At 37.6% G+C, this 144179-nt stretch overlaps 1 protein-coding gene across 1 annotated transcript; it reads left to right on the forward strand.

Moving 5' to 3' along the window:
• The first annotated feature begins 25037 nt into the window (after window positions 1–25037).
• Window positions 25038–97950, forward strand: IFT81 (intraflagellar transport 81). The gene is made up of 21 exons (XM_051972761.1): window positions 25038–25225; window positions 26859–26908; window positions 28692–28856; window positions 29823–29926; window positions 30855–31035; window positions 36130–36219; window positions 37025–37090; window positions 37408–37518; window positions 38718–38802; window positions 44947–45110; window positions 46567–46662; window positions 48042–48188; window positions 80408–80557; window positions 82096–82224; window positions 82579–82668; window positions 88688–88774; window positions 89316–89387; window positions 89466–89551; window positions 93195–93240; window positions 97159–97302; window positions 97764–97950. The coding sequence occupies exons 3-21, from the start codon at window positions 28713–28715 to the stop codon at window positions 97812–97814; spliced, it is 2043 nt and encodes a 680-aa protein (XP_051828721.1). The 5' UTR covers window positions 25038–25225; window positions 26859–26908; window positions 28692–28712; the 3' UTR covers window positions 97815–97950.
• The last annotated feature ends 46229 nt before the right edge of the window (window positions 97951–144179 follow it).

Below are 144179 nucleotides of genomic sequence, written 5' to 3' on the forward strand. Positions count from 1 at the left end.
CTACAGTGAAGCTCTGGGATGAGTTCAAATCCCATTTCAAACACTAGCTGAGTCACCTTATTTTAATCTTAATCTTGTTTTCCTCAGCCTTATCTCAGCTGTTTAAAAAAAAAAACCTAGAGAAGGAAATGGCAAAAAACATTCCAGCATCTTTGCCAAGAAACCCTAATTTACATGAAGAATGTAAAACAACAATAAGCAGAAATTGTTATTAAATACAGGGGAGTTAATGAGAGTGACGTAGTCCAGAAAGGGGAAAAGAAGAAGGTCTGGGACAGAACTCTGGGGGATGTCACCTACGAGGTTGTGATTTGGAAGAGGACCCAGAAAAGAAGATTGAAGAAATAAGAGAGGGTATCCAGAAAATGTCAAGAGAAGAGATTATCCTGGGGGGAGATATATATTATAAATATATGTGGGGGCAGGTAGGTGGTGCAGTGGATAGAGCCCCAGCCCTGAAGTCAGGAGGACCTTGACTTCAAATCTGGTCTCAGACACTTCCTAGCTGTGTGACCCTGGGCAAATCACTTAATCCCAATTGCCTCAGCAAAAAAACAAAATAAATAAATATATGTGTGTGTGTAGTATATATTATAAATGTATATGTGTAAAATATATATTATGAATATATTGTATATATTATAAATATATATTTGTAAATGATATAAACACTCATATATAGTAATATATAATAGCTAGAATAAAAATAATAACTAACATTTATTAAACGTTCCTAATTTGACATAGTGGTGCTACGGGCTCTTCAGAATGAGGGCTGACAAAGCTGCTGGATCTGGCAACTGGGAGATCATTAGTAACTTTGGAGAGAGCACTGTAAGTGGAATGACAGAATGTAAGTGGGCAATGTACATGACCCAATGTAAGTGGAAGGTCAGAAGAGGATTATGGGGGGTTCAGAAGAGAGTCGGGGGAGAGATTTGTGGAAGCTACAAAGAGCGAGAGATAGAAGATCATAGCCATTGGGGATGGAAGTGAAGATTTTTCAGGATGGGGAGATAGAGGCATGTGTGTAGACAGTAGGAAAGGAGCCAGTAAACAGTGGGGATCAATCCTTGGGAAGGGGATCGCTTGAATAAAACCTGCTTCAGCTACTTCCTAGCTGTGTGACTCTAAGAAAATCACTCTACCTCAGTTTCCTGATTTGGAAAGTGGGGATAATGATAGCATCTTTTTCTCACAGGTTTGTTGTGAAAATTACATGCCTTCCCTCAAGATTCTGGGGGTGAGCCGGAGAGGCTGGGCTTGGTTTTTAACAGTTTTTCTATTCTTTTTGGAAGGGATTTATTATATTTTTATTTATTGTATTTTTTAAAATGTAAGTTTTCTGTAAAATTTAGGATAGTATATATGTGATTAGTGGGACTGATGGTTTAACTACAGTATCAAATAAAAAGTCCTTGGCTTGGCATTGGGTGTACTTCATGGCTAGCTCCAGTTTATCTTTCCAATCTTGGTACACTTTGCCTCCTCACCTCCCCTTCCCATCTACCCCCACCTCCTCACCCCCAGCCAATCAGAATCACCAGCTGATCTCTGATCTGCTCTTGCTTTCTCTGCCCTCCATGCCCTTGCAAATGCCAAACCCAAGGCTTTGACCTGGCTCCCCTTCATATGCTGCTTTTCCAAATCCTTTTCAATTACGATTCAACTCAGACCTCCTCACTTGCTGTCCAGCCTCCTCCTCTGTAAAATGAGAAGCTGGATAAGCTGATCTCCGGGGACTCTCAGCTCTAAATCTGTGAGCCTTTGAGTCTCCTTAAGCCTTCGCTGATCCCCGGGCTAGCTTCTAGCCTTTCATCCCAGTCTCTCATCCCTCTTTGCTCTATCCTAGATACTCAATCATTTTATAATTTGCATCCTAGGCTCCAGAAAGGAGAGAAAGACATCCTTGAATTCAAGGAAATCTAGGTTAGAATCCTTCCTCTGACCTCTACTGACTGTGTGACCCGAAGGAAATTCTCTGATTGGCAGAAGGGATTTTCAAAGAAGGAACTCCTAAAAGCAGTAAAAATAAGCAATAGATATTATACACAATATATCTGTAATATATGTATATTTTATAAATAGCATATGTTTGTAATGTGTATATATTACAAATATATCTGTCACATATAGATTATAAATACAGTATATGTGTAATATGTAATATATATTATAAATCGTATGTGAATAATATGTGTATGTATCATAAATTGTAATATATATATTATATTGTATGTTTTAAATATATGTAGACATTATAAATAGTATGCATGGAATATGTGTGCGTTATAAATATGTATTTGCAATGTGCATATCATAAATACTATATATTTGTAATGTATGTTATACATTTATAATATATAGTATAAATATTGTATTTTTATATGTAAATATAACTATATGATGATTATATATTATATTTGTAGTATGTGTTATACAATTATATTTGTAAAATATATTTGTAGATATTATAAATGTATATTTGTAAGATATTGTAACTAAAAGGTATAGTAATATATAATAGCTATCAGTTTGACATAGTAATAGCTAGAATTTATATACTATTTCAAAGTTTGTAAAGTGCTTTAAAAACATTATGTCATTTGTTCTTCACAACAACCATGGGAGATAGATGCTATGATTATCTCCATTTTACAGATGTGGAAACTAAAGTTAAGTGACTTGCCCAGGTCATGCAGCATATGATATAGGCCAAATTTGAACTCAGTTCTATCTGACTTTAATACAGAACTTTATTCACCTAATCATCTAGTTGCTTACTTCTCTCCTTCTTTTGTTCCTTTTCTCTTTCTCTCTCTGTCTCTCTCTGTCTTTCCTCTCTCTCTCTCTCTCTCTCTCTCTCTCTCTCTCTCTCTCTCTCTCCTCTCTCTCTCTCTCTGTCTCTCTGTCTCTCTCTCTCTCTCTCTCTCTCTGTCTTTCTCTCTCTTTGTCTCTCTCTGTCTCTCTGTCTCTCTCTGTCTCTCTCTGTCTCTCTCCTTTCTCCTTCTCTTTTTCTCCCTTCCTTCCTCTCTCTCTCTCTTCTCCCTCGCTCTCTCACCTCTCTATACATGTATGTATGTATACATATGTGTGTGTATCTCCAATGCATTTGGCAAATACTCTAAAGAAATCTTATGGAAGGAGATAATTAATGCTAACAATCATCCAAGGTAAAAGGACCTCAGTGGTTTATAATGTCCACCACTAGAAGAGGGAGTATTCAGAAGGAAGGTTATCAGACTAATGAAATATCTAAAGCCCATACTTCTATTTTAGAGTTTGTAGCCTCCTTCTAGATTGTGAGACTTTTAAAGACAAAGGCTTTATCATTTTTTTTCACCTTCATATTTCCAAGTCTTGGAACTGTACCTTACTGAGAGAAGTGAGCAGCACTAGGAGAATACACAGTAACGACAAGATTTTGGGATCATCAACTGTAATGGATTTGGATCTTCTCAGCAATGCATTGATCCAAGACAACTCCAATAGACTTGGGATGGAAAATGCCTTCCACATCCAGAGAGAGAACCATGGAGATTGAATGTGAATGGAAGCATAATATTTCCACCTTTTTATTTGTTTGTTTCTTTCTATCTTTCTCATGTTTTTCCCTTTTGGTCTGATTTTTCTTGCGTAGCATGACAAATATAGAAATATGTTTAAAAGAATTGTCCATATTTAACATATTTTACTCGTTGTCTTGGGGAAGGGAGAGGAAAGGGAGGGAGGGAGAAAAATTTGGAACACAAAGTCTTACAAATGTGAATGTTGAAAACTTTCTTTACATGTATTTGGGAAAATAAAATAGCATTGAGGGAAGAAGGAAAAGAATTGTACCTTATCCATAGTAGGCTAATAGCTGGCTTTATATATTCTTTGTTTATGAAATCTCTTTGATCCTCACAATAACTCCAAGAGATAGGTTTCCAATTTTACTGATAGGACAACAAATCTCTGTGAGATTAAGTGATTTGCTCCAGGCCACACAGCTAGTCACATGACACAAGCAAGATTTGAATCCCACCAGAAAGCTCCCAAACCCTACTCGAATTAATGGACTAGTTCTTCAGGAGGCTGACTGAGTGGGAGTTCTAGGGGGAAGTCTTAAGGGCTGGAGTTTATTTTTAATAGTTTTTCTTTTTCAAAAGAGACTTTATTTTTTAATTGAATGGGTTATGTGGTTGTGGTTATGCATTTAGTTCCAAATTCTTTTCAACCCTCCAGCCCCTCCTCTACCCATCGAGAAGGCAAGAAATACAATACCCATTATCCATATGTAATCATGTGAAACGTTTCCACATTAGCCATGTTGCAAACTAAAGAAACAAGAAAAAGTAAATAAAGAAAAAAATCTGTTTCAACATGCCCTCTGAATCCATTAGTTCTCTCTCTGGAAATGGATGGCATTTTTCATCCGGAGTTCTTTCAAATCATTATGAATCATCGTATTGATCAGAGTTGCTAAGTCTTTCACAATTGATCATCATTACAATATTGCAGTTACTATGTACACCATTGTCCTGGTTCTGCTCACTTCACTTTGCATCAGTTTACACAAGTATTTCCAGGTTTTTCTAAACCATCCCCCCTCATCTTTTCTTATAGCACAACAGTATTCCATCACAATCATAATTCACAACCTGTTCATCCATTCCCCAATTGATGGGCATCCTTTTAGTTTCCAATTCTTTGCCATCACAAAAAGAGCTGCTATCAATATTTTTGTAAAAATAGATCCTTTTCCCTTTTATTTGATTTTGAGGTACAGACCTAAGAGTGGTATCCCTGGGACAAAAGGTGTGAAATCTTTTAAAAATCTTTTTGGGTATAGTTCCAAACTATTCTTCAGAAAGTTAGACCAATCCACAGCTCTACCCACAGAGCATGAAATGTACCCATTTTCTCTCATTTCCTCTAGCATTTTGTCATTTTTTCCTTGTCAGCTTAGTCAATTGAATGTGTATGAGGTGACACCTCAGTTATTTTAATTTGAATTTCTCTAATTATTATTGGTTTAGAGAATTTTTTCTTATGACTATTGATCATTTTGATTTCTTCATCTGAAAACTGCCCGTTCATATCCTTTAACCATTTATCAATCGGGGAATGACTCTTACTTTTATAAATTTGACTCCATTCTCTATATATTTGAGAAATAAGATCTTTATCACAGAGACTTGCTAGAAAAGTTTTATCCCTAAGCTTCCTGTTTTTCTTTTAATTTTGGCTGCATTTGGGGGTTTTTTGTGAAAATTTGTTTTCCATGGAGCCTCAATGTGGTATATTCCCCAATACGGATTAGCCAATTGATAGCAACTTATCACCCAAAGGTAATTAGCCTTTTCAGAGATATGTTTACCAAAGTAGTCAATCATTCAGTCAACAAACACTTATTAAGCTCCTGTTATATAGATTCAGGCACTGGAAATACATAGAAAACAAAAGACAATTCTGTCCTCAAAGAGCTCAGAAGACAATATCCAAGCAACTCTGTATAAACAAATTATAAAGAGATATAGTTGGAGATAATCACAGAGAGAAGGCACTAGCATTAAGGAGGATTGAGAAAAGTTTCTTTTCTTTTCTTTTCTTTTTTAAACTAAGGCAATTGGGGTTAAGTGACTTGCCCAGGGTCACACAGCTAGGAGGTGTTAAGTATCTGAGGTTTGAACTCAGTTTCTCCTGAGATCAGGGATAGTGCTCTAATCACTGTACTACCTAACTGCCCTGAAAGTTTCTCTTTTTAATAGCATTTTATTTCTCCAAATACTTGAAAAGATAGTTTTCAACTTTTGTCTTTGCAAGACCTTGTGTTCCAAATTTCCCCAGCTTTCCCTCCCTCCCCACCCCAAGACAGCAAGCAATCTGATATAGGTTAAACATGTTCAATTCTTCTCATCATATTTCCATATTATGCTGAGCAAGACAAATCAGGTCAAAGTTGGGGGGGGAGAAACATGAGAAAGAAAAAAACAACAAGTAAACAAATAACAACAAAAACGGTGAAAATACTGCATCGATCCACATTGAGTCTCCATAGTTCTCTCTCTAGATAAGGATGACTCTCGCCATCCCAAGTCTATTGAAACTGCCTTGAATCACTCATTGTTGAAAAGAGCCAAATCCATCAGAGTTGATCATCACATAATTTTGTTACTAGGTACAAAGTTTTCTTGGTTCTGCTCACGGGGACACTGAGAGTGACTTACTTTGCTTCTATTATTTCATTTGATTCTTACTACAACCTGGTGAAAGAGGTATTATTATTATTCCCATTTTACAGATGAAAAAACTAAGGCCAGGAAAGATGATTTGCCCCACTAGCAAGTGCCAAAGGTAGAATTTAAACTCAGATCTTCCTGACTCCAAGCGCCCAGTAGCTATTCTACCTAACTGCTACTGTTAGACATTATAGAACAAGTAGAAACCTGCTTTGGTGAAGGGAATTCTCTCATCCAGGAGTTCTCTCTATATACAAATGAAATCAAAGACCCAGTTTCCTTTCCCTAAGCTAAATAAACATGAGATAAATTTAGGGGAGTTGGGAGTAGAAGAAAAAAATCAAAAAAAGTAGAAAGTGTAGAGTTTTGAAGTGTTTGAAGAAAACGAGAATCTAAGGTTTAGTTCTTAAGGTTCTCAAAATGTTCAAAGCGATGTATATTCAATATCTCTGGTTCTCATTAAAATTGAGTAGATACTGGGGCAGCTAGGGGGCGCAGTAGAGAGTGCCAGCCCTGAAGTCGGGAGGACCTGAGTTCAAATCTAGTCTCAGACACTTATCACTTCCTAGCTGTGGGACCCTGGGCAAGAAACAAAAAAATAAAAAGTAATTAAAATTAGTAGGTACTTTAGGCACTATTATTTCACTTTACTGATGAGGAAGCTGATCCCAAGGGGGATAGAGTGATTTGCCCCAAATCCCAAGGCCTGTAGGTATCAGAAGGAGGAATCAAAGCTGCCTTCTCTCTGATACTCCTCCCGCTGTGCTCCTGCCCTCCTTGTGATCCCCACTAGGGGTTTCCCCGACGCAGGCGTCCTTACCTGGATGATGGAGCCATCACTAGGATGCTGACGATGTCACAGAATCTTTGCTTATCATGTTGAACCAGACGATCCCTGAGACATTCCTCCCAGGACCCAATAAGGGACATGGGAAAGACCCCTGACTCTATGCACCCAGAGGCCCCGGATTCAGATCCTGTCTCCCATGTCTGTGCCTGTTTTGTGACCTTCGACACCCCCACACACACACTTTCCTTGTGTTCCCTGTTAAATAAAGGCCCTGGGTCCCTAACAGCTCCAGCTCCCGGGTTCTTAAGCATTCTGGGATTTCCGTGGGCGAAGCAAGAAGTGCAATTATCCCATGAAGAGGGAAAGCCTGTTCAAGCACTTGGAAAAAACTCCATGCTAACAAGGCAAGCTCCAAATAGAGATGAATGAGCAGAGTCCCCATTTTTCACAGCTTTCCCCTTCTTTTTCTGTCTTTTCTAACACCCACCCTTCTCCATAGCATCCCGAGTCAGAAAGGAGCATTGTGGTCTCACTCTCGGCCAGGAGGGGGCAGCCACACACCAAACTCGTGACACTAAATGGAACGGTTTCTCCTGGGACCATCATTCCATCCTTATTCTAGTTCCACTGCATTCATCCCTTTGCTATTTATGTCTGACCTCAGACAACAGTGCTGGGTTGAATGCGTAGGTAGCATTTGGGGGCCTTGTTGGATTGGTTTTTTTTTAAGCACCTTTATTTTGCCTTTATAATATTCCTGTGAGGCAGGAGGCGATGATGATGATGATGATGATGGTGATGATGGTGATGAGGATGATGATGATGATGGTTAGCACTTAAATAGCACCTATGTACCAGCTAATTTACAAATATCTCATTTTATCTCTACAATAACCCCTATAATTATCTCCATTTTACATCTGAGGAAACTGAGGCAATTTGCCTAATTTCACAGAGCCAGTAAATGTCCAAGGATGGAGTTACAAAGATCTTCCTGATTCTGTGCTAAGCACCCCCAGTTGCCTCAATGGAACATCCCAGATCAGACCAGGTTTTAGAGCCATCATGGAGTAGCTGACAGGGCATTTCCTAGCCGGGCGACCTTCAGTTTCCTCATCTGTAAAATGAGCTGGAGAAGCAAACGGCCGATCCCTCCAGTATCTCTGCCAAGAAAACCCCAAATGGGGTCATGAAGAATCTGACACCACTGAACTCCAGATCCAAGATTCTATTCATTGGGCCTCATAGCTTTATTCATAGCTGCCTCATGACTTATTACCTTTGTATCTTGGGGAAGTCACCTTGATTCCCTGCATCTCAGTTTCCTCATCTGTAAAATGGCATGTGTTGAACAATAATGTTTCTTCCAACTCTAGATGGATAAACTTGTGAATGCATACTGTGTGACTTACTAGCTTAGCCTGGCTCTATGAATCTTAGTTTCTTTTTCTTTTTTTTGCTGAGACAATTGGGGTTAAGTGACTTGCCCAGGGTCACACAGCTAGGAACGTTAAGTGAACTCCTGACTTCAGGGCCGGTGCTCTATCCACTGAGCCACCTAGCTAAGTTTATCATCCCATTAACCCATGGGGTAAAGAATCACCCCCAGCAGGGTAGGGTTATTGGGCTGCCCCAGAAGCAAAGGAGAAAATAAATAGATGCTTGGGCCATCCTAAGGGATCAATTATATAGACAGGAAATATCCCTGTGAGCTAATTCAATCCGAGGCTGCATTAACAGAAGTATAGTTTGTGGAACTAATAAATGATCATGGAAATTTGTATACTGCTTGACAGAAAAAATCTTAGTAGGAGGGACTGTTTATATTAGGGGATGACAAAAAAATTTGCAAAAGTGAGACTAGAGATGGAAAGTGAAGGAAGTTGGGGAAGTAGTGGAATTAGACATTTTCAGATACCAATGTCTATACTGATTCCACTGAAGCATGCTGGGAATAAATTCTGATTTGCAGGGAGAAAGAAACACCATTTGTAAAGAAAGCTAATTTGGCATTTGTAAGAGTTTGAAAGATATTGTCTCTATGGATCTTTTTTGTTGTTGTTGTTGAGGCCCCATGATTTCAAATGGGGGTGAGGGGGAAATAAAGAGGGAAATTCCAGTGTGGAAAACACCCTCTCCCATAGCAGATCAACTTGTTTTCTGAACATAAAATCTTAAGAGGGAGTTGTCTGAAGCATCGAAAGGTTAATAGATTTACCCAGGATCACATAGCTAACACAGGTATTAGGTTCAAAGGCAAGCCCTGAGCTCAGTTCTTCAGTGCCTTTTGTTCACTGCATCCTCACCGCCTTTCATGCCCCTTATTCTAAGTTTGATCCATTAAGGGACACTGGGACAGCCCCTCTCTGTGTCCTTCTTTCTTTGTCTCTGCTGCTCCCAAGTAAAATGGACTTGAACCCCTTTCTAAAAGAAAGACAGCGTGTTATGGTGAAAAGAATGGTTGCCATAGTGCAAGGGTCCTCAAACTTTTTAAATAGGGCCCAGTTCACTGCCCCTCAGACTGTTGGAGGGCCGGACTATAGTAAAAACAAAAACTTTGTTTTGTGGGCCTTTAAATAAAGAAATTTCACAGCCCTGGGTGGAGGGGGATAAATATCCTCAGCTGCTGCATCTGGCCTGTGGGCTGTTGTTTGAGGACCCCTGCGCGTATCGTATGGAGAGATTCAGAAATTGCCTCCATGACTGTGTGATGCTGGGCCACTCATTTTACTTTTCCAATCTTCTTGTTGTTGCTGTTGTTCAGGCGTGTCTGACTCTTCCTGATCCAATTTAGGGTTTTCTCGGTAAAGCTACTACAATGGTTTCCTTCTCCTTCTCCAACTCATTTTACAGATGAGTAAACTGAGGCAAAAAGGATGAAATAAGTTGCCCAGAGTCACCCAGCTAGTAAGTATCTGAGGCTAGATTTGAACTCGTGAAGGTGATTCTTCCTGACTCCATCCCAGTGCTCCATCTTCTACACCTCCTGGATGCCCAGATCCTCAGTTTACCCATATCTACTCTACAGGGTTGCAGTAGGGATCCAGTGCAATCATGTATAAAGAGTGTTTGGTAATCCTTAAACATCATGAAGGTCTAGGAACTGGACACTTGACTTCACTGGCACAGGGAACCCCAATCAATTTTCTACCCTTGTTCTTCCAATGCAGGCTGACTCCTTCTCTGCACCTTTCAATCTCAGACTAGGGCAGTGAGAGGTTAAAACGCCCAGCCAGTTAGCAGAGCCAGGTCTTCCTGGCCGCAAAGGTGGCTCTGACCATCCCCTGCCACCCCTCCCAAACTCCTCTAAATATCAACCATTAGCAAAAGCCTGGCAGAGCAGCCCATGAGCCTCCGCAGCGTGTACGAATAACTTGCTCTATATTCTTTGTCCTTAGCTGGCCTTTGAAGCCCTCCACGGGCTGGCTCCCACCCCTGCCTGTCTTGGGTGACCCTGTCACATGCTCTGTGTTCTAGCCAGCTCGGGCTGCAAGCTGCCCCCCTCGTGCCCTATCCTCTGCTGCCCCTGTGCATTCACTCAGACCATCCCTTGAGCCTCGAGCCTGTGCCGGATGAAAACACTTTGTTCCTTCACTGCTAAAAGTGGAGAGATTCATGGATCAAAAGATCATGGATGGGAAGCTGGAAAAGATCTCAGAGACCCATGCGTCTAACTCCCTCGTTTGACAGACGAGGAAACGAGACCCAGAGAGACTTTATACCATCCTAGGATCATAGAGTGTGAGCCGAAAAGGACTCTGGGGATCGTTTAGCTAAAACCTTTCATTTTACAGATGAGGAAACCTCCCAGGCCTGGGGAACTTAAATGACTTGGCCAAGGTCACACAGCTTGTAAGGATCCAAGAAGGGCTTCATATCCATATTCTCCTAATTCCAAGTTCTCTTTCTCTTCAAATTCTCTTCCAATCTCTAGGGTACATTGTGACTCCTCCAACCTTATAGGCTCAATTCTTTTTTTTTTTTTTAATTTTCAATAGTATCTTATTTTTACATAAATAAGATACTATTGAAAATTTTTTTAAAAAAGAACTCATTTTTGTAAGACTTTTGTGTTCCAAATTTCTTCTCCCTCCTTCCCTTACTTCCTCCCTCCCCAAGATATAGATTAAATATGTGCAATTCCTTTTAAACATATTTCCATCTGTCAGTCTTAAATTTGTATTGTATTCATCTGTGTCAATCAGGCAACAAGCATTTATTAAAGTGATACCAAAAAAAAAAAAAAAAGAGGACCATTGTGTCATTTAAAAAATATAAAGAAGAAAGTTCAGAAAAAACACAAACGGGACTTTTTGGAAGCCACATACAGAATTTCTCAAATTTTATTAAAGGCAAGCAGTATGAAAGGAAGATTCATGGTATTATGCAGAATCCTCTTCTTGTATTCAGCCATCTATGTGGAAATGCTCTTTTGGGGCTAGTGTTTAAGCTCAAGAGTAAAAAGGTTTCTCCAAAAATACCCCCCAAACACTCACTAAGGACTTATCATGTGCCAAACATGGTCCCAAGTTCCCAGGATACAAAGAAAGGTGGGCATGGGATGGCTCAACCATGAGTCTCCCTGTTCGATGGCCCCATGTCGATAATCAGAGGATTATTGAACAAAGCTGTGTCTGTGGTCTCACTTATCACAGATTATTGTGCATTCATATACACATGTGAGCGCACACCCAGTCACCTGTTATCTGAGAACTTTTTAGACTGTTTTACAATTTGGAAAAAAAGAAAAAGAAACAGTCATGTGAATGAGACCCATATAGATGGGTCAAATGAAATAATGCAACTGAAGGGTTTTGTAAACCTTGGGGAATTACATAAGTACTCATTCCTAGTATGAGTACCTCACTCTGTCCATTTAGACAGATTTTTTCCAACATCCTTTTATGTATTGTCTCTCCCCATTAGAATGAAAGCTAGTGGTGCAGTGGATAGAGTACCAGCCCTGAAGTCAGGAGGACTTGAGTTCAAATCTGGTCTCGGACACTTAACACTTCCTAGCTGTGTGACCCTGGGCAAGTTACTTAACCCTAATTGCCTGGGCAAAAATAAATAAATAAATGACATTTTAAAAAGAATGAAAGCCTCCTGAGGGCAGGGACTGTTCTTCTTTCTTTCTTTCTTTCTTTCTTTCTTCCTTCCTTCCTTCCTTCCTTTCTTTTCCTTCCTTCCTTCCCTTCTTTCTTTCCTTCCTTCCTTCCCTTCTTTCTTTCCTTCCTTCCTTCCTTTCCTCCTCCTCCTCCTCCTCCTCCTCCTCCTCCTCCTCCTCCTCCTCCTCCTCCTCCTCCTCCTCCTCCTCCTCCTCCTCCTCCTTCTTCTTCTTCTTCTTCTTCTTCTTGTATTTATATCCCAAGCACTTAGCACAAAGCATTTAAGATATACTTGTTCCCTACCTGCTTGCCTTGGACAGATGGACATCAATGGGCCTAGAATTGTGCAGTAAGAAAATTAGCAGCATTGCAATGGGGAAACTGGACAACCTAATCAATTCATTTCTGAGTGTTACATTTTAGGGAGGATGTTGATGAGAAAAGAGAGAACTGACCTCAATTCAGTCAACAAGTATTTACTCACAGATCATAATTGGGGATAAAAAAAAACAAACACTTTTTATTTACAGTGAGAATACCTTCTGATGGGGGCAGTGGAGATAATAAATACATATAAAATGTATACAGTATAAATATTAATATGTAAATGAACAAATATATAACATAAATAAAGTTAATTAATATAGACATATAATACACAAAAGAAGGTAACTAGATACAAGGTAGTTAGAGAGAAAGGGAACTAGCAGGAGAGGCTCCATGTAGGAGGCAGCTTAACAGATGAGAAAGAGGTAAGGATGGAGAGTCTTCGAGGTGTGGGGATGAGTTAGCTTCAAATCCAGGCTCTTATACACCTTCTGGTTTTGTCACATCCTAACATTTAAGTGCCTACTGTGTGATACGGATACAAAGAAAGGTAAAAACATGGTTTGTCCCTCAAGGAACTCACATCTTGATGGGGAAAACATGCAGAGATAGAGTGGGGAAATCTTTTCTTCCTCCCTCTGTCCAGGCACATATGACTGAGAGGTCTTCCTATTGGCTAATGAGCCAGACCCCCGAGAACAAGCAAAAGGAGATGACACATTCCTCCCTCTCTCATCCACTGCTCTCTCGGGCAGCGAGATAGAATTTCGTGGAGGGGTGAAGAAAAGACGTCTCCATCCACCTGGAACAAAGTCCATTTTTTTAACACTTATTATCCTGTTGATGCTATATGACTGTGAATCATAAAATGCCACAATTTCCAGAGAATTAATATTAAAAACAGAGAGATATAAACATTTGTGGTGGTTGTAGTGAGTAAGCTATACAGCCATCACCAAGATCTGGCCTCTCCCATTTGCCACATGAGTCATCTTGGGTCATTTGATCTCTCTGAAGGACCATAGTGCACAGAGTGCCAGGCCTGGAGTCAGAAAGAGCAGAGTTCAAATTCAGCCTCAGACATATGCTAGCTAAGCAAGTCACTTAATCTCTGCTTGCCTCAGTTTCCTCATCTGTAAAATGTAGATACTCATAGTACTCATCTCCCTGGGTAGTTGTTAGGTTGAAATCTGCAAAGCACTTAGCACTTAGCCTGGCATGTAGGAGATACTTAATAACTTTTTAATCATTTGCTTTCTTCTTTTTTTCTTTTCCTCCTATCCTTCCTTCTTTCTTGCATCTATCTTTCCTCCTTTCTTTTTTCCTTCCATCCTTCCTTCTTCCTTTCATCCTTCCTTTCTTCCCTCCATCCTTCCTTCTATCCTTCCTTCTTTTTCTTTCTATTCTTCCATCTTTCTTCCTTCTATCCTTTCTTCCTATCTTTCTTTCTTTCTTGCCTAAAATGCTTATTGACTGAGTCATCAACTGATAAGGCTTATATCCCTTACTGTCCTTTTATACCTAATAGGTATAGGGTCTTGCATTTAGGATAAGCTATGTATATATAAATAAAAACTAAAGCTACGTCCAGGTACCACCTCCTCCAGGAAAGCATCCTTGACCCTACTCCATGCCCATTAATTCTTTCTTCCTCATAACTGGGAAAGTGATTTTCCTAAGTTTGACCATCATGGTCCTACTCAAGAAACTCTATATTGACTTTTGGAATCAAATACAAATTCCTCTGTTAGGTATTTCAAATCCTTCACAGTCTGGCCCCAAGTTACCTTTCCAGGTGAACTACATATTTCTTCCCTCTGTATATACCCACATTACTTCCCTCTATATGTACCTGAACTGCCCTTTCCATCCTAATTCCTTGCATACTGTTCTTCCAAAATGATATTTCATCTCTTACCTCCATATATTTACACTAGCTCTTCCTCATAATCAGTGACACATTATTCTTTCATCTCCATTTCCCAGAAACTCTGGTTTCCATTAAGATTCCAGCTCCAGCATTGCTCCTATGAGAAACTTTTCCTTAATTCCTTCCTCTGCAAACACTATACCTTTCAAAATCAATACATATACAACATTCAATCAACAAAGCATTTATTAGTCCATCTTATGTGCCAGGTATTGTTCTAAGCAAAGAAAGGCAAAAACACAGTCCCTGCCTTCATGGAGGTCACATTGTAAGGAGGAGACAACATGAATACAACTTTGCACACGCAAATTATTTACAATGTAAATGGAAGTTAATATTGGGGATAGGGAGGCAGGAGAGCCGGGGTGATCTCCTGAAGAAGGTGAGTTTTGAATGAAGTCTTAAAGGAAGCCAGGGAAGCTAGGGATGCTAAAGGAAGAGGGTTGGACATTCCAAGAGACATATAGGACAAAGGCATGAAGATGGGAGAAGGAAACTTCAACTACTTGGTCATTATTTCCTATTAAGAAGACTGAATAAAGTAAGGAAAGGCTTGGGTTTGTGATTTTTTTAAATCCTGGAGATAATAGGAGCTACTGGAGGCTACAGGGTGGAAGAAGGTCAGATTTATGCTCTAAGAAATTCACTTTGGTGGATATGTGAAGGATGGATCATAATAGATGGTTGATTGGTTGATTGTTGTCTTTTATTCTCAGAAAAGACCAAAATCATATCACTCTGTTAGGTCAACTTACAGTGTATCCAACTGCAACTGATCAGGCCAGCTTGGAAGGTTCTGTCCCAGATCTGGCACAAATAGTCATTGTGAACATTGGGGTAGAATCACTAAATTTTCACATTCATTTTGTTTTAAGCTACTGCAATTCTGCTTTGCGCATAGAACACAGTGCCTTTTTTGATCCAGGTATGTCATGATGGGCAGTCCCTTGCTAGCATCTCCTAAGTAACGTAGTAGATAGAACACCAGATCCAGATTCAAAAATTTGAATCTGGCCCCAGATACTCACTATCTATGTCACTTAACCCTGCTGGGCTCAGTGTTCTCATTTGTAAAATGACCTGGAGAAGGAAATGGCAAATTGCTCCAGTATGTCTGCCAAGAAAACTCTAAATGGGGTCATGAAGAGATAGACATTACTGAATAACTAGTATATGAATTATACTAAAGAACAACTTGAACCAGGGGACCTACTAGAAAGCTGTTATAATTATCACAAGACTGTATTTTGTACCTTACTGAAACCCTTCTCAGAATAATGCTTGTTCATTCATAAAATAAAAACCATAGGATTGTAAAGATAGTTATCAAAATAGTTTTTTCAATTGGGATGCTAATATATTGTTGGTGAAGTTGTGAACTGATCCAACCATTCTGAAGAACAATTAGGAATTATGCTCAAAAGGCTATCAAACTATGCAAGCTCTTTGATCCAGCAGTGTCACTGCTACATCTCTATCCCAAAGAGATCATTAAAAAAAGGGAAAGGGACCCATATGTGCAAAAGTGTTTGTGGCAGCCCTTTTTGTGGTGGCAAGGAACTAGAAACTGAGAGGATGGCCATCAGTTAGGGAATGGCTGAATAAGTTATGGCATATGAATATTATGGAATATTATTGTTCTGTAAGAAACGATCAGCAGGAGTATTTCAGAGAGGTCTGGAGAGACTGACAGGAACTGAGTGAAATGAGCAGAACCAGGAGATCATTGTACATGGCAACAACAAGATTATGGGATGATCAATTCTGATGGACGTGGCTCTTTTCAACAATGAAGTGATTCAGGCCAGTTCCATGGTCTTGTGATAGAGAGCCATCTGCATCTGTGGAAACTGAGGGTGGAGCACAACAGAGTATTTTCACCTTTCTTTGTTGTTGTGTGCTTGCTTTTTGTTTTCTTTCTCATTTTTTTCCTTTTTGATCCCATTTTTCTTGTGCAACATAATTGTGAAAAATGTTCAGAAGAACTGCACATGTTTAACATATATTGGATTACTTGCTCTCTTGGGGAAGAGGTTGGGGGAAGAGAGAAAAAAATTTGGAACACAAAGTTTTGCAAGGATGTGTTGAAAATTATCTATGCATGTATTTTGAAAAAAAAAAAATATATATATATATATTTTAAGCCCTATGTTCATGTAGCCTGAATTAAGAGCCCTCATGCCAGACCATTGTAGCTACTAGAATTGAGCTGCTAGTCCTTTGAGGGAGACAAATGTAGGTTGTCATACTTTGTGTCTCCCAGAGTCAGACAGGCTACTGGAACAGGGGATATCAGTGACCTCAGGAGGCCCCTGGCCGACGATGACAGCTCACACCTGCGGTGTTGCTGTTCTGAACCCTGGTTCCCCTCCTCCCCACCCCCTATTGTCTTATCAGCATGTGACATCCCGAAGTGGCCAGGACAGGGAACGGGGTGCAAAGAATGCAGTCTGGACAAAAATAAACCTGCCGCACATTCCCTTGGCAGACCCCAGCCCGTCTCCGCTGGAGGGTTGGAGAAGAGAAAGTCAGCAAATTGGAGTGGGAAATCTATAAAGTCCACACACACAACCAGAGGGGAAGAGAGGAGGAGAAATGTGGCCTTATATGGACGGGAACGTGCACGGATTGTACATGGTGATGGCTCTGCTTTGGAGAGCAGGAGAGGTCAGATACCAAACAGAAGGAAGAAATTAAACACGGGATGGAGCATGTTCCCGGGCCTGAAAGCGGGTCCGATTTCACAGAGATCCCTCTAGATCTGTTTTTCCTTTTCTATGAAGCCTGGCAGGAAACAGGCACTTAACTCTCTGTGGGATTTCCAAGCAAGCCCCTGACTGGAAACTGCTTTGCAGAAGGTCTGGCTCCCTGGAGCTCTGTTCCCCATTGAGGTTCTTTTCTGCAGACGAGCATCACAGGCTATTCCTCCCAGCTTGTGTTAGGATGCTTGGCCCGAGTGCATTGTGGGAGACGGATCAATGGTTAGAACACTTAGAATCCAGCACAGGGCCTACCATACAGTAACTGGTGCCCGACTTAATGAAGATCAGAAGGGTGGAATGAGAGGGAAATAGAAACAGGTCCAGATGGAGTCAGGTCTCAAGGACTCAGATTCAAATCCTACCTTTTCCCCCTTTTATTTGTGACCAAGACATTTTATTTCTCTGGGTCCCAGCTCCCTCCTGTGTAAAATGATAGTGTTTGAAAGTGATTGTTCCCACCTACGTAAATGATGGTGATTTTGAGTGATTGCTCAATCTATGGCTTGGACTCAAGAGTTAAACTACAAGGTCCCCCACAGACATGAGTGCGGGACTCTGGAAAGAACTCCCAAATTGATGAGATCACAGATCATCTGAGTATTAAATATATCTTTAAGTCCAGGGGTCCTCAAACTATGCCCGTGGGCCAGATGCGGCAGCTGAGGATGTTTATCCCCCTCACCCAGGGCTATGAAGTTTCTTTATTTAAAGGCCCACAAAACAAAGTTTTTGTTTTTACTGTAGTCCAGCCCTCCAACAGTCTGAGGGACAGTGAACTGGCCCCCTATTTAAAAAGTTTGAGGACCCCTTTGACTCTTACAACAACCCCATGAGGAAGGTGGCAGATGTTATTGTCCCCATCTGACAGATGAGGAAACTGAGGTAGTGGGTCAAGTGATCTATCTCAAGGTCAATAAAGTCAGAATTGAGTCCTGTGGGCTCCTACTGTGTGATCTTGCTTCATTGTTTCCCTTAGTGTATTAAATAGGGCCACAATGTAATAATATTGCCCATTAACTAATGTTCACCCAGCTTTGTAGCAGTCACTGTCCTTAGGAGCTGAGACGAAAAACACAAAGAATGAAATCCTCCTTGTTCTCAAGCGGCTCGTGTTTTGATGTTTATGGGGGAAATGATAGCTCATGGCCTCCTAGGAATAGACTCATTAGAACTAAGATGGCAGAAAAAAAAAAAAAAAAAGAGGCAAAGATTTGCCTGAGCTCTCCTCAGAACTCCTCCAAAAACCTTTAAATGATGTCTCAAAACAAATTCTGGAACAGCAGATCCCACAAAAGGACAGCCTGAAACAATTTTCCAGCCCCAAGACAACTTTGGAATGGACTCACTGAACTCATAATTCTGATCATGATTAGGATTCTTTTTTATCCACATTTTCAGAAGGAGGCTATGTGTCATAATTGCTTTCACACCCCCAGTATCCACAGTAGTACTTTGTGTGAGTGACAGCATGGACTGATAAAAGATTACTACATTTGGAGTTAGAAAACTTGAGTTCAAATCGCAGTTCTGCCACTTGATTGCCTATGGGACCACAGGTGAGTCATTTTACGACTCTGTGCCTCAGTTTCCCCATCTGCAAAATGAGGAGGTTGGATTTAGCCCTTCCAGAGCTAAATCTATGATTCTTTGGCATAGAACTCTGCATATTAAAGCTAAAACCCAGTGCCCATTTCAGATACTACCTACATGGGGGACTACAGGCAAGCTCCTCAGTTTCCTCATCTGTAAAATGTAGTTAATAGCCACTTTTGCAATATGCATGTCACAGGAATTTTCCTAAGCAAAGGGCTTGTGCTGCATGATGAAGGCTGGTCTTGGAGGCAGTAAGAACTCTGATGCAGTTTGCCTATGTGACCCCCAATAACCTTTGGAAACCCTAAACAGTTCTGCAAGACTATGCATTTGGAGAAAGTGTCAATCTGTATGGATAGAGGGAGTTCTCTACATCAGTGAAATTATGGGTCCATCGCTTTCTCTGGGGTGCTATAGCAACCTGAATTATTGTCACTGTTATTAGAGTAGTCACCTAGTAAATATGTGTTCAAAGAGCTGGAGTTGGGTCATTAGCATGGTGCAAGGGGAATTCTTATTGCATGAAGGACGCGGCAGACTTAGGTCTGCTATGGCCTCTTCTCTGCCCTCCCCATCATCCCTTGTCTTACACAATCTCTGGCTTCTCAGCAGCACAGAAAGCAGCCTCAAAGTCAGCACACTTAACTACTCCCCCTGAAAGCTATAAATACACCAAACACTCAGCTAGGAGAAAAAAAGGGACTTGAAAGCCTTTTGAAGGAAAATTATTTGGTTTCTTTTTTTTCTTCCACAAATGGTAAAGCCTTTTTTCTCTTCCTGCTTTATCTGTACTATTCCAGGTGCTTTCCTGAGTTGGGAGGAGGGTGGGGGTTAAGCCCTTGAACTGATAAGGAACCAGTCAGCCCACCAGAGGAAAGAAGGAAGTGTGTGGCCAGGAGTCGGGGGCAGCAGCCACATCCATGGTCCGTGGCTATGTGATATACAGAGGAGAGATTCTCCAGAAGCTTGGGTTCTAGTAAGACTTTCAGAGTTCACCTAGATGAGAGGACGTCAGATTAGGAGGAGCCTTAGAACAAAGAATGTCAGGGTTAGGAGGAGTCTTAGAACAGGGGATGTCAGGGCTGGGAGGAGGCTTAGAACAGGGGATGTCAGGGTTGGGAGGGGGCTTAGAACAGGGGATGTCAGAGCTGGGAGGGGGCTTAGAACAGAGGATGGCAGAGTGGGGAGGAGTCTTAGAACAGGGAATATTCAGGGCTGGAAGGGGCCTTACAATGTAGAATGCAGGGCTTGGAACAGACATGTCAAAACATAATGTTGGAGTTGAAAGTTAATAACTTCAGAGACTATCTAGTCTAAACTTATCCCCCCCCCTTTGTTTTCATCTAAATATAAATCTCTCCACTTTACCAGCTGAAAGTACAAGAGCTACTCATTGGCTCAAGCTCTCTACTGATTAATTTGGAAACTTTGACCTGCTCCATTTCCAACATGAGCTGGTTCCTTTCTCAACCCTTAGACTACTTAAACTACCTGGTACATTCCTCCCCACCCTGGGGCTTAAAATGTTCATTCTTAAAATGTACAGACACCCCCTTGGTTTATCCCTCCACAGCTTAGACCTCCAGAGCTCAAGAGCTCCCCCAGCCTCAGCTTCCCTAGTACTAAGGACTATAGATAAGTACCACTAGCCTGGACCCCTTATTTTATAGATGAGGAAGCGAAGCCCAAACAGTTTGTGACTTGCCTAAAATCATATGGATTTCATGGAATCACAGAGATTGAGATAGATGGATCTTTGGAGGTAAGACAATCTTAACATGAGGCCTGGGAACTTGGGGTGCTTTTTCACTAATATTTTGAAAATTTTGGTTCAATCTAATAAATTTTGTTTTATTTTATGCTTTTAAAGTCATAATTCAAAATAAGGATCCAAAATTGCCAAAAATCCATCACACACACAAAAAAAAAGATTTAAGAACCCCCAATCTAATCCAAATGATATATTTGGATCACCTTAAAGTTATCAGTCAATCCATAAACATCTATTAAATGCTTAATATATGCCTAAGAACTGGGGGTGTAATAAATACAAGAAAGAAAGAAAGAGAGAGAAAGAAAGAAAGAAAGAAAAAGAAAAAAAAGAAAGAAAGAAAGAAAGAAAGAAAGAAAGAAAGAAAGAAAGAAAGAAAGAAAGAAAGAAAGAAAGAAAGAAAGAAAGAAAGAAAGAAAGAAAGAAAGTTTCTGCTCTCGTGTTTCTACTGGGCTTATACCCCAAAGAGATACTAAAGAAGGGAAAGGGACCTGTATGTGCCAAAATGTTTGTGGCAGCCCTGTTTGTAGTGGCTAGAAGCTGGAAAATGAATGGATGCCCATCAATTGGAGAATGGTTGGGTAAATTGTGATATATGAACGTTATGGAATATTATTGTTCTGTAAGGAATGACCAGCAAGATGAATACAGAGAGGACTGGTGAGACTTACATGAACTGATGCTGAGTGAAATGAGCAGAACCAGGAGATCATTATACACGGCAACAACAATACTGTGTGTGGATGTATTCTGATGGAAGTGGATCTCTTTGATAAAGAGAGCTAATTCAGTTTCAATTGGTCAAGGATGGACAGAAGCAGCTACACCCAAAGAAAGAACACTAGGAAATGAATATAAACTACTTGCATTTTTGTTTTTCTTCCCGGGTTATTTTTTAGCTTCTGAATCCAACTCCCCCTGTGCAACAAGAGAACTGTTCAGTTCTGCACACATATATTGTATCTAGGATATACTGTAACCTATTTAACATGTAAAGGACTGCTTGCCATCTGGGGGAGGGGGTGGAGGGAGGAGGGGAAAAATAGGAACAGAAATCAGTGTAAGGGATAATGTTGTAAAAAATTACCCAAGCATGGGCTCTGTCAATAAAAAGTTATTTAAAAAAAAAAAAAAGAAAGAAAGAAAGTTTCTGCTGTCAAGGAACTTACACTCTAATGAGGGAAGGCAATACACCAAAGGAAACTGCAAAGGATTATGGAGAAGGATAGATGAGAAATGAGGAGAAATAAGTGAGGAAATTGAGATATAAAGAGAAGAGGACTAATGTTCAAGGTCACAGGACAAGCTGCCACCTCCCAACTCCGATCTTTGAGAGGAAAGCAGATTAATACTGAGCCTGGATTCAGGAAATCTTGAGTTCAAATCCAGTCTCAGATACTTCCTAGTTGTATGATCCTGTACAGTCACTTTATTTCTATTTGCTGCAGTTTCCTCAGCTGTAAAATGGGGATCATAACAGTACCTTCCCAGGGTTATTGTGAGGATTAAACGAAATAATATTTGTAAAGCACTTAGCATACAGCCTGAAACATAGTAGGCATCCTATAGTTATCCATCTGTCTATCTGTCTAGTGCCTGGAGCTATATTTATTCCCTTCCTTCTTTCCCTCCTTCCCCTCCCCCACTTTCCAGCTCAGCGCTCTGCCCCCCTGTCTCTATGCAGCAGAACAGAGCTTCTCTCTCTGTAACATCAGACATACTCTCAGTAAACTCCGGGAACATGAATTTATCTGCTGCCTGTCAAATTCCTTGGATACTATTTGCTTTTTAAGAAAGCCTACAATAAGTCAACAAATTTGCTAGTACCATTTATCATTGTAAACGAACACTCCAGGGATTTTAATTTAAAACTGGGACTGCCTAAAAAAATACCCTTATTTCAGTTTCAAATTTATTTTTAAAAAAAATCTGTAAACAATCTCAATGATAAGAGCATTAAATGTCACTGAATAGCAGAAAGTGTTTGTTTCCCAGATCATTCCTGTGGTGGGCTCTGCTTTTTCCAGGATCTAAGGAACATGAAATGGAAGCGGTCAGCATGAGCATGCCCCCAGCCTGGATAACATCTTTCTTCCTGACATTCCTTGAATATTTGCATGCAATCCAGAAATATCTCTGGGGAAAGATGAAAAATCTGAATTTAAAACTAAAATACACCATGGGCTTTGCTTTCAGCAGCATCCAGGCAGGAGAGTTCTGGTTTGGAAGCCTTGAGAAATGGAGAGTTCTCCAGTAGGGGAGCCACCCCTAGAGTTCTGGGCACGTTGGACAGGGCTTTGTATTTGTTATGACCTTGCCAAGCAGACAGGAGGGAATTCTAAGGGACAGGCGTTGCTGATGGTATCACAGAATCACAGTTTTAGAGTTGGAAGGGACCTCAGATAGTGTCTAGGTCAATTCCATCATTTTAGAAATGAGGAACTGAGAGTTAGAGAGGGAAAGTAAGCAGAAGTCTCAATCTGCACTCTTCCTCCCTCTCTGGCATCTAGTGAGGGGACCAGACTAGCATTCTAGCAAAAAAAAGAGGGGGGGGAGAGAAGGGAACCTGTGCCAAAGCACTCATTGGCTCTATTTTTTATTCAGCAATTCATCAGATCCTGTCCCTTTGTGGTCTTTTCCACGGCGCTGTCAAACTTCTCAGTCACTTATTGGAAAGACCACAGGATTGGATCCCCCCTGGCAACTTCACGTCTCAATATTCTCCTTGGTAAACTACGGATGATGATGGTATCTCCTTCTGAGGGAAACAATGAACTGCAAATGGGAACTTTCACTAAGGGTGTCGTTTGAGGTTGGGAGACCAAATCACTCCCTCTGACATTTATTAACTGAATAATAATGTCATTTAACCTCTTTGAATTTCCAGCAGCTCTGTACTCCAAGCAAAACCAATCTTCAATCAACAAAAAAGCATTTGTTGCTGCAGTTACTGTGTCAAGCATTGTTGAATTCTGAAACTACAAAGAAAAAGCAAAAACAGTCCCGGGCTCAAGGAGGTTCCATTCCAAAGGAGGGAAACCCCTGTCCTTCAGTCAGTAAACGTTTATTAAGTGCCCATTTTGTAGCAGAGTTAAATGCTGGGGTTACAGAGAAGGATAAAGCTAGCAGAGGAAATGAGTGCGTGCGTGCGTGTGTGTGTGTGTGTGTGTGTGTGTGTGTACCTGCCGAGCTCCTATTGGTCTGATCAGCCACAGTTAGACATAATGTAACTAACAGTAATTTCTTCTTCCAGAAGAAAGGACGTAACTAACCAACCATGAGAGATAAAGCATTCCAAGCATGTGAGCTAATAAGCAGAGTAAAGGCAAAGTAGGATTTTCATGTGTGCAAGTGGGTCAATATGGCTGGACCTCAAAGGTCTCCTCGGAGGGAGGATGGCTGAGAAATCTAGAAAGATGAGGAGCCCAGTACTGAAGAGTTGACTTGGTAGAAGGCATTTTTACACCAAGAAATCCTAGCACAGTATTAGACATTCAGGTCAAAGATGTGACATTGGAGGAGCTAGCTGGCTTAAAAGGCTCTGTCTACCGCTTGTGTCAGCAGTGTGACCTTGACCTCGGACAGATCCCTGGATCTGAGAGTCTTTGCCTTCTATTTTCTGAAGAAAAGAGGGTTGTTCTGGAAGCTTCTTCCAGTTCTTGATCTGATTTTTCCTTCCACCTTACAACAGAGGAAGGTGAGATACCGAAAGCCAGGCTCCTATCTGGAAAACCCTATTGCCAAAGCCGGGACCTTGCTTTGGGCCCTTTAAAAGCAGCGTGCTGAAGTTTACGAACCTATTCCCAGAATCGCTGTGTTGAAAGCAAATAGAACAAGTTCAGGCGATTTAGATCCAGAGAAACGGTTAAAATGTCGTGGATCTGGAGCTGGCAGATCCCCCCGGCAAGGGATTGAGGGGAGGGGGCAACGGGAGTTGGCACAAACCCCTCCAGGATGGGTCTAGAAAGAGAGGAAATTAACAGGAGATTAATAAAAATATATAGGATTTCAAGAAAACCCAGGCTCTAGAAAGTGAGGGTCGCAAACCCAGGGGCCTCAGGTTAAGCTCGTGAGACCTGGTCGAATCCCCTGCTTTTAGAAGGGATACGTGTAGCTGGGTTTCCTGCCTACAGAGCCAGGGGTCTCCGACGCCCAGCAGCCCGCGATCTGGCGGGCAGCCGCGCAAGACCCAGACCCGCAGGGCCGCTGCATCCGCAGTCAGCTGCCTTTCACGTCTTAATGCAGGCATTTAGCTCCACGCCGAGCCAGCGGAGCCCTGAAGGGCAAGGGTTTGGATTTTAAATCTTTTTTTTTTTTTTAAACAATAACATGCACATAATAGGCCTGGTTCCGATCGTTCTAATTTCAGCTCACTCCGCAGAAAATTACTGCGCCGCGGTCCCCGGGTGCAGCCCTCTGCGGCGTACTGAGCTGCAGCAGCCTTCTGGGGACCGCCTCGCTACCCGCACACGCGCATTGCGGCCAGAGCTAGGCGCGCGCCTTCTTCCCTCCCCCACTAGCCACGCGCTCCTTCAGGAGAACGGATGGACGGGAGAGCGCGCGCCCTCTCCTCCTCCGCCCCGCCCCACCGGAAGTGACAAAGCACCCCGGCCTAGCAACCGTTGCCAAGCGGCTCTGTCTCCAGGAGCCCCACGTCGAGGCTCCCCCCGCCCCCAGTCCCAACCCTGGAAAAAAAATCGCGTCGTGAGGAGAAGCGGAGGTAACGGCGACCCCTTCCGGGCTCCGGGCTCGGGGGGCCCCAGCAGCGCCCCGAAAGGCCCCCCTATCCTTCTCCTCGACGCTTCCAGGCTCCGGGGCCAAGGCGAGGCCCGGGGAGGAGGGCGGGAGGTTCCGAGAGAAAGGACGGTGGGAGCGGGGCGGGAGAGGCAGAGGGCCTGCCTCAGCGAGTTTCTTCGCTTCTCCGGGCCTCAGTTTCCCCATCTGTAAAAGGAAGGAGGGCGCCTTTATGGCATCTGAGGTTCCGGTGCCAGATCTGTGATATTTAAATAATTTCTCTCTGGGCCTCAGTTTCCCCATCTGTAAAAAGGAGGGTAGGCTCTATGGCCTCTGAAGCTCCTCCCAGTGCCAGAGCTGTGGTAAACAACCTCTCCCTGGGCCTCAGTTTCCCCATCTGTAAAAGAAAGGAGTTGGACTAACTGGCTTTGAAAGCTCTCTCCCAGCTCCAGATCTGTAAATATTTTAACAAATTTTCTGGATCTCAGTTTTCCCACTTAAAAAAAAAAAAAAAAAAAAAAAACAAGGGAGTTAGACTAAATGGCCTTCAAGGTCCATTCTAGGTTTAAACCTACATAATCTTTTCTCCTTTCTGGGTCTCAGTTTCCCACCTGTAAAAAACAAAGGAATTGCCCTAAATGCCTCAGTTTTCCCATTGGCAAAATGAGGGGAGTTGGACCAGCAGGCCTGGAAGGTCCAGGTCCATTGCCGAGTGGTGTTCTAATAATCTCTCCCCCCTTTCTCAGTAATGATTTATCTGGTTTCCCCTGGAACCCACCAAGAGAGTCCATCCTTAAATGGCAGCTTTTTTTGAGGCGGGGGATGATCTAAACCTCAGAACTGGAAAGGACCAGCTGGTCATGCAGCATGTGAATTTCCCCTCTAAACAAGTCAGGGGGAGAGATGAAACCAAAGGATTTGGGGATTTTTTTGGGGAGGGGGTCTGTAAGCGCATCTCCTTTTCATCCCTGTCTCAGGAGGCCATTTGGTTCCATGCTTTCTTGAGTTTGGTAAAGTGCAGGGGATACTTCAGAGGGCCATTTAGGGAGAGCTACTAATTTTACAGCTGAAGGAACTTGTTGAAGGTCATATAGGGAGTAAATGAGAAAGGTGGGATTTGAATCTGAAGCCTCTGACTTCCATCTCCGTTGCTTTTTCCACTGTATTAAGCTACTTGAGAAATGTATGATGCCCTGGTTTTAATTTCTTTGTCCCTTTGGATTCTAATTTGGGTAAATGGTTTGTAGTTCATGTGATGACCTTCTGATGAAATTTGGAGATTAATTGCTTTATTATTTTTAGAGCAGTGAACCCAGTGGGCAGAAAGATGGGCCTACCTGTTCAGCACATCAGTGTCATGTGCGTGGTGTGCCTTCATTGGGGAGCAATTGAGCATTTGAAAATCGGGATAAGAAAACCTTTGAAAACAGAGGACCAGAAGTAACATTCCTTTTACTGTTTTGCAAAGTCATTTTGCTCATTTGTGGATGGTGATTTTTTTTAAATAAAAAATCATTACCAGGATTTATGAGAGGCAGGAGTTGGCTTTTTTAAAGGCCATAAAATGAAAACTTGATCTTTGATCTGGGGTCTTAACTGGTTTAGCTTTACTCCTACAGGTGCAGATCACAACCCATCAGAAGTGATTCATATACAATTTGTGAATTGGGTATGTACTTAAATATCATTTTAAAACATGAGAAGCTTGAGTACTTATCAGGAAGTTTCATTTATGTAAAGGCTTTGATTTTATGAAATGACTCCCCACACTATAAATCCCTTACTTAGATTCATGGTTTCCTACTGTCAGTATTGCCTTTGGAGAGAGGGCAAAAGGGTTTCTTTGGTCTTTTTTTTTTTTTTTTCTTTTTCTTTGGTTTTTTGTTTTGTTTTGTTTTGTTTTTTTTCAACCTCTACTAAAGATTTACTTGGATACCATTGAGGTGACTCGAGAATTGATTATGCCAACAAGGTCATAGAATTAGAAATTTGGAATTGAAGGCTTTTTAGCAAATTATATACCAAGCTAATGGATTTGTGTCCGACTCTGAAGGACCAGCCTCTGGAGACACTTATCACCTGGAGGTTGACTACCAATTAATGAATTTGGGGGGAGGGGGTTTGCAGCAATCCAAAAATCATTAATTTGTAAAGATGTGACCTCTGTCAATGGGATTGATGAAGTTAGAGATCTTTCAAAGTTTAGAAGAATTTTATTTACAAAGTACCTTTAAGTATTTGATATTAAGACTTTTTAAGAATTCAAGTAATTTCTATATCTAATATTAACTCCCATTGGCAAAATGTTATATGCCTACTTCAGATTGAGAATCCTACTCAAATTCAGTTAAAATTTATTGCTTTCTATGTAGTTGGTTAGTAAAATTACACCATTCCTTTCTTTGCTTGACTAGTAACATATCAGAGGTGGAAAACTGGTAGCTTAACAGAGCTGTGCTACTCTATATAGATATATGGATATAGATATAGATAGATATGTATAGATCAGATCTATTAAGATTCTTTCATATTCACAATTCACTTAGAGTTCATCCTGGTCTTATATTTCTAGTCCTTGGCTATAAGCCACTGTTAATTTTTATGATTGTTTTTGTCTCTTATTCTTTTGAAATTCGGATCAGACTCTACCTCCTACAGAAGGCCTTTCTGGAACCTTTATTGCTTCCCCTCTCCCACACATATATTATCTTGTATTTATTTTGCATATACTTAGATATGGTCCTGCTCTCTTTCTTTTTAAAATGTAGCAGAAGGGGGCGAATATTGAAATTTTGGATAAAAGGCTGAGTTGAAGGTTTACCTCTGACAAATACCAATTGTGTATTGAAACTCTGTTTCCCAGGTGAGATATCTGCAAATGAAACAAATTTCCAGAGTGATGAAATAAGACCCTCCTCCCCCATCCCTTTAAAAATAATAAGAAAAGTAAGAAATAATTATAATGAAAATCAAATATATACTAAGGGTAGAAGAGAAGTCCCAACAAAATACTAGCATGTTGAGAGGAAGGAGCTTCCTTCTAGCTGGGGAAATCATGAAAGACTTCATGAAGGAAATGACATTTGGAAGAATGGGGTGGGATAGAAAAGAAGGCTTGGGGAAAGGAAGAACCCTGGGTTCAGGGCTCTGAGAACAGAGGAGTGGGAGACTTTTAAGAGGAATATAATCTTAAGTCATAGATCCAACTAAGCCACTGATAGGTGAAGGGAAGTAGAAATGAAGGTTATTAGAGGTGAACATCAGTTAATTTTATAACACTTTTTTTCTGTCATTTATATACCCTGATTTCTCTGAATACAAATGCTCTTTTTTTCAATATTATGCTTGCTGTGTTGTACTGTATTGCATTTCCATGTGCTTTGTGATCTTAATATTCATCTTTTGTAACTTTCATTTCCACCACCGAAGAACTTTGTATTTTTGTTCTTTAGTATAATTTTAAGGACCTAATTATGAGTGATCAAATCAAATTCATTGTGGAGAAGCTCAATAAGGAGCCTTTTAAGAAGAACTACAATTTAATCACATTTGATTCCCTGGAGCCAATGCAACTATTACAAGTTCTCAATGATGTTCTTGCTGAGATTGACCCGAAGGTAAGAAGTGAAATTTGAAACAGAAAACTCAAGTAGAAATTAATTAAGGCCATGTCTATATCTCCTACATCAGTCTCTCAGACTACAGGTGTAATTGGGCTGCACAGTGTTAGAGGAGGGACCCTGAGCTAGCAATCAGATCTGGGTGCTGCTACTGATCTCATTGTGTCTGTCCTTGGGCCAGTAATTTGAATCTCCCAAAGCTCCATTTTGCTCCTTTGTGAAATGAGGGAATAGGACTTGACATTTCTTTACCTCTCTCATCTACTTAGATCTAGTTAATAGTTATCTAACCCAGGGTAAACTTTCTACTTGTGATCCAAGACATTTTTATGTGACCCAGCTATAGGGGTATATAAAATAGTATACAAATCAAACATTTGCTGATGACAAATTGTAATTTCGTAACTTCCACATTTAGTTACAAGACCCTGTGTGGGGGTCACAAGCCACAGTTTAAGAAGCTGGAATCTACATTTTACAAAGAGGGGAAATAAATTTTCCCAGCGTCACAGGTGGCAGATGGATTTGAAATCAAGCCATCTGCCTCCACTTCTAGCATGGCCTTTTACTGGGCCCTTCTACTCTTCTAATTCTGTAATCTATTGTACCTTATATAGGAATTCTTCTCCATTTCCAGGGGTGAGCATACTTGGCATTGGAATGAAAACACTTTCACAATAACTGCTGTTTTGGTGCAGGCTACCACATGCTTATACGCTAATCCCTTTCCTTTATTGGATACACATATTTTATTTTAACTTGACAACCATAATATGACTCCTGGCCCACTTGTATGTTTAATTTGAGGACCTTGAATGTTTCTGAAATAATACTTGCTTTATAAAACTATTGTGTTACTTAACCTCCAATAAAAGAACAAATGTCATCAACATATTTTTCTTTTTTAATGTGTCCATTGTTCCATATTTGTGAAGTATGTGTTCACTTTTCTTTACTTACCAGCAAGTTGTTGATATAAGAGAGGAGATGCCAGATCAGACAGCTAAACGGATGTTGAGCCTTCTTGGTATCCTTAAATATAAACCTCCAGGAAATGCCACTGACATGTAAGGATCTGTTCATTTTTTGCTTCATTAAAATACACAATTTAATAAATTCAAAATTTTGTCAGTCTGTCAAGGCTAGTTCAGAATTTCACTGTATTTTAAGATAATATTATGCCTCTCATTATGCTTCTGTTCTGTCATTCAGAAGTCTTATGAGCATTTTAAGTGGGTCAGTTCTTTGCTTTCATCAAAGAAGCCTAGCTAATCAGATTTTCTTTGTTGAGATATTTCGTCACTTTTTTCCCTTTCATAATTAAAAAAAAACAACTACATAAACATCACTTAAGGGAAGCAATTGAAAAGTTAGTTAAGGTTGACTGAACCAATTAATGCCATTATCAAATGTTATCCTGGTTCTCAAATAAAACTGGTACTGTTTTATTGTTTATGTGCTTGTTATTAATTATATACTTCAATTTTTAGATAACAGGTAGATTTGTTTCAGACTAACCATCCTTTAATTCTTCACAAACTTCATTTTTTTTAAAATAACTTTTTATTGATAGAACTCATGCCAGGGTAATTTTTTACAGCATTATCCCTTGCATTCACTTCTGTTCCAATTTTTCCCCTCCCTCCCTCCACCTCCTCCCCTAGATGGCAAGCAGTCCTTTACATGTTGAATAGGTTATAGTATATCCTAGATACAATATATGTGTGCAGAACTGAACAGTTTTCTTGTTGCACAGGGAGAATTGAAGGTATAAATAACCCGGGAAGAAAAACAAAAATGCAAGCAGTTTATATTTATTTCCCAGTGTTCTTTCTTTGGGTGTAGCTGTTTCTGTCCATCCACAAACTTATTTTTGACAATAGTCAGAAATTAATTGGGTTTTGAGCAAATATATTTCTGGCTTCAGTTTCCCCCAAGGTTTTTTTTTATTTGTTGTTGTTGTTGTTCTTAAATCCATGAACTTCTCTTGTTTAGGAGCACCTTTCGCCAGGGTTTGGTTATTGGAAGTAAACCTGTAATTCATCCAGTTCTACACTGGCTTCTTCAGCGGACTAATGAGCTAAAGAAAAGAGCATACTTAGCTCGTTTTTTAATAAAACTTGAGGTCCCAGCTGAATTTCTTCAGGATGAAACTGTGGCTGATACCAATAAACAGGTACATCTTAAGTAAACTGTGAGTTTTAAAGCCAACTGTAGGAGACTTCTAAAGCTACTCTAATGGATGTTAATTCTCTTTGTGATACCAAATATCCACAGAAAAGTAGAAAGTATTAAAAATATTAAAATGTTACCATTTCTCTTAAGAATTTGCATATATCAAACAGCTGAATGATTTTTATCTTATTGTTTCAGTCTTATGTCAGCAGAGATATTAGCAAATTATTTTTCCTTATAGAATTTCTGGGTTGAAATGTTTATAAGAATTATATTTCATGTTAAACTAAAGAACAGAAATATTCAGAAACATGAGAGTATAATGAACTTACAATATCATGTTCCCATATAAGTGCCCTGTATATAAAGACAAGCCAAAGTACTTCAAAATCCTTATTAAGAATTGATCTTTTAAGCAGTAGATAGAACATTGTAGTAGATAGTTTTATGGGAGAAATACAAAAGAATTCAAAGTCTCATTATTTCATATTTAAAGAATTTAAATTCTTAATAGGGAGACAAATGAAATATTTTTGACTGCCTTTCCTCTCTTCCTCTACCCAATCAGTTTACTACCACTGAAATAATTCTAGCATCCGTCTCTTTTTTCCTACTGCCATTGCCCTAGTTCAAGTACTTATCACTTCTAATCTGGAATATTGTAATATCTTCCTAATTGGTCCTCCCGACCCTGGTTCCTTCCCCATTTATCCCGCACATAACTGCTAAAGTAATGTTTCTAAAACATTGATCTGATTATGTTGCTCTGCTGCTCAAAAATTCTCAGTGGCTCCATATTGCCTAAATAAAGCATATACTATTTGGTCTGGCATTCAAGGCTCTCTGCAGCAGCCTGCAATCCACTTTATTTCACCGTATTTCCTTTAATGTTCTCTATGTTCTAATTAAATTAAACTTTTTACAATTTTCTGTCTTTATCATGCCCTTTGTAATCTCCATGTCTTTGGAGAAGGCTGTCCCTCATTCCTGAAATGATCTATTTCCTATTTTGATATCTAGGATACCATAGTAGGAGTGGAAAGGGTGTTAGGTCTGGTATGGAGAGATCAGGTTTGTACTCCAACACTGAAGTTGTTCTGTATAATTGGTTAAGTCATCCAATTTCTGGACTTTGTTTTTTTCATATATAAAAAGGGGGTATCAAAGAGATCCGTTATTGAATCACTCTGTAAACTTGAAAGCATTCTGTAAGTATCAGCATTCTTCCCTCCCTTTGTAAGTTTGTCCAAGTGTTCCTTCCTAATGGAAAACCTTTGGTGGAAGGTCAGCAATAGAACCTGGACCTCCATTTCCTCATCTTCAGAATGAAGAAGGTAGACTAGAGTATCTATAAAATGAGGAGGCTGGACTATATGATTAGATGCTCTGATTAGTTTTGCTGGTTAGTTTTATCCCCTTCTTTGTTAGAGTAGATAGCTCACCAGTTATCCAGGGAGGGAAGGAGCGTGGAAAAAGATATGTGGAAAAGATATAAAACCACAGGTACCTATTGTTTGAGGTATTGTTGGAGGTATTCAAATTCATATTTTGCTAAGGTTGGTAAGGCAAGTAAAAAAGGAAGAAAGGGGATTTTTTTTTTCCCAATCAATAGGGAAACAAGAAGGCTCAGGGATGGGTTAGGGACAGATGAGATGATGATAATAGACAAACGGAGAGAAGACAGAACTACTTAATTCCAATTTCTTTGTTGTGGAGAATGATTTTTGGATTACAGCAGACCCAACCAAAATGACATATTGGTATTTGAAACTCAATTATGAAGATAGCCTGTCCTTAATGAGTTGAGATCATTAATCTCAGGTGACAGTATATCAGGATTTTGAAGGAAGTGCAGATTGTGATTACTGAGCCATTGTTGGTGATCTTTGAAAGATTGTGAAGTTCTATAGCACCACAGGAGTTTGTCCTGATTCTCAAAAAAGTGAAGAATAGATCCTGCAAACTTATTTGCCACTGAGTTTTATTTTAATTCTTGGCAAAATTCTAGAGTATATTAGTGAGGGCATATTTAGTGATTATTAGAAAAGGAAGCTATGATCACAAAGAGCCAACGTGACTCTTTAACAAAAATGGGCTAATCTTTCCCCAAACTGGAATGTTGGTTCAGACCTAATAAGATAAAATTTAACAGAAATATTAAATAAAAGTCTTATGCTTGGGTTCAAAGAAATCAGCTTCAAACACACAAGATGGTGAAGTTTGTTTGAAAGTTTTTAGTGAATTGCGAACCCCATGACTTAGCTCTGTGATAATGGCAACTGAAAAAGCTACTGTGATCTTAGGCTGTATTAAGAGAGGAATGACGTCCAAGATGGGATGATATGATAAACATTTTTAAGTACTCGCTGTGTACCAGGCATTGTGCTAAGGGTTGGCGATACAAATGAGAAAAGCGGTCCCTGCCCTTAAGGAGCTTAGACTCTAATGGTGGAAAACCTTATGAAAAGGAAGCTGAAAAGTGAAGGGGCCAGTGTGGGCCATGATGATGATGGCGGTCGGAACAAGACAGGGCAGCTCTGTATAAAGGGAGGCTGTGGGAGGTCCAGTCAGTGGGGCAGGAGAACCAAAGGGCTTGATGTACCAGAGCTGAAGCAATATCCATGATGATGAGTTTGTCCTAGGAAAGAGGGAAGGGGAATGTGTGTGACGATGGTGGTGGTAGAGTAGAAGCCACGCCAAGCAGCTGGAGAGCAATGACAGGGTGATTATGTTCAGTCCTGACGTCATGCTTTAGGAAAGACCTTGATGGATTTTCAAGCCTCCAGAAGAAGGCAGCCTGTATGCTGAAGGACATTGAGGTCATGCCAGATGAGAATCAATTAAAGTAATTGGGAACGCCGAGACTAGACAGAAGAAGATAGGGGAAACATGGTCTCCAAGGAGTAGGGCGACTTCACCCAGAAGAAGGACCGCACTTGTTCTGCTTGATACTAGAGGTCTGGGGGCAGCTAGGGGATGCAGTGGGTAGAGCACCAGCCCTGAAGTCAGGAGGACCTGAGTTCAAATCTGACCTCAAACACTTAACACTTCCTGGCTGTGTGACCCTGGGCAAGTCACTTAACCCCAATTGCCTCAGCAAAAAAAAAAATTAGAGGTCTGAATTAGAAACGGTGAATAGATGTTACAAAGAAAGAAAATTAGACTATGGTTGAAAAAAAGTTCCTTAGAGCTCTATCAAAGTGTGATGGGATGCTGTAGACCTGTTGCTTGAGATCTTCACACCAGGACTGGGTGGCCCTTTGTGAGCGGTATTGGAAAGGCCCAGCTATTGGTTGGTCTGGAATGCCTCTGAGAAGCCCTCTAACTCTACAATTGGAATTCTTCCAAGAGTCCAAGTTACATCCACAAGTGTTGTTGTCATTGTTGTTCAGTCTTCATCTCCAGATGATCCTGTGGACCATCCTATCCTTGGGTTTTCCTGGTAAAGAAATTGGAGTAGCCACTTCCTTCTCCAATGGATTAAGGCAAAACAGAGGTAAAATGACCTGCCCAGGATCACACAGCTAGTAATTATCTGAGGTCAGATTTGAACTCCAGGCCCAGACCTCCTGCCTCCTCAACAATCATTTATTTAGCTCCTTTATGTGCTAGGCACTGCACAAAGTGTTGAGGATACAATACCAGCAGAAAAAGAATCCTTGCCCTCAAGGAGCTTTCATTCTAAAGGAAGAAAATAACATATCAAAGGAACTGAATGTTGGTGAGGAGTGGGGAAGGTACCCACAAGGGGACATGATGGAGGAAGTCCAGAGTCAGTTATGGAGCAGAGAGGAATGCAGACATGTCTGTCCTGGACACTTTCTTTAAAATGAAATGAATTCTAGAAAGACTCAACTAAGCAAAGGAAAGGGATTGAAGTGAAGAGTATTTACAGAGTGAGGAGAATGTATTAGCAGAGTAAGATGGTGGAGAAGTCCTAGAGAGGAATAAAGGCTTTCTGAGCCTTCTAATATTGTTGTAACTCAAAAGGATTCTTCTTGCCTTCAGTCTCGCTATTCACTTCATAAAGCAGTTCATCTTTTGTAATTAATCATTTAAGTTATTATCATATCAGCCAACTCCAGGTTACTTTTCTTCACATCTTGTGTAACATGGGATGTTTTAGGGTTTTATAGAGGGGACTTTTGATCCTATCAAGACAATTTGTAATCCTGATCATTATTGATTTGACCACATGGAAAACATAATGGAACAAAAACTTCTAAGAGATAAAAACTTATAATTCTTTGTTTATGTACCTCTATTTTCTACCATATTATAAGCCTGAATATATACAAAAGAATTTCTTCTAAAAATAATATTGTAAGAAATGAATTCCTCTAGAGGAAATGTATTAGTTTTACTGTATATAGTCAGTTAATTAAATTATAGATTATAAAAATTTGCTTCTCATAAAACAAGTTTAAAGTTGAAAATCAACAATTTAAATTCTTTGAATTGGTATGACCAATTGAACATTGATACTCAAAAGTTATTTTAGCTTTATTTCTTCAAGTATAACATTAATTTTATATATACTGTCTTCAGTATGATATGTTTTAAATTATGTATGTATGCTATACTCTCAAGTCACCTTTTGGTTTAAGGGGACTATCGTGTCTTATGCACTCAACAAGCTATTTAGTATATATATATATATATATATGCAGCTAGGGGCGCAGTGTATAGAGCACCAGCCCTGAAATCAGGAGGAACTGAGTTCAAGTCTGGTCTCAGATATTTACACTTCCTAGCTGTGTGACTTTGGGCAAGTCACTTAATCCCAATTGCCTCAGGAAGGGGGAAATGTTGATTATCTTCTTCAGGAAGAAGTTCTGGATATTTAATATGAATTATTTAGAATATTATTTGGAAAGAAAAAAAAATACTTAATTTCCTGTCTTGTAGAGTAAAAGAATCCTACTTTTGTGTATTCTTGCTTGATTTAAAGATCTATTTTAAGGGCCTTGTGGTTTAGCAACTATGTTTTCAGAATGCTATACTTAGAATGTAATTTATTAAAAATATTATCTAATTAAGAAAGACCATTTGGATTTAGGATACATTTATAGATCTCATTTACTTATATTTTTAGTATGAAGAACTGATGGAAGGTTTCAAAACCTTACATAAAGAATGTGAACAACTCAAAACATCTGGATTTTCTACTGCAGAAATACGAAGGGTAAATATAAGAGAAAATGAGAATAATTTTAAGGATATTTAGGTAGTTTGAGATTATTTTTTCCCTTTAATGAAGGGGATTTTTCAGTCTCATTCAATGTAAATTGTAGACTAAGTTAGCAATAAAAGTTGGCAAATTTATTCTGAGGCATGGGTCTTCATTGAAGAAGACATTGTTACTTTTTGTGTGCTGTATGGATTTGTACACTACATGGATAACCACTATGGAATTTTTAAAAATGTTTGTAGTTAGTAAACTATTGATCCTTTTTAAAAATCCTCTTTGGAGTTGGTTAGAAGGAAGGGGTAGACGTTATTTTCAAAAAGGGGATAGATTTTTTAGCAAAACTTCTTGAGAAAGCTATTGTCTTGAAATAATTTTCATGGAAAGTTGGCAGATTATAGATCACTTTAATTCTGCTTTTGCTTAGAATGGGTTTAACTAATGCAAAATCAAGGTAATTGCAGTGGTTCTTGAGTGATTAAGATAATGTGTGCCTCCATTATGAAAAGTTTTTAGTAAAAATGTCATTCTTATATTTGGAACTAACACAGAAAACATATTTTGGCAACTTTACCTTGTTTTGTTCTAACCTGTTTTGGTTGCTTTTCTTGATTGACTATCATGCTGCCAACTAAATTTCCCTACATAAACAGCCCCAGGGAGAAAATAGAAATGTGTACCTTCTAAAAGAGATTCTATTTTCCTTAATGTTGTAGTTATGAAGAATATGGCAATAGTGTTTTATGCATATGTTTTTCACAACCTGTTTAGATTTGTAAATGTCTCCTTAATTGCTTTTTAGGACATCAGTGCAATGGAAGAAGAGAAAGATCAACTCATTAAAAGAGTAGAACGTTTGAAAAAAAGGGTAAGGAAAAAGCCTAACAATATAAGGTATAAGTGTCACAGTCCAAGGACTTGAAAAGATTTAGGAATGCAAACAAGGATTAAGATGAGCATAGTGTTCATACCAGGATGGAATCAAGTAACTAATTGACAGAGAGGAAATCTCTGCAGGCAGAAGGCCAGAGATTTTAAAGGTCCCTGAGTTCAGTACCTTGCTGTCATATGGAAACATTAATGTTTAACAAAAGATTTCTGTCTGGATTTCTGGGTTGCGTGGTCATTCTACTTTTGTTATCAGACCTGACAGTAATATGGGACTATAAATTGCTTTTTCTCTAGGTAGAGACAGTGCAGAATCACCAACGGATGCTTAAAATAGCACGACAACTTCGAGTTGAAAAGGAAAGAGAAGAATTTTTAGCACAACAGAAACAGGAACAAAAGAACCAGGTATTCATTAACAGAAAGTCCCTGTAATAACAATAAGTTGCACATAGTTGTTTTTGAGAATAATCCACATAAAAAGAAAAGTGAAATTTCATTATTTATTGTAAAAGTTCTCTCAGGTCTATGCCAACATTTTGGCTTCTAGCATAATGATGAAATAAAAATACTATACTAAAGAGTATTTTAGAGTGGGAAGTAGGTATTGCTCTTATTTGAAATGTTGATTCAGGTGGTCCTAATTCCCTGCCCCACATTTCAGGTGTCACCACAATTAAATAGATCATTACTGCTGAACCTGGTTAACCAAGATCCAAACACTAGCAGCTCTGTCACCTGATGACCTCTGGGAGTCATCCTCATAATCATCATTCACTTTACTTGGCTTAGTCTGAGATCCTCATTATCAGATAAGGTCCCTGAATCCTTTAGGATTTCCTTGGATCTACATGAGATCTATATGAGATCATTCATAGGAGTACAGACTGAACTCTAGTTACTGTCAAAATCCTCAAAAAGATACAAAGATTGGCATTCAAAATTAATTTAAATATTTATGCTCAACAATAAAGTAGGGACTTTAACTTGAGCCCTGTCTTGATATCCAAGTTGCTACAAGTAAAATGTATTTGATTTCAAACCATTTCTCTTACTGCTAATTTGGCAGTTCATATGTGTGCTTTTAGATTTGATCCAACATTACAAACGATTTACTTCAGTTGAACAACTTCTTGGTCCAAGTTTCAGAATGAAACACTTAATATTTGCCTAGAACTCATGTTTTTTACACTTGAAAAAATTGACCAGAAGTAAACATATAAATTTCTTTCATTCACAAGTATTTATCAACAGCAGAACTATGTCTCATTCACTCTAGACCTGATACTTCTTTTAATACACAGGCTTGCATTATCATAGTTTTTGTGAGGACCATTGCACTATTAGCTTGTTTTGAACTTTCAGTTTAATAAAAACCTCTATAAATTATAAAAAGCAAAATGAAACCCATTAAAATAAGACTTAGAAAATAAAAAGGAAAAAAATTGTAAAAACTTCTTTACAATTGAAAGTATGTCAAGAGTCCATTATATTTGACTTTAATAAAATCATTTTTTGGTCCTTATTAGTGATCATATGAGGTTTGTATTTTTTATTGCATGATTATTAGATAATATCTAAGTAATTCATCTGATTGTATTTTGAAGTTATTTCATGCAGTGCAGAGATTGCAAAGAGTGCAGAACCAGCTGAAAAGTATGCGGCATGCAGCAGCAGATGCAAAACCAGAAAGTAAGTGAAGGTCACCTAGTGTAAGAGATGGTGTCATGTTAGAGACTCCCAGTTAGAAAATAAGAAAAGATGTTTTGGTTGTGCTTTATTAGGAGGACTAATGATTTGTTAGTGGGCGATAATTAATGAACTTTTGGTTGAGGAATATCTGTCTAATTTAGAACACTTTATAGCTTCCCAACCAGATATCAGAACATTAACATAGACATTTTTGGTGTGAAACGTTTGTCCTGGGTTTCCTTACTGCCATATTCTAGGTTTTGAATTTAGCAGAATATACTTTTCATGCTATATTAATATGTCAGGATTGATGTAGTTGGACAAGTAAGTAGACAAAAGGCATCGGGAGAATACTGGTTCCCCTTAATATACTTCAAGTTCACAAGTTGATCATCAAGTAAATATTAGTGTTTTAGAGTTATAGCTGTAACATACATGTGTGGCCATTAAAACTGAATATTATCCACAGCTTCATTAGTTGGATCCATAGTGTTAATGTGACCAAGGTTCTTGCTCCAATCTGCTTCTGCCTTTTGCGCTGAGAAAATTTCTGTTTCATCACAGATAAATGACATCTGGCATTTTTCAAGTATGATGTGGATTCAGAGGGGAGACTAGAAAATTAGTGTAGAACAGAACAAAGCAGTGGAAGGATATTTGAAAGCACATAGCTGGGGGATGGGTAGCATTCAAATCTGTTCAACTGTACTCCTCATAAAACTCTGTATTTGGGAGAACCAGTAGATGCTGACTGTAAGGGCATGTGGATCCTGTCTTGACTTCCACCATTGTCAGTTCATAAGCATTCTCAATGTTAGGTTTATTCTAAGGTTACTCCTTGGTGATGCTTTTGATGGGGGTAGATACTGTCACATCAACCCAGAAATAGTGATGATGATAGTGATAACTAACATTTATATAGCACTTACTTTATGTGAGGCTAAGCATAATTATCTCATTTGATCCTCACAATAATCCTAGGAAATAGGTGCTATTATCATCCCCATTTTACAAATGAGGAAACTGAGGCAAACGGGGCTTTGACTTGCCAAGGGGTCACACATCTAGTAAGTGTCTTGAGGCCCGATTTGAACTCGAGTCTTCCTGACTCCAGGCCTGGTACTTTATCCACTGCATCAGAGAGCTGCCTCATCTGGAGATGATATCCAAAAACTACTTTGTATTGAGTTTCTAGTGTCTTCTTATTTTTTCTCATCACTGTCTGTAATCTCACACTTGGTAACCTTAATGCAAAGGGAAAAGAATGAGGATGGGGAAAATTATTTGGAAAAGAAAGCATGGTTCAGGAAGAAGTGAGAGAGGCCAGAGAGTTGGAGATTACACTGACGCCTCATTAATATCATGAACATTTTCAGAAAGGAGTCGATAGGTGCAGGACATTGTAAGCCCAAATAATATCATAAAGTATGTTGTAGAATACATATTTATAGAATCTGATTATAAACACACAAAGCAAAAACAGATCTCTGCTCACTGAAGGTGCTCACTGTGGTGAAATAGATCCAACATGTTGAGGGATTCCATGTGGATCATGTAGAGGGATTCATCATGTGGATGGTGAGGTTCTCCAGGTGCTCCTGATTGCAGATAACATCAAACACCAGAACACTGCAACACTTCCTGGAAAAAATCTGTAATCGCTCAAAGGAGTTTTGCCTGAAGAACCATACAAGAAAGACCAAGAAAATAAAGAATGAGTTTTGCCCAGATTAACATGAATTTGAATTGACAACTTAACATTGGCATGTATGTCTGGGACATAGATAGTACAGATCTGGGCAGTGAGTGGACCTGAAAGTTGCACAGAAAGAGAGGAAAAACTGGGGTACCTTCAAGAAATTGGAAAGCTCCTCTAATAGTCCCAAGCTTCCCATAAAAGCCAAAGCCCCATATATATATATATGGGGCTTTGGCTTTTATGGGAAGCTTATAACAGCATTCTACCAGTGTTGCCATTTGGCAGTGAGACTTGGTATACAATAATTTTTAAAGAATTAAAAATGAGTATCCTACAGAAAGTAAGGGAGCAGGAGTTAAGAGCAGAATACAGCAGGTAATGAGTGAGAAAGTCCAAAGAAACAGGAGCATAAGACGATATCAGGGAATTATATGACAAGCAAAGATGGGCATGGTATGGCAGGGGGTGACAGGTAGATAGCCAGAGTGCCTTTATAATGTTAGGAGAAAGGAAAGAATACCTCCAGCATGTTAAAGTATGGATCCACGTGGTGAACTGAGAGGGCTTAGCCAGGAGTTTTAGGCCTGGATGGTTGTACTCCACATTGTAGGAAAGGAGTTTCCAAATTGATGACACTGTAGATTCATTTGACTATCTGAAAATGTGGTTTTTAAAAATGCACTCATTTTGTCACTTGTTGCTTGCATTGATTCATGGTGGAAGATAGGTGAAGATACAAATTGGTCAGTTAGTTGTACTTTGAGAGTTTGATGAATCTGGGATCTGACTGATGTGTGTCTTCCCTACTCTTGTTACAGATGTTGTTCCTTCCCTTTCATCTCGTGCAGTTCTTACTAGTGTCTTTCCATCAGTCTTTTTAGAGGTTCCGTCCAGCACCCTGCTTTTGTTTTTTTAATATTTCAGATGCTTCCTTGTATCATTCGGCCTGTCAGTCTGACTTTTGCTTTCTTAAAGGTCTGCCCGACCACATCATCCCACAGCCCTCAGTCCCTATTACCCATATGATCAAATACGAATTCTTCTGTTCAACTGAACATAGTAAGCATTTCCTGAACTCTTCTTGATTTGACTCACTGTCTTGGTATTTAAAGTTCACCACTGCTTGGCTGCAACTTATCTCTCCAATCTTCTTATACATCCTCCTTGGTGCATTCTGTGGTTACTGCCTACCCCCCATCCTGGAATGGTCACTTTTTCCGCCCCTGCTTCTCAGAATTACAAATGCCTTCAAGATGCAAGTCCATTGCTGCCTTTTGTAGTAGGCCTTTCCCGGGCTCCCCTGGTACTGTCCAACTCTCTACAGTTCCTTTTGTTCAAATGTAAGCTGCTTGAGGGCAGCAACACTTTTTTGCTGAGTTCATTAGTATTATTAGGTCTGTAGATAGTTGCCATTCTATTACATACCAGTCTTCCCTTCTCCAAAGTTTGATTGGGAGAAAATACCATTCCCTCCTGGGAAGAGGAGGAATGCCATTCCATTACACCAGCTCTCCTGTCTGGGAAAAAGAGAAAGCCATTTCATTATATATCTGTCTCTTGCCTTTGGGGTAAAGAAAGAAATCGTATTTCATTATGCCAAGTCTCCTGCTTGGTCACTGGAGGAGGAGAAATGCCATTCTGCCCAGCAGCAGACTTTGCTGGAAGTGAGATAAGCTTGTGTTGTTCTTGCTACTAGTTTAAACATGGCAAGCTGCTTGTGTAGAGGGTCTGTAATTCAATTTTCACTCTTTTCATTTTGTAGGCCCTCATTACTTACATGCAGATTTCTTTTCTCTTGTATTTTTGCCATGAATTTATCTTTTATTTTTTGTTTTACTTAAGAGCTGCCTTTTCCTTAGTCCTTATATTCCTTTTCTTCAAGTTTTTCCTAATGACAACCTTTCTCTCTTCAGCTTCTCAAGTCCTCTCAAATTTCCCTTTCTAAATTCAATCTTCTTCATAATTCCAAAGCCTTACAAGTCATGTTCATAATTCTTTCTCCTTCCACATGGCCTTCTTCCATGTGTAATATGTCTTTTAACTTTTAAAAGAAGGAAAAACCCAAATAATGAAATAACCTAGATCAAAAAGATTTGATAGGAATACTACTTAGTTATTTTGTGACTTTCTATCTTCAGTCTTCCCCCAACCAAAAAAAAAAAAAAAACTCAAAACAAAAAAACTGAAAACTTTAATGGAAAACATGAGGTTTGCTGTTAATATCTTTACATGGTTCGGAAAACATAACTAAAAATAATTTCAAGGCATTAAGCCAATTTTATTGTGTAATTTACGTATGTAGATTACCTAAAACTGGAAAGTCAGTATTTTTTCAAAGCCAAATAAGAATCTGTAAGTGTGTAATGGAAAGATTTGAAATAAGCTTCCATCAACTATGCCCAAAGGGCTCTAAAACTGTGCCTATCTTTTGATCCAATGATAGCACTGCTAGATTTGTATCCCAAAGACATCAGAAGGACCTATATGTTCAAAAATTTTTATAGCAGCATTTTTTTTTTTTGTAGCAAAGGACCAGAAACTGAGAGGGGATGATTATGAATTGAAAAATGACTGACAAAGTTGTGGTATATGACTGTGATGGAATACAGGACTAAATAATAAATGATAAGCAGTATGGTTTCAGAAAAAACCTGAGCAGATTTATTATATAAACTGATGCAAAATGAGGTGAACAGGACCAGGAGAACATTAAACATGGTAACAACAATATTGTAACAATGATCAGCTGGGGAAGACTTTACTACCCCATCAACACAATGATCCAAAGCAATGCCAAAGGACTATTGATGAAAATGCAATCCAGTTCCAAAGACAGAACTCTGAATACAGATTGAAGCATACTTTTTTCATTTTTTTTTTTTGAGTTTTTTTTGCTATTTATTTTTAGCTTCATGGCTAATACAAAAAATATATTTTGCATGGGAAGAAAAAGAGAAATAAGCTTCCATCTTAACTCTTTAGCCTAGGGATTTAAAATGCAATGAAGCTTTTTTTAAAAATCTGTTTGGACGTACATGTACAAATACATTGGCCAAAATAAAAATTTTAATCTGTAATAATAAATCAATACTAATAACTAACATTTACATAGAATTTTAAGATTTATAAAACCCTTTACCTGTATTATCTTATTCTGTCTTTATAGAATTTAAGTTGCAACCCAATTCTGTGACTAAGACTTTAGAAGATAAAATATATGCAAATATTAAGAGCCTAGATGAATTGTGAATGTATTTAGTTTCAGGTTTTAACTCGTTTTTGCAATGTCATATTACTCGTTTGAAATTAAGAAATTTTATCAGAGACTATTATTGCCATTTTTTAAGTAGTGATGATTTAGTAGTTACACACAAACCTGACCATTTCATCCCTGTTTGAGAAAAAGCTCCAATGGCTCCTAGTTCCCCCTAGAAAAAAAAAACACAGATTCTTCTCTTTGATATTTAAAAACTCTTTGCAGTCTGGCTCTAGCCTCCCTTTCCAGGTTTATGAGACAGTTCTGTCCTTCATGCACTTGCCCTGTCTCCAAATCTGTGTCTCTGCATAGGCTGTCACTCAAACCTAACATGCTTTCTAATTCCCCTGACTTTTAGAATCCCACTTTCCTTCCAGGCCCAGCTCACACATCTCTTACAGAGCACCTATCCTGGCTTCTTTTCCCTCCCCGTTTCACATCCCTAATCATAAGAATTATGTTGCATTTTCTTCTATGTGTTCATGTTGTTTCTTACCAGTAGAATCTAAGTTCCTGAGAACAGGAGCCATTTTAGATTTTTTTTTTTTATTCCTAGCACCTAACATGCTTTGCTTTATAACACTAGTATCTGGTCTTTAATCAATGCTTGGTAATTGTATGAATGATTAAAAATGTAGCTTACTAGTATCTTTTTGCATCATTTAGAATGTAAACTAAGACTCTATGACTTGTAAGGCTGACTTTATTAAAAAAAAAAAAAAAGTGCCTCAAACTTGAACAAACATATACAGCAGAAATAGAAATATTCTTTGACCAGAGGTCAGACCATTATCCAAGAATTCCATTTATTTATTTGTATTTACTCTGAAACTAGTAGAGACAGAGACACACAGACAAAGACACAGACACAGAGCTATCTCTTTTTCTTAGATTTTCTTTTAAACAGGGGAACCAAAAAGAGAGGATCAGATAGAGAATGGGTGTCATTTTAAGTTTGTAGTTCATTCCAAAAAACTTTCTTGTTCAGTTGTGATTATCATCATTATATCATCATTAAAAGCACTCAATAACTAACTCTGAATTGTACTTGGTTATATACTGTATTGAACGATTTAAACAAAACCAGGGACTTCTGGGGCTTCCTGTCTGAGATGGAGGACCTGGAGCACATCTTGTGTCTTCTGCATTTTCAGCTGAATTACCCACTAATTTAATTTAATATTTTTAGGTTTAATGAAGAGACTTGAAGAGGAAATAAAGTTTAATTCATATATGGTGTCTGAAAAGTTTCCTAAAGAATTGGATAATAAGAAAAAAGAAATGCATTTCTTACAAAAAGTAGTTTCAGAGCCAGCTATGGGACATTCTGATCTCCTTGAACTTGAAGCCAAGGTATTGCAGAACAAATTTTACTTCCCATCCTATCACATCCCCTCCAAAATCACATCCTGTCCCCATTTATTTTAGAAGTTTATTTTATAAAGTATTCCAATTTTAACTCTTAAAATTAGGATCTATAAATTTTAGCAAGAATTACTTCCTTTAAAATAATTGTGACATATTGTATTGTTTGCTGTCTGGGGAGGGAGGTGGGGGAAAAAGAGGAAAGTAAACTTGGAACACAGGGTTTTGCAAGGGTGAATGTTGAAAACTATCTTTGCATGGGTTTTGAAAATTAAAAGCTATTACTAAAAATTTTTAGAGTAATTATGAAATGTGGAGCCCTTAATTTAATTTGTGTCCATGTGTTACAAAAATTATTGTGAAAACGAGAAAATAATTTATTTACATAAGATATCTTAATTTATGCACATCTATCGTTTTAGATTTTACATTTTAATATAGTTATCTCTAGTATAAAAATCTATATTTTCAATCATCTTTCATTTACATTTTTGTTTCAAATGGCAACATCATAGCTAACTTCGTTTTTAAAGCTAATTATTTTATGCCAGATATGTGTAATTCCCAGTGATATCCTTGATTATATTGGGATTTGGGATTCTTAAGTAATAAACATTAATCAGAAACATTTTTAAAACGATCATTTGTATTGAAAGACAATTTTAACTTTATGATTTGCTATTCCAATACTTCATGACTAAAGGTACCTTATAAAAAGAAAGAAACAATAATAGAAAGACAAAGCATATTTATAAGTCACTGAAGATATGTATTTCTGTCCCATTCATCCTTTTAAACTGATCTCAATTGATGGAAACATCTAAAACAGATCTGAAGGACCTTGAGTTATTCATGCAAAGGTTAAATTGACTGAAAGCCATGCTATTATCATAAAGTTATTTATTACTTGAAAAAAGCTTTTAATGTCTGCAGTCTGGATTAATCAGCTTTAGTTTTCAAGGTTTGGGCAGTTTTAGATTTTTAAAAAATATATGTTTGTATAAAATATATACATATATACACTGTTTTTTTCCACTGAAGATCTATAAAATCTTCTCGTTTATGACACATATAATACTTATTTCATGAAATTTCATGAAAATGCCCTGAATTGCAAATTCAGTGTGATAACAATATAGAACATTACAATAGCAATAAGTAATTGAAATTATGTTCAGCTATTCTTTTGCCAAATACTTCAGTGTACATGAAAAGACATTTTCTATGTGTAGAACACTACTTTTTATATTTAGAAAATTCCTCCTATTAAATCATAAACAGTATTGCTTCTTGTATATGTGGATACTACTAAGAGCTATAGAGTTAAAGCCTGGTTTGGTTTGATGATATTTGGTCAAAAGGATTCCCAATCAGGAAAGCATGGAAAAGCCTTAATCTTAGCTTTTCTTTTTCTTTTTTTTTTTAAACCTTGGACTTGTTTCAGATAAATGAAGTGAACACTCAGATCAATCAACTCATTGAAAAGAAAATGATGAGAAATGAGCCAATTGAAGGCAAACTTTCATTGTACCGGCAGCAGGTAAGGAGTCTAACTTTTCTGCCTACTGCATATAAAATTGTAATCCTAGAACAGAGGTACCTTTTTAAAAAAAAATCTGGAATGTGCTATCTACAAGTTTCAAGTGAGAAGGAAGTTAAAAAAAACAAATGTTCTTTTTTTTAGGACTAATCTACAGATAAGCATTTGTAGAAAAACTACAAAAGGTGTGTGTTCAAGTATGAAACTGAATATGTTTCCTGATAATTACTAGTTTCCTTAAAGTCTGCCTTCTGTAGAATTGTTTGTCTGCTTCTCTCTGTAAGATGAGTTTTATTACATTTTTCATGAAGATTCCTTTGGGCCTTAAATTTTTCCAAAATGTAACTAATTTTAAAATATCATAATATTTCTGGTTAGGTCTTTTTTTAAGATTTGCATAAATAAATGAAGGTACAGTGTTCAGAACTCTTTATTTTAGCAATAACTAATAGATTGTCCTCCATTGACATCCTACTCTGATGCCCTATTGGGCATTGGTTCCTAAAGACCATTCTGGTAGAGCACAAAGCCTGGCAATCTTAGATTGTCTTCTGCAGGATTCCCAGCTATTTCAGAAAGGCTTATCTTTGTTTGATTGAAGAATGATGAATCTTTCAGTCATAGTAACTCAACAAGTTGTGGTCTGGGTCAATGGTGGAAAGACAAAATTATGGATCCTTGTTGTATTAGATTATGTGATAAGTTGGGTTTTGGCAAGCGTGCTGCATCATAGCTAACTAGAGAGAGTGTAGGTGCCTCCTCTGGGTGGAGAACATGTTACAACCTTGGATTTTTTTGTTTTGTTTGCCATGTCTAGCTACCATTTTCTGAAAAGCTTGTACAAAAATACTGGCTGCTATTGAATATTTTCAAAGAACTATGTGCACCATTCCATATATAGACAGTTTGCCAGATATTTTGACCTAAGTTTCATGGCTCATTTGTGGAAGTCTCACAAAAGTTTCAAGCCAGTACAAAAGTTGGCAGTCTTGGATATGAGCAGAAATCAAAACTTAGTAGAAACCTTGTCTAAATATAGTCAATCAATGAAATTTTTGTTTGTAACACCTACATTTGGACTATTAGAATTTAAACAAATAAAATAGCTATTTGGCAAACATTTCAATGTGCTTACCTTCTTAACTAAGTGTAGGTTGGGTTAATATTTAATTTCTTATATACTCTGATTTAAGGAACTCACAACATATGAGGGAATTGAGAGTAACCCCAATATTTTTAATTGATCATATTATTCACAAAGTGACTTGTTTTCACATTGGCAATTGAATTATCTTACCTACTATCTTACTCATTTTATTAGCGAGTAATAAGGCATTGTTTTGTTAGACTGATGACATTAATATACCATGAACAAACAGGCATCAATAATTTCTCGCAAAAAAGAAGCCAAAGCTGAGGAACTCCAGGAAGCCAAGGAGAAACTGTCCAACTTGGAGCGGGAAGTGTCCATGAAAGCAACTCAGACCCGAGAGTTTGATGGGACTGAGGTTCTAAAAGGAGATGAGGTAGGTACTTGCCTTTCAAAGTTTGATGTAACTTAAAAATCCATTTCTAATTTATTAAGATAATGAAACTGAATAAAATAGGAAAGTGTACCTTATAAACTTCTAAAACTAAAACAAAAAATATTTTCATTGCTATTGCTGAGATTTCCTTGATATAAAAGTGGCATTCAGAATTTTTCAAATTAATTATTTTTAAATGTCAACGTGGTGTTTTTATTTTAAAACCAAATTATCCTTATTATGGGGTTTACTAGTAACTTGACAAATCAGAAATGTCCAAAAGGAAGCAAAGTAAATAGAGTCTGACAATAAATATCTAATTGTAGATTGTTTATAGGATTGACCAAGGCAATATGGTACATAGTGGTAAAAACATCAAACTGTTGTTTTCTGACTTCTGTCAGAAAACTTGAAGTTTAATGGTGGCTATGCAATATGATCTTGGGGAAAGTAGCTAATTCTCATTGTGTCTTGGTTTCTTCATCTGTAAAATGAGGATTTTGAACTAAAATGATTATTAACTTCTAAGATCTTAAATTGGTCAGAAAAAGAAATTTTACTATGAAGTTTCTATCTCAACAATTCTTGATCATTAGAACCTGAACTATTAATCTAACTGATCATCTGACTAATAAAAATTTTAAAATGTCTTTGTAATAGTACTTCTAAATTTTTAAATTGCTTTCACATTTTTCCTCATAATTGACATGTACAGAAACTGAAGCAGGAAATTTAGATGATTTGCCCAAGATGACAAGTGCATGCAAACAGAAACTGTCTTTGATCATTTAGTTTATTGGGGTTTTCCCCATAATATTAGAATTCTAGTCATAGAAATTCTACAAATGTAAATTGTGTCTATACCAAATTCAAAGTGTTTGTATACTACCCGACTTAGCTCCATTTGGTTTTCATCAATCATTAATGTTTACTGTGTGTTAGCAATTATACTATACTGTATAGTTAGGATATATCAAGAAGCATGTATTCTACTGATGGGGGAAGTGTGTAGACATATAAATGAATGCAAAGTATACAAAAGTAAATGCAGATAATTTCTAAAGACAAGGCATTAGCATCTGGGGATTAGAAAAAGTACACCTAAAAGGAGATGCTTGAAATGAGCTTTCAAGAAAGCTTCGGATTTTCAAGAGGCTGAGCTGAGGAAGGAATGCATTCCTGGGACAGAGATCTGCCCATCTAGAGACCCAGATATTAGAAGGAGAACCTTGAGCTGGGAGACCAGGCAGAAGGGCAATTTGATTATCAATAAATCTAGCGCTTACTAAGCGTTTAACTCTGTACTAGATAGTCTACTAAGTCCTGGGGCTACAAAGACCAAAGTGAGCCAGTTCCTGCCCTCTAGGAGCTTATGTTAGACCTAACCTTTTAAGATGCCCTGTGTACATATATGTTGTACACACATGGACCAGATAGACACAAGGTCATTGGTGGGATGGCACCATGAGAATTTGGAGAATCAAGAAAGGCTTCAAGCAGAAGGTAGCACTCGAGCTGAATTATGAAGGAAATCAGGGATTCCAGAAGGCAGAGGGATGGAGCAGAACATTCTAGCATGAGGACATCCCCGGCAAAGGCCAGAGAGGGAAACAAACCCCCATATGTGAGAAAGGTCAGAGGGCCTGAATTGCTGGGCTGTCACTTGTGGGCATATGAGAATATTGGAAAGAAAGGAACAAGTGTTGCTGTGAAGACAAGCAGTGACAAGAAGTCCTCCAGCTTTTCTTCTTTTTTCATTTTCTTGATTATAAACTGGACAATTTTATGAATCATTTTTTTTTCTTTTTGGGGGGAGGCAATCAATGTTACTTTTCCCAATACCTTCAAGGAATCAACTCCTCCCCCAATAAAAGTCATTCCTTGTAACAAATTAGTGGAATCAAAAAAAATCAACCAAACAAATTTGCATTGTTTTGGCCTTCTCTGAAATTGTAGATGTTACTCTGTCTCTACAGTCAATCACCTCTCAGTGCTTTTTTCATCAGTCTTCTGGAGACATCAAATTAAAAGAGTTCAGCTTTTAGTGTTGTTTTAATTTATTATATTCCCTGGGTTTATTAGTATTCTCCTTTTTTCATTCAGTGTTATAAAAGTCTTCTCATGTTTCTCCAAATTCCTTAGTCATTTTTTAGGCTGTAATAACATTACATTAAATTTAGATAACACACTTTGTTCAGTTAATGGGCAGTTACCTTTTCCCCACTTTTTGTGACAATATAATCGTCACATATTACTATAATGCTTTGGTATATGTGGAACTTTTCTTAATAGCTTCGAACATCTTGGTGTATGGGATTATACACCATTATAGGATTTGGTGGATCAAAGAGTAACTTATCTCAAATAATTATTATTTTTCAAATAGTTGGACCGGTTCATAACTCTATCTGTAGTTTATTTGGTGTGCCTTTCTTAATAATATTTTGTATTTATATAGAGCTTCATATATGCCAGGCACTATGCTAAGCACTTTACAATTATTGATGCTCATAGCAACCCTGTATTAATGTTCATAGCAACCCTAAGAAGTAAGTACTATTATTATCTCCATTTTACAAATTAGGAAACTAAACTAACAGAAGTTATATGACTTGCCCAGGTTCACATAGCTGTTATTAAGCATGTGAGACTGGTTTTAAATTCAGGTCTTCGTTATTTTTATTACAGTTTTTTCAAAACATATGCCTTGATAATTTTTCAACATTAACTCCTTGTGCTCCAATTTTTCCCCTTTTCCCCCATCCCCTCCCCTAGATGGCAAGTAATCCAATATATGTTAAACATGGTAAAAATATGTGTTAAATCTAATATATGCATATATATTTATACAGTTATCTTGTTCAGTTCTTCCTCAGTCCCAGTCCAGTGCTCTGTCCATTATGCCACTTAGCTATCTCATTAACAAAAGAGGCACGCAATTAATTCAAAAAGGCATATAATTTTTTTTAATTTTTATTTAATAATTACTTTATATTGACAGAATCCATGCCAGGGTAATTTTTTTTTTTTTTTTACAACATTATCCTTTGCACTCGTTTCTGTTCCAATTTTTTCCCCTCCCTCCCTCCACCCCCTCCCCTAGATGGCAAGCAGTCCTTTATATGTTGGATATGTTGCAGTTTATCCTAGATACAATATATGTTTGCAAAACCGAACAGTTCTCTTGTTGCACAGGGAGAATTGGATTCAGAAGGTATAAATAACCCGGGAAGAAAAACAAAAATGCAGATAGTTCACATTCGTTTCCCAGTGTTCTTTCTTTGGGTGTAGCTGCTTCTGTCCGTTATTTATCAATTGAAACTCAGTTAGGTCTCTTTGTCAAAGAAATCCACTTCCATCAAAATATGTCCTCATACAATATCGTTGTCGAAGTGTATAATGATCTTCTGGTTCTGCTCATTTCACTTAGCATCAGTTCATGTAAGTCTCGCCAGTCCTCTCTGTATTCATCCCTCTGGTCATTTCTTACAGAACAATAATATTCCATAACATTCATATACCACAATTTACCCAGCCATTCTCCAATTGATGGGCATCCATTCATTTTCCAGTTTCTAGCCACTACAAATAGGGCTGCTACAAACATTTTGGCACATACAGGTCCCTTTCTCTTCTTTAGTATTTCTTTGGGATATAAGCCCAATAGAAACACTGCTGGGTCAAAGGGTATGCACAATTTGATAACTTTTTGGGCATAATTCCAGATTGCTCTCCAGAATGGTTGGATTCGTTCACAACTCCACCAACAATGTATTAGTGTCCCCGTTTTCCCGCATCCCCTCCAACATTCATCATTATTTTTTCCTGTCATCTTAGCCAATCTGACAGGTGTGTAATGGTATCTCAGAGTTGTCTTAATTTGCATTTCTCTGATCAATAATGATTTGGAACACTCTTTCATATGAGTGGTAATAGTTTCAATTTCATTCTCTGAAAATTGTCTGTTCATATCCTTTGACCATTTATTAATTGGAGAATGGCTTGATTTCTTATAAATTTGAGTCAGTTCTCTATATATTTTGGAAATGAGGCCTTTATCAGAACCTTTAACTGTGAAGATGTTTTCCCAGTTTGTTGCTTCCCTTCTAATCTTGTTTGCATTAGTTTTTTTTTTCAAAGGCTTTTTAATTTGATGTAATAAAAATTTTCTATTTTGTGATCAGTAATGGTCTCTAGTTCATCTTTGGTCACAAATTTCTTTCTCCTCCACAAGTCTGAGAGATAAACTATTCTATGTTCCTCTAATTTATTTATAATCTTGTTTTTTATGCCTAGGTCATGGACCCATTTTGATTTTATCTTGGTATATGGTGTTAAGTGTGGGTCCATGCCTAATTTCTGCCATACTAATTTCCAATTATCCCAGCAGTTTTTATCAAATAATGAATTCAAAAAGGCATATAATTAAAAGTAACAAATGTTTATTGAGCATTCACTTTGAATAAAGTACTATTTTGGATAGACTTAGAGAGATTTTGAGATTGAAAGAAAGAAAGATAAGGGAGTGTTTTATGAATGCCCTTTTTCTTCTCTGTGAATTAGGATGTGAGCCCATTTAATGAGAATGAGTTAGGAAATTGACAGTGGAATCAATTTGTAATAGTCACTATGGGGAGTCATCAAGAAATAAATTGCCAGACCCATATTGAGGCCCCACTGAGGTTAGATAGCATCAATTTATAATGGACTAAATCAATCAGGTTTTGTTATTTTATTTTATTTTACTTTTTGGCCATGAATAGCAATCTGTAAGTGGGAGTTAAAAATGCAAGCAGTAGGGATTACTCAGGTCTGGGAATTGTCAAAGCAACAAGGGAAGATATTTTGGCAAGGCATTTTAGAGCAGTAGGAAACACAGTTGGCAGACCGATAAGACAAGCGGGAGGTGGGAAATAGAGAGAAGTTGGCCAACTGCAGGTCATGATGGATACATTGAGTAGGAGTGAATAATCAAGAGATTGAAAGACATTTTAATTAAAGAGATAAAAAATATGAGGCAAGGATTTTAAAAAGAATTACAATAATGAATGTCAGAATTGATGAGTTTAATGGCACTTGTGATGAAAAGAGAGATTTTGAACCAAGAATTGAATCATCAGTCATCAAAATCTTGATTTTTTTTTTTTTGCTTTGAAGATATTAAAGGTGGCAACATACCATCACTATTTCAAGACCAAATCAATTCTTAGTTCAATACCATTTTTCTCTGGAGTGCTATTAATTGTGGTCCTTCAGCTTGCCCCTTGATATATCTAGAGAGTAGTATCCAATGGCCCTAAGAAAACAATAATTGCTTGAAATAATTCTCTTTGACCTTTAGCATCAAGGTCCATGTGTCCTGATGCTAAGGAAATGTTTTTAATGATGTTTGGAAGTTAATAGTCTGTGTTCTATTAACACAGCCCTCCTGTTCAGGGGGGAATGACTTATTATCCAACAGTTTTGCTTTATAAGTGATCCTGCCATCTTCTAAAAGTTTGCTCTTTTTCTCCATACACAAAAAGTGCTGCACAGCAGTGGAGTATAATTCATAGGCAGTGTGCATGTATGAGGACATGTTTGACACAATGCTTAGAATTCAGTAAAATCAGACCATCTGCTGGTGCAGTAAAGCTTTTCTTTGTACTAGAAAAGGAGCATTATATGCCAAGATATTCTGTTATTTTTGAGAAAGCATGGCGAACAGGAAAAACCCCTTAATTACTAGGAAAGGGCTAATTAATGCTCATTTATTTCAAATAGGTTTTAAAAAAAGATGCCTTTAATTGTTATGATAGGTAGAGTTGATTTTGATAGAATACCTAGACAGTTATTAGAACAAACCATCCAATAATCATTTGACAGTTAACTAAGAACAGAAAGTACTATGGAGCAATCAGCATGATTTTGTGAAGAGCAAATTATGATATGCCAATTTTACTTCCTACTTTGATAAGGTGATAGGTCATAGGAAATTATGTGGGAAGCAAAATATGTATTATATAATATATGTGATTTTCAGGAAAGTTTCTCATTTTTCTCATAGTTTCAACTACAGCTGGGAAGTACATAGCAAATGTAGCAGTATCTAAGAGATATATTACCTTGACCCCTCATATTGCTATTTACTATACCTTTCTATTTAGGGGTTTCAAAATCAAAACTGAAGCAGCTGTATAATTCCATCTAAATACTTTGCCTTCAATTAAATACATTGCCACCAAATAAATGGGAGTACTTTGCTTATGGATTCCTATTCTAAACAGCTAGGCTTCTCAAGGACCCCAACAATGTTGAAAAAGAGACTTTTTTTTGAGTTAAATTGTTTTGAAATAAAAATTACTATTCTTAGTCAAATACTCAAGTATGATTTCCTTCAGGAGCCTCTCCTGTGTTCTGAGGCTTGATGCATTTAGCACAATATCATCTGCAAACGAGCATCTGGAGGACTTCATCACCTGCAGGAACTCTGCTAGATCTCCTCTATTATAGTTGGCACATACAGTGCCAGACACATAGTAGGCACTTTAAGTGTTTATTGGCTTACCATTACAGAAATGAATAAATTTGATAAACATGTCTCCCCATTATGTCCCAGCTGATGTTTATTATTAAAAGGTCATTAAATAGAGCTATTTCTGCCACCTCTTGCAAGGAATCTTGAATGATTTTGATGTATGGATGTGAAGCAGCTTGTTATACTCTTATCAAGGGTGTCCTTGATTCACACATATAGATGATTTGTTGATAAAAAAAAGTCATCATGTAGGTCACTCGTTGTTACTGTTCTAGTTCTTGGGGGTTTTTTCAGTATGAGTTTTCAGTTTTTTCAAATGAGACCATCATCTTAGGGTCCAAGTGTTATTTCATTGTTCTTAGTGGAAACAAAATTTTAAGTGATTTTCCTAAATCTTTTTTTCTCATTTATAGTTCTTCCATTTTTAATCCCTTAATGCATTTGCAATGACTTTGCTTAGTCGAATATTTTGCCAAGTTTTCTTTAAACCTGTTTTGCCCTCCATTGCTTCTCTCTGCTTAATGGGCTGCTCAGAATCATCCATCATGCTTCTTCATAAGATTTTACAAATGAGCTTATATTTTATCCCAGTGTTGCCTTTGGCATCATCTCCCTCCATTTGATAAGTAAGTCTGACACTTGCTGACTAAGCCACGTTGAACTCATTGTGGAGTTTAATTTACATTGGTTAAACCACTGGCAAAATTGCTTGATGCCATTTCTGTTTATAATTCATTTCTGATTTTCAGCTACAAGTTTAAATAGTTAGGGATAAGTTGTTTCAGTTTGCAAAAACAAAACAAAACACTAATTCTGATCTTAGCTTTGATGAGTTGATAGTCTAACTGTACATTAACAGCTAACTCAGAGATAATTTCTACATCATTAACAAGTCTTTCTTTGCCCTTTAATATATAATGTTTCTCTATTGTATTATTAGGTCATATAACATACAAACAGTTCTTTTTTGGAAGTAATCACAATATTGAAGCATAAAGCTTTTGTATAATCTACAAATCTTTTATTCTCTCATTCCTTATTCCCATATATTTCCTCACCATCCTCATCTTTTCCCATCATTGTATCACGTATCATAGTATATGTTGATTTAATTGGAAGGTGTGGCGATTTCTCCATAGAATTTCTTGACTACTTTGTTTTCAGTAACCAGTATTGGTGCTTCAGCTGCAGTTATTTTCATGGTGATCTTTTTGCAATATATGTATCACTAGTATCATAATATTGATGAGTAGATACTTCACAAAATACTATTTCTTGTTGCCTTTGGGCATACAATAAAACCCATCCTATCAGCTCTTTTCTTTGCTCTGTGAACCATCCTTCTGTACAATTAGCTGCTTTCTTTTCATGTATATGGGCAGGTAGGTAGCACAGTGGATAGAATGCTGGGCATGGCATTAGGAAGACTCCTCTTCCTGAGTTCAAATCTGGCCTCAGACACTTACAAGCTTTATGATCTTGTGGAAGTCACTTCACTCTGTTTGCCTCTGTTTTCTCTTCTGTAAAATGAATTGGAAAAGGAAATAGCAAAACCACTCCAGTGTCTTTGCAAGAAAACCTAAATGGATTATAAAGAGATAGACACAATTGAAAATGATTGAACATAGCATGTATATCAAGTTTAATATTATTTATCTCCTCTAGCAACATGTTAACTTATTGGTTATAATCAATCAATAAGCATTTATTAACATATCCAGTGGTGGGGTGGGAAGGCAGTACATGCGAGGGAATCAAACAGATATTATAGGGAAATAATAATGGGAAAGAGAATTGTAGCCTGATGGGAAATGAAAAATGGCTGGCCTAGGATTCTCTTTCAATGGAAGTTTTGGGAGGAGTTCTTCACTCAAAAGTTTGAGAGCAAAAATCTGATCTATTACTAAAAAAAAAAAAAAAAAAAAAAATTACTGAGAGAATCTCCAATGAGAAGAGTTCCAGGAGCAGAGGGTATTGATAAGTTGTTTCCTGCAGTCTTATAGGATGGTGGCATTCCTGGTGAGGAGCTTTTGTGATATGATAGAAGCGTCCAAAGGAGTGGACAAGGGGCTCGATCTGGAACACCAATAATCAAACTGAAGTTTATTGGTGGTCAAAAAATCATGGTGCTTCTTAAAGAGGCACTTTCTGCCTTACTCTTGCCCCTCTGCCACCACAGAAGCAGAAGAACCATTTTCTAAACTGTTATTTTCTTGGGTTGCCATGGCCAAAAAAAAAAATCATTATCAGGCAAGCCTACTAATGCCTCGCCATAGTTTAATCAGAGAACGGATAAAGATGATAACTTTAATCAGTAATCTTAACCACTCAGTTTTAAACTATATCAGCGTTAAATTTTTTAATATTCAGTGATTTTTCTCACTGATATCAATTGTCATTCATTATTGCCTAACCTATACTAAGAGTTACTGTGTTTACTTGTCAAAGAAATAGCTTTCCATAAGTTACCCACAGTCCATTCCTTCCAAGCTTGAGTTTGTATCTGTGATCCTACAAGTCAGTTGAAAATGAAAAATGTCTGAAAGCAGCTTTTCCCATCTGCAAGATGTTTCTTTTCTGGAAATTGAAACAAAGTGGCTACTAAAAGCCACATCACCAGGGGGTCTTCCCTGACTCCCAACTCCAGCACTTTCTTCACTAGCAGGAATGCCTGCTCTTTCTTTATTCAAGAGAAATAGAAAGGGGAAAAAAGATAGAAAATATCTGACAATATTGCTGTTAACCTAAGTAACTTTGATGTGAAAGAATTTCTCCTTTTAAACTTATATTTTCAACTTTTACATTTAATAATTGTGCTACTGGCGGGTAAGCTAATTTTGCCTGGATTTGAATTGAATGGTGTCTTAAGAAGTATAATATATGCTTTTACTTTTTATAGTGGATTTAGAGTTACTTTAAAAACCTCAGCTATAGTAAGACATAACTTTTAAAAAATTTTTTAGCTGAGCAGAACAAAATTTTTAAATGAGTGAATAAAATGTCTTCTCTACTATTGCTTTTAATTTTCATGATCAGAACAGGTGAGTTACTAGTAGCTGATTGTATAATCAAGGATCATTAGTGTCATCTGAGAATGGTCTCTAGGAAAGTGTCACCAGATGTTCCTTCTCTGGCCCTAGCTCTGATATTTTATCAATGATATGGGTGAAATGATATAGGTTTAATAAATTGGGGTAGGGGCTTAAATTTCATGTGAATGAAGTCATGCTTATCAAGTTTTCAGATAAAATAAATCTGGGAGTGATAACAAATACAAACGAAAAAATCAATTTAGGCTAAAAAATAGCTGACATTTGTATCACATTTTAATGCTTGCAGAGCATCTTGTATATATCATTTCATTTGAGTCTCATTAATAGCCCTACTAAAAGTGGTATTGCCCCATTTTACAGATAAATGATGGAAGCAAAGAGATGTTAAGTGATTTTCCTGTGATCACCCCAGAGATACCTTTCAAACCTAGATCTTTCCTGATTGCAAGCCTAATACCCCTAGCTCACCACACTGCCTCTGTTTGAAAAATAAGTTGCCCAAATATAGGATGGGGGAAACCTTGGCATGGCAATGCATGAGGCTTTTAGTTACCACAAACTCATAAGCCAGTAGTATCCTAGGCTTGTGCTTATAGAAATGCAATGTCCATTGTGTCTGTAGTAATATATTCAACACATGTACCATGTTTTTAGAAGATTGTTGACAGATAAGACTGTTCTAAAGGAGAGTGTCAAAATGATAAAGGTACTAGAACTTTCTTTGAGATAAAGTGAATTGTGTGGGAAAATAGGTTAAAAAATTTTGGGTTTATCATGGAGACTAAGAGAAGACAGAATCTAAGAGCTTCATGTGAAAGAGGAAGTAGCTTTAAGAAAATTTGTTCTTTGTTGCTCAGAGGGAAGAATTAGGACCAATTCAACATTAAGTTCAAATTATATACAAAAATGAATTATACCTACTCATCCTCCTAACTATCATCCTATAACTCTTCTCCCTTTTGTGACTCAACTCCTTTGAGAAGCATGTCTACATTGGAGATCTTATAAATAACTTGAACCATTTATCATGGAATGTCTCATCAAATAATAAGCTCCTTTTTATTGGAAGTATTCAAATAGACTCAAGCATCTCATCGAAAGTGTCCTTCTATTAGATTAGAGTTTGGATTCTAAGACTTCTTGCTAGGATTTAGAAATAAGGCCCCTAAATTTTTTCTTTTGATCCAATGCTGTAGCTGCTTGAAGGGAATGGTTTTCTCCTTTGGGTTTTTTCATATCTCTGCATTTTAACAATTTCTTATCCAAACTTCTCACTCCTAATAACACTTCCTTTGGAACCTGACTTGCCAAGCTGTGGCAGCCCAGTGATTGTTTTGAGAGTTCCTTGTTCTAGTGGCAAGAAGTGAGCTGTGAGTCAGGAGATCCTGGGTCTCTAACTGTTGGTCTCTAACGCCAGAGTGGACAAATTACTTCACCCCTTTGTGTGCATATGGCCTCATGTGTACAGTGGCGTTTTCCCTGCTCCCTTCCATCACCATTGTCCCGTGTCAGTTACTCTCGGCAAATTCTCCAGGGAAAGGTCAGTCCCAGCTTGTGTTTCAAGTGGACTGATATATGAGATAACATGTATACAGCATTTCGCAAACATTAAAGTGCTATGGAATGCCAGCTGTTATCATTAACATTATGATTATTGGCATTATTATGTTGCTTTTTCCATGAGCATAATAAGGAAATTTCTACTATCTATAACAGCCAAGTTGGAGGGGGAGGGGGGGAAGCATGGATATTTACATCAACAGCAGGTGGTTGACCAGTTTTGTTATATAGCAAATGACACAAATTCTAGAACAAAACCATCTGCCAGGTTGTGAAATCTTTACAAAGGGTTTCCAAGGGACAATGAACTCAGGGAAAGCTGGCAAGCGTAATGGCAGCTGTCAGATCCCGAAAAATTAGAAATCAAATTTTGACACTTCAAAGGAGAGATGGTTCAGTTACAAGTGATCCCTGGGTAAACCTTTGGTATTTTTAGATCCTTTCAAATCATATTGTACTCTTTAGCATTCAGAGGAGGGCTTGGCGGCCCTAAATGTTCCTGAGAGTTGGAACAGAATAGAATCAAAGTAAATTTGACTTCACTTGATGAATTATAAAGTAGCACATTAAACAATACAGTCCAGGTCATACTGTAATTTTAAAATTCAATTTTAGGGAGAATTTTGCATTTTCTTTTCATTTTAGAGAGATATTTGACTTGTTTGCTAGAATTTTTTTAAGCTCTATGAGAAATAAAACAACAGCTGGTGAAAATTGATTTATATGGCAATACAGAGATCTTAGCTGATAATGTGAATTCGTATCAGAGGAGTGTCCCAATCCAGAGTTCAGAAAAGGACAGATTTCTCTCAGTACATCAGATCCTTTTTCATGGATCATCCCACAGTAGCTGTGATCAGTGATCCATCTACTACATGTTCTGTTTATATTTGACTTTCTATTGCTGATCAGACTTATAATACAGATAGTAGAAGATCAGACTGGTATTTGTCTAGTTAATGGTACCATTTGGGTAGGTTATTTGAAAAGAATGTTGTTTGGGCATAAAATAATCAAAGTATGTTGACTGATCCAGAGCAGGCCGTTAGGAGTCCATATGATTTATTGGAGGGTTTTGATGCTGCCAAAAATTTAAAAAAGATTGCTTTTTTATTTTCTCTTGAAGTCTAGGATCAAAAAGAGAAAATAATACTCTGACAAAAGGATGAAAATGTTTTGTGCCTTACCTATCCAATTCCAAAATAAATTTTGATACTTGTCCTTGGCTTATTCTTACAGTTTTCCTGAGCTTTGAGAAAAATAACATTGTAGTATAAGTGACATAAGAATAGAGTTTAATTAGGAAATGGAAGCCATATACTAGAAGTACTAGCTTATCTCATTTTTCTTTCTGACTGGTATAACCTTGGATGAGTTGTCCTATTTTCTCTTTACCTGTTTCCATCTATATAATGTGGGAATAAAGCTATTTTTAGCACTTTGTAATTCTGAGATAAACAGTACAAAATATATTATTATCCCGTTGCTTCTCATTTGCCAATCTTCAATTCGTTGCTATGGAAATGGCAACTTGTCACATTAGAGATAAAGGTAGGAAGTTTACACAAGGAGCAGAGATCTTTTTTTTCCATATAAATATCCACAGTGGTAGCTGCCTAAAGGGACAGTGTTATGAGCTATGGATTTGAAAAGTGGACCTAATGTTAGCTTCTGAAGTGGATAGTTAGATGATACTGAAGAAAACAAGGTAGTTATAATTGAGACAACCTGCTTGTGTTCATTAAAACATAGGCCCAGAGCTTAGTTATTTTTTTTGCCAAAGGTTCTATAAAATTAAATGGAAAGAGAGGGAATGCTACTGTCAAATTCCTCTATAAATATAATAAATACAAAGAAGCTAATTTTACAGAATTGTTGCTGAAGTGAGAAGTTTGCACTAACATGCATTAATAAGTTATTGAAACCAAACTTCTTCTGTAGTTTGAATATAAATGCAGCTTCACATGATTGAATACTCTTTCATCACCCTTTGGTATGAATTAAAGCATTAACTTTTTTGACCTCAGCATATGTCATGATAACTTTGTAATAAAACAGTGTCCAAATAAATTATTAGCGATATATACTATAATGAGGATGGCAGGAAATACAAAATTAGTCATTTTAACCGTAAATGTGAATGGGATGAACTCTCCCATAAAGAGGAGGTGGATAGCAGACTGGATCAAAAGTCAGAACCCTACAATATGTTGTTTACAGGAAACACATTTAAAACAGGGAGATACATACAGAGTAAAGGTAAAAGACTGGAGCAGAATCTATTATGCTTCAGGTGAAGTCAAAAAAGGAGGGGTAGCCATCCTTATCTCAGATCAAGCACAAGCAAAAATTGATCCAATTAAAAGAGATAAGGAAGGAAACTATATCTTGCTAAAGGGTACTATAGACAATGAAGCAATATCAGTATTAAACATATATGCACCAAGTGGTATAGCATCTAACTTCCTAAAGGAGAAGTTAAGAGAGTTGCGAGAAGAAATAGACAGCAAAACTCTTAATAGTGGGAGATCTCAATCTTGCACTCTCAGATTTAGATAAATCAAATCACAAAACAAATAAGAAAGAAATTAAAGAGGTAAATAGAATTAGAAAAATTAGGTATGATAACTCTCTGGAGAAAACTGAATGGTGACAGAAAGGAGTATACTTTCTTCTCAACGGTTCATGGAACCTACACAAAAATTGACCATATATTAGGACATAAAGACCTCAAAATTAAATGCAGGAAGGCAGAAATAGTAAATGCTTTCTTTTCAGATCACAAGGCAATAAAAACAACATTCAACAAAAAGTTAGGTGTAAATAGACCAAAAAGTAATTGGAAACTAATAATCTCATCTTAAAGAATGATTGAAACAGCAAATTATAGACACAATAATTTCACTCAAGATAATGACAATGGTGAGACATCATACCAAAATTTATGGGATGCAGCCAAAGCGGTAATAAGGGGAAATTTTATATCCTTAGAGGCTTACTTGAATAAAATAAAGAAAGAGAAGATCAATGAATTGGGCCTGCAACTTAAAAAGCTAGAAAAAGACCAAATTAAAAACCCCCAATCAATTACTAAACTTGAAATTCTAAAATTAAAAGGAGAAATTAATAATATAGAAAGTAAAAAAAAAAAAACTATTGAACTAATAAACTAAGAGTTGGTTTTATGAAAAAAAAAACAATAAAATTGATAAACCTTTGGTAAATCTGATTAGAAAAAGGAGAGAGGGAAATCAAATTAGTAGTCTTAAAAATGAAAAGGGAGAACTTTCCACCAATGAAGAAGAAATTAAAGAAATAATAAGGGGTTACTTTGCACAACTTTATGCTAATAAATTTGATAACCTAAGTGAAATGGATGACTACCACCAAAAATATAGGCTTCCCAGATTATCAGAGGAGAAAGTAAATTGCTTAAATAGTACCATTTCAGAAAAAAAAAAAAAATAGAACAAGCTATTAATCAACTCCCTAAAAAAAATCCCTGGGACCAGATGGATTTACATGTGACTTCTACCAAACATTCAAAGAACAATTAGCCCCAATGCTTTATAAACTATTTGAAAAAATAGGGAATGAAGGAGTCTTACCAAATTCCTTTTATGACACAGACATGGTACTGATACCTAAACCAGGTAGGTTGAAAACAGAGAAAGAAAATTATAGACCAATCTCCCTAATGAATATTGACGCTAAAATCTTAAATAAGATATTAGCAAAAAGACTACAGAAAATCATCCCCAGGATAATATGCCATGATCAAGTAGGATTTATACCAGGAATGCAGGGCTGGTTCAATATTAGGAAAACTATCAGTATAATTGGCCATATTAATAATCAAATTAACAAAAACCATATGATCATCTCAATAGATGCAGAAAAAGCATTTGATAAAACCCAACATCCATTCCTATTAAAAACTCTTGAGAGTATAAGAATAAATGGACTTTTTCTTAAAATAATCAGTAGCATCTATTTAAAACCAACAGTAAGCATCATATGTAACGGGGACAAACTGCAACCATTCCCAATAAGATCAGGAGCGAAACAAGGTTGCCCACTATCCCCGTTACTATTTAATATTGTATTAGAAATGCTAGCTTTGGCAATAAGAGTTGAGAAAGAGATTAAAGGAATAAGAATAGGCAATGAGGAAACCAAATTATCACTCTTTGCTGATGATATGATGGTATACTTAGAGAACCTCATAGACTCTACTAAAAAGTTATTAGAAGCAATCCACACCTTTAGCAAAGTTGCAGGATACAAAATAAACCCACATAAGTCATCAGCATTCTTATATATCACTAACAAAACCCAACAGTTAGAGTTACAAAGAGAAATTCCATTTAAAGTAACTATTGATTGTATAAAATATTTAGGAATCTATCTGCCAAGGGAAAATCAGAAACTTTATGAGCAAAACTACAAAACACTTTCCACACAAATTAAGTCTGATCTAACCAACTGGAAAAATATTAAATGCTCTTGGATTGGGCGAGCAAATATAATAAAGGTGACAATACTACCTAAACTAATCTATTTATTTAGCACTATACCAATCAGACACCAAAAAACTATTTTGATGACCTAGAAAAAATAACAACAAAGTTCATATGGAAAAACAAAAGGTCAAGAATTTCAAGGGAATTAATGAAAAAAAAATCAAATGAAGGTGGCCTAGCTGTACTGGATCTAAAATTATATTATAAAGCAGCAATTACTAAAACCATCTGGTATTGGCTAAGAAATAGACTAGTTGATCAATGGAATAGGTTAGGTTCAAAGGACAAAACAGCAAATAACTTTAATAATCTAGTGTTTGACAAACCCAAAGACCCCAGTTTTTGGGATAAGAATGCATTATTTGACAAAAATTGCTGGGAAAATTGGAAATTAGTATGGCAGAAACTAGGCATTGACCCACACTTAACACTGTACACCAAGATAAGTCAAAATGGGTTCATGACCTAGGCATAAAGAATGAGATTATAAATAAATTGGAAGAGCATAGGATAGTTTACCTCTCAGACCTGTGGAAGAGGGAGGAATTTATGACCAAATAAGAACTAGAGATCACTATTGACCACAAAATAGAAAATTTTGATTATATCAAATTGAAAAGTTTTTGTACAAACAAAACAAATGCACACAAGATTAGAAGGGAAACAATAAACTGGAAAAACATTTTTACAGTCAAAGGTTCTGATAAAGGCCTCATTTCTAAAATATATAGAGAATTGACTCTAATTTATAAGAAATCAAGCCATTCTCCAATTGATAAATGGTCAAAGGATATGAACAGACAATTCTCAGATGAAGAAATTAAAACTATTTATAGACATATAAAAATATGCTCCAAATCATTATTAATCAGAGAAATGCAAATTAAGACAACTCTTGAGATACCACTACACACCCGTCAGATTGGCTAGAATGACAGGGAAAGATAATGCGGAATGTTGGAGAGGATGTGGGAAAAAAGGGACACTGACACATTGTTGGTGGAATTGTGAACACATCCAGCCATTCTGGAGAGTGATTTGGAACTATGCTCAAAAAGTTATCAAACTGTGCATACCCTTTGATCCAGCATGTTTCTACTGGGCTTATACCCCAAAGAGATATTAAAGAAGGGAAAGGGACCTGTATGTGCCAAAATGTTTGTGGCAGCCCTGTCTGTAATGGCTAGAAGCTGGAAAATGAATGGATGCCCATCAACTGGAGAATGGTTGAGTAAATTGTGGTATATGAATGTTATGGAATATTATTGTTTTGTAAGAAATGACCAGCAGGATGAATACAGAAAGGACTGGCGAGACTTATAGGAACTGATGCTGAGTGAAATGAGCAGAACCAGGAGATCATTATATACCTCAAAACAATACTGTTTGAGGATGTATTCTGATGGAAGTGGATCTCCTCAATAAAGAGAGCTAATTCAGTTTCAATTGATCAAGGATGGACAGAAGCAGCTACACCCAAAGAAAGAACACTGGGAAATGAATATAAACTGCTTGCATTTTTGTTTTTCTTCCCGGGCTATTTATACCTTCTGAATCCAATTCTCCCTGTGCAACAAGAGGACTGTTTGGTTCTACACACCTATATTGTATCTAGGATATACTGTAACCTATTTAACATGTATAGGACTGCTTGCCATTTGGGGGAGGGGGTGGAGGGAAGGAGGGGAAAAATCGGAACAGAAGTGAGTGCAAGGGATAATGCTGTAAAAAATTACCCTGGCATAGGTTCTGTCAATAAAAAGTTACTTAAAAAAAAAAAAAGATATATACTATAATGGCCTTTCCTACCCAATGGCAAGTTTCCTAGAAAATACTTTGCAATTTATATTTAATAAATAATTTACTTAATTTGCCCAACTTGACAGCATGCCATAAGATGTGTTTTTTTTTCCCTTTTAATGTAACAATAGGTTATTATTTGAGTTCTGTACTAAATATTGCTGATGTGTGTGATTTCTTATCATCTTCCAATGATAATCCCAATGATTTTGTCCAGAGGAGAATGCTTAGAGCTTTATCCTGCTTTTCAATTTCTTGCAAATCTCTTACTACTTTATTATTTGGACTAACTAAACAGTAACCATCTATTCCTTAGCTCCTCAAACCTATCTGGATTAACCTTAAGACATGTAGAAGCTATTAACATTGTTAAATTATTATTGTCCACATTCCATTTATTCTGAATTCAAATATACTTATGTCTTGTTTAAAAATATGGTGTATGCTTTTATAAATAATATTCTTTGTAAAATGTGCACCTTTTATATTAAAACTATACTAACATACTTTACTGAATACTTTGCAAACTATGTGCAAGAATCAGCTTCTGAATTCATCACTATATTATGTTACATCCCATCCTTGTAACAGATAAAGATAATAAAAAATGTTTTCTCCAATTAAAGTTCAGGAGGTCAATATGGAGATGGAATTAATTATCCTGATGGAGGATTATGCCTTTAAAATGCTGGCTTTAAGTAACTATAATCTGCTACCCATTAATTACTAAATGAAATCACATGAGGATCTGTGCCAGTTAAAATACCATCATCTTCACTGCACAGAACTATCAGTAATTCCAAGTTCTTACTATTTGACAATTAATCCAAAACTTTAATATCTTTTAATATGTATCATGTGTATTTTCAAAGACTGATTTCCTAAAAGCAGATGATGAGCTGACAGTTTAGCATTGAAATGTGCATATGAAATACTACTGAGTCTGTGTTATACAAAAAATTTTTAATTTAATGTAATCAAATTATCCATTTTATGTTCTGTTAATGCTCTCTATTTCTTTGTTTGGTCATAAATTCTTCCCTTATCCATAAATCTGACAAGTAAAATCTACTTTGATTATAAATTACCCCTTACATCTAAATCATGTACACATTTTGACCTTCTATTGGTATACATTGTGAGATATTGGTCTGTATCTAGTTTCTTCCAAACTACTTTCCAGTTTTCCCAGCAATTTCTGTCAGTTAATTATTGTCCCAAAAGCTTAGATCTTTGGATTTATCAAACACTAGATTATTACTGTATATTGTATACCTGATCTATTCCACTGATCAACCATTCTTAATTTAGCTAGTAAGATTGTTTGGATGATTACCACTTTAAGAGTTTGAAATCTAGTACTGCTAAGCCTCCTTCTTTCACTTTATTTTTTCACTGATTCCCTAGATATTCTTGGCTTTATGTTCTTTCAAATTAATTTTGTTATTTTTTCTAGTCCTATAAAATAATTTTTTGGGTAGTTTGATTGGTATGGCTCTAAATAAGTATATTAATTTAGGTAGAATTATAATTTTATTATATTGGATTAATCTATCCATGAGCAATTAATATTTCTCCAGTTGTTTAGATCTCATTTTATTTGTGTGACGAGCTATTTGTAATTTGGTTCATATGGTTTGTGGATTTGTGACTCCCAAGTATTTTATATTGTCTGCAGTCATTTTAAATGGAATTTATCCTCTTTCTCTTCTGGATTTTGTCAACTGTAGACATACTGATTATAGAAATGCTGATAATTTATTTGGAACCATTTTTTGTCCTGCAACTTGGGGCAGTTAGGTGATACAATGTATAGAAGCAGGCCTTCAGGAAAACCCAAGTTCAAATCTAACCTCAGACACATACAAGTTTTGTGGCTCTGGACAAGTCATTTAACCCTGTACTGAATTTCCTCATCTGTAAACTAAATTGGAGAAGGAAATGCCAAACCACTTCAGTGATGGTACCAAGAAAATCTCAGGGTCGCTGAGAGTTGGACCCCCATTGAAATAATCAAACAACAACAAATAACTTTCCTTAAATTGTTAATTATTACATAGTTTTTTGTTGATCTGTATGATTTTTCTAAATATACTATTATGTCACCAGCAAAGAGTGATAGTTTTGTTTCCTCATTGTCTATTCTAATTCCTTCAATTTCTTTCTTTCTTTTTTTTTTTTTTTTTTTTTTTTTTTTTTTTGTCTTAAGCCTATAGCTAGCATTTCTAGAACAATATTGAATAATAAATAGTGGTGATAACAATCCTTGCTTCACAAAAAGTCTTATTGGAGAGGTTTCTAGCTTATCTCCATTACATATAAAACTTGCTGATGGTTTCAGCATCAGCATACTTCCTATTTTAAGGAACTCTCCATTATTCATGTGTTTTCTAGTGTTTTAAGTAAGAAAAGTCATGATTTTTATTGGTTTTGTTATTGACATAATCAGTTATGCTGAAGATTGAACCATCCTTGCATTCCTGGTATAAATCCCACCTGGTCATAGTGTATGATCCTTTTTTTAATAGTATTTTATTTTTTCCAACTGCATGCAAAAATAATTTTTACGGTTAATTTTTTTTTTATTTTTGAGCACCAAATTTTCTCCATCTCTTTCTTCTCCTCCCCTCCCTAAAAAGGTAAGAATTTTAAGTAGGTTATATATGTGTAATCATGTAAAAACATATTTCCATATTAGTCATGTTGTGAAAGAAGAAACAGACCAAAAGGAAAAAACACAAACAAAAAAAAAAAAATAGAGTGAAAATAGTATGCTTTCATCTACATTCTCTTTCTTTGAATGTGGATGGCATTTTCTGTTATGATATTTTTGGAAGTGTCTTGGATTGTTATAATGCTGAGAAAAAAATAGCTGTTCATCCCACAGTGTTGCTGTTACTATATACAATGTTCTGGTTCTGAAGACTATACTTTGAATCAGTTCACTTAAGTTTTCCAAGGTTTTTCTGAAATCTGTCTTCTTATCATTTCTGATATCACAGTTGTATTCTATTATATTCATATACCACAACTTGTTTAGCTATTCATCAGTTGTTGGGCTTAGCCACAGTTTCCAATTCTTTGCCATCACAAAGAGAGCTGCTATAAATATTTTTTGTAAATATAGGTCCTTTTCATTTTTCTTTGATCTGGGTCAAAGGGTATCCACTTTTGATTTTATTAATCTCTCCTTTGTTTTAAAGGATTTCCAATTTGGTGTATAATTGTAGATTTTTTATTTGTTCATTTTCTAGGTTTGTTTTTTTTTAAGTTACATGCTTAATTTATTGCTCTTCTTTTTTTCTCTTTTTATTGACATAAGCATTTAGAGATGTAAATTTTCCCTTAAGTACTGCTTTGTCTGCTGCTCATAAATTTTGGTGTGTTGTTCTTTAATGAAATTATTGATTATTTCTATGATTTGTTCTTTACCCACTTATTCTTTTATTATTTGTTTAATTTCCATTTAATTGTGGTCTGAAAAGTATGCATTAAATATTTCTGCTTTTCTGTATTTGGTTGTGAGATTTTAATGCCCTAATACACAATCAGTTTTTGTAAAGGTTCAGCTAAGAAAAAGATATATTCCTTTATATTCCCATTCACTTTTCTTCAAAGATATATCATATTTAATAAAATTCTATTCATCTCCTTAACTTCTTTCTTGTTAATTTTATAATTACATTTATCTAGTACTGATAGGGAAAATTGAGGTCTCTTATTAGTTAATTCCTATTTCTTTCTGTAACTCATTTAACTTTTATTTTAAGAATTTGGATGCTATACAATTTTGTGCATATGTTTAATGTTTTATTACTTCATTACCTATGGTACCTTTTACCAAAATGAAGTTTTCCTGTTTATCTCTTTTAATTAGGTTTATTTTTGCATTTGCTTTATCTGAGATGATATTTTCTATTCTGCTTTTTTTTTTTTAAACCTCAGCTGAAGCTCCATAGATTTTGTTCCAATCCCTCATTTTTACTCTGGTATGTCTGTTTCAAATATGTTTCTAGTAAACAAAAATTATTGGAGTCTTGTTTTTATTCCATTATGCTGCTTTCATTCTGAGTTTATCCCATTCATATTCATAGTTTTGATTATTAACAATACATTTTCCTCCATCCTGTTTTTCCCTTTTATCCTTTCTTTCTTCCCTCTCCTCCCTTTTCCTCCTCCTATTTCTTCTTAAAAGTTTGTTTTGCTTCTGACTACTATTCCTCCTTACTCTGTTCTCTCTCCTATCAGTCCTTCTTCTCCTTCTGTAGATTTCTATATCCAGTTGGGTATATATATTATTCCCTCTTTGAGCCAATTCTAATGAGAGTAGGGTTTAAGTGTTTCCCACTATTCCCATTCCCAATCTTCTTTCCACTATAAAGGCTCTTCCTTTTATTTTTTTTTTAATGTGAGATTTTTCTCATTATTATTCTCCCTTCCCTCTTCCCCTAGTCCTCAGGCCTTTCTCAGTGCTTAATCTAATTGTTAAAGTCATTCCCAATAATTTGGCTATCTACATTTGTTTTAATTGTCCTAATAATGATAAAGTTCTTAGAACTTATAATTATCATCTTCCCATATAGAACTATAAACAACTTTATTGGTTTCCTTATGATTTATCTTTCATATTTACCTTTTATGCTTCTCTTCACTCTGGCATTTGAAAGTCAGATTTTCTATTCAACTCTCATCTTTTAATCAGGAATGCTTGAAAATCTTTATTTTATTTGATATCCTCCCACCTCCACAGATTATGTTCAGTTTTGCTGGATATAGATTACTCCTGTTTGTAATGCTAGCTCTAGTGTCTTTTTAAATACCTTATTCCAAGTCCTCTAATCTTTATGTGGAAGCTGTTAAATCTTGTGTTATCTTGCTGTGGCTTCATGATATTTGAGTTGTTTCTTTTTGACAGCTTGCAGTATTTTCTCCTTGATCTGGGAGCTCTGGAATTTGCCTATTATGTTTCTGAGAGTTTTCATTTTGAGATCTCTTTTAGGAGGTGATCAGTAGATAATTTCCATTTCTATTTTATTCTCTGGTTCTAGGATATCAGGGTAGTTTTCCTTAATAATTTCTGGAATTATGATGTCTAGACTTGCTTTCAGGTAGTCTAGCAACTCCTAAAATATCTTTCTTCCATCTGTTTCTTAGATGTTTTTCCAATTAGATAATTCATATTTTCTTCTATTTTTTATTTTGTTTTATTGTTTGTGTCTCCTGGAGTCATTAGCTTCCACTTGACTAAATCTGATTTATAAGGAATTATTTTCTTCAGAATTTTTTGTGCCTCTTTTACCAAACTGTTAATTCTGTTTTCATAATTTTGTTGTATCTCTCTCATTTCTTTCCCCAATAGTCCTCTACTTCTCTTTTGATTTTTAGAATACTTTTTCAGCTTTTCCAAAAGTTCATATTGGATTTATATTAAATACACATTTTTCTTTGAGGCTTTGCTTGTAGCTTCTTCAACATGTCTTTTTCTGGGTTTCTGTTTTGATCTTCCCTATTACCATAGTAATTTGTTGTTGTCAGGTTCTTTTTTAGTTATTTGCTCATTTTTCTTTTTTTCCTCAATAGTATTTTATTTTTCCAATTATACATAAAGATAGTTTTCAGCATTCATTTTTATAAGATTTTGAGTTCCAAATTTTTTCCTCCCTTCTTTCCCTCCCCCCTCCCTAAGACAGCAAGCAACCTGACATGCAGATTATACATATACAGTCACTTTAAACAGATTTCCATATTTGTCATGTAGTAGAATAAAAATCAGAACAAAGTGGAAAAAAACATGAGAAAGAAAAAGCAAACACACACAAAAAAAGTTGAATATACTGTGCTTTGATCCACATTCAGTCTCCATAGTTCTCCCTCTGAATGCAGATGGCATTTTCTAACCCAAGCCTATTGAAATTGTCCTGGATCACCTCATTGCTGAGAAAAACTTAAGTCTATCATAGTTTATCATCATATAATCTTGCTATTATTGTGTACAGTGTTCTGATTCTGCTCACTTTACCCAGCATCAGTTCATGTAAATATTTCCAGGCTTTTCTGAAATTAGGCTTCTCATTATTCCTTGCATTTGGATCCTTTTTTCTCTTTTATGATCTTTTTGGGATACAGACCCAGTAGTGACATTGCTGGATCAAAGAGTGTGCATGGTTCCAAATTACTCTCCACAGTGGCTGGATCAGTTCATATCTCCACCAACAGTGTATTAGTGTCCTAGTTTCCCCACATCCCCTCCAATCTTTATCATTCTTTCTTGTTAGCCAATCTGATAGGTGTCAGGTGGTTCCTCAGAGTTGTTTTAACTTGTGATTCTCTATTCAGTAGTGATTTAGACCTTTTTTAATGTGACAATAAATGACTTTAATTTCTTCATTTGAAAATTGTTCAAATCATTTGACCATTTATCAATTGGGAAATGACTTGTATTGTTTTAAATTTGACTCAGTTCTCTGTATATTTCAGAAATGAGGTCTTTGTTAGAAACACTGGTTGTAAAAATTTATTTCCCAGCCTTCTGATACCCTTTTAATCTTGGCTGCATTGGTTTTGTTTGTACAAAATCTTTTTAATTTAATGTCACCAGTTTGCATTTCATAATATTCCTTATTTCTTGTTTGACCCTAAATTTTTCTCTTCTCCAAAGATCTGACAAATAAATTATCCCTTGCTCTTCTAATTTGCTTATAGTATCATCTTTTGTGTCTAAATTGTGATCTCTCTTCAACCTTATCTTGGTATGGGATGGGTTGGTAAATGCCTCATTTCTGCCATATTGTTTTACAGTTTTTGTGGCAGTTTTTGTCAGATAGTGAGTTCTTATCCCAGAATCTGGGATCTTTGGGTTTATCAGAAATGTTTGCTCGTTTTTCCAATGCATAATGGAGCAGCTAAGTGGCAAGGAGTGTACATAGGTGGTGACAGAGTGGAAGGCCTGGAGTTAGGAAGACATAAGTTAAAATCCCACCTCAGATACTTCTTAGCTCTGTGACCCCTAAACAAGTTGCTGCCTCCATCTGCCTCAGTTTCCCCATCTGTAAACTGAGCTAGAGAAGAAAATGGCACACCGTTCCAGTGTCTTTGCCAAGAAAACTCCCAAATGGGATCACAAAGAATAGCTAAACAATAACAACAGATATTTCTCTGGCCTATTTCCCGACTTTGAACTTTGTATTAAAATTGGGCTTGCCTCCCAGGTTGGATGGGGTGCTATCCTAAGCTTCAGATCTTTCTTGCTGCAGTGTTTGGAGCTAGAGCTGGAGACGTATAGATTTTTGGTGCTTCCAAGGTAATATGATGTAAGGAGAGATGTAGTCACTATTCTCCCACCCTGTGTTCTGGTCTTTATCCAGGAAGAGACCTTATTGCCCTGTAGTCACCAGCACTAGCATTCCTCCTGGCCCTGGGACTGTGACCAGGTTCTTTGCTTTCCTGAAGCCACAATTAATAATACTTTTCTCAAGCTTAGAATTTAAACTAGGATCCCTACTTTCCTATAAGCAACCAGAAGCTCTTCTTCTCTACCCTGGAACCAGCTTCAAGTTGGCAATTACTTTGGTTCTGGGACTGCAACCCCGAATTGTATGTGGGTAATATAACAGGAACCCAATGCCAGTAAAGGGTCCCCTGCATTCTCCTTCCACCCAATTATTAGACAGCATTCTTTCCCCTCTCCCCCCCAAACCATGACGCAGGGGCTGAAAGCTCCTAAAGCTGCTGCTGCTGGCAAGCCACCTTCAAAGCATGGCCTGGGCTGCCTGAGCCACACTGAACTCCCAAAGCCTATCATTCCCCAGGTGAGATAGACCTTTCCTGCTGACCTCCTGAGTTGTCTTGAACTGGAAGATTGTTTCATCCAATCTTTTGTGGGTACTACCAGTCCAGAATTCAACTCGAGGCATTATTTTAGAATTTTTGGAGAAAAATTTGGGAGGGCTTTGCTAAATGCTGCCTCTATCATATACTTCTCAAGTAGTGTCTTCTCCCCATTTCTCTTTCCTCCTACCCCACCATATACATTAGGGTCTAGCATTGTGCTAGTATGTACTCAATAAATGCTTGTTTCATTGAATAAAATGCTTATAGTAACAGTCTGGGAAGATAAAGTATATAGGTCACAAACATCTTTGGATTTTTCCTTAACATTCTATCTCCTTGTCAAAAGGTAGATTTCAAAAAGTCATTTAACCTATTTATGTCAGTAAACGTATACAGTAAAGAATTTTCAATGGGAAAAAAAAAGTTTGATGTAGTAATTTTATTACTAGATCCCAAAACAACCATTTAAAAATCTTTCTGTCCCTCTTTGAAAGGAATAATTCATATTCTAGAAAAAAATAAAAGTCATAGGTCCCTTTTTAAAATTATAAAAACTTTGAATTAAATTTGGTCATTTAATTAATGAATCTCAACCTATTAACAAAAGATATAAATATATATGTATATATAATATGTGTATATACATATATATCTTACAAAATTATGTAATAGATAATCTATATTTGAGCACAGCAATCATAGAAAAACCAATTATAGCAAAAAATTCACCAAGCCTAGCATGCTTTTGAAATTATTCATCCCTTTTCCAAATCTTTCATAATTGGTCAAAGTATATGAATGGGCAGTTTTCAAAAGAAATCAAAACCATAAATAATTACATGAAAATATGCTCTATATCACTAATATTTAGAGAAATACAAATTAAAACAATTCTGAGGTACCAGCTCACACCCATCAGATTGCTTAACCTGGCAGAAAAAGAAATTGACAAATGCTAGAAGGGATGTGAGAAAACTGGGACAGTAATGCATTGTTGGTGAAGTTGTGAACTGGTCCAAGCATTCAGCAGTATAATCTGTATTTCTGCCCCAAAGGCTATCAAACTCAGAATATCCTTTTATTCCAATAATCCCCCTCCTAGGCCTCTACCCCAAGAAGATAAAAGAACAATGAAAAGGACTTATATGTACATAAATATTTGTGGCAGCTCTTTTTATAGTAGCAAAGAATTGGAAATTAAGGTTATGCCCATAAGTTAGGGAATGGCTGAACAAGTATATGATTGTGATGAAATACTATTGTGCTAGAGAACAGAGCTTAAACTTTTTCTAATCATAGATTCCTTTTCATCTGAGAAATTTTTACACAAGCGAGGATATATAGCCAGGTCTATAAAATAGGAATACAAAACAAACATTTATTGATAATAAATTATAATTTTGCAATTTCCACATTCAGTTATATGATCCTATATGGGGTTGTGATCCATGTTTAAGAAGTTTTGCTATTAGTGTTTCTATTGGGCTTATATCCCAAAGAAATACTAAAGAAGGGAAAGGGACCTGTATGTGCCAAAATGTTTGTAGCAGCCCTGTTTATAGTGGCTAGAAACTGGAAAATGAATAGATGCCCATCAATTGGAGAATGGTTGGGTAAATTGTGGTATATGAATGTTATGGAATATTGTTCTGTAAGGAATGACCAGCAGGATGAATACAGAGAGGACTGGCAAGACTTACATGAATTGATGCTGAGTGAAATGAGCAGAACCAGGAGATCATTATACACTTCAACAACGATACTGTATGAGGACATATTTTGATGGAAGTGGATTTCTTTGACAAAGAGACCTAACTGAGTTTCAATTGATAAATGACGGACAAAAGCAGCTACACCCAAAGAAAGAACACTGGGAAACGAATGTGAACTATCTGCATTTTTGTTTTTCTTCCCGGGTTATTTATACCTTCTGAATCCAATTCTCCCTATGCAACAAGAGAACTGTTCGGTTCTGCAAACATATATTGTATCTAGGATATACTGCAACATATCCAACATATAAAGGACTGCTGGCCATCTAGGGGAGGGGATGGAGGGAGGGAGGGGAAAAAAATTGGAACAGAAACGAGTGCAAGGGATAATGTTGTAAAAAAAAAAAAAAATTACCCTGGCATGGATTCTGTCAATATAAAGTAATTATTAAATAAAAATTTAAAAAAAATAAAGTATACTATCCTGCTGTAAAAAAAAGAAGTTTTGCTATTAAAAAACTTTGAAAGACTTACATGCTGTGAGTAGAACCCAGAGAACATTGCACACGCAAGGTAACAACAATATTGTTACAGTGATCAATTGTGAAAGACTTAAGAACTCTGATCATTACAATGACTCGTAATGAAAAATGCCATCTGCTTCCAGAAAGATAACTGATGGAATCTAGAGTGTAGATTGAAACTTTTTTTTTTACTTTATTTTTAAACTCCCCCCCCCTTTTTTTTTGCAATGTAGCTAATGCGTGTTTTGCATAATTTCATATGTACAATCAGTTTTATATTAATTGCCTTCTAAATGAGTAGGAGATTTGGTAGGAGGAAAGGAGAGAATTTGGAACTGAAACTTTTAACAAAATTTAAATAAGTACATAAATGAACCTTACATAGCCAAGTCTACACAACTAAAATAAAGTGGTGGATTTAACTATTATGTACTGTTTGTACAGTTTACACAGCTTTTAATAATCTTAAAAATAAATACATAAACACATAAATCTTTTAAATAAATACATCAATAACTGTAAGTGAGAGTTAATTGGTCTTCAGTTTTGAGGGAAGAGTTTGTTCCTCATAGAGGTACAGTAGAGGACCTGATTTCAAATCTTACCTCTCCTACTTATTTCCTTTATGACCTTAGGCTAATCAGCAATCTTTCTGGATAGACTGAACTAGATGATCCCCATGATTCCTTCTAGTCTTGAGTCTAAGGATCCCCATTTCTGTGGGGGAAATATTTGCCAATTTCTTAGTCATTCGGTAATAATGCTAATTTCTTTAGTACTTTATGATTCACCAAGTACTTTTCCCACAACAACCCAGTGATATTGATATAGTACAAGTTTTGCGATTCCATTTTACATAGAGTTAAATAACTTACCAAGGTCTATATGAATAACAAGTGTTAGTGTGGATATGAATCCAAATCTTCTAATCTTAAATCTTTTATAGCAAACTTACTTCTCTAAATATATAGTGTTATTATTAGTAGTATATTTGTGCTATTTTCTTTCTTAATGTACTTATTTTTCTGTTTCATTGTCAGCTACTCCATACCATAGTGATTATTAAAGGACCTCCCTTGAAGACCAGCCTTATGTCAGAGACTAATGTTATATCGTTAAAAATCTGCTTCACTATAAGGTGGAGAAGCTGAAGAAGTGGGGGTGGGTAAATTTGGGGGAGTAGTGTCAATCTGATTCAAAATCTGACCTCTAGAGCTCCTGAAAAGACTTTGGGAAGAAGACAGAGACTAGAAAGCAAGTGACCAGGATCTGGGGTTGGGTGGAACCCTGGGAAATATTCTAAATTAGATTATATTTTTTCTGTGTATCTTTTACTTTATCTTTTAAATTAAGTCCCTTGAGTTCAGTCATCACCTATCCCGTTTATCTTTGCATTACGCACATACATCTAGAGAAGTGAATTAAATCATACAGCACGTCCTTAATCAATGACTGGGCAATATATTCAGCAATCCTTTCTCTACAATTATCTTGACAGTGTCAATTTGTAAAGCAACAAGTAAAACTGTGCCATCAGATGATGAAGATAAACCCTTTTCTAACTGATTTTACAATCGTTATAATGATTGAAATATACCTATTCTTTTGTGAAAACATTTCTTCTAAAATAGTAGTTATACTTTTTTCTGAATAGTACACCATTGAATCAGAAAGATTTCTCTCATTCATTAAAACTGCCCTAGACTAAGGGGGTGAGCTGGTAGGTAGCACAGTGGAAACATCAGCAGGCCTGGAGTCAGGAAGATCTGAGATCAAATGCCACCTCAGATGCCAGTTATATGATCCTGGGCAAGTCACTTCATTCTGTTTGCCTCAATTTTCTCATCTGTCAAATGAGTTATAGAAGCAAAAGACAAACCATTCCAGTATCTCTGTCAAGAAAACCCCAAATGGGGTCGTAAAGATTTAGACCTGACTGAAGAAGAACAAAAAGAATAATAGTAAAGAGGGAAGTCAATCCCAGAATCTCTTGTTTACAAGAAACACATTTTAAAAAGTAGAGACCCACTTCAAGAAAAAAAGAAACTAGAACAACTCCAAGAATAAATTATCCTAAGAGACATTTTCGTATTGCGTATCTCTGATCTGGAGTACTGATATCCTTTTTTTGAGGGGAGCATATGAATATTAATTCTTTTGTTAAAGAAGTACTATTCTAGAATGCCTGAGTCCTTTCTTTTCCCCAAGAACAAAAGTACTGAAAATGTGTGTGATTTTTTTCTTGTTAATTGCATATTTAACTGTGTAATTTAAAAAGAAGAAATGACAGCAGTCAACACTGTTCTCCAGCTCTTACTTTGATGGTAGGATGATTTATTTGACCTTGACTCTCCTTGCCATCAGGAGTATGTACAATGTAAAATGGGATGGAGTCAGAAGCTTCATATATAGTCCATTCTGCATTGAGCACATTGAGTAATTTGCAGGTTTGTTCTTTCACCAAAAACTTTTATAGCTTTTTGCTTTAAAAATAGTTCTGGAGTACTGCAAGATAGAAAAAGCTCTGGCCTAGATCTTACACAGGATGGCAGATGAACAGAGCCGATTTCATTTTGGGCACATTGCCCAGGACACTTTTAATAGAACATATAGTTACTCTAGGGATTCTGAATCTATGGTTATGTCAGCCTTAAGCATTGATTCTTCAAAAGGAAAATTCACAAATTATTAGACACTAGTTAACTTTTGGGCAGTTTAAGTTTTTGAAACTGGTTCTCATTTACTATGAATGGACTAGACTTCATGAACAAAACGTTTGGAATCATCTTTCTCCCTCCTATTCATAATATGACTTCCAAAATTTTTTTGAAGTTTGAAGTAGAAAATCTTTTTCAGATGGCCAAAAACTGGCACTGCAAGATTATTTAAGTCCCTTGTGAATTGTCTGGCAGTTTTTTCGCATATCATGTAATACTTTGAGAAAAACCACAGCTTACAAATATTTGTATTTTATTAAGTAAAATGTGTTATTTTAAACCTTAATTTAAAGTTTAAAAAAACTTAATATTAAAGTTGATGTTCATTGTTATGGCTAGAAGAATTAGCCTTTAAAACATAGAATCTTTTAAAAAATAAAATAATTTCAAGAAAGATTCGATTCCATAAATATTTCCTAAGTGCCTAACATATGCCAGATGTTATGCAAATAACTATTGAATTGTTATAGATAGTTTTGATTTTATTTTGTTTTGTTTTGTTTTTGCTGAGGCAGTTGGGCTTTAAGTGACTTGCCTAGGGTCATACAGCTAGAAAGTGTGAAGTATCTGAGGGCACATTTGAACTCAGGTCTTGCTGATTTCAGGGCCCCAGGTAGTTTTCTTAAAGTAGCAAGCTAATTTCTTTCTGTTGAAGATCTTCATTAATAAATTAATATTAATAGTATGACTACAATTCAGTACATAGCAAAAAGTACTTGAAATGAGCAGCATTTTTTTGATACATATGAGCTTATAAAAGAGGTATGCTGTGTTATACTTTGCAGTTTTAGAAGTATCAGAAACTTTTCTCTTTGGTTGGAAAGTTGTCAGGTGCTTTCCCTGAAAGCCATCAACTGAGAATGGTAATATATTGTTAGTCCTGAAATTAATTCCTTTAAATACTACTGCCTTCTGTCCATGGCATTTGTTCTGTCCTTAGTAATGACATATTTGGCCATAATGTCACTTTTTACTAATAGTGATAGCTTAATCACATGACACTATTTATCAGATTTATCTCCTATTAAGTCTAACAGCACTGAGTCTCCTACAGTTTTTCAACACTTGAAGGTGCATTTTATCCTCATGACTCAGAGACAAAGATCATCACAGCTTCTTAGTATGTATGAATTTCCCAAATGAGAAATAACAACTACAATCATTAAACTTTGTTTTTAATCCTAGTATGTCTCAAACTCTGCTCCTGAAAGAATACAGCCATTTACCACCATTTAAAATTATAGCTTTCCTTCTCTGTCTCCTTCTCTCTTTGTCTCATTATTTATTTTATTTTAACAGGGAAATAGATAAATTCTAACACATAGAGAGGATACAGCAACTCAAAACTTATTCCAGCCATTTGTTTTCTATTGCTGGAGCCTTATTAAACAACATTTTTTTTTGTTTTGGAATATTGTAAGGTCTTAGTGAATAAAAAGGACCAAAATTTCACACATTTGCATTAAATCTTGGGTGGGGGGGGTTTAGGTGATAAGTGAAAACTGTCAAGAATATTTTAATTTGGTGTGTGGTTTTTCAGTATTTTTAAAATGTGGTGTTCTCAAATTTCCTAATAAAGCCAAATGATTGCTATCACCTAGCATGTGTCATATGAAATAACGTTTGGAGAACTGTTGGGAAATATAACGATGATTATTATTATTATTTATACATACTCTAAGGTTTGCAAAGAGGTTTACAAATGTGATTTGTCCTCACAACAATCCAAGGAGGTAGGTGCTATTATTATCCCTATTCTTAAAGGTGAAGAAATTAAGGCAGACAGAGGTTAAATGGTTTGCCCAGAGTTATACAAGCTAAGTGTCTGAAGTTGGATTTGAACTCAATTCCTTTTGCCTGGTCCTGTGCTTTATCTACTGTACTACCTAGAGGACTCAAGTACATGAGAAAATAATGCTAAGTTCAACAGCTTCTCCACTCTGAAAATCGAATTACATGTTACTTTATTTTCCTTTCTTCCAGTTTAAACGTTACGTTAGTAAACTTCGGAGTAAGAGTACAGTTTTCAAAAAGAAGCATCAAATAATAGCAGAATTTAAAGCGGAATTTGGCCTTCTTCAGAGGACAGAGGAACTGTTAAAGCAGCGTCACGAGAACATTCAGCATCAGCTGGTAACAGAACGTCTTCTAGCTCTCACCTAGGTGGTTCTTAACACGAGAGCAAGAAAATGCATGGATTTGTACCTCTTTGTTAAGTCAGCATTTTTCCTGGTAAAACCAAGAAATTAGTGTTATTTGGTTAACTGTAAAGGAAAAAGCATTTGAGTTTGGGGATAGTTTTGATGTTATAGAAATTCCTGATTAAGATTGATGCTGTTAAATTATTTAGCTCCCATTTGAGCACATTACTCATTTTAGATAGCTCTCATGGAAGATATTAGAATCCAAAACAAATATGAAGGTCATTAAACAGGTCACCCCATCTCTTGAAATCTTGTCCCTTGATGATATTAGTTATCATCCAGGCTCACTCTTTGGCTTCCTGGATCCTTAAATGTATAGTTCTTATTTACTATGTCCACTTCCTTCCTCAATCTCTTATTTTTTTTTCCCTTTCCCCTAGGTAGTGTTCAGACGCTGTTCTCTCTAAAGTTCCCAGTGGCTTTCTTCTTTCAAAAGTTTTTTTGTATCTTTTTAAAAAACTTTTTAAGTTTCAAAGTAGAAAAATAAAATAGAAAAAAAAAATGCTGTGTGTAAAGCAGAACAAAAGAGAGAACTTTAAATATGCAACAATAAATTTCCATTCCAAGAAAGCCTATATAATAATTACTACCTATAGTTTACATATTTACACATGATTTTATACATAATTACATACACATGATTATATAATATACACATTGTATTCATAACTGTTCATCCTTTCTTTGTAGGATTTCTGCTGTGTTTTTCTTACTTTATTCTTTTTTCCCCTTTCCTCTCTATCAACTTCCCCAGGAAGACCACACTTAAACACAGATATATTTATACATACATACAGATAGACAGATATCTATAATCATATACATATATACACATGTACTTTCATCTATATTTATGTAAGGCCAGTAGACTTATTTGTCCTCTGTTTCTCTGAAGATGGGTAACATCATCCCTCATAAATTGAAACCTTTCCATATTTTTCTAAATCTACCAACTCATTACTTCCTACTTCACAACAATATTCTAACCTTATGCTATCTAGTTATTTTAAATAGTATGCCTTTATATTTTTCAGTCTTCATCTTCCTTATACTTTTTAGTCCCTTCCAGGCTTTTGGGACCCTTCACACTTTCTAAAAGAATGAATAATTTTGCCTTTTTATGAAGGGATTCATTTAATAACTTCATTACAGATAAACTTTTTTTTTTTAACAAACTGCTGCTTTTAGCATCTGTCTCATTCCATAATAATCAGAAATTGCATACATCTACAACCTCTAATTTCCATACTGTAGATAAATTAAGTGTGATTGTACCCATACAGGTACAAATTTAACATGTTAAATCTCTTGGATTTCAAAATATACAATGTTCTTTTAGGATTCTCATTAAGTTTGTTCATTTATCTATTTGATATCTTGTCATAAATCTATGAATTTGTTTTGTGGATTTCCAGGGCTTTCATATGCACTCTGTGGGATTTTCTTTCTCTTTTCTTTGCTCATCAGCAAACTGTTGAGGACAAAAAGGGTATCTCTGGCTACAGTTACACTCAGGAGGAGCTAGAGAGGGTATCAGCATTAAAGAGTGAAGTGGATGAAGTGAAAGGCCGGACGCTGGATGGCATGTCGGAAATGGTGATTCTATGACTTATTTCTCTTCCTTTCTTGGGGGTCTAGGAAACAAACTAAAAAATAAAGCAAAAAAACAATTTGGGCCAAAAGAAAGAGGAATATTTTCCAAATAAAGTGTGACATGAATTTTCAAACTGCTTTTATGAAAAGTTTTTATACCAGTAAACAGCTTCTCTATAGTACCTAGTGAAAATAATTGCAAGTCCAGTGTTTGCTTTTGGGGTGAGATTCTAACTAACTTTTAGTGAATCTTCAACATGTTATTTTTTTCAGAGTTGTTGTTCTCATCAAACTTTTAAAAATATTTCCTTCATTCCAAAGAGATTATATTAATCATGCTTTTTGTTCTGATGACAGGTAAAAAAACTGAATTCATTGGTGGCTGAAAAGAAGTCAGCATTAGCCCCAATTATCAAAGAGCTAAGACTATTGCGACAGAAGTGCCAGGTAGGAAACCCATATGGAGAGACATTGTCTTTAAATACTTTTATGTTCTCTATGTGTTCTTTCTTGTTTACTAAGGCTAGTCTAATAGAAATTATGTTTCATCAGAAACGGAGTAAATTATCATTAAAGGGATTTTGTGTAATTTATTTTACTTAATTGCTGTAGACTTTAGATTATCTGAAGAAATTATCTTAAACACAAATCAGTTAGGTGACATTCCCAATTTAACTTTTATGCAAGCAAGTGCTATAAATATATGGTCACACTCTCCTGTGACCAGGTGAAGCCTGAGAGCATGCTGATGTGGAATGATGCCAAGCTAACCCTGTAATAATGAATGCTGTCATACCTTGGGATATGTAATGGGATGCCATTACTTGAAAGTTAGTTCTTAACGCCACTTTAAAGATTAGCACACTGAAGGTAAGTGCACTCCACAAATCCAGGTCTTTTGGCTTCAGCCATTTGATATTAGTAATGTTCATGTAATCTTTCCACTAAACCATAGAGTTAGTTCTGAATCCTCTCTATTTTAATAATGCTATATATGTCTTGAAGATATAACTCTAAAACATATCATTAAAGCCATCATTTTTTCAGTGACTAAATAATGTCAGTTTCCAGTATTAGGACTATTTAAGGTCCATGAAGCACATCAAAATTACAATAAGTTTTATACCCTACCATGCCAAAATGAGTTTTAGTGTAGGATAGATGGAATGTGCTTTAATAATTAAACTTTGCTAACTGTAGAAAATGATCAGAAATGTAGCACTCCCTTTGGATTACTTCCTTAACTTACTGCAGGTCCCCAGAGGGTGATTATTACATTTGAGCTCTAAAAGATAATCCTAGGGGCCTGCATACTAACACCATAGCTCACAAGTCCCCATGTGGAGTGCTTTCTATTAACAGTTAGCCAGTAGATGCAATTGGCCTTTAGCAAAGGCATTTTGCTAAGATAACGTTTTTTAAAAACATAACATATGGCCGAGTCAACTCAAAATTGTGTCACCACAGGGTGTTGATGTCTTTTCTGTACACATGGAATTTTCACAAAGCACTACTCTGGATAGATTGCTTATTTGGCCTCCCAAAGCCTGCTCCTCCCAATAGCATGAAAGGGGATATAGTGCTTCAGGGTTTTAAGTTGTAGAAAGTCCCTTTTTCCACTTGTGCATCCCACAGGTAGGGGCCAATCAGCTCAAATAGGAATCCCACAAAGTGGTCATGTGCATTTGAATTTATACTATTAAAAATTATAATTATGCAAAATATGGTTATTGGTTCTAGTCCAGTGAAAATAGGCTGCATGAGTAATAAAGTAGAATTACTTCTAATTCTGATGAAAGTTGTTAGAAATTTTCTTTGCTGTTCCCTCCTATCTTTTTAGATCCCTGTTTATCTGGCTCTGGAATAGAGGTGTCAGACTCGGGCAGAAACAGATCCCTGCGGGTGCCAGCCCAGCAGCTGGTAGCTGTGAGCAGAGGTGTCAGGCTGGCAGCCCAGCTGCTGCTGGTCTTGGGCTGACGTGGCTGCCTCGGCCTCTTCATTTTGACTTTTGTTGACTCCTCTGACCTGACTTTAGGATGCTAAGTTGGAGCTTTAGTTAGAGGGCACTTTAAAGATCATTTTAGAGGGCTTACTTATCACCTTTTTTTCAATGCCCCTGACAATGGGGTGTGTGGGTTTAGGTTCTCTCTTTTCTCTATTTGCCTCAATTTATTTAATTGTTTGACACTTTTAATCAGTCTCTGGTCCCGAATACACTCTCCTCTCTAGGCCTCCATTAACACTACTCTCTCCTGGTTCTCTTCCCTATCTGACAATTCCTTCTTAGTTTTCTTTGCTGTTTTCTCATCCAGCTCACACCCCCTAAATGTGAGTATTCTCCAAGTGCTGAGTCCTGTATGCTTTTCTCTCCTTATCTTCTCTTTAGCTCTTACGGGTTTCATTATATATAGCTCCATGTCAGTGACTCTCAGATTTATTTATCCAGACCACATCTCGCCCCTGAGCTTCAGTCCTGCATCACCAATATGTGTGTGTGTATTGAACACATTGATGTCCCATAGGAATCTCAGATTCAACAAATCTAAAACAAATCATTTTCATTAACCCATATTCCAGCCCCTTTTCTCATTTCTTTCTTTCTGTCACCATTTTTCTATTTTCCAAGGTTCAGAACCTGGGAACTCCCTATTCTCCTTCCATGGATTGTATCATCCCCAAATCTGGCCATTTCTTGCTTTACAATACCTCTTATATCTCATCCCTTTGCTTATCACCTTAAATGAAGATAACCATCTCCTGCCTGTGTAATGGCAACAGATTCCTACTTGGTCTTTCTGTTCATAATTTCCTCCCAATTTGACTTCTGTAGAACGTGTCACTCCCATAGTCACCAGATTCCGGGGGCTCCATAGTGCCTCTAGAATCAAATATAAAGTCTTCTCTTTAGCTTTTAGAGACCTGATCAATCTTATCTTGACTTTTTAGACCCATTGTACAGTACTCTTCTAGTTTGTAGTCCAGCCAAACTTGACTTTTCTTTGTTCCTCTTATACTAAACTCTTATCTGCTGTCTCCAGTCCTTTGCCCTAGCTGTCTTCTATGCCTACAATGCCCTCCCTCATCACATCTGTCTCCTTCCTTCAAGATACAGTTTTAATATTTCTTTTTTCCTTTTTGATCTCTTCAATTGACAATTCCCTGCCTTTCAATCTACCTTCTAATGGACGGTCTTGCATTTATTTGTATTATTTCACATTCTCTTGATGGTGTATGTATTTTTATATATGTATATCTTATCACTCCCATTAGGAGGGAAGCATCTTGCCAGTTTAAATTGTTTCATTTCTTTGTATTTGTAACTCCAGTATCTAAAACAATATCTGATTTACATGGTCCTTGTTTGGTTGTTGGTTGTTTAAATGTGTACTGCTATCTCTCCCCCAATGAAATGTAAACACCTTAAGAGCAGAGGCAGTTTTATTTTTTGTCTTTGTTTCTTCCAGCACTAGCACGATGATTGTACATGTTAGACATTTAATAAATATGCATTCAAATGCATTAAACCACTAGATTTAAATACAAAGATTTAAGTTGAAAAAACATTTGAAGTAACATATACAAGGTCATAATATTGTCCTTGTTGTCCTAGAAAAACCATCTGAACAGATGTTTGGTATACAAGTTATATATACTGTCTGCAATTTCATCTATTGGTTATACATGTGGTGAGTCACATACTAAATTATACACTTTAACACAATTAAATGCTTGGAAATGTTACATATACATATGAATGTCATTTCTTTCTTTGATTACTTGCATGGCATTCATTCTCTGTACATTGCCCCAGTCCCAAATTCCAGTAATATAGTATTGTCTACCTCTCACTTATACAGAGATATAACTATGTCTCTCTTCTACTCAATTAATTCTCCAATACTATTGAATCCTTTTTCAAGCAATTTCTTTCAAAGCTACTCCCATTTAAAAGAGTCTACATTGCTTCTTGTATACTCAGGAGCTATTTTCATTCCTGATTCCTGTCTGCTACTTACTGCTCAGTGTTTTCCAGTTGGCTCTAATTGACTCCACAGATGTAGAGCTGGGCAACACCTTGGAGGTGGCATCTGATCCAGTCTCTCCTTGTTTTATGGGTGAGGAGACTGAGACAGGGATCACACAGAGAATAAAGCTCAGAAGCAAGATTTGAATTCAGGGCTACTTAATCACATTGCCAAATGATATGACTATTTTTTTTTTAATTCATGAGCTCTTCCTTGGAGCTTCTAGCTCCAAGATAATCTTGATGTTTCTCTAGCACATTTTAAGGAAATTTCACATGAATTGACACCCTATTTACTTACTAACTTGTATGTTGTGATCAATTTAACTAGTGGCATTGATATAAAATGAAATACAGTACAGCTGCTCAGTACTCTTATTTATTGCTCTAATTTAAAATCAACCAGAAACCAATAATTTGAAAAATATATTGAACCCTTTCTTTACAGGGATAGAAATTAGGCCTATGATTTCATTGTGACTCTCAAGTGAGTAAACTCCCTTTACTAATAAGACCAGAACCTTCTTTGCAATTCATCCTCTTAAAGAGCTCAGACAACTTGAAACATAACAATACAAAAAGGAATAGTTCAGGATCTCAGACAATACAATAATAAGATAGTCTTGTTTTAAAGCAATAGGGAAAATACATTAGACTGAAAAGTTCCAGAGACAGTGAGTCAGTATCAGTACTTAAGATAAATGCACTGAATGACAAAACATCTAAATACTTAAAAACTAAATGGATTACAGGGAGAAATAAATAATAAAATTGTAATAGTGGGAAACTTCAATATATCCCTTTCCGACTAGACAAATCAATAAAAATTAAACAAAAAAAGAGGCTAAGGACCTGAACAGAATTTTAGAAAACTTAGATATTATTAATCTCTCACAGTTACTGAATGGAAATTAAAAGGAGCTTACATATTTTTTCAGTTGATCACAGCACCATTATAAAAAAATTAAATGAGAAACCTGGAAAAGCAATTTACAAACCTTAAAATACTATATAAATGTTAGTTGTTATTAGTGAAATTGACTATCCATCACAGCATAGAAAAAATTCATAAACAGAATGAAAAGGTGTAATAAACATCCTTCATTGACCACAATATAACAAAAATACTTTTCAATAAAGGAATGTTGAATAAGGGATTAAACACCACTTTGTATTAATTATTCCTTAAGAATTGGTGTATCAAAGAACATTGTACTTGAATACCAAAAGAGATTAAAAAAAAAAAAAAAAGGAAAAGGACCATATGTACCAAAAATATTTACAACAGCTCTCAAAGCAAAAAGTTAGAAATTGGAGGGAATGCCTATCAGTTGAGGAATAGCTGTATAAGTTATGGTGTGTGATTGTAATGGAATATTGTTGTGTTATGGGAAGTAATGAACAGGACACACTTGGAAAAAACCTGGAAAGTCCCCCCATGAACTTAAGCAAAGTAAAATGTACTGAATGCAAAGTAATAGCAATGTTCTGGGATGATCTTTGCTGTTCTCACCAGTATAATGGTCCACGACCATTCTTAAGGACTTATGATGAAAAATCCTATCCATATCCAGAGAAGGAACTGATTTTATCTGACTACAGACACTTTATTTTTCTTGAGGTTTTATTTAGGGTGGGAGATATGTTTTCTTTTACAACATGATATTTATGGAAATGTTTTGCATAACTTCACATGTGGTTTCTTAATGGGGGTTGGGGTGGGGAATAAGGGAAAAAATTTGGAACTCAAAAAAGTTTTAAAGATAAATGTAAAAAAATTGCTTTAAACGCAAATGGGGGGAAATATTTTTTTTTTAATTTTAAATGAATGTCCATTGGGAGAAATATCAAATACATAAAGTACGGGGTTTTAGTACAAGAAAAATTAAGGTACTAAAAATTTGAGCATGGTCCATGGAACATAACTGACAGATTTCTCATTTTTCATTATAAAATCTTATTTTTGCAAAGAAAGAATTTAAATAGAATTTAAAATGTATTTACAAAATAGAGTGGGTTTTTACTAGTACTTAAAATCTTTCCTAATATATTTAAAGTGACATTTCTGTGGGCACTTCCCTAATACCCTAAATAACTTGATCTGATATTTGGTGATGCTTTTTTTTTCTAATATTGTTCTTTGTTGTACACATGATAAGCTTAGCAATTTTAAAGTAATAAAATATTTGACTCTTAAGCAGCACAAGACAAATGTGATGGAACTGAATAAATATATAAACATTAGAAGAAATAGCATATATTGTTTATTCATCTGATGTTTTAATATGCAACTTTAATAAATGCCACTCTGTAGTGATTCACCTATGATCCTCTTGGTTTACTGAAATAATTCTGAGTATAAGAGCTCAGTGACAAGATTAACAAGAATAAGTGCTGCTTTAAAATGAAATTCCATATAATTCTCTGCACTTTTCTTACCAGGAACTGACACAGGAATGTGAGGAAAAGAAAACACAATATGACAGCTGTGCAGCAGGCCTAGAAAGTAATCGATCCAAACTTGAGCAGGTGAGAAAAACTGTTTTAGCCACAGAATTAATGGCATTAATCACTACAAAAGCCCTAACTCCTCCAGTTGCAAAACACATCCTCCAGCAACCCTACGGTGTTGGTGAGAACAAGTATTCCTTACATTGGTCAGTCACTGTACTACTTTGCCGGTGTTTTCCTGTGATCACTATCCTTTGCCTTTGTTAGAATGGAATTCATTACCTGGATTATGGATTACCTAGAATGGAAAAGTCTTATTCCAGCTAGCTATCTTCTGAATATTGACTTTTCTTCTCACTTTGATGTCTGTCATTGCCTCTCGGTTGTGTTCTGGACTAAACTAACATCTTTCTCCATGGTCATAAACCATGTATACCTGAAAGTCCTCACATATATAGTAGGTAACATCTATTATATTTCAGTTAAGTTAAAATCACTAAAGGTGATTGTCATAAAGGAAAAATTGTCATAAAATTACATCTTTTAAGTTGTGCTTAGTGAAACAGAAGGTTGTTTCTTTTTAGCATGAATAATGTTGCCCATTCTTATCCCATTGCAGGAAGTTCGAGGGCTTCGGGAAGAATGTCTTCAAGAAGAAAGTCGATACCATTATACAAACTGCATGATTAAGGTAAGATGAAAAATGAATTAAAAATTTTGGAGAGAGTTTTAATCAGCAGTATCTCCAAAGCAATCTCTTTCCATTTAGAATCTAGAAGTACAGCTGCGGCGTGCTACTGACGAGATGAAGGCCTATGTCTCCTCTGATCAGCAGGAAAAACGAAAGGCAATTAGGCAAGTACATTTTTTATTCCCAATAACTTCATTCTGATCTACAGAATTTCATAAATGTAAATTCACTTGTTCAGATGTAAATCTTGAGGGATATTTTTTTGTTCCTGCAAACTATTCAATTCTACTCAACTGTCCATTCTATTCAGTTGCTGGTTTGACCTTTTAAAAGTTAAATTCTGCTGAATTGACTAATTGTTTTTATATGGTTATAACCTGAAAATCATTGGAAAAATCTCATGGTCCAAATCATTCCACTTAAAATATATACTTGAAAAAAACTTCTCAGAAGAAAATTAGATTGCAGATTTCATATTAGGAACAAAAGTGGTTTCTACTCTAGGATTTTAAACCTAGAATTGGGCTAAGTGAAAAAACACTGACTTTGGAGTCAGAGGTCCATAGTGCCCCCTTCGTCCAGAGTAAATGCTTAATAAATGCTTTCTCTTTTTACCCGACTGGTTCTACTATTGAAGATCTTCTGGCACTGTTTTTTCATATGTAAAAATGGCACAAGATGATTCCTAAGGTCCCTTGCAAGTCTTATTCTTGTAAAAGCATGTTTAAGTGATGGGTCCCAAAGATTATTCAGGAAAATTTGTTTTAAAATAGCATGTATCCAGCCCACTGAATGATAGTTTCAGGTTGGAGTTAGCCTAACTCAGGCAGCATTAAAAGAAATCACACTCCTATGCCATTTGTTGAAATGTGATACCATCACATTTCAGACTTTGCTGTCTTTGCTGTGGATCCATCTTTTCCCACTTTTAAAACTTTTTGGAAGCATGGAACTTTGCTTCTTTGGACACATCCCTTGTGGGCTAAGCCCCAGTTGTCTGCCTGACTATTATTTTTGCCCCAGAAATGGCTGTACTTTCAACATTAAAGTTTATTGAGGCCCTGTTGTGTGCAGTGCCTATTAAAGTATGGTGAAGAATGAAAAGTATATAAATTCTAGTAGCCTTTGCATGGCTTTGTTCAGCTCTTGAAAGTGCTGGGGATATAGTATGATAAGCAAACCACAACACAAATACAAGATGTTTTCTTTGAATTGTCAACAGAATAAGTTGGAGTTATCCCGTCCAGACAATAATTATTTTACTTTGACCTTCCAGATTTGGAGTAAGGCTCTTTTTACATTTCATCCATATAGCAATAATTTTGAAGTGATGGTTTTCTTAGAAAGACAATGGAACTAGAAATGGGATTTCTTTTCAGAATTTGAATCTTTTCAATTTGTATGGGAATTTAAGAGAGACTTAAAGTATACTATTTATAGAACAAGCACTTTCCTAAGGCTATATTGGACCAAAAATGTACTTATTCAGATGTCTTTATTGAATGTCAACTCAGCTCAAGTAAATCTACATGGTCAATGCTAAGGAATGTGAAAAGTTAATTTTGGTCTCTCAAAATAGAAAGTTTTTAAAAATTAAGTTACATTCCTTCCAATGTTGTCATTATAAATAGTAAAGAAGAAAATGGTACTGCTGAACTTTCTGATCAGTTTTCCAGTTAAGATGCTTTGCTTCATTCCTTTATCATAATCTCCTACCACTTCTTTGTTTTTTCTCTCCCTCCTCAATAGTATTTGTCAAGAATAGAATTATATGGAATGAGAACATTAAAACAAAGTATAATTCATGGGGTTATGGTTTCCATCCATACTTGTTTGAATATTACTAATGAGAAACACTTTTAAAATACGTTTCAAAGATTTATAGCTTTTTTCTGGCACAGCTGCAGATAAAAGTGATTAGTTTGGTTTACGATTTGTGTCTGGTGTCCCAGTTTTTATTTTGAAAAAGGACATAAGTTTCTTTGTTGTTGTTGTTGTTTAAAAAATGTTTGCCCTTTGCAAAACTGAAAGAAATCTACAATAATTTTAAGAAACCACAGTTGTTTCTTAACATTTACATAGTGTTTTCCCCACAATAACTGTAAGGTAGGTTGTACAGATGTTATAATCCCTATTTTTAGATGAAGAAACTGAGACTTGTCCAAAATCACAGTAGTGAGTTGATATTCAAATTCAAGTTTTGACTTTTCTCTATCTGAATTCAGACTTTTTATAGTTCTAGCACAATCAGTAGATTGTTTTCATGAAATCTTTATTCTCTAAGAAAAGTTTTAATTGAGCTGTAGTCTAAAAATTGTCACATTTAGCAAGGTGATTATCGTTGTCACTTAGTTTTAATTCATTTGATGGAAAATAAACCCACTAGATTTGTACTTTTGTACTATTATTCTTAGTTACTACAGACCTTCTCGATATAAGACAATTCTGTATTGATTTTCCTAGTATTTCCTTGAATCTTAGGATCCTACATGACCTTGTTTACAGATTTACAGAATTAAAAACAAGAGTGGAATTACTAACATTAGCAATCAAATACCATCAGAACATGGACTATACCATCCTACACAGTTTTTTATAGAATATTATCCTGTAGAAGGAGTAGAACTGGGAGCATACTACAGGGTATGAGATAGGATATATAATTGTAATCATTATGTAATATCCCTAGTCTGCATTTTTTATGGCATTTGGTTTTGTTTGCCCTTAACTAATTTCTCGTATATATTCATTCTATTCACACATTTTTATCTTCATTTGTTTCATTCTTTGTTCTTATATCCTCAGCTCTTGTACATAGTAAGTACTTACTGAATACTTTTGATTGATCCAGTATTTTGTATCCTCTTAACTCTCATCTTCTAACCAGGTCTGCTTCACCTTTTGTTAAATGGCCATCTCTCTTCACTTAAGACTGCTCAAATCTTTCTTTTTTTTTTTTTTTTTAATTCTCCAGATTGTTTTCTAAGTTTAATTTGCTTAAAATATAATAACATATTCTTGAACAAAGATAATGAAAACTCAATTATTCTATTGTATTTATTCAGATGTGGGACCCCAGTATCTGCTTTGTCTTCCCAGGTCTTCTGTAGCTTTGACCTAACCTCACATTTTTTGAGTTCACCTCCTTTGCCCTTCCAGTATCAGTGTCTTTATACTTCACTACCTCATCTTTTGATGAGCATATTTTCAATTACAATGGAACTTTTGTGTAAAAGCAATTCCATATGTGCTTATTTTGTATCAGTTCTCAATTTAAATACAAATTGTTTTGCAATCTCTTTAAAATAACGAAGTGACATTTACAGGAATTGCTAATGTCTTAAAGGAAGATTAAACAGAAACAGTATTTGACATTTTTGTTCTCTTAATTTTTCTGTGAAAGGCAGCATGTTAGAGTGAATAATAAAGGCCTTATCAATGAGCAGGTCACTCAGCCATTAGTAATTCTCTAAGACCAAAGGACAGACTGGTTGCGGATATGTAATTGAATAGAAGTCTCTTCACTAGGAGTTCCCCATACTTGTGAAGTGATAAAATATTCTTTAAAATATTTGTAACTTTATTTTTCTTCTTAAATTACCATTTATTGGGACTAAATAAAGTTAAGGAAGATAATTATGATTGTATTGTTACATATTATATATATTAAAATACTAAAAGACGAGAGATACTGCATTCATCATATTAGCACTATAACATATAAAACTTGAGATAGAAATATTAACGTTAAGTCATATGAGCAATCATTTCAAATAAATTGAAGCTAACTTATGCTTGGCTCCTTAGGGAACAGTATACCAAGAATATTGCTGAACAAGAAAACCTTGGGAAGGTAAGAATACATTGTTCATTCAGAAATGCCATCTGTCAAAATAGAGACTACTGATATACAAATCATGTTGTGATCACCTGTTTAGACAGTACTGTATAGGATACAACAAGCAAAAGTTCTATCCCTTGTTGATTTCCTTAAGGATTACCTTAACCCTTTTTTCTGAATTTGTTTTTCATAATAGGGATAGCATGAATTGTTCTGAAAAAAAACACTTCAACAGCATTAATATCACATTCTTGGTTAGTTAACACCCCCAAATAATGGCATAAGGAACTGTCAGCTCAAAGTTTAAAGGATGTATTAACAATTCTTAATTATGTATACTAATCAGTTAACACAAATTTTAATAATTCAAAAACTGCATCATATACATTAGTTTCGTCTTTCTTCCCTATCAGAACTGCTGAAAATAATATTTACTTTTCTCAGTTACCATTATTTTTTCTCTTGCCCACCATCTCATGGAGGAGTCATTGAGCACTGAAATGACCAAGAGATCAGTAGAAAAGATGTTGAGAATCAGACCTAAACGTATGGATAAACAACCAAATAAAGTAATATTAGAACTATGTAACATAAAGATTTTAATCCCCGAGTCATTAGAAATAATCGAAATGTATTAAAAGGTCACAGATAATATTAAGAGTTAACATAAGGAAATGGAAACAACCTCTTTGAATAAGAGTTTGGAGATGGGTACTGACCCAGTTCTGCAGTCATCAGTACGGCCTTAGACAAATCACTCTTAACTCTCCAGACTTACCCTGTCTCCCTTCTGCTTAGTTTCTTTTCTTCTAACTTCATGTTACATAGAAAAGAATAATCCATGGGGTTTTTTCACTGACCATGTAATTTACAATTGAATATTGGCATTTGTGAATCATTAGCCTAGTACTGACGTGCTCGTTCACTGACTGCTAAGATTGTTGAGGTTCAGTTTTCTCTGGAAAGTACTATTAGGGGATTCTAATTCCATTATTGAAATATATTGTAGTTTTCAACTTGTATAGCATTTGAGTCTAGCAATAATCATTATATTTAAAAACAAAATTTATTCATTCCTTGCTAACTTAAAAGTAAAAATAAAATGGTTAGAAATTTAATCCTTGTATAGTTTAGTAATAATTACAAAAATATCCATGTTTGTATTGGTTTTTTCATGGTTTAAACAATCATTTACTTCAATTAAATCAACTTCTAAGAAACTGATTGCTCCAAAGGTAAATATCAGAAATAGAAAATGATTTCCACAGTAGCAGTGTAGATGATAGTGCAGATATAGAGCCAATCTTCCTATATAATTTGTAAATAAAACTCCCTGATATCAATGGGGAAATGAAAGGGACCCTTTGAAAGCAGATTTTCTCCTTTTGCCTTAGTTCTGAGTTGCAGATTATTTTTTCCTTAATTCTGAGTTGCAGATTATTTTTCCCTCTTTGTATTACCACTGTCAATCCCATTAGAGAAGCAAAATAGCCTTTGTTATATTGAATAACAAGTGGTTTTAGAAAACTCAGCATCTGCTTGTAGTATCACTAGAACAGACTTACCCTTATATATCCATGACAGTATCCTAGGGATTCAGGGAATGGATGCATATTTCACTGTTTGAATAACCAGGAGCAATTTGCTGAATTTATCACAGCCTCATCTGTGAAATGAATGTTATAATACTTTCTCTGCCTTTGTTAGAAAGCTGTATGAGAAAAGCACTATTTTAGAAATATGAGTTGTTGTTGTTATTATTATTACAACCAACATGCCTGGGACATGCTGCACATATCTTTTTCTAACTGTATCTTATCATTTTCTATTTTTAAAATTCTCCCTTTTTGCTTAGAAAAAATATTATATAAAAATGTTTTTAGTCTCCCAGTTTTTCTGTAGGCCTAAATTTAACTAGATAGATATGATCTCAGAATTCTTTCTTGTCTTTCAATTTGGGGTTTCATTTTGGCATACAGGATCTTTAAAGGCAATTATTGTAGTAGAATTTAGCAAAGCAAAACGTTTTGTTCCTCGTTCACCAGTTAATTGTTTAACCCAATACTTTATACACTTCTCAAAAGCAGACTTTCACTTCTAGGTTGGACCCACAACTAAGCTGGTCTTTCTAAAGAAGAAAGATACAGGATGCTCCAGATCAGAATATATATAAATCATTTGGGAAATTTCCCCAGAAAAACCTGGGCAAAAACCTATACCCATTCAGCTAGCTAATACTAAAATCGCCCTGTAGATTTGGCAAAAAAAATTTTCCTACTCTAGAATCTTTAGTTCATCTTCAGAAACTTTGCTAATCTTACTTGGTGACATCCCACAAATAATTTTGTTATAACTTTACAAGTACAAACAAAACAATTCTCATTCTCAGAAGACCTAGTGATAAAGATCTAGCAAGTAAAATATTACATAAAAGAATTAGTTGTATTCATAAAGTATTCTTTTATCATCATAAATTCTCACGGGGATGTGCAGGTAAATGCTTAACAATCATCTCTCAAAAAAATGTATTCGCACACTGCTAAGTTAAATAAACCCCACTAACATTGTTTTAGTCTGGAGATGAACAAAACAGTATATGAAGGATTGACTTGTAGAATTGTGTTGTTCACATTAAATGTTTAGCAGTCAGCTCTCATGAGCTGACTTCAGCATATCCATGTACTTAAATATTAAAATAACCTAAGAAAGGTTGTAATTGAAGCAGTAGCATCTTAAACTTATGTTTTTGTTTGAATCGCTTAAAACTGTGGTTAACTAGCACAAAAATAGAAAGTTTAAGTAGTTTTATTAGTAACAACCACTTACACAATAAGTATATGTACTAGTTATTATACAGTGGCTTATGGAATACATTCAAATCATATCTTCTTAATTCTTTCTTTTTGCTGTTTATAATAACTGTGGCTGTGGGCCAAATTTAGCTTTTAATTCATTTGGTCCACTGGGCAGTACTAAGAGAAGATAGTTTGTTTTGTACATATAGTTGCAAAATTTCAACATAGCTTTAAAAAATTTTAACAGTGTAGGAATCCAAAGAATTTTGTATATAGATTTTGACTATCTTATTTTTCTGTGACCATCTCATTATCTGAAATCCTATGTTCTGCTGAGGTTTATAATAGGCTATAATAGGTTAATAGAATTAACCATTCTCCTATGAAGAGTGATTTTTGGTTGGGAGAGGCAGTTTCTGAAAGCATTTTTACTCTTTTAGGATATATTTATTTCGTAAATACTTTATAAATGTAGGTTCCCTTTTGTTTCTCTGCTCGCTCTTCTCTTTCTCTATATATTATAGTACCTTTCTTTGGTTTCTGTGTCTGCATCACTGACCATTTTAGAGTCGACCCATTTTCTACCTTCCCATATTTCTCTTAACTAAACACAATAATGAAACTATTATTGTCACATATATGTTTTGTATTCTTTGTTCATAATACAACTCCATAAACTGTTATTAAGTAACCAGTAATAAACTGCTCCTGGCACATTTTTAAGTTATTCCAGTCCTTGATAACAAAAGCAGTACACATCAGGTTTTTCGCTTATCTACATATTTCCTATTGTTGACCATTATTAGACCTTTTCTCTTTTTCTAGGAAAAGTTTTTGGGAGAATTTTCATTTTCTGGGCTCACATTGAATATTTTAAGCTAAACCACAGAAGTTCACTTGTGTTATTCTGCAAGCTATATTTTCTGTCAACACTTGAATTTTTAAATTCATGATATCTCATTATGATTGAATTTCTTTTACTTATTTCAGTGATCTCAGTTTTGATGAATTCCAGGGACAGCTTGGGTAGAGTTTAGCCCTAGAAGTAAAACGTGTGAAATTCAGTATATTTACTTTTTGTGACTAAAAGTTGTCCTGCTACTTAGATTCACTTGTCCTTGATATTTTGTAACAGAAACTTCGGGAAAAACAAAAAACTGTACGAGAAAGTCATGGTCCCAATATGAAGCAAGCTAAAATGTGGCGTGACTTTGAACAATTGATGGAGTGTAAGAAACAATGCTTTCTGAAACAGCAAAGCCAAACCTCCATTGGTCAGGTAATTCAGGAGGGAGGCGAGGACCGACTGATCCTATGAGTTCATGTGTGATCTTATTGGGGTGATAATGGGTATTAGCCATAATCTTTTCCCCGTGGTGTTTGGTTTTTTGTTTGTTTGTTTGTTTGTTTTTTTTGTTTTTTTACCTGAAGACAATGTTACTTTTATAGACTATGTTGGTTACAAATTAGCTTTTTCCTGATGATTTTTCATGGAAAGTCATCTTGAATATAGGGCTTAAATTTGGAATTTTGTTCAATTTTTTATTTAAAAGAATAGGCATTTTTTTTCTGTTTAAACATTAGTGGTGTCTTCTGATTTTTTTGGACAGGTGACTAAGTTTTACAACCTGGATATTTAAACATGTGCCCGTTAAGAAACATGTAACAGTTCTATTAAAAAAAAAAAAGCATAATAACCCCAAAGTCTTAATGTTTTTCTTAATCTTTTTTTAACTTTAGAGGAATCTTTTAAGAACTTTTCTCTCTTGTTTTGAAGAAACATTTATCTGAGATTCATCAGTTCCTTCAGTTTACTTCAGAGTTTCTCTTTCTTCTGTTAAATATAAATTAAAAAATTGCTTTTAATGTGTTAATAGCTTTGTTCTGTTCATGTAACTTAAAGACCAATAAAACTTGTTGCACGTACCATGACTGTTTCTTTTTTAAATGACAATAGGTACTCGTGTCAAGATGTATCATTTTTATAGTAGTTTTTCAAACTGTAGTATGAATGGAAATTTAAGGAGCATTGTATGAAATCATAGTCTAGAGCTATCAAAGATCATTTAGTCCAGCCTCCTAATCTTAGAAATGAAGAAACCAAGGCAGGCAGAGGTGGAATGACCACCCCGAAGTCACATAAGTCACAAAGACCAAGATTTAAAACCAGGTCTTCTGACTTCCTAATTCATGTGTGTCCTCCTATAGCTAAAGTGTTCTCTAGGAAAGAGGCCTCGGGAACTATTACTTTTAAGGACATAGTTGTTCCTATCTCGTGTTTGTCTTGCTATAGCAAAAGTGTTCTCTAGGAAAGAGGCCTCAGGAACTATTTCTTTTAGGGACATAGCTGTTATCAAAGTCAACATCATCTTGTACACAAATGGTCATAAATGGGATTTAGGAGTACAGGATGTTACTCCAAACCCAACTGCCCCCTCATTTGGTCAAGATAATTTGAAACTGTCTGTACTTTGGGTTTTTTCTCATCTAGATTTTGGGACCTTCAAGGGAAAGGACTCATCATTTTCTGATCTCACATTTAATTTTTCATGTCTGCTTCAGCTTTTGTCTGTAGTTTTGAGCATGTGCACATTGAGTGATTTTAGTGCTTAAGAATTATTAAAGCAAAAATTGGAAGAAATTACTAAAGGATTAGAAAAAACCGAGTTCAAATGCTATATCTGCTACTTCTTCTATGACCTGGGGGAAGTTCTTTAATCGCATTTTCTCATCTAGAAAATGAGTGGCAGGTTGGACTGATGTTAGACCCAGTTCTTGGCCTGTAATGTCATCGTACTTTAGGATTGGGTCAATGTCAAGTCAGCACTTGAATTAAATCCATAACTGAAGTAATGTCTATTAAAATGTTGGCCACGCACAGAAATATATATACCAGTGAGTGCTGGTGACACTTTATATATAGCATTAAAAATATTTGCATACATTTTCAGGCTTGTGGGATAGTGATTAGAATATTATTATCCCTATTTTACAGGTGAGAACACTATTGCTCAGATTAATAATGGGACTTGACCACAGTCATAGAATAAGACTGCCACAGATTCTCCATGTCCAAGGATTTTTGTGTCAGAGTTATCTTAGTGAGCAAGAAGAATTTCTGCCTTGTAAGAAGTACTATTTCAAGTATGGTTTTGAGGTCTGTTTTCTCTAATACAGAAACCAGAAAACTATATTTAAATTTGGATTTAAGAAAGTGGAAGCATCTTGATGATGAGTAATTCTGATAGCAACGATGGCAGGAGGGGATGAGATTTATAAAAACAAAGAACCATGGCTTGAAGCTATAGACACTACAACAGGGATATATCTTACTGGAATTTTTTTTAATGAATAAATTTTCTTCCAGTAAAATAATGCATGGAAAAGCCATCTTTTGTTTCATGAGAATTTTTACCTAACTAGTTGTTTCATACAATGTTGATTACTATTCTATGGCTATAACGCAACAGGTAAATTATTAATCACACTAGGACAGAAAATATTTTGTGAAGTGGAAACTTCTCAGGGTAAAAACTGATATACATATGTAAATGGTGTATGATAATCATAAACCTTCAACTTAGTGAACTTTGTGCCTTTGTATACACACAGCATATGCATATATTCAGTAGACATCCACGTATACACTGCTGCCTTGACATGACAGATGAGCTAAGTTCCCAAGGATTGCGCCAGTGTAAGGCAACCTCTGGCAAGATCATCTAGAAAGGCTTTCGTTACAGGCCCCATGACAGAGCAGTCTAAATTAGTAGGGGCTCATCGCCAGCTTAGTTCTAGTTTGATTGGTTGTGATTGTGAGAATGCCAAGTGTTAGTGGGGCCACAGTCTATGAATCGGGGAAGAGGGAAGTGACCCACATCAGCAAAGTCACAGAACCTTGAGCCACTGAATAAGAATCGTGTGTGTATACTTAATATTTTAATGACCCATGTTGGATGTATAGATAGAGATGGATGGATGGATAGGCAAGCATTTATTATGAACCTACTATGTACCAGATGTTATGGGCAGATGGATATGTAGGTGTATATAGAGAGATCAACAAGCATTTATTAAGAATCTGCTATGTTCTGGGTATTGTCTCAGGAATACAAAGGTAGATAAAAATATAATCCTCCCCTCAAGGAGCTCACAATCTAGTGGAGACAAATGCAAACAATTATACACATATAAGATAAAGACATTGTTGAAGGAAATTTTCTTATGGGGAACTTCAAGTGAAATCATAGACCCAGATTTCCATTCTCCGCCCCCCCACCAAAAAAAAAAGGTATTTGTGCATATGTTAAGCTTTGAGGAAACATGATAAACCTTTGTTTGGGACCCTGTCTCTCTGTGTAGGATCTGACTATGCTCATTTGACCTCTTCTTTGCTCAGTGTGGACGTTTTAGGGGAAAGTTCACTTACTTAGATGGTTGAGGGAAGATCGTAGAATCACAGATTTAGAGCTCTGCTCTCCTCTCCAGAAGGGTAGTTTCCAATCAGTCAATGAGCACATTTTAAATACCTACTATGTGGCCAGTCACTGCTCTAGGTGCCTCAGATAAAAATTTTAAAACAAGACAGTCCCTGTTCTTATATTCCAGGAGAGAAGTAAATATAAGACATATACAAAATGGTTGGGAATCGCTTCCCGTGATTCTCGTCTCTCCAAGAAGCTAGCACTGGCTAGCAGCCCCCCTTCTCTTGTTTTCCTCTCCTGGCTCCAAGCTTCGAGAGGCTCCTGGCTCCCAGCACTGGTCCAGGCCCTCGGCATCTCGGAAGCTCCTCCTGGGACTACGTTGAGAGTGCCCCCATGTGCCTCGGTCTCAAGGCAGCCATCCACTCCCTGGCTAATCAAGCTTGCCATCAGTTTAGACTCTTCTCCAAGAACAGCAAAGAGCCATGTTCTCTGTGAAGCTGCCTTTTGATGAGCAGGCCCAAAGGGTGGCTCCTTCCACAACACTCTGGCCCAGCAAAGCCCGTTTCAGCTCTAGTGCATCCACGCTTGAGCCAGCGAGCTTGTCTCCTCCCTGCATAAAAAGACATACTGAAGCTTCACGCTAAAGTTCCCCATCCTGTGAGCTCATCTGCTCCATCAGGGAACTCCCTGGAACGGGGCCGTCACATGCACACACACACACTATTAAAGAACTCATTATGTATTTTTGTAAATGTATGTATGGGATATGCTCATATAATGATAATAGATACATTAATTCTATTCTATTGTATGTTTATTATAACATACAATAAGATTTCAGGGTGTTATTCAATAAGCCATCCCTATTCCCTTTCCTACAAACAAAATTTTCTCCCAAAAAAGAATAGTCAGTGAACACCCAGCCCAGTGAATGTTTTGTTTTCATTTAACCTCCTACTGTCTCGGAAAAACATCCTCTTCATTATTTAAGAGAAAAAGTCAATGACATGTCCTCTCGTAGAGAAGTTCTAATCTGATTAGTGCTAGCCATATTCCTTCGGCTTAGAAAAAGGCTGCAGAGGCGCCATGATGGAGCTCCAACAGTATTTCACCAACTGAAGCAGGAAATCACCACTCCAGGAAAATGGAAAAATGGAAGCGGCTACATGCCTGGCTCTCGTTTTCCTGTAGCTTTAGTCACGCACTAACCCAGAGAAGAGCTTGGGTTTGGTGACTTTGCAGAGGGTGATTTGATTGGAACATTCAGAACCTCTAAGTCGGGTCCTTTATGGATGACTCTTTTAGAAGAGCTCATGACATTTTTTCCCTTGGGGATGGATAGCCTCGCTGTGCATTTGGTAACAATATTTACACATTCTGGAAAATTGTCTTCCTTGGGGGAGGAAGGAGAAGAAATGGGCAATAGCCTGTCAAAACTGCTTCTGCATTAACAGATTTCCTACTTCTGAGACTCAGAGCTGCCAACAGTTGTGTGGGACGCAGCGTAGGAACTGTACCTTTCAAAAGGCCACTGCTCCCCTTGCTTTCTCTGCTGGATCAGGAAGCAATCCAACTTTAAAGGCTGTCTTCTTATTTCAAGGAGTTAAAATAATATTATGTGATATTTGTTGTAAATCTTCAGGCTCATTCCAAAATAATATACTTTATATTTTCAGACAGCGTAGCAGTATCTGGGTCTCTAGTACAAGGCGTAAAGATGGGGGGAACCCAATTGGGCCCAAGAAAATAGCAAGCAATCCTTTGGTCTCCTCCGGCTTTTTGCCTTCTGTCTTTGGGCTTCTCAGAGAGGGAATAAAATGCCAAGTCACTGAAATCCCAGAGAAGCCCCCAATCAGTTTGTCTAATATACATAGAGCTCTTAGCTCAAAATGGGAACTGCAATTATCAAACCTCTTGGCTGCCTTTCACCGACACGATAGCCCTTTCTGGTAACCTCATTGCTCAGATTTCGGAAATGTTTCCAGAACTGTTTTGAGTTGAATTTGAAATGGGTGACGGGCCACAGCCATCTTGTTGAAAACAAAATAAAAGTGCACCTTGAAAACTGGGTTTTGTGTCGGGCCTTCGGCCAGAGTTAGTGACCTACGAGCCGAGTGTAAATCAAGGGCTTGTTTCTGCAAAGGGTTCCAGGTGTTCACCTCATTTCTCTTCTTTGGAATAAAGGCGTGTTTAGCCTGAGGGAGCCAGGAAGACGGCACCCTAATGATTAACACTCCTAAAATTTGGTCTGTTATACTTTTTAAATCCTTCTTTGTGGTGACAGCTCGATCGGGATTATCAACCCGAGACGGCCTTTGCCAACTCCATATTTTTTTGGTGACAGACAATTCATAGCAGCCCAGGAAGGAAACGGTACAATGCCTCTGCCCCCAGCTCCAGCCTCTCCTCCCTTTCCCTTTTCCCTGTAAAAGCCATTTCACATACTGCACACAGTCCAGGAGGGGGTAGGATGTCATGTCTGGAGATGATGGAAAGGGGTCATTTCAAATTATCTGTGTTTTTCTAATCCTTGACCCCATCCCCATCTCAAGGCTTTAAAAAAATACAAAACTTAACTTCATTTAGAGTTTAGTTCCAGCACATTCTGGCAAAGAGATTAAAAAGTAAAATAGAGTGCCAGAATGACATTTAAGAGACCTACAGCGTTCTTGTTGGGGTTTGGGTTTTTCTGCTCATGTGTGCCCTCTGTTGGAGATCTTAAAGTATTTCCACAGCAGACTCCCCTGAGAACTTGCCATTTTCCTCTCTAGGTTGGTAGAATCATTTGGCATGACATAGGCATGTGGAACTGTGGAGGGAAATCAATACCCACCATTAGAAGCATAGGAAGTTAAATCATCCATATTTTCCCTTAAAAATTGTAGCTCTTGCTTCCATTGGGAGGTACTGGCCAGTTGATTTGGCAGTTGACCTGATTAGGGCAAAAGAGAATCATGGAGTTGGAAGAGACCTTACAGCCCATCTAGTCTAACCCTTTCCCTCCCTTACTGCTTCCCTGAGTTAGAGTCTCCTGCCCCTGGCTGAAGACATTACATTACACAGAGGAGCTGCCCAATAAAGGTATTTGGAGAAGTCATGTGGTACAGTGGGTACAGTACCAGAGTTGGAGTTAGAGAGACCTAGCTTCAAATTCCAATTCCGGACTTGTTATAGCTGTGGAACCCTGCAAAGGCAACTCTCCAAGACTAAAACTGAAGAATAATTGCTGGTGTGCATTGGAATAGAGGGCCTTCTCATTGAAAGTCCCCTACGTCAATTAAGTCATGGGCCTAGACCAAAAAATAAATATATATTTATATGTAATTATATATAGTATATATATGTATATAAAATATACATATGTGTGTTATGTATAATATATATATTATAAATATATATGTATGTGTTATATATATTATAATATACTGTATTTAAATCATCTTTTTATATACCATATATTTAAATAAAGATATTTATATATTATCTATTTAAATAAATACATTTACTTACACTTACTATGAATTTAAATAAATATGTTAATTATTTAAATACATATATTTACAACTACTATGTATTTAAAGAAATGTTTCTGTATTATTTAAATAAAAATTTATTTCTTTATTATCAATTTTAATTAATGTTATGGAAGCTCACTGGTTTATGCAGTAGTATATCACTTTATTGTATAGCCCAGCTGTGTTACCTTCAATTCTTCTGAAAAGGGGTGGGTGATTAAGAAGGAAAAGTGAAGATGGAGGGGTGGAGCTAAAAAGAAAAGGGATCTGTAACATTCTTTTCTTTTCTTTTTTTATTTACTTTTTCCCCCTAGCTTTTTATTTTCAAAATATATGCAAAGATAGTTTTCAGCATTCACCCTTACAAAATCTTGTCTTTCAAATTTTTTTCTTCCTTTCCCCCATCCCCTCCATTAATCAGCAAGTAATCTAATATATATTCAAACACGTGCATTCTTCTAAAGATATTTTCACAATTGTACTGAACAGGAAAAATCAAATCAAAAAGGAAAGAAAATGAGAAAGGAAACAAAAAGCAAACAGCAAAAAGAATGAGAATGCTATGTTGTGATCCACACTCAGTTCCTATAGTCCTCTTTGGGTGCAGATGGCTCTCTTCATCACAAGATCATTGGAACTGGTCAGAATCATCTCATTGTTGAAAAGAGTCACGTCCATCAGAGTTGATCATCGTATGATCTTGCTGTTGCCGTGTACAATGTTTTCTTGGTTATTCTCACTTCACTCAGCATTTGTTCATGAAAATCTTTTCAGACTTTTCTGAAATCATCCTGCTGATCGTTTCTTACAGAACAATAATATTCCATAACATTCATATACCACAACTTATTGAGCCATTCTCCCATGATGGACATCCACTCGGTTTCCAGTTTCTGGCCACTACAAAAAGGGCTGCCACAAACATTTTTGCATGTAGGGGTTCTTTTCCCTTTTTTATGATCTCTTTGTTACAGACTCAGTAATGGCACTGCTAGATCTAAGAATATGCACAGTTTTATAGTCCTTTGGGCATAGTGCCATATTGTTCTCCAGAATGGTTGGATCAGTTACTACTCCATTAACAATGTATTAGTGTCCCAGTTTTCCCACATCTCCTCCATCATTTATCATCTTTGCCTGTCATCTTAGCCAATCTGAGAGGTGTGTAGGGGTACCTCAGAGTTGTCTTAATTTACATTTCTCTGATCAATAGTGATTTAGAGTATTGTTTCATATAACTAGAAATGGTCTTAATTTATCTGAATATTACATGTTCATATCCTTTAACTGTTTATCAGTTTCTTTATTTAAAGGCCCACAAAACAAAGTTTTTGTTTTTACTGTAGTCCGGCCCTCCAACAGTCTGAGGGACAGTGAACTGGTCCCCTATTTAAAAAGTTTGAGGATCCCTCAACGGTGTTAGATGTGGGTTAGTACCCAGTTTCTGCCATACTATTTTCCAATTTTCCCAGCAAATTTTGTCAAATATTTCTTATTCTAGAAGCTGGGGTTTGGGGTTTATCAAACACTAGATTACTATGTCATTGACTATTGTATAACACCATTTTCCAGTTTAAAAAAAAATAACATTAGTTGCAGGATTTTATAATCCAGAATTCTGGAATAGATTTTATACAATGGAAAGAAAAAGGCAATATAATGATCAGTTCTCTCTATTAAGATCTTTCTCCAAGGTCATTATCATGGCATGGAAATGATCCTGTATTTCAAACACTATGCTAGTAGGGAACAAGTTCTGGCAAATCCTTCCAAGCTAGAATGGCCTTAGGTTCTGGCCCAGTATGTTTGTCCAAGGATTAGCTTGGCTAAATTTGAAGAGACTCATTAGAGGAGCCTGGATTGGGGGCCTTGAAGCAACTCTTACCGGCTGTATTTTAAGTCACAGAATGGAGAGAAACATATGAAGTATTTATTTTTAGATTATCAATTTTAATGTTACCGAAGGTCACTGATTTATGAGGCAGTTTGTCACTTGTGCAGCCCAGTTGTTTTACCTTCAGTTCTTCTGAAAAGGGGTGGGAGATTAAGAAGGAAAGGTGGAGAAGTGGGATAGGGGTAAGAAGAAAAGGGATCTGTAACACTTTTCCAATTTTAAAAAAAGTAAAATTAATTGCAGGATTTTTATATTAAAATTAGTCATATGAAGAGAGCACAAACCCAGTGAAAAAACTTGTTAGACCCAATCCAGGATGACCCAATTCACTTTACTCACCACCCAGTGTGTATAGTGAGATCATACTAAGCTCCAAGATCACACATACATTGGCTGAAATGTGAACCTGTCAAATGATACCTGGAAATGACAATTATAGACTTGGATCTTATTGAAACTCCCTATTATTTAAATCTTTCTGTGTATAGAATTAAACTATAAGAATGGAAATAGACAAAATAATCCATTGAAATGTCAAAAAATGCATTTTACTTAAATCATGTAGAATCTTCAGTAAAATACATTTACACTTTTCTTGTCTCCCTGAAGCAGAAATGCTGAATCTAGCCAAAACAAATCAGAGAGAGTTCCCCCTATGTGTGACAGGGAAAGCAGAACCCCATTATAGCACAACTAATATAGATTCAGTTACATTTCCAATCAAACTATTGCCTCTGAAATATAATTTATAGTCAAAGCCTTCTAAGGCTAGGTTTTAACCTTTGAGTTCAATAATAAAACTGTTATTTCATGTCTGCTATGTATTGGTCACTGTTACACACAAAGGTGAAAAAGAACAAAGTGTCTGTTTTCAGTATCTCCTATTAACGTGGGAGAGGGGAACCTCACAGACACAAATACTCCTGATACAAGGCAAGATGTGAATAAGATCAAGGTACTCTGAGAAGGCCCAACACCTGAGCGAAGTGTGACGGAAAGGCTCCCAGGACAGACGGCTACAGAGGGAGTCTGTTTCAGATAAATGCACCAAGTCAGGAGAAGAGGGGATGGTCTCTGGAGTTAAAAGCTGCTGTACACGTGTCTTCTTGACTGATTCTCTTCTGTCTCCACTAATCCACTAGTAGAAAAGGAGAAGAAGATGAAATAAGGCTGGAAAAGTCGGAACCACTTTGTGGAAGGCTTTGAATGCAAGGAGTTTGCAGAAGCAATGGGAAATGGCTCAGATTTGGGCAGCAGAGCCCTTCTCTGGTTAACCCTGGGTCTTAGGAAGATTCCTCTGTTAACTGAGATGGGTTGGGGATGGGAGAGATAATGATCAGTCCCGCTGAGGAGACACTTACAGGTGAAGGAGCTTAAGGACAGAGAGGGAAAAGGAGGGGTGCAAGAGAAAGAATAAAGAGATTAGGACGGTAGGGGCTATAGCTGCCATGTTTTTGGTGCCTTAAGGTTAGCTTTATCAATCTCATTTTATCCTCACAATAATCCTGGGAAGTAAGGGCTAACACTATCCCCATTTTACAGATGAGAAAAATGAGGCGGACCAAATGATTCACCCCAAATCACACAGCTGATGTCTAAGGCCGGATTTGAATTCAGGGGGTCCAACCCTCTGCTGGACCATGCATTTGCCTCTACTAATTTCAAGGGTTAACTCTGGGTAACTGGGAGAGAGCAGTGCTATTCATAGAAATCAGAAAGTTGAAAGAAAAGAAAGTTTTAGGGAGGAGGATGGTTTTAGATTTAGACTTGAGTTGTAATGCTAGAGGGACATCTAAGTAAAATTGCCTTGCAAGTAAGTTGTTGGAGATGTCTGGAGAGCTCCGCAGATAAAAGGCATTAGCTGCTCAAGAAACATCCTGGTATTTTGTCTATTTTTATGCTTTTAAAGAAAGAGAATAGAAGCTGAAAACCAAAAAGCATTTGAACATAATTTTGATTTCTGGCAAAATTCTAGGACATCTTAGTAGCAGACATCTAGAAAAGACATTATGACCTCAAAAGACCAAGTCCAGCTCCCAAACAGGCCATGCTTGATCAGCTTTATACCTTTTTTTCTTTTTTTTTTTAAATACAGGTTTGTATATGTACAGTAAAGTAAACAAGCAAATGTTTATATTCATCTAATATTTGTACAGCGGAGCACTATGGGAGATGCAAAGAGGTATATAAAGGCTGCCTGGAACAATAAGTCTCTGTGTGTTTGGGGGAAGGGGGGAGGGATGGGGATTGAACCGGGAATAATTTTATTAGCATTGAGAAACTCCCAATGAGAACATTCCTCCTGATGAAAGCTGCCACCTTCTCTCCAACTTGGAGACTTACGAAATTGCCCGAAGCACTGAGGAGTTCAAGTCCAGAGTCACCTGGGAGGGAGGTGTCAGAAGCAGGACACTGAGCAAAGTCAGAGAGTGCCATGAGTGACACATGTAATGTGTGAGCTGAAAAGAGAATTCAGCATCAGCTGGAGTAGCCAAGGAAGACTCTGGAGCACGGTCTTTAAGGCAAAGGCTGAGGAGAGTAATGTGAAGAACATACTTGGGGAACAATGAGAACATTGGGGAACAAATTCCATTGAGGGGAAAGGTTTCCATTGGAAAATAATCAGGTTGGAAAGCATCATTTGAGGACAAAATAAAGCAAGTTTCCTATATTGTCATGAACTATTGGCCACTTGGTCTGAAATCTCTAAAATTATCTTTAAATATTCTCCACTTCTTTTTAAATAGAATAAAACCATCACACCTTGAAGAGAAAGACCTCAATTAGAATGACGGTTTCCAAAAGCAAAAAATGTCTTAATCAGGACTGAACATGTACTAAGGGCCTGATGTTTGTTGAATAAATGAAGATAATAGTCATCTATATAGGAGATTCACACGATAGACTAAGAATCCTAGAAAATGGGATGTGAGACAGGGTGGTATAGGTATCATTAGATTGTCATCCAATGTCCAATCAGTAGTTGCCAGAACTCATTAGCTCCAAAATTGTGTGATTACAACTCTTGCTATTTTTTTCTTTCACTGGTGACTTTTTTCCTTCTAAATTGCTGAAAAAAAAATTTTTTTTTGTAGTGACAAAGGATTTAATAATGTAAATAAAGACAAAAAGCTGTGTTTTTACTAGGAGGATTTTTGATTCCCTCCCCAAATTTGGTAAAATTTCCTCCATTTCTGAGGGGCTGAGGGTGGCGTGGAGAATTGGAAAGTGGAAAAAAAAAAATCCCAAAGCTTTTGTTGTTTCCAACGGCTTAACAATTTTTACTGAGAGAGGGGGAATAAACTGTCTTAATGTCCTTCTCACAGCTGCCAAAGATATTCTCAACCTTTAAAGAGATGCACTTGCAAGTGACTTGGGAGTGTCAAACTAATGTCCAACTTTTATTCTGACACTTCTTAAAGAATTTGATTGAAACTATATATGTCCAGATAACATTCCGCCAAGTGCCCCTCTTGCGTTTGTTTCAAGATATTTTTGGAAACAACAGAGGCGACCTTGGACTCAGCTGCTTTTCCAATTTAGGACTTCTCTGGGGCTGCTGAATAATATTTCTCGAACACTCCGAATCCAGCGAATGGCTAAACATTCACTATAGTGTTATCAGGTTTTCTCTCCTTCCCCCCGCCCCAGATGTTCTGTTGCTACATGCACCTATTAGCATTCTAATCATTGCCCTCAAAATGGCTTAAGAAGCTCATGTGCTTTTCCCTCAGAGAACTCCTCAGTAACCTTAGCTGAACTATACTAAAATACACGTGTGGGGATCATGTATGTGTGTGTGTGGTTTGCGTACTTCTTGTAAACAAAAAGGAAAGGGGGTTAATTCTTTGATCCCCAAAGTCTGATTGGAAGCCAGATTTGATGTCAGGTCTAAATGAGGACTTTGATTGTTGTGACAGATCCTTTTCAAGGGGCAGATCAGAAACCTTGTTGACCCTAATCTCAAGGTTAACTTTCATGCTCTCTACGTCTCATATGAAGAAAAGAAAGTTTTCTTCTGCCTTTGAGGATGACATTTTTGAGAGAATTTTTCAAAAATTCAGTCTATCACTTATCAACTGGCTCTTTGCAGTTGCCTTGAAAGCCATAGAGCTGGGTTATTTAGGCCCTCAGATAAGGCAGTACTATAATGAAAAGAAGGAACATTATAGGGGTGAGTTCTGTTTTCCTGGAGTTGCCCAAGACACTCTGGTTAAGGTGTGTGCAGTTATAGAACACATTAATTATAGCATGGGATATTTCCAGTGACAAGGGAGTGTGGAGTCTGAAAGTCTTTGGGCAAAGGCTGGAAGGTCCCCCGTCCCGGCAGAACAGCTTCCTGGTGAGGTCCACATTTGAGTTTTGGGCCTCCAAGGGTCCCCCCGAGCCTTTTTCAATTCCAAGGTTCCATATGTACATTCACAATGTACATGGAAATATACAAGTGCATGGACCCTGCTCCCCAGATGTTTTGTGACCGTCAACAGTGAGTGTTCACACGCAAATTTGGTTACCCACACTTATCCTCACTGAAAGGCATTTTTAAGCATGTTCCTCCAAGTGACAGTGGTGATAAGTCTTTCTTGTCAAAAAACTCCATATCAGCCCTATTATATTTCATTGATTCAAAAGCCTGTGATATTTTTTTAATCTGACATTTACTCTTTTATCCAAACAGGTTTTTCATGGGTGTGGCTTCTCTGGGTAAATTTTCATTCTTTCGTGGATGTTGAACTAAAGTCTGAAGTTAAGTCTCCTCGCTGCCCTGATTAAATAAATAGGAGCTAATCATGCCCTGGTAATGGACTTTACAAGCTAAGAAATAAAGTTTACTTTTCCTGGTACCACATACTCTTCCATCCACTCATGTGCTACGAGGTTGTTTAACATGGACTCTTAAAGTGAAAGAGAAAAAAAGATGATTTTCTCTATTCTACAGAATGTTTCTGAGATAAATGGACTCTTCACAAGGGAAAAGCTGGCTCAGAGACAAGTAATTTTTAAAATTACAATTTCAGAGTTAGAAAGGACTTTGGAGGTTATCAAATTCAACCAAAACTTGAATAAGACTGTGTTTGACAAGCTGTCACTCCAGCTTTTGTTTAAAGGCCACTGGTAAAAGGTAGCCCTCTCCTTTCCTGAAGTCTCCCTTGTTCTTCCTCCCACTGCCCGGCCATGGGTGAAGGCTCTCTCCTGGCTCAGTTTCCTTTGTAGTGGGTTTACTTGCACATATGCTGTGTCCTCATGCAATAAGAGAGGTTCGAGAGAAGATCTGATTCTGACACGGCTGAGTCTTGATGGAATCCCTTCCAAGTCCAGGAGATTTAGTTGCTTTAAAAATCCCAGCAATATTTTTGTTTTTCTTCCCGGGTTATTTTTACCTTCTGAATCCAATTCTCCCTGTGCAACAAGGGAACTGTTTGGTTCTGCACACCTATATTGTACCTAGGATATACTGTGACATATTTAACATGTATAGGACCGCTTGCCATCTGGGGGAGGGGGTGGAGAGAGGGAGGGGAAAAGTCGGAACAGAAGCGAGTGCAAGGGATAATGTTGTAAAGAAATTTTTTTCAAATTAAAAAAAAAAAAATCCTAGCAATAAGGGGCACCATATGCAGTAGATAGAGCACTAGCCCTGAAATCAAGAGGACCTGGGTTCAAATATGATCTCAAACCTTTAACACTTCCTAGCTGTGTGACCCTAGGCAAGTCACTTAACCCCAATTGCCTCAACCCAAAAAAAAAAAAAAAAAAATCCCAGCAGTGAACATCAGCTCTTTGGAAGCAGAATTGTTTCATTTTTGTCTTTATATTCCCAGCACTTGGCGCCGTGCCTACCATGTCAATGGGCATGTAAAAAAGAAATTACAGGATCTCAGAGGCCCCCTAGCCCAACTCCTACCTGGCCAAGAGTCCCTTCCACCCACCAACTTTCCCTTGAAGATCTTCCAGGGAGAAGGAAGCAATCACTCCCAGGGTGACCCATCCCTCTCTGGGACAGCTCTCATTTGATAGAAAGTATTTTCTTCTATCCCATCTAAATTTGCTTCATTCTGTCCTCTGGGGCCAAGTCTGACCCCTTTAGCCACATGACAACCATCCAGACACCAGAGAACATCCACCGCGTCCCCAGCAGAGATCTCTTCCCCCAAGCCAAGTATTTCCCCTTCCTTTGGCTCCTCATTGGGTATAATCCCGAGGTCCTTCACCATGTTTGTGGAACTCCTCAGGATGCCCTGTAGCTCCACAGTGCCCTTCCTAAAATGTATCAGGGGACTCATGCTCACATTGAGCACGCCGTCCCCTAAAACCCAGGGGCTTTTTTGCATATATTGGCTCACAGAGTCATGGGAGCTTAAGGAAATAGACCCAGAGAGGTTAATCCCAAATTCACATCATTAATCACAAAATCACCAGATTCGAAACCCACATCCTGGCTCCAAATCCTGCCTTCTCTCCTTTCCACTCCACCTCTGTCTCACCGGGATTGCCCTATCTTGTGCTTTTGGAAACGGATTCTTTTTAAGCCTAAATATAGGACTATACATTTATTCCCATTCAATTCCCTCTCTGATTTAGCCCAAGTGTAAATCCAGGCGAAAGGACTGTTCATTTTCAAAATTAAGCTGTGTCTCTTATTCCCTGGAAACAAACACAAAGCTCCAAGCAAAGGAACCACAGTGTTTCCTGGGGCAGTGAAGCTAATTGCATCTACCGGGACACTTTGGCAGTGGGACCTCTATCCAAACTCTCTCTGTCCCCAGAAACTCTGAATCAGATGAATGCCTCCTTTGATGTTCAGTGGAACTGATTGCTTAAGAATAAGCACCTCTCTGTCAACCTGCCTAAGACTGGAAAGATTTCTAGCAACTGCCACACAGATCTGTTTCTCTAAACCTTTATTATCTGAGCCTGCCTCCAGAGAAATCCACACTCAGATACCTCCAAGGTTGCACGGAGTCAGGTTTATCCAAATGTTTGGGGTGTCGATGAATCAAGAGCATTCTTTGTGTGCCTATAAATCCTACCTTGGTATTTCTCCAGGGTTAGATCAAGATGTGTTTGTTTATTGGGAACAAATCTAATGTGTTTCCAGCAAAAACTTGTAAAAATTCTTTCTCTCTCTGACTCTGACTTTCTCCTCTTCTACTTCCATTTTATCTCCCTATTAGAATGGCTTTTTTCACTTGTTCTTCTAATTCCTTTTCTTTTTTTGTTGTTCTCTCTCTCTTTGTTTTTTTTATTTGTTTGTTTGTTTTTACTGAGGCAGTTGGGATTAAGTGACTTGCCCAGGGTCACACAGCTAGGAAGTATTAAGTGTCTGAGGTCACATTTGAACTCAAGTCCTCCTGACTTCAGGGCTGGTGCTCTATCCCCTGCACCACCTAGCTGCTCCTGACTTCCCCCTTTTCTTATGCTATCATCCTTTCTTTATTAATCGTACTCTTCTTGCAAGGGACAGGTTAGATTTCTACCTTCTTAAATTGTGATTGTTTCTAAATTGGGCAAAGAATTTTTTTCGTTTAGGAAAAAAAAAAAGCAATTGTGACTCATCTTTCACTTTTCAAGGAAGATTTAGATTAATCCCGTTTCTTAGGGGCTTTGGAAAGTGCTTTGAGTTCTTAACGTTAGGCTGCTCTGTAAATACTCAGTGAACTGATGGCTCTCCTCTGCAGAGCTCATGAGATCAGCTTAGTGGAAAAAATCTGTCCATTGTTTCTCTGGCTCAGCACTGTCACAATCAGGGCTATAACTGGGTAGAGTTCATGTTTCCTAGGATGTGATTGCACTGGGGAGATGAAACTGAGGGCAATGTGGGGCAAGAGGGAACTTTTTTAAAATTTTAGAGCCTTTCTCATAAGGGTGGAAATGCTAATAGGCCAGTTGTCTTGATCACAGGCTGGTTTCTAGGGGGTCAGGGATACTCAACTATTGCAGGTGAAAGATGAGGTAATATAATTACTGGACTTCAAATCGAGTACATTTGCCATTTGCCGATCAGTCAAATAGAATATCCAGGTCCCATCCCATAAATGGCCAGAATTGTCTTTCACCGAAGAATATGGAAGCGCCCACTTCCCAGTGGTCTCAGTCAGCCAACCCCTACTCCTGGGTTAGAATGGAGGCCCCAAAGCTCTGCTGAATGATCACTGGAGTGCCTGAGCGTCTCGATCCATTTATTTGGTTTGAATTTGTTTTGTCTGTTTCAATATGATTGGTTTTCTTAGTAATCCTATGGTATTTTTTATGCATTTAAAAACATTATCATGGAGCCCTTAGACTTTGTCAGACTTTAGGAGAATCCAGGATACACAAAAAAAAGGGGAGAAAGCCTGTTCTATAGAAAAGAAAGGGAGCCTCATTCAGCTTCACAACTGGGACCAACCCTTAGCCTCCCAGCTAAGATTTAAGTTTCTTATTGGAAATCTAATCTCAGAAATAATTCCCACCGGTCTGAGTACATCAAATCAAGAGGTTATGGCCTCTTACCTTAAGATAGTTACAATGCCTCTGCTTTTTAAAGCCCTGATGATGCAGAGGAAAGATAGGAGATGATTGTGCTCATAGCTGTTCTCTCTCGTGAGTGCAGTGAGCGACGCAAGTCTTCATATGTCACATCGGATTGTCAGAGAAAGTTAGGCGTCAATGTTTCTATTTTGGAAGTTTGCTGGCGATCAGGATCAAAAAAGCCCTTCTTGGCTCTTGGAATTGGTGCCTTACTCACAAGATGGATTCCATGACCTTTCCAGTTTGCTAAAAGGGGAAGCTGGTGGATGGTGACACTAGTGAACAGATGAATTAGCTCGAAATAACATCAGTCATAAGCTTGGAATGAGGACAAATGACCCAGGGGTTCACGTACCAGATTTCAGGTTTGTTTCAAAAAGAAAAGTCTGATGAAAAAACTCACCGTTAACATAATGGAGATGTTTTGGGCTTTGGAGACTTGGACTCTCCCTCCCCACATTTGTTGCAGAATTAGGCAGGGAGCAGGAAGTGAAAATTATTGCAAAATTAGCCCAACTGGACTGTTTTCATTTCTCCATCAGTAGGGAAAAGAAACGAAGATGGATGTAGTCAGAAAGATTTGTTTTGTCCTAAATCCCACTTTAAAAATCTCTCCAGGTCCCTGTATATATTTTTCTAGCAGAAGAAAAGGCTTGCTGGATTATGCTAATTAATGTGCTATTTTAGTTCTCATCCTCTTGACTCTAAGCCTCTAGAACAACCTGTCACCTGCATGCAGGTTGTAGACATGTTGGCTGTTCCAGGACACGAACAGATACGCTTTCTGACAACAAGGAATAAGGTGAAATGTTCTCCTTTGAGCTTGACAGTAAATCACTGAGAAAGGCTATGTGGAATAGTGTCGTCTCGGCGGTAGGAAGGCTGCTGGACTCTAGATTAGAAGCTCAGCCCTTATCGTGTCCAGCTAGTCCTTGAAGGGCAATCTCCCAAGAGCCTTTCACCCAGGAGGGACCTTATGATTTCCAGGCTCTTAGAAAAGCATTTTGTCCTATCTGGGGCTTTCTTGTACTTTGCAATTTCCTTCTCCAGACCATTTTACAAAGGAAGAAACTGAGGCAAAAAGGACAAAGTGACTTGACCAGAGTCACACAGCTGGGAAGTGGATTTGAATCAGGTCTCTCCATTCCTGACACTCTATCCATCTAGATGTTCTTATTGAACCTTTTAGAAATCAATTCTAATCCATCCTCAAAGCTGAGTGAAAAACAAACTTGAAAAACAATTTTTGCTATCTGCCCCGATAGGCTAGGCTTGTGTCAGCCACATCCCTATTTATCTCGTCCCTTATCCTGGGATAAGGATGTGTAAAGATGGGCTGCCCCCCTCCCCGGGGTGCGTGAACTCCCATTCAGTAGGAAAAGCTTGTCAAAGGAGAAGGGGAGTATTTGGTGACATATTACTCTTAAATTAAGGAAGCTATTTTTATTTCTTATGTGCATGTGCGTGGTAAACTCTAGCACAGATGCCGTGGACTTGCTTTTTAATAATCCGAGGATGCTTTTCCAATGGAAGTGGTTTCCTTTGTCATCCTGTGACATTTATGCACTGAAAATCATTGCTCTAGAAGTCCCTAAATCATCCTTAAAAAATTAACTGCTCTAGAATTCATTTCCTTTTATTTTGAATAAGAGGCAGAAAATAGGATTCTGAGACCAAACAAGGCTGGGAATCCTTGAATAAAGAGCATGCAGGGCCAACAGTCGACTCGGTCCCAAATTTCCATCGAGACTTCGGCGCTCGCAGGGAAAAGGAGAAGTGTTTGCTCCCATTTTTGGCCCCATCTCCGCGCTGCCTCTGGCCCTTACATGATTTCTTTCAAGCAGCAGCTCTGTCGGCACATGTTCCTTGGAATTCTTGCCTCATATAGCTTTCAGCACCCTCTTTCCATTTTTTGTTCCCTGTTTTTCTGCAGCCATATTTGCACCTGACCTGAAAGTTCTCCCTCCTGATGTCATCTCCTAATAGCCAGAACTGGGGCAGCTGTCCTCAGCGTGGAAACATGTGCAGGGGAAGGAATAACAATCTAGGGAGTGTCTGAAAGGGGCAGCTCTGGGAGGGGGGCTTGAGCGATGGAGCTTGCTGGCTGCAGGACCCGAAGGGTTCCGTTGTGCTCTAGCATGGGGTCTGTCTGCTGAACCCCCCCACACACAACCCAAAGGGGAATCTCTCTGCTCATCCACCTGCGCCCCACAGTCCCTCGCATCAAACTCCAAAGGGAACAGAGTCCTGCCGGCCACATGATGACTTAGAAAATCACAAAATGATCAAGTTTTCCCAGTTATATTTTACTCTGGGTCTGGCCACACTTGGGAGCTATATGGGCCGCTTGCAGCCTGCCTTGTGAGCCGGATGCCTCTGGATTCGAGTGCCTATGACTTTCACGTAGGATAAAGTGCATTTTAAAATTAAGAAGCAAAGAAGGGAGTGTATGATGATCCTTGAAGGGCCTTCCAGCTCCAACGTTCCTGCTTCTATTATTACTTGAGCCATAATTTATTGTGAGGGACTTAGAGCAGTCCAGGTCAGGTTACTCAAGTTTAGATGCTCTCAATCAGCCCTTTGGCCGAGACCCCTGGAGGTTCACCAGGCACTGCCTGCTGGCTGCTCCCTTCTCTAATCCCTGGGGTTTCTGCCAGGCCCCTGAAAAGGCCCTTGTCACTTCTATTCAGCTCTCCTCTCCAGCTCACAGCACAAGGGCCACTTTCCTTGCACCTCCATTCTGCTCCCTGCCCCCAGTCTCCCCTCCCTCCTTTGTGGGGTCTTGGCCCAGGACCTCCCTTTTGGTCCTCGCCATTCTTAGCATTTCTATAGGCAGGTGGCCTTTGCGTTGCCACATTTACACACAGCCTCTGGCATCTGTCATCCTTAAAGCACACTCAGGACCCTAGTTCTTGAACCCCAATCACTTAAGCCTTCCAAAAACTGCACCATCCTTCCAGAGGGACAAATGGCATCCATGTGGAACCCGATATCTGCCTGCTGCTTCTTATCTTCCTTCCACCTGTGATCCTGAACTTATATATAACTATATTTAAATTACAATATAAATACATATTATATATTTATATATTTAAGTTGAAATATAAATTTATATTATTAGCAACAGCTAAAAGATAGCACCCACTATGTGCTAAGCACTCTTCTAAGGACTTTTACAATTCTCTCATTTGATTCAGGCAACAATCTGGGAGGTAGCTGCTATTATTATCCCATTTTACAGATGAGGAAACTGAGGCAAACTACAAAATAACTTGACCAGGGTCACGGAGCTAATAAGTATGAGGTCATTTTTGAACTCAGACTTCCTGACTCCAAGATCTGGGGTCTGTGCACTGTACCACATAGCTGCCATACAGAGACTTTAATATATGTTAAAATATATACATATATTTTTACATATACATATATAAATATGTAAAAAAATACACTCATTTATATTTTATATACTAAATTAGTTTGTGTGTATATGTGTATACACATGCATTTCAGGGGGAAGGCCCTGGCAAATGGAATCAAAAAAGGCTTCAGCTCAAAGAATAAAAGGGGTTCTATGCAGTGGAGGTTAGGAAGGGACGCGGTGAAAACTCCAAGACATGGAGACCAGAAGATGGAGAGTCACTAGTGAGGAAACGGAGAGAAAGCCAATTTGGCAGCACGGGAGAGCCCAGGAAGGTGAGTAACATTTAATGAGATGGGGAAACAGAGATTAGGACCAGATTAGGGAAGGTTTTAAACACAGGAGTTCATATTTGATCCTAGAGGCAATCACAAGCCACTGGCTTCTGATATGGGACTTGTGACAGGATTTACTTTGACAGCAGTGTATGTATCAGATGGACATTCAGTGCTTCCGTCAAATTAAGCCCCCATCTCTGAAGTCCCTCTGCAACAGGGTTCCAACATGACCTTTCCAGTCTCTGCACTTCGTGTTCCCTGCAAATTGGACTACTGGTGACTTCCCCAAATGCTTCCAGACTTTCTTACCTCCGTGCCTTTGATTTGTTGTTCTCTCTGTCCCCAGCAGCCTGTTCTCCTTCAGGTTCTGCCTTGATCGGGCCATATCTGGGGCGTCATATTCGGTTCTGGGCAGTACAATTTAGGAAGGACATTGATAAAGCTGTGAAGAGTGTTGGGAAGATAGAAGCTTGGCTAGTTTGAGTCCCCTGTCTCATAATGGATGGGAAAGACTGGGGATGATTAGCCAGGAGATGAGGAGTCTTAGAACAGCCTCTGAGGAAAGAAGATAAGCTCTCTTATTTTCAAATATTGGAAATGTTATCAAGTGTTCTGCTTGGTCCCAGAGGACAGAACCACAACCAGAACCAGTTGGAAGGTACCAAAAAAAGCTAATTTGGGTTTGATGTCAGGGAGCAACTTCCTTGACAAGGAGAGCTATCCAACATGGACTGAGCTGCCTTTGATCCCAGTGCACCTTCCTTCATTGGGGAGTCTATCAGCAGATACCAGATGACCACTTGTTGGCTGTGTAATAGTGGAAGCCCTTTGGGACCCAAATGTGGTATTTGCCAAGCTCTTGTCTGCAAAACTATTCCCCAGAGGCTCTGGCAGCCTGTTTTTGAGAGGAGGCTTAATCGTTTCATGCCATTAAGTTTCCCCAAGCCTCGATTTCTTCATCTTTAAAATGAGAAATTAGGTGTTTTCCAGTATTAAGCCTTCTGATTTTTGGCATTGAGAGCTCTCTATATCAATGGCTGCCATAAATGGGGGTATCTTGTCCAGCATGCCAGTCTTTACATGCAAATTCTCAAAGACCACTGGTGGGGAAGTTTTCTCCAAGCAGTACCACTTGCCCTGATGAAGGGTAGCCTGGGAGTTTGCTTTGGAACCCGGGGAGAAACACTGACCCCGATTCTGAAAGGAGAGCTAGTGCGTACCAGGTCCAGTTGCAGCGACTGGCTAAGCAGACTGCTTGTAACTGTTTTGCAGTAGTCAAGGCTTCCCAAGCTCACTTCTGAGAGGCTTGGGAACATTGGTCATGAGTTTTAATCAGAGCTACCCCGAAGGAAAAACAACAACCCTGTCTGCTCAAAAAAAGCAAGAGGGCTCCGAAGTCTCCTCTTCTTCCAGACCTCTTCCTAGCCCAGAAACTCGAGCAGGTTCTGGTACCAAGCCAGCAGCTCCGAGGATCATTTGTTTTTCTTTCTCTCAGTTTTCCTTTCCCCTCTGAACTCTCTGTGAGGGACTGCTTGGGGTGGGTCACAGGTTATGGGAGAAAAGAAGGATCTCACTATCCCAGTCTGCTTTCAGAATAATGAATCGGTGAATGAATTAGTCTGGTGCAGCTTGAGACAACTGCAGAGTAATTTATCAAAGATTTGGCTGGGGGAGGGTGGGGGGCGGGGGGGACCAGAGGATGGGTCGGTGGTAGTCTTTGAATCAATGAAATATTAAAAAATCAGAATCCTTCCAATTCCTGGACCTTCAGTCCCTGCTTCTCATTTTATTCATACAGTAGAAGATGCTATTTTGCAGATGGGTAAAATGTCTTTAAGCAGTCAACCAAGGGCCACATCCTATGGGAAGACTTTCTTAGTCCTCTCAGATCCTAGTGCTATCCTATCTAAATTTCTATTCATAGTTTTTATATTTTTCTGACATTATCGGTATTAAATTCTCTCTCCCATTAGAATGTATGCTCCTTGAGGACTTGAACTGGATGAACTCCAAGGTCCCTTCCAACTTTTGGAGGCTCTAGCTTTCTGACTCATCTAGAGAAGCCAGGTCAAATTCAATTCAATAAACATTTATTGAAAGTGCCAGGAATAATCCAGAAAAAGAACTGTGGAGAATGAATGTAAATGAATACACATTATGTACATTTCTTTTTTTCTGGGTTTTTTTCTCTCCCGTGGTTTCTCCTTCTTATTCTGATTTTTCTCTCCCAACATGATTCCTAAAGCACTGTGTATTCAAAAATAAATTTTTTTAAAGTGCCTAACATAGTGCTTAATTCTGGGGATACAGAGAAAAGGCAAAAATATGTCCTTAATCTCAAGGAGCTTATACTCTAAAGAGTGAGACAACATGTGTACAAACAATACACTGGCCTGTGAATTTCCTGAGATCAGGGATTCTCTTTTCTATTTGCATCCTCAACATTTAACACAGTACTTAACACATAGTGAATGATAAATGCTTAACTCGTCCAAACAAGACAGAAATTATCTCAAAAGGAAGGCATTAGCATTAAGGGGGACTGGGAAAGTCTTTTTGCCAAAGTCTTTTAGCTGATAATTGAAGAAATCCAGGAGGTGGGAATGATAAGGGAGAACATTCCAGGAGTGAGAGAGGGCCCTCAGAGAAAAGTCACAGAGTTGGGAGATGGAGTGTCTCGTGCAAGGAAGAGCAAGAAGACCAGTGTTATTAGATTGGAACCTACAGGGAGAGGGAGTGAGATGTCAGAATATTGAAAGTGCCAGGAATAATCCAGAATCAATGAACTTGGGGAGGAGGGAAGGGGTCAGATTATGAGGGATTTTTAAACAGGGGATTTAATATTTGATTCTGGTTATGAGGGAGCCAAAGGGTAGGGAAGAACTAGAATTCTTAATCATGTTCACCAACCTCCCCATTTACTAATGGGTTCATGGAAATAATGTACATCCCTATTAAAAGTCCATCAAATGACCAACATGTCAGCCAGCATTTGGTATAATGGAAGGAGTCCTGGACCTAGAATCCCTGTTCTGCTATTTTCTGGCTATGTGACCTTGAGCAAACATTAAATTTTTCTAGATCTCAATTTCTTCATCTTTTAAATGAGAAATTTGGTCTCTTCCAGTCTAAGCCTTTTGACTCTTCCTGTATGAGCTCTCCAGATCAGTGGTACCTTGTCCAGCACACCAGCCTATATGTGCAAGATCCTCTCCAATCTGACTTTGCTGTGAAAAAGTGAAGGGAAATAAGTTGACTTTGACAATACCACCAAAGAAAGAGTGGATTTAGTGTGTCTGTTTACCTGGGAATGTGCTAATTGCTTCAGAGTTGGAAGGGAGAGACCATAAAGCTCCAAACGTGGACTAGGAGGGTGTCGTGCTCATCCTGATTTCCCACGTGCTAGTCTTTTCTCTAACCCCTTCTCACTCCAAGCTCCTCCCATTCCACTTCAAATTAATCTCAGGTACAGAGTCTAGGAGTCCAGGAGAATATAAAGATGCAGTCCTAGAACATCTGCCCAGCAACAGAACATCTTTTAAACCTTTAGGAGTTTCCCCACTTCCTTTTTCCGTCCATCCCAAGATGGAGGGCTGGCCACAGGTGAAAGCCAAAAAGTAGAGGAAAAGGGGAAAGGGAAGGAAGACAGATCATTCTGATTCATCCATGATTTAATTTGGAGCAGGAGTAGAATTGTCATTTTTATTATATTAACTCAGCCTACCCTTAAGCAATTGATATTTTTTCTCAATTGTTTAGATGATGACATTTAATTTAAAATAAACATCTCACTGTCACTTAACTGCGCTGGGAGAGAATGAGCTACAGGGATTTGGGGATGTTGTTTCCTTTCTAGTCTTCTACTCTCTTCCTCCAAACATTTTTTTCTTTTTTTAATAATAGCTTTTTCTTTTCAAAATATATGCAAAGATAGTTTTCAATATTCACCCCTGCAAAACTTTTGTGTTCCAAATATTTCTTCCACTCCCTCCCCTAGACATCAAGGAATCAATATATGTTAACCATGTGCAATTCTTCTATACATATTTCCACAATTATCATGTTGCACAAGAAAAATTAGATCTAAAATGGGGGAAAATGAGAAAACAAGCAAATCACATCAAAAAAGGTGAAAAAAACTATGTTGTGATCCACATCCAGTTCCTATAGGCCTCTTTCTGAATGCAGATGGCTCTCTCCATCACTCCTCGAATGATTTGGAGGCATCTTCCCAGGTCATTTGTCAAGCCCATCTCATATGTCATATAATGTGCTAAAAAGCTGGGATCACAATGACAAAGAGCATCCCTGCCCTCAAAAAACTTACATTCTACTGGGGGAAGATAAATACATAAGAAGATGAAAAGGGGATGCGGGAAGTGAAGAAAGGTGGAGAAAATGGAGAAAATCTTGAGTCAGGAATGGAGTCTGGAGAGGAAGTAAGACATGGCTGGTCTGGATGCTTTCCTTAAAAATGGAGATTCTGGGAGAAGAAAATTGGTCAGTAGAAGGGCTTTCGGTTTCCTAAAAGAGGAACCAGACAAATGACCAGCTGAGCAATAAAAACGGCCAAATGATCAAGATATTCCCTCCTTTCCCAATTTTGGAATCAATGCATGAAAAAGAAAAATGTGAAAAAAAAAGAAGAAGAAGAAGAAGAAAGAAACCCCTATTTCCAACCTTCAAAGCCTTTCTTTTTAGTTTGGGGTAATTTCTATTGTTTGAAGGTTGCCTTGCAACCCTTTTGCCTGGAAGATTTAAACAATATCGAGTTTCTCTGCTGAGCAGCAACAGTAGCCAAGGATAACTGAATGTAAACTTTTCATTCTCGTTTCTCAGTCTATGCATTAGGGACAACTTTAAACAGAATGGTCCCTGCCCCCTGGCTTGCTGTCCCAGGGGGTGGGGGGTTAGTTAGAAGCGTGAAGGAGAACATTTTATGTTCTCTTATCTTTCCTCCAAGTGGAATGGGACAAGCACCAGAAAGGGAAAACAAAATCTCTGGCTATTAATATATCTTAACTTTTCTAGCACATGCGTTGGCTTTGTTTATTTGTATTTTTAAAAAAAGGGAAGGATATTTTTCTCTGACCTTTATGGATCTTCAGCCAGCTGGGAGGGAACCAGCCCCCAGAATGCCCTTGGAAAGGTGAAGGGGGCTAGGGAACCAGGGGCAGAGCATTCAGCTGCCCCTTAAAGGGGAAATCCAGATATCACAGCATGGAAAAGTAGCACCCTGAGAGATCACATCAAATCCTTCATCCTGAAGGGTTTAGGTGTCCCACTTTGCCAATTATCAGCTGGATGACTTTTGATGAGCATCTCTGACTACACCAGATATGGGAATGGGTCCTCTCTGTGCCTCAGTCTCCTTATCTGTAAAAATGGTAGTTGCTCTTATTCTCTGATACTATGATTCCCTCTGCAAAGATAAAAGCACTTTGGAAAGTGATCTCTCCTCTCAAATAATACATTATGATTATGATATATATAATTATATTTATATAACGCTTCTAAGGTTTGCAAAGCACCATACGTACATTATTTTATTTGATCCTGAGAAGAATCCCAGTCCAGTTGACATTGTCCCTGTAGTGTTTGGAAAGAGCTGGGTGCCAGGCAGTCAACAAATATTCATTAATTAAGCACCTACTGTGTACCAGACACCAGGCTAGGTGCTGGGTAGAGGCAGACTTTACAAGTACAGTCTTACTTTGCCCGTTTTGCAGATAAAAAGCAGAGTCTCAGAGACTTGCCCAGACTTACCCAGCTGCTAAGTCCATGTCAGAGATGGAATTGGATAGGATAGGGAATGGAGAGGGAGAGAGACTGGCCCTGTGGCTTCATTAGCATAGAAAGCTTCCAGGTAGGAAACTCCCTGGAACATTGAAGGTTCTGCCTTCTCCATTTCTAGTGTTAGATGTAGTACTTCACCCACTTTTGTGTCCTGGAGCCCTTGGACAGTATTGAGAGAAGTCTACAAACCCTTTCTCAAAATAGTGTTTCTAAATGTATAAAATAAAATATATAAGATTTTTTTAAAATTTTTAATAGCGTTTTATTTACAAGCTATATGCATGGGTAATTTTACAGCACTGACAATTGCCAAACCTTGTGTTCCAATTATTCCCCTCCTTTCCCCCACCCCCTCCCCTAGATGGCAGGTTGACCAATACATGTTAAATATAAAATACATAAGATTACAAAGAACAATTACATCAAAATATAATTGTCAATACATATATATATAAAGCAATTCACAGTCCCTCCAGGTTAAGAATTTATGTCTTAGAGAGTGTGCCCAGAACGCAGAGGTCGGATGGCTCACAGCCAGTGTGAAGCAGAAGTTTTCCGGGGCTTCCTGGTTCTGAAGCCAGTTCTTTTTCCATTGTACCACATGACCTTTTATAGAAATGTCAGTCAGACAAAAAAACAGTTATTAAACACCTGCTCTGTGCTAGGCACTGTACTAGGTGCTGTGGGTACCCGAAGAGACAAAATACAATCCTGGACCTGAAGGAGCTCACAAAATCTAAATCACTTTACAAATATTATTCCGTGTCACTCTCACGACAACCCTGGGAGGTGAATGCTGCTATCAACAACCCCATTTTACAGGTGAGGAAATCAAGACAGACAGGGGGACATAGCTAGAAGTAGCTACAGCAGAATTTGAATTCAGGTCTTCCTGATTCCAGCTACAACTTCATTCAGCAATCTGAGTTGTGACTCGTTGCTATAACCAATCCAGAAACTGAAGGCCGGAGCCTCAGAGAAAGTGACTTGCCTAAAGTCACCCAAAGAAGGACTCAAAACTCAGTTCTCCTTGAGTCCTGATCTAACCTAAGAGGAGCGCCATCTCTCTCTGCTGTCCCTCTGTGGTAGAGTGTTATTCTGCCCCTTTGGGGTGAGCTGATAATATTGATCCAACCGTTTGTTGCTTTTAGAATCACACAGACTTAGCTCTTCTCAGTAATATGATCCCGACAATTCCAAAAGACTCATCCAGAGACCCAAGAGTGTGAATGCAGATCACAGCATACGATTCACTTTTTTGTGGGTTTTCCCTTTAGTTGTTTGTTCTTTCACAACATGATTAATGTGGAAACACATTTACATGACTGCACATGTATGATCTAGATCAGATTGTTTATTGCTTGCCATTTAGGGGAAGGGAGATGGAAAGGAGGGAGGAAGAAAAAATTTGAAACTCAAAATCTTTTAAAAAACAAATGTTGAAAACTATTTTCCATGTAAATTTTTTTAAAATACTACTTACCAAAAAAGAAAAAAAAAATATTTTGCATCATAGAGCTTAAAGGAAGTAAGGTCAACTTAGCAATTCTCCTGCCTCCAGGTAAGTCTATCCCATGACTATTCCAGAGACATGAGACACCTTCTCTAGATCTCCATGATAATCTACTCCAATATCAAAGGGGCTTCTAGGTTTGGAAATTTAACCAAGTCTTCAAGAAATTATTTTTTAATCTTTTTTTTCTTTTATAAGGCAATCAGTTCCTCCTGACTTCATTTAGTTGCCCCTCCTCCCAGAAGTTCAATGCCTCTTTCAGCATGCAAAATTTCCCCTTATGCTTCCCATATTACTGGTTTCAGAGAAGAGACTTTCAGGCATCGGTAAGTAAAGATCAGGGTAAAGATTCTCTGGCCTGGGGCAAGATGGAGAAGAGTAAAAATGCTGACTTTTCTCAGTTCTGATTTCATTTCTCCTGCCTCTAGTCTCTAATATCTCACACAATTACCTAAGGACTGCTAAGTGGTACAATGGATAAAGCCTGGAAGCAGAAAGACCCGAGTTCAAATCCAGCCTAAGACACTTACCAGCTGTGTGATCCTGGCTGAGTCACTTAACCTCAGTTTCCCCATCTTTAAAATAGGGATAAATATCACTCACCTCTCCCAAGGCTATTGTAAGAATCACAGAAGATAATAATTGTTTAGCACCGTGCCTGATACCTAGTAAATACTGTATCACTGCTATCTATTATTATTAACTTCATAATTCACAAGGGTGACCCTATTACTCCCAACAACAAAAGTCTTCCATTCTTCCTGTTTTTCTCCAAAATCCCTAAAATGCCACCATTGAAAACTCTCCAATAGGGCGCCAATCTACTTTTTCAAGTTGTTGGTTTGTTTTTTTTTTTTTTAATTTCCCATTCTTCGGTAAAATACAAGGTCCTTGAGGACTAATGTTCATTTTGTCCGTGTGCCCCCATCATTTGGCTTGGTGATGGGCACTTTATAGATAGGAAATAAATGCTTGTTATATGGGACTGGACTGGACTAGAGACCAGAAGGAGCTTATTCTGTGTTGGCCATTTACAATGAAGAAGGAGCCCTAAAGAGGTGTACCCAAACCTCGACAGCTTTGGCAACTTGTGGAGTCATAAAATTGCTGAATCTGGCACAGAAGAAAGGATTTTCTTCTTCCTTCTTTCCCCACCCCTCTATTTGAAAGTTCCTCAAAATGACAATTTCATTGGCAGCAAAGGCAGAGCCTGAAAGGAGATTTGCCAGCTCAGAGCCTCCAGGAGGGGCTAAAACCACCTGTCCCCACCCATCCTTGGGGTATTGCCCTTTGAGGTCTCAGGCAACTCAACCTAAATGCTTGTGTGCCCTGTTGCCCTGGGTAGGGGCCAGACTTTTGGAGAGAAAAGACAGGTTGGTTAATGATAAGCCTGCCTTCTGAAAAGTAGCCAAGAGTTGGGAGCTTTCATTTATGGGTATGTTCAAAGACATTTAAGCCTACCCCCCCAAAAAAACCCTCTTTGTCGTTTCTAAAAGTGATCAGCAGTCTCCTCTACTCTCCTCTACCCTCAGCTGATTAATGTGGAAAGCTGAGGGTAATTCCCCCTCACAAACCCCATCTGATATCTGATGGATCAGGAACGTGGGGCAGAGACACAGCAAGAAGAGAGGAGTGTCTGCTTTCTGGCAGGGCTGCCCTCACCCAGAGCAAATAAGGGCAAAGGTTGGTGTGCTAACATGCTGCCTAACCCATCTTTCCTGCCAGGTCAGAGGCCTGGGTTCCCCTGATCTTGCTGCATCATGCTGGAGACAGTCACCACGGGAGAACTGGGACTCTGACAAAGAATGAATCATTCTCCTTTTTCCTCCACCCTAACCCTACTACCCTACATTAAATCCCCAAGTCAGGAACCTAAAGGTTAGGGTACAGGGTTAGAACCATTCTGGATCCCAACGGGAAAACTCTTCCTCCTTCCTGTTTCATTAACTAGTTTTATTTATTATGACACTGTTGAATTCAAGATAGAGGAGAGGTAGATATAGCCAGATAAACTAGATTCTACAATAGGAAATGAGATATTTTAGAAGTGTGTGAGAGAAAGATTTAGGCTAGGGAATCCTAACCTGGAATCCATGAACTTAAAAAAATAAACATCTTGCTAACAGCATTTCAATGTGATTGGTTTCCATTGTAATTCTATGCATTTTAAGTTGGGTATTTAGAAACATTATTCTGCAGAAAGATACACAAACTGCTAAAGTGACATCAAAAAAGGTTAAGAACCCTTGATCAAGTAAAGGTCATCTATACATCTCTTTCTTAACCCAGCCTGGGATAATTTCCCTCCTGTTCCTGGGATGCTGGTCTGGACTACGGAGGACCTGCAAGGGTCAAGATAAGCCTTCTTGGCTCAGAATAACCCCAAGATTTGGCTTGGGTCTCTCAAGAGCGTTATCATTTCTATGTTGATATTTTTTCCAAAATAAGCATTTTTAGTAAGAATTACCCAATGTTTTCACTGGAAGGAACCATTTCGTCCAACCGCATTCCCAGCACAAGAATCTTTTCTATGGCATCCCTGGCAAGCTGAGGGAGCTGACATCTCTCCATCAAGTTCAATTATCCCTCTCTTTAGAGAGATGATCACTTAAATTGTTAATATGATTATATCCTACATGATTGCATATTCATTAACAAAAGTGATATTTCCATAGCTTTTCTGTCTGCATAGCCAAGGCAAACTCCTTACATTTGATTATGCTTTGTATCAGCCATAGTACAGTTTCCCTGTCCAATTAGAAGCAGCTGGGGGAGGAGGGGGGTATTTTGGATTTTTTGTTGTTGTTGCTTGGTTTTTGCTATAGTAATGTTGAAATCATCAAGGAAGAGGATATTCCAAACTAATGCATTGCTGGTGGAACTGCGAATTGGTTCGGCTGTTCTAGAAAGACATTTGGAATTAAGCACAGAGAATGACTAAAATGTCAATACCCTCTGACCCAAAATATTCCACCAATAGGCCTGTGATATAACAAAATATTTATAGCAGCACTTTTTATAGACAAGAACTAGAAATAGAAGATGCTATCAGTTGGGAATAGCTAAATAAATTGTGGTACAGGAAAGTAATGGAATATTTCTGTGCTACAAGAAACAATGAATATGACAGACTCCAGCCCCATTTCTTTTCACTAGCTATCCCACATGCCTGAAATATACTCTTCCTTAGAAACTCTCTTATTTTAAGAAACAGATGAGGGCCCAGTCATACCAGATCCCAAACTCTATAATAAAGGGGCAATCATCAAAACAATCTGGTACTAGCTAAGAAATAGAGTGGTGGATCAGTGGAATGGATTAGATACACCATACACAGTAGATTATGATCATTGTGATACAGTGTTAGATAAACAGCAAAAATCCAAGCTCTCACAAAAACTTCACTATTTGACAAAAACCGGAAAGTCTTTTGGTAGAAACTCAATGTAGATCAGCATCTCACACTGTATACCAAGATGAGGTCAAAATAGGTACATTATTTAGACATAGAGGGTGATTTAAGCAAATCAGGGGAGTATGGCATAGTTTACCTGTCAAGTCCATAGGTAAAAAAAGAATTTATAACCAAGCAAGTGAGAGAAAGCATTATAGGATGCAAAATGGATAATTTTGATTACATTAAATTTAAAAAGATTTGCACAAACAAAACTAATGTAGCCAACATTAGAAGAAAAGCAGAAAAATGGGAGGAAATTGTTTACAGCTAGTATCTCTGATGAAGGCCCCATTTCTCAAATATATAGAAAACGGAGTCAAATTTATAAGAGTACAAACCATTCCCCAATTGATAAATGATCAAAGGATATGAACAGGCAGCTGTCAGATGAAGAAATCAAAGTTATCTGGAGTCATATGAAAAAAATGCTCTCAATCACTATTGATTAGAGAAATACAAATTAAAACAATTCTGAGGTATCACCTCACATATACCAGATTGATTAATATGACAGAAAAGAAAAGTAACAGATGTTGGAGGGGATGTAGGAAAATTCAGACACTAATGTACTATTGGGAGAATGTGAATTAATCTAACCATTCTGGAGAGCAATTTGAAACTATATCCAAACAGCTATCAAATTGTGCATCTCCTTTGACCTAGCAATACCACCCATTAATCCAAGAGGTTTTTTAAAAGAGAAAAGGAAAAGGTGTGTGAAATATGTGAAATATATATAGCAGCTCTTGTGATGGCAAAGAATTGGAACTCGAGCAATAGCCCATCAAGCTGAACAAGCTGTGGTATATAATTGTGATGGAATACTATTGTGCTATAAGAAATGATGAGCAGGAAGATTTCAGAAAAATCTGAGAAGACTTATTTGAACTGACACAAAGTGAAGTGAGCAGAACCAGGAGAGCATTGAACACAGTAACAGTGATATTGGACTGTAGGATGATCTGTACTGTAGGATTATGGGAATGACTTCAACTATTCTCAGCAAAACAATAATCCAAGACAATTCTGAAGGATTTAAGATGAAAAATACGACCTCCAGAAAAAGAATTGGAATGCAGATCAAAACATACTATTTTTATTGTGTGTATGCTTTTTTGTCTTTTTACTTTCACAACATGACTAATCTGAAAATGTTTTGCATGACCGCACATGTCTATCCTATATCAAATTGCTTGCTATCTTAGGGAGGGAGGAATGAGGGGAGAGACAAGAAGAATTTGGAACTTCTTTATATTAAAAGTTGCTTTTACATGTAATTTTTAAAAATATGTTTTAAATAATGTAATGAAAAAATACAAATCAGGTATCATTTCCTACATGAAGTCTTTCCTGATTCCCCCAACTATATTTAATTACTTCACATATATTTATATTTATTTATTTCATATTCATTCTATATTCCTATATTTAATTACTTCACCTATATTTTTTCTTATTCACCTCATATTCATCCTATATCTATTTTAATACATACCTGGCTCCATTAGAACAGAAACTCATTGATGATAGAGATTATTCTTTGTGCTTATGTCCCAAGCCCTAGCCCCATGCTTGACACATAGTAGGTGCCTAATAAATACTTGATTGAACAAATGCAAAGGGAAGTCAGAAGAAACAGGAAAACAATGTACACACTTACTACAACAAGGTAATTGTAAATCACAATGATGAAGCTATCAAAACAGAATATTGTGACATTATAATGACCAAGCATGGCCCTAGAGAAGAAGTGAGAAAGCGTCTGCAGCTGCTGCTTTGAGGTCATAGGTCCGGAATATTTAGATGAATGGGAGTTTGTTCAATGTTGATTACTTTTGCTGCCCTTTTTTTTCTTTATTATAGGGGATGCCTCTCTGAGGAGGGGTCAGAGGATGTATGCAATAGGAGAAACACAGGGGATATAAAAACAACAGTTATCAAGAATTGTATTTATTTTTTAGACAAAGAGGCTATGTAAGGACAAAGGAGGATCAAAGTTTGTCTTTCTCCTGTCTGTTCATTCCCAAATGTGACAGCTCTGATCACCTGAATAAGAAAGCTCTCGGGGTGTTTTTGTTGTTGTTTTTTAGAGCTTGTGGGTACTTTTTCCTAAGATCCTGGAGGATCTGAATTTCTTTCTACATCAGAAGTCCAGTATATGTATCCTAAGGGATTTTAAGGGTTCAGAGACCCTGTACTTGTCAAGTCTAACCTCAGCAAAGGCTTGATGCAGTCTGCATATAAATGCATTTCAAGGAAGAGCTCACAGAATATCAGCTTTGGAAGGGACCCCAGAGGCACTCTGGTCCATAAATGAAAAAAATAATTCCTTTCTGGGTCATGACTCTTGTCATTTATTTCTGTCTGTTATGGATCAGCTACAGGTCTGAGAAGTGTGCCATATGTCCTGCTGTCCTAATTATTGATTAAGAATTTTTATCATTAAGTGGCACTAAGTCTAGCAGAGATCACTGGGTCACTCCACAGCAGATCTCCATAAAAACCAGCGCAGTCAGTAATGATGACTTTCTGTGTCCAGAGCTCAGCACCTACTGCACCACTGTCCTATCTACATCCCTTCAACTTATCTTGTATTAGAATGTGAAATCCTTAGTTACAAGGGTTGCTTTGCCTTTATCTTTGTGCTCTAGCACCTACCTTAAGGCAAGGTATATAGTAGGTGCTTAATAAATGCTTCCTTATTTGATTCACTGTCAGATCTTTTACTAAAATCCAGGTAAACTCCATCTACAACACAGTCGCAGGGCAGATGGACATCACAGTGCATGGAACACTAGGCCTGCAATCAGGAAGACCTGAGTACAAATCCAACCTCAAACACTTCCTAGCTGTGAGATCTTGGTTGAGTCACCTGATCTCACTGAGCCTCAGTTTCCTAATCTGTAAAATGGAGATAATAATAGCACCTACATCCAAAGGTAATTGTTAGGATCAGATAAGATGATATTTGTAAAACACTTAGCAAATATTAGAATGCATTTAAGTACTATTATCATTACCATTATAATTATTATTATCAGTCAGGTAACTTACTGAAAAAGAAAATGTGGTAAGACTGGTATGCAGCCTTACTGCTTCTTTATTAAAGGCAGCAAGGTGGTACAGTGGATAGAGAATTAGGCCTGGAGTCACAAAGATGTGAATTCAGATCTGGTCTTAGACATTTAACTGTATGATCCTATCCAAGCCCTCTCACTTCTGCTGCCTAGGGTTCCTGAACCAAAATAGGGATGATTAATAGTATTTAACTTTCAGGGCTGTCATGAGGTCAAATGAGTTAATATTTGTAAAGCACTTGGCACATAGTAGGTGCTTAATATTCATTCCCTTCTGGGTGACTGCTGTTACCTTTTCTACATGTTCATAAGCCGTCCCTTTAATAGGTCATAGGAACTTGCCAAGAATAGACATCAAGGTCAAACCTGTGTTTGTAGATCTGGTCTGCTTCCCTCTTGTTGGAAAGCAGGACAACATTTGCTTCCCTCCTGCAGGAGCTCTCTCACCATCTCTCCCATCTGCTGACTCCCTCCCATGTAGCCAGTAATCTCAGGCTGGGGAAATGGTTTTCTCTCCTCTGCTCCTAATCATGGCTCTCAGTCGCAATAAAAATAAAAAAATAAAAAACCCTTTCCAGGGGAAATGGGAGCCATCTTCATCTTTCTGAAGGGATGTCACAGGACAAAGGAAGTGACCTTACTCTCCTGGGACCCAGGAGGCATCATGGGAACAGGGGGTGGAAGTTAAGTCAACACATATTTATTTAATAAGCACATTCTATGAGCCAGACATTGTGCTAAGTGTTAGCGATATAAAAAAAGGCCAAAAAACAAAAACACCCCCTGTGCCTGCCCTGAGGGACCTCACAGTCTACCAAGAGAGACAGGTAAGAAACAGGAGAAAAAATGAATTGAGGGTAATCTCAGAGGGAAGATGCCAGCAGTAAGGGGGACTGGACAACATGGAAGTCTTGCAGAAAATGGGATTTTAATTGGATTCCTAATCCATGGGGCCAGAATGGACTCCCCCTGACTAGAGACCTCCAAGTAAAGGCCAGAGGACCACTGACCAGAGGACGGACAGATGGATGGGGATGCAGATTCAGACTGCCCCCATACTTCCTAGCCGTGTGACCTGAACAATCACCAGTTGGCCAATCCCCTGATCCAAAAATGAGAAGACTAACGCCTGATTCCAGTGATATAAGCAAAGTACCTTATAAATCCTCTCAGGTGCTGTATAACTGACTGTTATCTTTGTCTCTGTATTACCCTGTGGCGGAAGAAATGTCTTATTCAAGAACAGGTTGGACTAGACTGACCCTCCAGTCCCGTTCAGCTCTGAAATTCAGAAACGACATTGCAGGGAAGAAGACTGCATGGCTTGAAATTCCAACTTTGGCCTTACTGTGGACCAATATTACTACCTCTCATGGCTTCGGTTTTCATATCTGCAAAGTGGGGAGATCAGAATAGGTGATGTATATAAAATGTAAACTCTTTGAGGGTAGGAGCTTTTTCATTTTTGTATCCCTAGAACCTTGCCCAGGACTTAGCATGCAGTAGGTGCTTGATAAATGCTTCTTGATTATGTTTATTTTATATATACAAATTTATGTACATAGAATGTAGACTCTTTGAGAGCAGGTCCTTTTTTCATTTTTGTATCCTCCATACCTTGCAAAGGACTTAGCCTGCAGGAGGTCCTGGATAGATACTTATTGATTCCTAACACCTAGCACAGTGCCTGGCACATAGTTATTGATGTTGTTTAGTCATTTTTCAGTTCTGTCTGACTCTCGGTGACCCCATTTGGGATCCTTATGGCAAAAATACTGGAGTGATTTGCCATTTCCTTCTCCAAAAAAAATTTTTTTTTTTACAGATTTTACAGATGAGGAAACTGAGATAAACAGGGTTAAGTGACTTGCTCAGGATCACCCAGCCAGTAAGTGCCTAAAGCTGGATTTGAACTGAGATCCAGCACAGAGTAGATATCTAATCAATTCACTAAGTTGAATTGAAAGGAATCCTATGATCTCTAACCTTTTATATTGCAGTCAGTCTACGGTTTTAGTTTTCCAGCATCCCTTTTAAGGCAGCAGGGAAAAGAAGTAAAGAATCCCAGAACAGAGAGAGGCACCGGTTGTGTACCAGACATTTCTTGGAGTCTGCAGTCTTCATGGTTTATGATCTGTGAGACCATCGGAGGAAGTTGTTAACCTTTGGAACCCATGACCCCCCCTGGATTTTCAGAACTTGAGTGGGAACAGTAAAGTCAGAAGAACATTCTTTCTTCCCTCTGTTCCCATCGAGGCCTCCAGAAGACCGGCTGTCTGGCCTTGTCTGTGGTATTCTGGGAAAGCACCAGCACCAGCACCACAGTCCTGGGCTGCCCATTCCCACAGCCATCCTTGGTGTGGAAAGTGGCCAGAAGCAAAAACTTTCCCACCCCACTTCCCCACATGCAGCTGGAGCAGTCTTGAAACCCAAGACGTGAAACCCTGCCTGCTGGAGACTCCCAGCCCAAGCCAGCTAAGCCGTGCAGAATGTCAAGTGTTTCCTCAGCTCAGCAGGAAGCCCTTCTCCAGCCCAGGAGCCTGGCCCGACTAAGTACCTCAGCCCAGACTGCCAGAATGTCACAGCTGCAAGGGATCTGAGAGTCTGGCCCCCGGCTTTAAGGAGGAAGAAACAGACTAGAAAAGTACCTTTCTTAGGATCCCATAACCAGTCATTGGCAGGGCTACTAAAACCCAGCTCCCATGGTTCTCTCAACACCCTCCTCTCTCTCAACATCTCCCAAAAGGCCGATCAAGATGAGCAGGGTTCCTTGGAAGCAAGGTAGTGGACGAGATGACTTCCGTGGACGTTACTGAGCTAATGGAACCACAGCCAAAGTCGGTCAAAGCTATCAATTGGTCAAAAAGCAATTGCTCAGCACTCACTATGTGTCAGTCACTCTGAGGAGATGCAGAAAAGCAAACATAGCCTCTGCCCTCAAGAAGCTTACATTCTATTGTTGTTCTGTAAGAAATGACCAGCAGGATGAATACAGAGAAGCTTGGAGAGACTTACATGAACTGATGCTAAGTGAAATGAGCAGAACCAGGAGATCATTATACACTTCAACAACGAGGGAGGGGAAAAATCGGAACAGAAGCAAGTGCAAGGGATAATGTTGTTAAAAAATTACCCTGGCATGGGTTCTGTCAATAAAAAGTTATTATAAAATTAAAAAAAAAAAAAAAAAGAAGTTTACATCCTAATGGAGGAAACAATTTGAAAAAAAACTGTACATCCAAGTTATATATCATATTCTCAGGGCTAGCTGGGAAGCATAGTGGACAAACTATTGGACTTGGAATCAAGGAATCTTCATGAGTTAAAATCCAGTCTCAGACTCTTAGTAGTTGTGTGATCCTGTACAACACACTCAACTCTGTTTGCCTCAGTTTCGTTATCTGTAAAATGAGCTGGAGAAGGAAATGACAACCACTCCGGTATCTTTGCCAAGAAAACTCCAAATGGGGTCAAGAAGAATTGGATGTGAGGGAAATATGGCCGTATGGTCATAAAGCCCTTCATAATCTCACCTATCATCAATGTCACTCGTAAAACATGGCCCCCAGAACTGAGCACAATCCTCTGGAGTATCTAACGGGAAAGCAAAGGGAAAAGGAATACGGGAGGGAATGTGCTCTCCGATCCTGGAAGCCACTTTAGCAGAAGACATGCAGAATATAGGTTATAAGGGAAGCACTTAGTGGGTGTTTTTTCATGCATTCATTCATTCGTTCAAGTTCACTCTTTGGCTGCCACCTCATACTTAGAATGATATTGATTTATGAGAACTCTCTCAGCTCCTCTCAGAGGTTCCTGGGGACTAGAGGTGGTACTTCTGTGAACATAGACTAGCATAGTGGAAAGATCCCTAATCTGGAAATCGGGAGTGGGATTCAAGTCCCAGTTATGTCACTAACAAAGTAGGTGGTTACCATAGTGCACAGAGCAGGCAGTCTGGGATCAAGAAGTCCTCTCTTCCCGAGTTCAAATCTAACCTCAGACACATACAAATTATGTAACTCTGGGCAAGCTGCTTAATCCTGTTTGCCTCAGTTTTCTCATCTGGAACATTAACTGGAGAAGGAAACAGCAAACCCTTCTAATATCTGTGCCAAGAAACTCTCAAATGGGGTCCCAAAGAGCTGGACACAACTAAAAGCCAACCAAACACAACTTTATATGAGCTTGGGTAAATCACAGTGACCTCAATCTAGAGCTGCGAGGGACCTCAGGGGCCCCTAATTTTACAGCTGGGGGAACCGAGACCCACAGAAGCAGGGTAGATTTAAACCCAAGCCCTCTAACTACAGAGTCAGTGCCCTTTCAACAATATCACCTTCTTAATTAGATGGGGAAGAACTTAAAGATAATCTAGTCCAATCCTCTCATTTCATAAAGAAGAAATAGGAGGTCAGAGAAGCAAAGGCCCTGAATTCAAATCCCACTTCTGATGCTTAACTTCACTGGCTTCACAGGGCCTTGCTTTCCTCCTCTGTAAAATGAGGAGATTAGAGAAGATGAGGACTGGAGTCCCTAAATATAGGATTCCACGACTTTGCCTGAAATTATCTGACTTTGATTTGGAACCTCCCTCCTCTCTCTGATAGACCATCCTAATTATTATGTGCCTCATATAACTTTGCCCTCCCATCCCTTTGCTTTATCCCTGTCCCAATGCCCCTTGTCAAGAAGTCATTCACAGAGCTGCCTCGGTATATAAGAAGCTATGGCTGTGACTGGCCCAACACGCAGCAAATAAATGGGGCCCTTCTGAGAAGCTCTGGCCTGAATCTAGTTGTCCTCTAAGTCGCTTGTATCTGTCTAATTCTTGATATCAAAACCTCATCAATGGTTGGAGAAAGAAACTGGAAAATAGAACTCTCTGATCCACAGGGAGTTTTATGAAATGATGGGGACAAGAATCCATACAAGATGAAGAAGGTAGAGAAGAAGGAATGCCCCCAATAAGAGATCATGGCTCCAGCAATGTATGGAGTAATAATTCCTGAAGTCTAGAGAGCTTCAATAGAGGCAGATTTTTTTTGTGACTCCCACATTCAGTCATGCAACTCCATATGGGGTCATGACCCACAATTTAAGAAGCTGTGATCTAGAAGACATTCTGTTCAAGATGTCCAGGAGATGGACAGAGATTCAATTCTAGAGCTCAGGAGAAAAGTTAGGGTTGAATAGATTTCAAAATCATCAACGTAGATTTCAAAATCATCAACATAGACATGATCATTGAAACCGTGAGAACTGTGTGGCTGGGCAAGTCAAGCAGTCAGTGTAAAAGGTGCTAGAGTTGGAATCAAAAAGATCTGAGTTCAAATCCAGCCTCAAGCACTTCTAAGTTCTGTGACCCTGAGCAGGTCATTTAACAGCTGTCTGCCTCGATTTCCTCAATTGCAAATTAAAGAGGAAAATTTGCGTTTATCTTCTAGGGCTGTTGTGAGGATCAAGTAAAATAATATTTGAAAAGCACTTTGTGAACCTTAAGGAGTTATATAAATGCTAGCTCATTTGAGCCCCACACCAGCCCCATGAGATGAGTAATCTAGGTTAGTAATATGCCCATTTTATAGATGGGAAAACTGAGGCTCAGACAGATGAAGTGCTTTTTGCCTGTGGTCACACAGTGAGTAAGGCAGGGATTTGAACCAGATCTTGCTGGCTCCCAGTCTAGTTCTCTATATGTTACATTGTTTTCCTTTTTTCCCTCCTTTCTTCTTATTATTTTTGGAGGCAATCAGAGGTAAGTGACTTGCCCAGATTGACACAGGAAGAAAGAGGCTGGATTGGAACTCAGATCCTTTTGACTCCAAGGCTGGTGCTCTGTCCATCGCATCATCTGATTGCCCCTGTTATGCTACTTTCCGAAGGAATTAAGATGCTTCTCTCTCTCTTGCTTGGAATCCAATCTAAAATCAGTTTCTTTCACCTTTCTCCCTTCTTCATTTCTTTTTGAGAGCTCAGTGTCATGGAGATAAGTCCCCTAGAAATATTCCAGGTAATATCTCATTGCAGAGAGCACCCAACCTGACTTGTGGTCCAAACCCAACTCTCCCACGGGTTCTCTTTGTCCTTTTTCATTGTCCACTTGATCACCTTAAAATCTGCTGGGAAGATTTCCCAGCATTTCCAAGGTGCCTTTCAGAGATTGTCCTGGAGCCATTTTGAATTGTACAAGGACCTCTCAATCCTTATCACTGTGGTGGCCCACTGGAGAAAGCCATCCCAAGGGTGGAGTTCCCAGGGCTTTGCCCAAAGGGCACTAACAGCATTTCCGCCTCTGCAGCAATATGAAACAACTGAACTTAGCACCTCCTTTACCAGAATAATTAAGAAATCTTTTTGAAAGACAAGATCTCTGTTCAATACATTGACCTACCAACTAGATTCTAGAGAACCCACTTCTTACCAGAGAGACAGGGACTCAATATGCAGAGTAAGACACACATTTGTGGACATGGACAATGCTGGAATTTGGTTTGTTTGATTATACATCATTATTATAAGCTCCTCTCTACCTGGGAATGGACATGGGAGGGAGAGAAAATAAATCCTTGTTACTGGAAAGATAAAATTTAATTTTAAAAAAATGCTTTAAGTGAAGGAGAGATTAAAAGCAATTAACTGTTTAAAAAAAAAGATTAATTAAAATAGGAAGCTTATCAAATGCCATACTTCCTCCTTCCCCAAAATATCCTCTTGACCCCCCTCACTCTTCTCCCCCTTTCATTTGGCGATCTCATTAGTGCTCATGGATTCAATCTCTATGTTGTTCATTGTTTTTATTTGTTCTCAGATCTATTTATCCAGACTTAGCGGAGCAGTGGATAGGACTTGGAATCAAGAAGACATCTTCAAAAGTTCAGATCCACCTCAGACACTTATTAGCTGTGCAATCCTGGATAAATCACTTAACCCTGTTTGGTTCAGTTTCCTTATCTGTAATAATAAGCTGGAGAAAGAAATAACAAATGACTCCAATATCTTTACCAAGAAAACACCAAAATGAGGTCCCAGAGAGTCAGATATGACTGAACAACAAGACTCCAGTCATGGATCAGCAACTGCCTATTGGATACTTTGCATTGGATATCTCACAGATATTTTAAATTCAACCATGTCCAAAACGGAACTCATCATGTTTCCCCCTAAATCTTCCCCTTTTCCCAATTATCCTGTTACTGTTGAAAGCACCTCCCTCCTCCCAGGCTCATGGTCCTTAACTCAGGACACTCTCTCATCCCATAATCCCACAGATCATCTGTTACCACATTCTGTCATTTCTACCTTTCCCAGCTCTTTTTTGCCCTCAAGGAGCTTATAATCTAATAGGAGTGAATAATACACAGAGTTAACTATAATGCACAATGTTACATCTTTCTATGAATCAACATGGATCACATAAAAACGTCATTTTAATACACTTTTAATAATCTTTTATTTTCACATTGCCAAGATCCTCTCCCCCACCCCGCAACTTTCCCCCTCTCCTATAGAGTCATCCCTTATGAAAAAGAGAGAGAAAAATCAATAAAATTGATAAATCCTTTGAAGAAAAATCAGGCCTTAAAAGTGATGTTCTATAAAGAGCAAAGGAGAGTGTTCTTATAGTTCTTCTCTTTGTCATTTTGTAACATTTATTTTAAATTGTTTTGTAATTGGTCTTTCCATGGGCACTGTTGCCATGACTGTGTCCGTGGTTCTCCTAGGTCTGGTTCCTTCACTTTATATCAACCAATTCATGTAAGTCTTTCTCCATTTCTCTGTATTCATCATGTTCATCACTTCTCCCAGCACAGGAATATTCCATAGTCATTTCTCAATTGATGGACATTTATTTTGTTTTTAGACTTTTACTATCACAAAAAAAAAAAAAAAATAGGCTACTATGAATATCTTGGTGCATATGGAACCTTTCTTCTCACCGAAGGCCTTCTCACTTGGTTTTATGCCTGTGCCTCTGAATAGATTTTCTGATTCTATTATTTTACTAGATATCACAGCATGTAGCTGTAGGCAAATCACTTTATCCCCCTGGACCTTGGTTTCCTCAATCAGTAAAATGCAAGGGTTGAACTAGATATCCTCTGAGGTCCCTTCCAGCTCTAAATCGAGCATCTAGGTAGCCTCCAAAGTCTCTTCCATTCCGATATTCAACTTCTCAAGATCCCGCCCAGATCTGGCATTCTGTGCACCAAGAACCTTTCCCATTCAGACATTCTCTGACATCATGAGCTTCCTTAGCTCTTCCCCTATTGTGGGGGCATTGGGTTGTTTCCAGTTTCTTGCTATTCATAGCACTTCAGTGAACATCTTTATTCCAATTGCTTTTTTCCCTGTAGGATATTTTGAGGGTATATTCCCCAAAGTGGAGGATTTGGGTCAAAGGCTACAAAAACAGATTTATAACTCTCATTACATTTTGCCAGATGGCTCTCCAGAAAGATGAAAAAAGACAGAGAATCCCCCTTCCCTCCCCCGCCTCAGCAACATCTAAGTGGGCACGCTTCCCTCCCTGCAGCCTCTTGAATATGGGGCTGCAAATGTTGATTTATATTTGGTAGTTGGACAGACCACAAAATTGTCTTGAATTTTCATTTTGATCTAACCAAGAGCAATCAATGAATAGGTATTAAATAAATACCTACTATGTGCCTTGACCCATGGTAGGTACTGTGAGTATAAAGACAAAACAATCTCCTGCCCTCGAGGAGTTTTCCATTCTACTGGGGGTAACAGCACAGACTCCTCACTCTCCCTTTCTCCACAGATAATCGGTTGCCAAATCTCATTCTTCCTATATTCACAAGAAATTATGTAGCTCTCCGATTCTCTCTCTACTTCTACAGACCCTATCCTGCTTCAAGCTTTTATCCCTTTTTTCTTGGGCCTCAGGAGGCTTTTTTCTGATCACAAGGCCCTGAGTCTCTCCCCATCCCAAGCTTATCCTCCACATAACCTTCCAAAGGGATTTCCCTAAAGGGCCAGTCTGCCAGTGTCATCTGGTACCTACCCCCCCACTCCCCCGCCCCTCAACACCATCTTCATTCAATAATTCCCACTTAGATCTAGGATCAGATATCAATTCCTCTGCCTGGCTTTTAAAGCCTTCCTCAATCTGGCTCCATTCTATTGAACTAGCCTTATCATCTATTACTCCTTCATACACTCCACTATCCAATCATAGTGACCCCCTTGCTATTTCTCATCCATGACATTCCCACCTCCATGCCTTCGTTTTGGCTGTTCCTCATGCCTGGAATGACCTCCCTCCCCACCCCAACTCCCACTGGAATCCCTCATTTCTTTCAGTTCAATCATCCCCCTCTGCCGTGGGTTTTCCTGCTCCCCGTGGCTGCCAGGACCTTCCCTTCCAAGGTTACCTGGTATCTGCTTGGTATATGAAGGTTGGAGGATATTTACATACATACATACATACATACGTATATAGAAAATTAGAAAGATAGATATGTACACATATACATACTATATATGTATATGCATGTATACATATAATATACAGGTTTGTAACATATAATATGTAACAATAGTATATAATACATATATATATATTATACTTCTGTATGTATACAATATATCTATATAATATATAATATACACTATATTTATGATATATTTGTATGTATATATGTGTGTATACAATGTATCTATATATTATATACTCTGTGTGTGTGTGTGTATGTATATGTGTGTGTCTGTGTGTGATCTTCCCCTCCAGTGAGATAAGGGTAATCTTGATTTTAATTTGTATCCCTACATCCTAACACCACTGTATATTTTAAAATATATGGAATAATATATGGAATTTAGGGCAACCAGATGGTGCAGTGGACAGAGCAGCGGGTTTAGATTTAGGAAGATCTGAATTCAAATCCAGCTTCAGACACTTACCAGCTGTGTGACCCTGGGCAAATCAATTAACTTGATCTGCCTCAGTTTCCTCATCTGTCAAATAAGCCAGAGAAGGAAACAGCAAACCACTCCAATACCTCTGCCAAGAAAACCCCAAATGAAATCAAGAAAAGTCAGACATAAGTGAACAACAATGTGGAATTTATTTTTTTAAGTCAAATAACATGAAATAAAGACTCAGTTTTATAGAAAATCCTTTTTTGGGGGGAGCCCATTGTGTGAATGGATGTGTTCTTTAGGGGCAAGTTAAGTTCAGAATGTTAAACTGAAAAATATCTATAAATGCTTGCTTGCATATATATGTGTGTGTGTGTGTGTGTGTGTGTGTGTGTGTGTGTGTGTATGTGTGGAAATGTATGCAAAAATAAATGCACAATTAATAGGGGCAAGGGAGACATTAGCAGACAGCTGGGGAAGGCCTTCACTTCTAAATCTCAAATTTTTTTCCCCTTTCAAACCTCTCCAAGACTCTACCCTTCTCTCTCATCCTATAAATAACCTCTCCAGAAATGCCTCCCAAGCGCTCTCTGTTCCAGCTCGCCGGTACTTCCCCTGGCAACCTCTTTTGGTCTCAAACACCATAAAGCAAGAACCCAGGAGGTCTCAGAAATTTTTAGCACCCAGCCTAGAGAAAAATCACTGTGACACTGTATTCCTCACCAGAAATGTTCTCCTTCCTGCTGCTCCTCTAAGCCCTTCTTCTCTTGTTCTGGCTCCCATTTCTCCCAGGGTGAGGGACAGGATAAGAGAAGGTGGGGGTGGGTAATACTTGTCCATGACAAGGCCTGGTCCTTCCCTCTGAATTATGTGCTCACTTGATACCATGGGGCTCTTAACTTGTCTTCACTCAGTTATCACCTAGCCTAAGATAGACTTTGAGCTTCTCTAATCTAGCCCAAGCTAGTCCCCACCCCATTCTCTCCCCTCAGCTCCTTAATCAAATTAAGAGAATGAAGAGGATTTAAATACAGTCACTAAATATGTTTCCTGGTTGAGGGAAAGGAGAAAGGACTGAATTAGGGAAGGTGGTCTCTAAAGAGCTTCTTCCTGCAGCAGCAACCCTCGAAGAACCCCCTTTTTTTCCTTGTTTGATTTGATTTTTCTTGTACAAGATAATTGTATAAATATGTATGCATATATTGGATTTAACACATATTTCTACCATGTTTAACATATATTGGATTGGGAGGGAAAGGGGGAGGGACCAAGGGTCAATGGTGAAAAATTAGCCTTGAATATGTTTTGAAAATAAAAAGTTTTAATTAAAAATAATAATAATAATTTGAGAGGGCCTCAGCTATCTCAAAGAACTCTCTCTATATATTATCTCCTTAGCTAAGGAACCTAGGAGATAAGAGTGCTCTCTCCCCACAGAAACCCAGCAAGACTATATACATGTATGTATGGTGAGCCATCTCTAGGGGATTTAAGGGGTTTCTCAGAGCTCACTAGGGTGGGCAGTAACTGCTGAGCTTGACACAAATGCCTCCCACTATGAACGCTGGCACAATTTCTCTGTTTTATGTTCACACAGAAGTTTTAAAGGGAGTTAATTACTGAGAATTGTCTCTGCCATGTCTTCATTAATTAGACTCAGTGAAGCAAAGGGTGAATTCAGGCTCCGCTTTTGGAAGGAAGCGTGCATTTTATAATTCAAGCCACTGAGGCAGAGAGATGGGGAACCCATGCTATGTCTATGGGGATCATCAGGACCAGACATGAACTGGAACTTCAGATCCACCTCCTTTCTCAGGAGGAAGGGCTCTTAATCCAGAGTTCAGGGACAGACTTCAGGGCTCCTTGAGCTTGGATAGAAAAAATAATGACTTTTTTGTTGTTGTTCAGTCACGTCTGACTCTGTATGACCCCATTTGGGGGGTTTCTTGGCAAAGATACTAGGGTGTTTGCCATTTCCTTCTCTGGCTCATTTTAGAGATAAGAAATAGAGATAATAGTCACACAGATAGTAAGTATCAGAGGCTCTGTTTGAACTCAGATCTTCCTGACTCCATTCTATCCACTAAGCCATCTACCTGCCCAACAAAATCCTTATTTCATTATAATATTAATTCGCTATAATAATAACCAATGTAATGGTTTCCTTTGTCATCTTTTGTATTTGATTTTATGCATATAAAAACATTATTCTGAGAAGCACTCCACAGCTTTCACCAAACTGCCCAAGGGGTCCTTAGCAAGAAAAAGAGTAAGAACCCCTGGACAAATGTTTCCTTTGGAGAAGTCTAGCCTTTGTGTAATCCAAAGTGCTTACTAGAGGCTTGTTGACCGAATGGGGTGTGCTGTTTACTGAGTTATTATATGAGA

Source organism: Antechinus flavipes, chromosome 1 (assembly GCF_016432865.1).
Source record: "Antechinus flavipes isolate AdamAnt ecotype Samford, QLD, Australia chromosome 1, AdamAnt_v2, whole genome shotgun sequence".
Classification (NCBI taxonomy): domain Eukaryota; kingdom Metazoa; phylum Chordata; class Mammalia; order Dasyuromorphia; family Dasyuridae; genus Antechinus; species Antechinus flavipes.

What these genes read in the sequence shown, in the direction of transcription:
- IFT81 (XM_051972761.1), top strand. Translation starts at nt 28,713, where the DNA reads ATGAGTGATCAAATCAAATTCATTGTGGAGAAGCTCAATAAGGAGCCT. An exon ending in TTGCTGAGATTGACCCGAAG is followed by an intron (nt 28,857 to 29,822) that starts GTAAGAAGTGAA and finishes TTTACTTACCAG; the next exon opens with CAAGTTGTTGATATAAGAGA. An exon ending in TCCTTGAACTTGAAGCCAAG is followed by an intron (nt 45,111 to 46,566) that starts GTATTGCAGAAC and finishes GACTTGTTTCAG; the next exon opens with ATAAATGAAGTGAACACTCA.